Source organism: Rhinopithecus roxellana, chromosome 17, assembly GCF_007565055.1.
Source record: "Rhinopithecus roxellana isolate Shanxi Qingling chromosome 17, ASM756505v1, whole genome shotgun sequence".
In the NCBI taxonomy this organism is placed as follows: domain Eukaryota; kingdom Metazoa; phylum Chordata; class Mammalia; order Primates; family Cercopithecidae; genus Rhinopithecus; species Rhinopithecus roxellana.
In genome coordinates this window covers 112,311,466-112,451,624 of record NC_044565.1, presented here as the reverse complement: position 1 = coordinate 112,451,624, position 140,159 = coordinate 112,311,466, and the positions used below count along the sequence as shown (strand labels likewise).

General features: G+C 54.6%; 2 protein-coding genes and 1 long non-coding RNA gene across 12 annotated transcripts; 2 read left to right on the top strand and 1 right to left on the bottom strand.

The window, feature by feature from the left end:
• The first annotated feature begins 11,451 nt into the window (after window positions 1-11,451).
• Window positions 11,452-28,873, top strand: PROM2 (prominin 2). 7 transcript variants are annotated; one of them, XM_030921102.1, is made up of 24 exons: window positions 11,461-12,595; window positions 13,147-13,265; window positions 13,669-13,871; window positions 13,965-14,085; window positions 14,331-14,394; window positions 14,679-14,768; window positions 15,051-15,253; window positions 15,614-15,688; window positions 16,400-16,463; window positions 16,664-16,823; window positions 17,479-17,631; window positions 18,854-18,977; window positions 19,534-19,625; window positions 19,733-19,817; window positions 22,537-22,683; window positions 23,209-23,280; window positions 24,051-24,143; window positions 24,422-24,475; window positions 24,750-24,830; window positions 25,015-25,083; window positions 25,827-25,916; window positions 26,099-26,205; window positions 26,524-26,596; window positions 26,814-28,873. In XM_030921102.1, exons 1-23 carry the CDS (start codon window positions 12,352-12,354, stop codon window positions 26,585-26,587), a joined length of 2,574 nt encoding a protein of 857 aa, XP_030776962.1. In that variant the 5' UTR covers window positions 11,461-12,351; the 3' UTR covers window positions 26,588-26,596; window positions 26,814-28,873. The 7 variants fall into 7 exon arrangements, 5 of the variants coding, with proteins under 5 accessions (XP_030776962.1, XP_030776964.1, XP_030776963.1 ...); XM_010362063.2 differs by having other exon boundaries at window positions 11,462-12,595; window positions 13,216-13,265; XR_004054333.1 differs by lacking the exons at window positions 26,524-26,596; window positions 26,814-28,873 and adding an exon at window positions 25,555-25,649 and having other exon boundaries at window positions 11,455-12,595; window positions 26,099-26,138.
• On the bottom strand, window positions 12,605-13,119 carry LOC115894258. The gene is made up of 2 exons (XR_004054335.1): window positions 12,984-13,119; window positions 12,605-12,795 (listed from the first exon to the last, which is right to left on the bottom strand). It is a non-coding gene; the product is annotated as an uncharacterized LOC115894258 (long non-coding RNA).
• A 5,942-nt stretch (window positions 28,874-34,815) lies between the features above and the next one.
• KCNIP3 (potassium voltage-gated channel interacting protein 3) lies at window positions 34,816-125,720 on the top strand. Of its 4 annotated transcripts, none has more exons than XM_030921597.1 (10): window positions 34,816-34,931; window positions 43,808-43,876; window positions 48,086-48,251; window positions 116,718-116,842; window positions 117,272-117,341; window positions 117,563-117,633; window positions 121,255-121,362; window positions 122,035-122,139; window positions 122,874-122,936; window positions 123,644-125,720. In XM_030921597.1, the coding sequence occupies exons 1-10, from the start codon at window positions 34,917-34,919 to the stop codon at window positions 123,689-123,691; spliced, it is 840 nt and encodes a 279-aa protein (XP_030777457.1). In that variant the 5' UTR covers window positions 34,816-34,916; the 3' UTR covers window positions 123,692-125,720. The 4 variants fall into 4 exon arrangements, with proteins under 4 accessions (XP_030777457.1, XP_030777458.1, XP_010360366.1 ...); XM_030921598.1 differs by having other exon boundaries at window positions 34,818-34,931; window positions 122,812-122,936; XM_010362064.2 differs by lacking the exon at window positions 43,808-43,876 and having other exon boundaries at window positions 34,822-34,931; window positions 123,644-125,714.
• Window positions 125,721-140,159: the final 14,439 nt, after the last annotated feature.

Here is a 140,159-nt window from a genome sequence, read left to right as displayed (position 1 = left end):
TTAAGAGGAGCGACTCCAATTTTGAATGGAGTTCTACCATCAGTAAAACACTATCAGACAGCATGCTACAGAGATATTTTGTGAAAGAAAGAGCCAATTGATGTGGCAATCTTCACTATTGTCTTATTTTAAGAAATTGTCACAGTCACCCCAACCTTTAGCAACTGCCACCCTAATTAGTCAGCAGCTAGCATCATCGAGGCAAGACCCTGCACCAGCAAAAAGATAGTTTTTTTTTTTAGACGGAGTCTCACTCTGTCACCCAGGCTGGAGTGCATCTAGCTGTGTCCCCCAGGCTGGAGTGCAGTGACACAATCTCGGCTCACTGCAACCTCTGCCTCCTGGGTTCAAGCAATTCTCCTGCCTCAGCCTCCTGAGTAGCTGGGATTATAGGTGCCTGCCACCACGCCCGGTACTTTTTTTGTATTTTTAGTAGGATGGGGTTTCGCTATGTTGGCCAGGCTTGACTCAAACTCCTGACCTCAGGTGATCTGCCCACCTCAGCCTCCCAAAGTGCTGGGATTACAGGCGTGAGCCACTGTGTCTGACCTAAAGGATAGTTTAAATATTACTTTTATATGCACTGGGAAACAAAAAAATTTGTGTTACTTGCTTTATGGCAATATTTAACATATCAAATAAGCTTAAGGAGTCTAGTATATCTACTTTTATAAGATGAGAAACAAATCCTTTAAGATCATCCAGGGGTTCTCTGGGAAATTCCAAAGTTAATTCAAGGTTGGAAAAAAAAAAAGACTTTATTTAGAATTTGGTTTTGGAGAGGAGCAAAGATGTCCAGTTAGAAGCAGCTGTGGTTTGCAGCACTCACAGAAAGGAATGAAAGGAGCAAGTTAATACAGCACCTTCAACCGAAATATCCAGGTTCTCTCGCTGGGACTGACTAGGCAAACGATTCAACCCGTGAAGAAGGAAGAAAAGCAGGGTGGGGTAACGCCCACCCAGGAGCAGCACAGAGTCAAAGGAACCCGCACCGCCAGCCAAGGGAAGTGGTGAGTAACCGTGTGACCCCACTGGCAAAACCATGCTTCTCCCATGGATCTTTGCAACTCGTGGATCAGGAGATCTCCTCGTGAGCCCACGCCACCAGGGCCTAGGGTCCCATACACAAAGCTGTGTGGAGTCTCAGCAAAGCAGCAACTCAGGCACACACAGAGACCCAGGAGTTTTACAGACCCCAGCCCTGGGATCCCCAGCAAGGCAGGAGGTCCACTCGTACATACCCCTAGAAGGGGTGCTGAATCCAGGGAGCCGAGCAGTGTCCTTCTGCAGGCCCCACTTCCATGGCACCTCTTACGGTAAGACCCACTGGTTTGGAATTCCAGCCAGCCAACAGCAACTGGCTGGAGTCTGCCTGACACAGGACAGAGTTCCCAGGGCTGGGGCAGCAGCCACCATCTCTGTGGTTCAGTCAACTCAGCCATTCCAGCCTGTCCAAATGGTCTGGAAGAGGAAGTGTCCCCCACATTGCAGTGCAGCTGCTTTGCCAGATCATGGCCAGACTGTTTTAAGCAGCACCTTGATCCATTCCTCCTCACTGGCTGGGACTTCCCTGCAGGGGCTTTAGCCACTCCAGTCAGGGTTATGCAGACAGAGCTCTGATCTCTCCCAGGGATGGAGCTCCCAAGGGGAGGGGCAGCTCCCATCTCTGTGATTTGCTCGACTCAGCCATTCCAGTCTGTTGGCTTTGACGTGGACAGTCCAAACTCTCCAGACGTGGAAGGGGCCCCACCCCACTGCCCCAACACGGCACACCTGCTCTACCAAAAAGCAGCCAGACTGCTTCTTTAAGTGGGTCCCTAATTCCATTTCTCCTGACTGGGTGAGACCCCCCAACAAGCATGTCTGGGCTGCCAACAGGTCAGTACCTCCCTGGGATGGAGCTTCCAGAGGAAGGAGCAGGCTGCTATCTTTGCTGTTTCATAGTCTTCACTGGTGATACCACCAGGCACAAGAAAAACTGAGGCAACTAGGATTTGGAGTGGACCCCCAGCAAACTGCAGCAGCCCTACAGAATACTGACCTATTAAAAGAAAAACAAACAGAAAACAAAACATCATCAACAAAAAAGACCCCACAAAATTCCCATTCAAAGGTCAGCAACCTCAAAGATCAAAGGTAGATAAGCCCACAAAGATGAGAAAAAATCAGTGCAAAAGTGCTGAAAACTCAAAAAGCCAGAGTGCTGCTTCTCCTGCAAATGACCACAACACCTCTCCAGCAAGGGCACAGAACTGGGCTGAGGCTGAGATGGCTGAAGTGACAGAAGTAGGCTTCAGAAAGTGGATCATAACAAACTTTGCTGAGCTAAAGGAACATATTGTAACCCAATGCAAAGAAGCTAAGAATCATTATAAAGTGATACAGGAGCTGACAGCCAAAATAGCCAGTTTAGAGAGGAACATAACTGACTTGATGGAGCTAAAAACACAACATGAGAACTTCACAATACAATCACAAGTATCAATAACAGAATAGACCAAGCGGAGGAAAGAATCTCAGAGCTTGAAGACTATCTTTCTGAAATGAGACAGGCAGACAAGAATAGAGAAAAAAATAATGAAAGGAATGAACAAAACCTCTGAGAAATATGAGATTATGTAAAGAGACTGAAGTTACAACTGATTGGGGTACCTGAAAGTGACAGGGAGAATGTAACCAAGTTGGAAAACATACTTCAGGATATCACCCAGGAGAACTTCCCCAACCCAGCAAGACAGGCCAACATTCAGGAAATGCAGAGAACTCCAGTAAGATACTCCATGAGAAAATCAACCCTAAGACACATAATCATCAGATTATCCAAGGTCAAAACGAAAGAAAAAATGTGAAGGGCAGCCAGAGAGAAAGGCCAGGTCACTTACAAAGAGAAGCCTATTAGACTAACAGCAGACCTCTCAGCAGAAGCCTTACTAGCCAGAAGCAATTGGTGGCCAATATTCAACATTCTTAAAGAATTTCCAACCCAGAATTACATATCCAGCCAAACTAAGCTTCATAAGCAAAGGAGAAATAAGATCCTTTTTAGACAAGCAAATGCTGAAGGAATTCATCACCACCAGGCCTGCCTTGCAAGAGCTTCTGAGGGAAGCACTACATATAGAAAGGAAAAACGTACCAGCCACTACAAAAACACACTGAAGTACACAGACCAGTGACGCTATGAAGCAATTGCATAAACAAGTCTGCAAAATAACCAGCTAGCATCATGATGACAGGATTAAAGTCACAAATAACAATACTAACCTTAAATGTAAATGGGCTAAATGCTCCCAATTAAAAGACACAGAATAGCAAGCTGAATAAAGAGTCAAGACGTATCAGTGTGCTGTCTTCAAGAGACCCATCTCACGTGCGAAGACACAAATGGGCTCAAAATAAAGGTATGGAAGAAAATTTACCAAACCTGTGGAAAACAGAAAAAAGCAGGGGTTGCAATCCTAGTTGCTGACAAAACAGACTTTAAACAAACAAAGATTTAAAGAAGACAAAGAAGGGCAATTACATAATGGTAACGGGTTCAATTAAACAAAAAGAGCTAACTATTATAAATATACATTCCTAATACAGGAACACTCAGATTCATAAAGCAAGTTCTTAGAGACCTACAAAGAAACTTAGACTCCCACACAATAATAGTGCAAGACTTTAACACCCCACTGACAATATTAGACAAATCATTGAGACAGAAAATTTAAAAAGATACTCAGGACCTGAACTCAGTTCTGGATCAAGTAGACCTGATAGATACCTACAGAACTCTCCACCCAAAACAACAGAATATACATTCTTCTCATTACCACATGGCATGTACTCTAAAATTGATCACATATTTGGAAGTAAAACACTCCTCAGCAAATGCAAAGAACTGAAATAATAACAGTCTCTCAGATCACAGCACAATCGAATTAGAACTCAAGATTAAGAAATTCACTCAAAACCATACAACTACATGGAAGTTGAACAACCTGCTCCCAAATGACTCTTGGGTAAATCATGAAATGAAGGCAGAAATCAAGAAGTTATTTGAAACTAATGAGAACAAAGAGACAACATACCAGAATCTCTGGGACACAGCTAAAGCTATGTTAAGAGGGAAATTTATAGCACTAAATGCCCACATGAAAAAGCTAGAAAGATCTGAAATTGACATCCTAACATCATAACTAAAAAAACTAGAGAACCAAGAGCAAACACACCCCAAAGCTCAGAGGGAAACTGAAGGAGATAGAAACATGAAAAATCCTTAAAAAAATCAATGAATCCTGGAGCTGGTTTTTTTTTTTTTTTTTTTTTTTTTTTTGAGACAGTCTCACTCTGTTGCCCAGCCTGGAGTGCAGTGGCACGACCTTGGCTCACTGCAAGCTCCACCTCCTGGGTTTACACCATTCTCCTGCCTCAGCCTCCTGAGTAGCTAGGACTACAGGTGCCCACCACCATGTCCGGCTAATTTTTTGTATTTTTTAGTAGAGATGGGGGTGGGGGTTTCATCATGTTAGCCAGGATGGTCTCAATCTCCTGACCTCGTGACCCACCCATCTCGGCCTCCAAAAGTGCTGGGATTACAGGCGTGAGCCACCGTGCCCAGCCTGGAGCTGTCTTTTTGGAAAAAGAAAATAAAAAAATAGACTACTAGCTAGACTCTAAAGAAGAAAAGAGAGAAGAATCAGATAAACAAAATCAGAAATGATAAGGGCGATATATCATCACTTACCTCAAAGAAATACAGACAACCATCAAGAATACTATAAACAGTTCTATGCACATAAACTAGAAAATCTAGGAGAAATGAATAAATTGCTGGACACATACACTCTCTCAAGACTGAGTCAGGAAGAAATTAAATCCCTGAATAGACCAATAACAAGTTCTGAAATTGAGGCAGTAATAAGTAGCCCACCAATGAAAAAAAAAAGCCCAGGACCAGACAGATTCACATGCTGAATTCTACCAGAAGTACAAGGAAGAGCTGGACTATTTCTACTGAAAGTATTCAAAAAAATCGAAAGTAGTAGAGACAGGGTTTCACCATGTTGGCCGGGCTGGTCTCAAACTCCTGACCTTAAGTGATTGTCATCCTCCCAAAGTGCTGGGATTACAGGCGTGAGCCACCGTGCCCAGCCTCTTTTCTTTATAAATGGCCCAGTCTCAGGCAGGCTTTTATGGCAATGCAAAAACAGCCTAACATACCCTGTGTCAGAGGCTCTGCCCACAGCCCTCCGCATTTGGAGACATTGGAGCTCCTGTCCTCTGAGTTTATGTGGATGTCACTGATCCAATGTCATCTGCATTTGGAGCTGCTGTTCCACATCCTATGCTTCTTTATTTCTTTGAGACAGGATCTTACTCTGTCACTGAGTCTGTGGTGCAGTGGTGCATTCAATCACAGCTCACTATAACCTCGAACTCCTGACCTCAAGCGATCCTTCCACTTGCCAAGTGAGTCCTGTGCTTCTGAAAGGAGTGGCTCCAACACTCCCTGTCCTTCTAATGCTCTGCTAATCCACTCTCCTGTGCATTTGGGGGGGGCTGCCTCACTGTCCTCTGCACTTGGATGCCACTGCTCCACTGCCATCTTGATTTTGAGGTCCTTTCTCTGCTGTCCTCTGCATTTGGAATGATCAGCTGGAGTGAGGTGGGTGTTCACGGCAGCGGAAATGCTTTGGTCACTGACTTCATCTGTTTTCCTGCCAGCTTGGTAGTCCATCCTGAAGAGCTCCATGCAGACTTGCTGGTCCCCAGTGGTCCCCCAAAGCACCCCACAGGCTGCCCAGACCTTGGCAGGGAGTGTCTGCATCTCTCCACATGCCCACGGTGGGTGTTACACCCTAAATTCCAGCTGACCCCCAACGAGCTGAAGGCTTCCTGAGATATGTTCTGGGGCTCATCTGCAGCCTAGGCTCCTCCGGGCCACCCAGCTGCTTCCCGCCCCACCTCCTGTGAGAGCGTGGGGGGCACCACTGTCTCCCACCCTCCTTTCTCATGCCTGTTCCTTACCTGTGTGTCTTGGTCCCTGGGGCCTGGTGCAAAGGCTACTTCTCAGGGTACAGACTGCAGTGGACGTGGAAGGTGGGGGGAGAGACGGCCCCAGGCAGGAAAGGGATCCTGACGCCCCCTCACCAGCCCACATAGAAAGGTGAGGAACATAGGAGGTGGGGGTGCCCTTGCCCTACAGGATGAGAGCTGTGTCCTGTGAGGGGGGCCTGCGCCGCCCTGGGAGTGGCTCTCAGGCCTCCTGGCCCCCCAGAACCTCCTGGCAAGCTCACAAAACTCACAAACACTGAACTCCACTACAGGAGATTAGAATTTGGGGGCTCTGGGACGTGAGCCAGGCATCCGCAGGGGATTCTGACAGGCAGCCAGGCGGAGACGTGGGGGTGAGAGATGAGCTCCCTTCGCAGCCCACCCAGAGAGGAAAGGCCTTTCCTTTCAAAGAGCCTCGGAAAGCAACGGTCCAGGTCCTTCCTGCTTCCTGGGAGACGCCACGTGGATCTACTTCTGAGAAGTCTGTGCGGTGGGTGTGGGAGCGCCTGGGGCTCCTGGGTGTCAGGTGTCCTATGTCCTCTCCCGTGGTCTGCGGCAAGTCTGCAGAGTGCACCTGTTGTGTAGGAAAGGGAACCGCTGCTGAGAGTGGGACCCTGGAGGGCTGCGCCAAAGTGCCTGCCCTCGTCCTTCCATGCCTTGAACCAGGCATGGGTGGCCGGGTCTGGAAGACACAGAATGTAGGTAAGAAGTGGGGGAGAAGGCAGGGTAGGGTCAGATCTCTGGCTCCTCTCAGTGTGGAAGATGGGAAGCCAACGCCGCCTTCCCCTGGCCTTCCCATTCTCCCTCCTGACCCTTGGGGGCGGCTCTTGTCCTGGCTCGGTGCTCCTGGCCCTGCCTCATCTCGCTGTCACTGTTCTGAGAGGGAGTCCAAGCTTGAACTCCTGGGATCAAGCGATCCACCCACCCCGGCCCCCGTAGTGCTGGGATTACAGGGCGCCCGCCACCAACCCAGCTAATGTTTGTATTTTCAGTAGAGACGGGGTTTCACTAGGTTGGCCAGGCTGGGCTGGAAGTCCTGGCCTCAAGTGATCCGCCCGCCTTGGCCTCCCAAAGTGCTGGGACTATAGGCGTGAGCCACTGCGTATGGCCAGGGGTTTTGGTTTGTTTATTTTGATGGCCCTTATGGGGAACAAATCTTATCTTTAAATGTATTCAAATGATGTACTTTTCCAAAGTTTCGAGACTGGAAAATATGCTGGGTTCTGTGTCCAGGGCTGAAGAGGATGTGACGGTGAGTAAAACTCAATCCTGTCTACGTGGGGGAGACAGACAGGGAAACGGGGAATATGGGGGCAGGTTTCACATTAAGGGATGCCTTGAAAGGACCCCTCACTCAGCCTGGGGGTCCTAGAGAAGGTGACCACTGAACCAAGCTTAAAGGATGAGCAGAAATTGGGTGAACGTGGAGGCTGGGGATAAAGAAGGGGAATCGTGAGCAGGGCCAGGATGGAGGGGAGTGTGGTAGGGTGAGCCAAGGACGGCAGGAACTAGCCAGGGGAACTGAGAAGGGCTCCAATGGTGGAGGCCCTGGAGACAAATTAAGGAGTCCAATGTAGGAGCCATTAGGAGGTTTGAAACAGGGGAGCCCAGGATCCATCTACATTCACGATGGTCCCTTCTGAAGCAATACTCAGGAGGGGTGCTGGAAGGCTGGATGTGTGGCTGCATGCCAGACCGCGGGACGAGAAGTCAGGCAGGGACCCACATTCTGGGAGTGTGGTGGTCAAAACGCTCCAAAATATTCCCAGAAAGGCATCCCAGAGGCCTGTTCCCTCAGGGCCACCACGTGCCACAAGCTTGGGCCCAGCCGCTATGCTTGCTCCGTGTAAGGATGTCGCAGCCAGAGGGCCCTGGACCATCAGTTTCCTCCCGCTAGGATGGAGAATGTGGCCTGTGGTGCTGGTGGGACTCATAGTAGACCACCTGGGAGAACAGGCAGACTCAGATCGGCAGGGCAGCCCTCTCTGCCATGTTGGACGAGGAGAGTCCGTTCGGCAGAGGAGGCCGACGTGCAGTCGGAGAGGTCCCGTCCCAGAGAGAGGGTCTGAGACAGACATGGGGCACTTGATGGAGTTCCTGTTCCAGGATCTGAGCCCTACTGAGGGCCCTTGGACTCCAAAAGTGTGCTTGTATCTCTATAATAAATCCTCACGTTTCAAACATTTCCGCTGACCTAAGTGGGTTTTTCATTCTTGGCGTCAAAAATGTTGACTAAGATGGTGGCCGTGCCGAAGCCTTGATGGTCTGGTAAGTGGGTCTTTGTCCCCTTGAATTGGTTTAAAACTCATTCCCAGTGTATGGCATGGATAGCAGAGGCAAGAAAGTAGAGGAGCCTGTCTTCTTGCCTGAGGTTTCCTTGAGAGTGTCTGAGCATCTTGCCGTTCTGTTCCCAGCGTGGCCGCATGAGGCAGACAGAGGGGCCCAGGGGCTTTCTGGAGGGCAGAGTTCCTCCCCTTGCTGAGGTCTCTGCCTCTGCCCACCTCCTCCCCACCTTGGGGCTGTGGGGTTTGGGGAACATCGGTTTGGGGAACACTGATCTTCAGGAGATGCGTGAGTCAGGGTGAGCACGTGGTCCCAGGAGGTGTTTCCAGGGCAACCAGGAGTAGCTTCTCCTGGTCAACCAAAGAATTCCCCATGGAGGTCAGAGGGTGCCAGGGGTCAGCAGAAGCAGAGAAAGTGCAGGTGTGCCCAGAAAGATGTGAGGAAAAGGAGGGTCTATGACCACCCTTGGCCTCCCGTCCCCACTTCCAGAAGCCCTCCAGCTGGGTGGCCTGCCCCACCGCCCAAGGCCCTTAGTGGCTGCCGCAGGGGCCCCCATGCTTGTGAACAGTCCCCACCCGCCTGCGTGCTGGGCTTTTCCAGGGAATTCAGTTAGACCAGTGGCTTCCTCACCTCCTCTGCCCAGCTCCAGGGCTGGATCCTGAACCCCACCTGCTCTCCCATGCGGGGTTGGGGGTGGGAGGAGGCAGGGGCTGACCCGCGGGTCTGATGATAAATTGTTTATCGGGATCCCGCTGGGGAAGGGGAGCTGTCATGTCCACTCCTGGCTTGGCCGCTAACTCAGAATAGTCCTTTCTTCCATCTATCTATTTCTCCATCTGTTCAACAGGCAGATTCAGCATCTTCATCCCGTCCTGGGCTGAGGAAGAGGCTTGGTATGTTTTTGTTTATCCCAGGGGAAATCTTATCTTCAAACCACAGTGTTTTTTTGTTTGTTTGTTTTGTTTTGTTTTGTTTTGTTTTTGAGACGGAGTCTCGCTCTGTCGCCCAGGCTGGAGTGCAGTGGCCAGATCTCAGCTCACTGCAAGCTCCACCTCCCGGGTTCACGCTATTCTCCTGCCTCAGCCTCCGGAGTAGCTGGGACTACAGGCGCCCACCACCTCGCCTGGCTAGTTTTTTTTTTTTTTGTAATTTTTAGTAGAGACGGGGTTTCACCGTGTTAGCCAGGATGGTCTCGATCTCCTGACCTCGTGATCCGCCCGTCTCGGCCTCCCAAAGGGCTGGGATTACAGGCTTGAGCCACTGCGCCCGGCCAAACCACAGTGTTTTTACCATACACACAAATAAAAACAATAGCAGTAGCCAATGATTGGCTTAATTATGACAATAATTGAGAAGAGAGAGAGGGTGGGAGTGGAGCACCTGGGGCCAAAGCGCTTATTTCCCAAGTCCCCGAGGGCTTTTAGCACCAACCAGGAAGCTAGGACCTGAATTCCCCACGGCTGGTGCACCGGAGTCAGAAGATACAGAAACGCTTAAGAGGCAGGGACTCGGGGGAGGGCTGTGTGCATCTTGCTGCTGATGCGGGCGTTAGAAAGCCATCCCAGGCCAGGTGCAGTGGCTCAAGCCTGTAATCCCAGCACTTTGGGAGGCCGAGACGGGAGGATCACGAGGTTAGGAGATCGAGACCATCCTGGCTAACCCGGTGAAACCCCGTCTCTACAAAAATAAATACAAAAAAAAAAAAAAAAAAAAAAACTAGCCAGGCGAGATGGCGGGCACCTATAGTCCCAGCTAGTCGGGAGGCTGAGGCAGGAGAATGACGTAAACCCAGGAGGCGGAGCTTGCAGTGAGCCGAGATCCGGTCACTGCACTCCAGCCTGGGCGACAGAGCGAGACTCCGTCCCCCCCCCCAAAAAAAAAAAGCCCATCCCAGGTGAAGGCATTATTTCTAACAGCCTAAATTGGAGGGAGAAGGAGAAGGGAGAAGCGGTGAGGCCCTGGAGAGACCAGCCCTTCCTCAGTGCAGCCTCTGGGGAACCAGGAGCCCCCAACATAGATGCTGGGCTCAGGTGAGTCGGGAGGAAGGGCTGTGGGCAGGCCTAGGTGGGCACAGCCTGCACTGAGCTTCACAACACAGTCATAGGCAGTGTGGCCAGGGGCCTCTCTGCACACTCTGGGGTCGGAACCCCACAGGAGGAGCTGGCCCTGGACCCTCTCTGGGGTCCACAGCCTGCTCCCACCAGGCCTAGGGTGCCAGGACACCCCTAGACTATTATTCTTCACTGTATCCCTGATCCTCACCCTTTGATGAGGCCCCTCTTCCTGTCTCGCCCCACTATTAACTGGACTATACCTTCTACCACTGTGTTCTCTCGTCCCCTGGCTCTGAGAAAGCCGCAGAGGCAGCAACGGGGAGTGTAAGAGTTCTCCTATGGGCTCAGCCCTGAATCACAGGTAAGGCCCTAATTGCCTGATAACCCTACCAGGGACAGCCAGACATCCCTGAGCCACTCACCCACCCTGCAGACCATCCTGAACTATTGCCCTGGGCTGAGCTTGGGGGTCCTGGGAGCCACGGAGCCAGCCCTTCTCTCCAAGGCTCCCAGTCAGGGGCAAGGAGCTGCCATGGAAACTCACAAACTTCAATTACTTATTTCAATACGAGTAACACACGTTTAGTGCACAGAAATGAGGAAGTACACGTGAGCAAAAGAAAATGAAAAATTGCTGGCACTCCACTGAAAAATGACCGCCGTTTATCACCTTCACTGTGTGTACTGGTCTGTAATCTTCTTTTTTTTTTTTTTCTGAGATGGGGTCTCGCTCTGTCACCCAGGCTGGAGTGCAGTGGTGCAATCTCAGCTCACTGCAAGCTCCGCCTCCTGGGTTCACGCCATTCTCCTGCCTCAGCCTCCTCAGTAGCTGGGACTACAGGCGCCGCCACCACGCCCGGCTAATTTTTTTTTTTTTTTTTGTATTTTTAGTAGAGACGGGGTTTCACTGTGTTAGCCAGGATGGTCTCCATCTCCTGACCTCGTGATCCACCCACCTCAGCCTCCCATCTGGTCTATAATCTTCTATTTGTGGAAATGATCACCGTTTTACACCTTTACTGCGTGTGCTGGTCTGTAATCTGCTATTTGCACTTATGAGTGCGTGTGAGTATTTTTCAGTCACCAGAGACATTTATTTCCACAGCATGTTCCTTAGCAACCGCCCAGTGTGTGATGTAAGAAGCTCGTTTTGCCCGTTCCTCAGTGGTGGCTTTCAGAACTGTTTCTGATTTCCTCCAGCCCTTCAGTGGATTTCTCCATGACCTGCTCAGCTGCAGGCGACTTTCTGGGCATTGGGCATACAGCTGTTCACAAAACAGCGACCTGTGCCGACACATTTCTGGTCATATCCTATCAGTTCTTTCAACTGCTGACTGGATGAGGTATGCCAGGCCAAAGGGCACACCTCTGGGATTTGCCCTTCCAAAGGCCTGTGCCTGTCAGGGTGGGCCTGTGTTCTGGATGGGCCCGGCAGCGGGCACCGGGCATGACCTGCAGGGACAGAGCAGGTTCCAGATGAAGCAGGGAGAGCGAACCTGGGTCCTGGCCCTGTGTGCCTGGTCTTATGACCATTGTGGCCAGGGCTTCACCAAGCAGCTGTTTTCCCAGCTCCCGGACGGGGCTGCTGGAGCTGGGCACGGAACAGAATATTTGAAATGGGGCCACTCTAGGCAGTTCCAAGCTGCTGAGGTACCTTTTGGACCCAGCTCGAGGCAGCCGTTGCCTGCAAGGATCTGGGTGGTGGGGAGCCCAGGCTTCCACCCAAGGCCACCAAGGGCGGTCCCAGCCTGGCCCTGCCCCTACCCTGTGCCTCCACCCCTGCCCTTCCTATGCTCCAAGGCAGGTAGGGAGGCGGGAGGCCAGGTAGCTCAGGAACCCAAACCTGTTGGGCAGGTTTTGAGAGCTGTGGAGAGAGGGACAGAGGCTGGAGAAGGATGCACGGCCTGCCCTGGGCTTGCCTGTTCCCTCCTGAGCCTGAGCCTGAGCCTGAGCCCCTTACCTTCCTGACCCCATGAGGCACGCACTGGCTCTGCTGGCTCCCCTGCTGGGCCTGGGCCTGGGGCTGTCCCTGAGTCAGCTGGCAGCGGGGGCCACAGACTGCAAGTCCCTTGGCCCGGCAGAGCCCCTGACATTCACCCCAGCAGCCAGGGCCCGGTGGCTGGCCCCTCGAGTTCGTGCGCCGGGACTCCTGGACTCGCTCTACGGCACCGTGCACCGCTTCCTCTCCGTGGTGCAGCTCAATCCTTTCCCTTCAGGTGAGTGTGCACCTCCCCGGCGAGGGCCTCAGCATTTGGGTCCCCAGCCAGGCTTCCTCTGTCCCCCTCTGCCATGAGATGTGCCCAACAGGCACTGGCCGTCTTCCTGGGGTAGAAGGCGGAGGATCCGGGGCGGGCTCCAGAACCTGCTGTGTGACTGCGGTAGGCCCTGTGTCCTCTCTGAGCCTCAGGTGCTCTGTCTGTAAAGTGAGGAGGTCACATTAGAAATACATTAGACCCGACTCAGACATCCTCTGAGTCTAGTGGTGCTTGGGTTGGGTGGTCCAGGAGTGGCTGAAGGACCCTCCCAGTCTTGTCCCTTGCTGCTTGAGGGGAAGAACTGCCAGGCCAGGCCCCTTCTCCACCTTTGCCCAGGCTCAGGACTGACCTGTAGGGTCCAGGAGGAGAGGTCTGCAGCCTCTCCTCTCTCACCCTCCTGTAGCAGTGCTGAGGTCAGGGCAGGATGGTGCAGGGTTGTGGTGATGCAGCCTCCTGCGAGGGTCCCATGGTGGTGGCAGGAGCCCTGCCTCAGAGCCACTTTACCCTGGCAGTGGGGAGAGGACGGACACGGGGCAGGGCGGTGGCTGCCCTCATATCCTCAGCTTGGCTCTTTCCGGTAGAGTTGGTAAAGGCCCTGCTGAATGAGCTGGCCTCCGTGAAGGTGAATGAGGTGAGCAAGCTGGGGAAAGGTGCTGGGGGAGGGAGTTCCGGGGTGAGCAGCAGGACGGGAGCAGAAAAGCCCCCAGTCCGCTCAGTCCCCCAGGCGGGGGCTCGGGCATCCTCGCCCCTCCTCTGTGGGCCCTGCCGTCCGCAGACCTGGATGCAAACCACAGCTCTGCCATTTACTGGCAATGAGGTTTGCAGGGAGCTGCAACTTCCTGAACTGCAGCTTCCTCCTGTGTAAGATGGTGATGAGCAGTAAGACTGCGGTCGCCTCTGGGACGCGTTGCGTGAGATGCAGGCCATGCCCCCGATGGCACTCCCGCCCCTTCTGGTTTCCCTCTGGACTGCGGCAGAAGCCAGGGCTGGGCAGTGGGGGTCAGGTCGCCCCTCATGCCCTGCCGCCTGCCCAGGTGGTGCGGTACGAGGCGGGCTACGTGGTGTGCGCCGTGGTCGCGGGCCTCTACTTGCTGCTGGTGCCCGCTGCCGGGCTTTGCTTCTGCTGCTGCCGCTGCCGCCAGCGCTGCGGGGGGCGAGTGAAGACAGAGCACAAGGCGCTGGCCTGTGAGTGTGCGGCCCTCACGGTCTTCCTGCTGCTGACCACCCTCTTGCTGCTGTAAGGCACTGCCCAGAGCCCGGGCGGGGCGGGCTGTGGCCCCAGGCTCCCTCTTACCCCGCAAGCGCCTCCCTCCTCCCTCCGTTCCCACAGGATTGGCGTGATCTGTGCCTTAGTCACCAACCAGCGCACGCATGAACAGATGGGCCCCAGCGTGGAGGCCGTGCCTGAGACCCTGCTCAGCCTCCGGGGCCTGGTCTCTGATGTCCCCCAAGTGAGCACTGTTACCCCTCACCCGCATGTGCCCCTGTGAGCACCAGGCCCCGGCAGGACAGAGCCGAGTGGGCTCTCGCTGGCCCATCACCAGCGCATCTGAAAGTCACCTCCTCTCCCGCCTTGCCTGAGAGTCCACCACCCTCAGGGTGGATGCCACAGGGGCAGGGAAGGGGCCAGGGAGAGATGGGGGTCAGGACTGCGGGTGACCAGGAAGGGCAGCCTCAGGGACTTGTGTTTGCCTAGGAGCTGCAGGCCGTGGCACAGCAGTTCTCCCTGCCCCAGGAGCGCGTCTTGGAGGAGCTGGATGGTGAGGGTCTTGTGGGCTGGCAGGTGGGCCGGCTCCAGTGGGTGCCTCTCCCTCATTCTGGACCCCACCTGGGAACAGGCTGGTAGAGGTGGGGATCAGGCCGGCTGGAGAGCAAGAGTGGCCACCACTCAGCTGCTGGAGGAACAAGCCGTGTTGCCCCTCCTCCACTCCCCTCCACCCCCTGGCTTCTGCAGAGCCCGGTGGGGCCTGGGGAGGCAGGATGGGAATGGGGGGGCCCCTCCATTCTTGGGGCTTCACCCTGCAGACTGCCGTGTGCCCTGCAGGTGTCGGTGTGAGCATTGGGAGCGCGGTCCACACCCAGCTCAGGAGCGCCGTGTACCCCTTGCTGGCGGCCGTGGGCAGTTTAGGCCAGGGTGAGCTGAAGCCACCCCTGGATAGTGTGGAGCCCAGCGGGTGTCCTCCTGGGGCGGTCCCACCTGCCCCCAGCCCTGGATTTCCTGAGCTGCCTCTGCCCCACCTATGACTTCCCCATCGCTGTACCCCAGGATCCAGCCCCCTTCCCCTGGCTTGATGTACCCAGGGGCAGTTTCCATTGTAGGCAGGAGGTCAATGATTTGCAGGTCCCTTTGGCTGGGGGAGGGGAGTTCTGGGATGCCTATGGGGGCCACTGTTCAGGCTGGGTGTGGGTCTCTCAGCCCTGCAGGTCTCCATGCAACACCTGCAAGCCCTGAATGCTACAGTGGTGGAGCTGCAGGCCGGGCAGCAGGACCTGGAGCCAGCCCTCCAGGAACAACGGGACCGCCTCCTCCAGCTGCTGCAGGAGGCCGGGTGCCAGGGAGATTGTGCAGGGGCCCTGAGCCGGGCCCGCACCCTGGAGCTGGGTGCTGACTTCAGCCAGGTGCAGACCAGGACAGAGTCCTCTTAAAGTCATGGAGGGCTGGCTGCCTGCCGCTCCTGGGATCCGGCAAATTCCCAGTCCCCTTCACCAATGTTCCTCCCTTGCCCCACCCACCCAGGTTAATGCCGGTCATCCTGGCTGTGGGTAGAGTGCTCCCCGGGCCATGCCCTCTGCGTGAGCTTCACGTGTGTGAGCTCCTCGAGTTCTGGCTGCCTCCAGGGGCCGTAGGAGCCATGGCAGTCCCCATTTTACACTTGAGGACATTGGGGTTCAGAGGCACCTGCCCCCTGCATCCGCCCTCAGAGATCCCCTTCAGGCTTCTCCTTGACCTTTGTAATAACCCACCTTCCCCCATTTCAGGTGCCTTCTGTGGACCATGTCCTGCACCGGCTGAAGGGTGTCCCCGAGGCCAAGTTCTCCAGCATGGTCCAGGAGGTGAGAGCCACCCGGTCTGCCTGATTCCTCCCTCACCTGCCAAGTGAGGGCCTCTGTTTCCCCCTTTTGGGCAGGAACCCAGTTGAACCTAAGACTTGGGGCCCCACCCACCACACAGCACCCTGGGCAGGGGACTCCTGACGACCATCCTTGGTGTGCACACAGTCTGTGCTCAGAAGGGACAGCTGGGACCTTTAAGGCAGCAGGCGTCTGGGGGTGGCAAGGGAGCAGTGCCCAACCTGAGCCCAGAGGGCAGGCGGCTCCCTCGGGTGGAGATGGGCCAAGGGGGAGGACTCGGTGTTGTGAGTCAGTGTCCAGGACCCAGGACCTGGAGCTGGGGAAACGGTGAGTCAGCTGTGCTGGGTGGCTGGAGTGGAAGGTTCCAGAAGGAAGGAAGTCAGAGCCGAGGCTGGGTGGACTGGAGCTGTACTTTCAGGAGCTAGACCTGGCAGTTGTGTGGAGGACAGCTGAGAGTTCACTGCAGTGGTGGGAGAGGGATGGGGGTAGGAAGAAGAGGTCCGGGAGGAGCAACCTTTTACAAGTTGAGTCAGGCTGGGCCAAGGGAGGGGAGAGGAGGGCAGTGACCAAGAGAAAAGAGGGAAGCTGGGAGCACTGAGGGCGGCCCTCCCTCTAGGCCTGGTGACTTTGGGGTCTCCCAAGAGGGAACCCTGGGCAGAGATGGGGAGGCCCATCCCTACTTGGTTCCTGCAGGAGAACAGCACCTTCAACGCCCTTCCAACCCTGGCTGCCATGCAGATGTCCAGCGTGGTGCAAGGTTAGGCCGCAAGGATCAGAGGCAGCTGCCAGGCACAGCTTCCCACCCCACCCCTGCCAGAGGGGCTTGTTGAGAGAGGACTGGGGTGGTGGGGGACTGTCCTCCCTCTGTGGTTCCCAGATGTTCTTCCTGCCCCCCTGTCTTGTTCCTGGGCCCCAGGGTGCCCTCCGCATCCCACAAGTCCCTGCTACTTTGGGCAGAGCTGAAGAAGGCAGTGGCCCAGCAGCCGGAAGGGTTGAGGACACTGGCTGAAGGGTTCCCAGGCTCGGAGGCAGCTTCCCGCTGGGCCCAGGCACTGCAGGAGGTGGAGGAGAGCAGCCGCCCCTACCTGCAGGAGGTGCAGAGATACGAGACCTACAGGTGCTGGGCACCCACAGGATGGGATGGGGTGGGCAGCCCAACCTCTATGCCACCCTGACACCCTGAGCCCCATTCCCAGCCCCTATCAGCCCCTGACTATACTGAGCCTCTGTGTTTGTTTGTTTTGAGACGGAGTCTCGCTCTGTCACCAGGCTGGAGTGCAGTGGAGCTATCTTGGTTCACTGCAACCTCTGCCTCCCAGGTTCAAGCGATTCTCCTGCCTCAGCCTCCCAAGTAGCTGGCACTACAGGCACCCACCACCATGCCCAGCTAATGTTTGCATTTTTAGTAGAGACAGGGTTTCACCATGTTGGCCAGGCTGGTCTCTATCTCTTGACCTCATGATCCACCCGCCTCGGCCTCCCAAAGTGCTAGGATTACAGGCATGAGCCACCGCGCCCGGCTGCCTCTGCATATTTTTAAGCCAAGACCCCTGACTCCACAGGCTTCCAAGTCCCTACCAGGCTGTGTGCCCTCGGAACCTGAGCCTGGAGACCACACAAGAGCAGTAGGGCCTCAGGAAGGGTCTGTATCTGCATTTCTGAAGCCCTGGCCTTGGGGTTAGAGGCCACACCCAGCCACCAGGTCCCGCATCTGTCCATCTTGGTGCCAGCCACCTCCCTTCTTACTGACACCCGTGTCCTCTCTGTGGCAGGTGGATCGTGGGCTGCGTGCTGTGCTCTGTGGTCCTGCTTGTGGCGCTCTGCAACCTGCTGGGCCTCAATCTGGGCATCTGGGGCCTATCTGCCAGGGAGGACCCCAGCCACCCAGAAGCCAAGGGCGAAGCTGGAGCCCGCTTCCTCATGGCGTAAGAGAGGGCTGGGAGAGGGGAAGGGTCCCCCCTTACGGGGCTGGCCGATTACTCTCGCTCCTAAGCATAGCTCCCGTGGCTGCCAGTGTCATCATCTGAATAAAGGGGTTGAACCAGAGCAGGAATGGCCAACAAGGAGCTCTTCCCTCCTACAGCAGGGGCAACTGCCGTAGCATCTAATGGACACTCCTTCCCCTGAGTCAGACATAGCCTAGAGTCCTTACCCCAGCTTCCAGGCGGCCCCCACCACCCATAGGCAACAGCACCAGAGGTGGAATCTGTTTGCCAACCCCAGACTAGACGGTCTCTAAGGCCAAGTCTGCCACATACAGTTGTACAGGTTGTTCACTGAACAAGAGTGCCTGGCTAAAGAGGTAAGTGGGGGCTGAAATCCACCGCATGTTTCATTTTCCAAGCCTCACGGCCTGACATGGGGCTGTGCCGACCTCATAAGCCCTTCGAGCCCCCTGGTCTAAGATCTTTACTCCTCAGGCCTGCTGGGATTCTGCCCTGTCAGCAGGTCATGCCTGGCCATGCCAGGTGACCCTTTTGAGTGCTGGGTCCTGGAGCAGGTCACCTCCACGGGCCCCAGGCACAGAAGTCAGCAGTCTTGGCTCTTTGGGTTTTGTTTTGTTTTTTGTTTTGTTTGTTGTTGTTGTGACAGGGTCTTGCTCTTGTCACCCAGGATGGAGTGCAGTGACACCATCATGGCTCACTATAGCCTCAACCTCCCAGGCTCAAGTGATTCTCATGCCTCAGCCTCCCGAGTAGTTGGGACTACAGGCGTATACCACCACGCCTAGCTAATTTTTAAAATTTTGTAGAGACAAAGTCTCACTCTGTTGCCCAGGCTGGTCTCATACTCCTGGACTCAACTATCCTCCCACCTCAACCTCCCAAAGTGCTGGGATTATAGATGTGAGCCCAGCTAGTCCTGGCTCTTTGAACAAAACAGCTCTTCTCTCCTCTAGGCTGCCAGGGCCAGCCTGGGCACCAGGAACAGGGTAGGGATGGGGTGAAGGTGAGGCCGGGACAGTCAGGAATTCTGGGTTCTCCCTCCTCCCCAGGAGGCCAAGTCCTCCAAGCTCCTCTCCTCTGAAGGCTCTGTCCTGGGGCCAACTGGCTGAGCAGGCTGGCCCTGGGGTGCGGGTGGGACAGAGGGTATGGTCAGGGCGGCCGGTCCCCGCTGTCCCTCAGTCCTGCCTCTCGCCTTCCCCAGAGGTGTGGGCCTCAGCTTCCTCTTTGCTGCCCCCCTCATCCTCCTGGTGTTTGCCACCTTCCTGGTGGGCGGCAACGTGCAGACGCTGGTGTGCCGGAGCTGGGAGAGTGGCGAGCTCTTTGAGGTAGGCCCGTCTCTGGTCACAGGCCCTCCTGGGGAGGGAGGTGGGGGGCAGTATGGGCAGACAGGAGGGTTGGGGGAAAGTGGTGGTCGGGGGTAAGAGGGAGAGAGGGAGGGGAGAAGTGAGACAGACATGGCCAAGGAAAGAGACAGAAACCCGCCAGTGGATGGTGGAGGGAGAGAGCACCCATGAGTCCCTGAGATGCTGCCCAGGCCCCAGGGCAGGGACCTGAGAGATGGCACCCTGACCCATGCCCTCTCATCTCCTAACACTGCCTGGGAGCCGGCACCCTGGTGCCCAGTGAGCTGCAATGCTGGACTGGGTTCTCTGCAGAAGATCGGGCCGGCCTCCCCTCCTAGGGATTCGTGGGAAGAGCCCCTGTAAGGATTTAGGGTCCAGAGGTCACCAGAGTGAGAGGCCAGGTGTGAGCTGGGGTGAGGGGATGTTTCCTACCCCTCGTCTCTGCTGTGCCACAGCGGCACAGCGCCAGGCCCTAGGGGACTGGGGTGGCCTTATCCCCACCCCGCTCTGTGCCCATTTCTCACTGCCCCATCCCCAGTTTGCAGACACCCCAGGGAACCTGCCCCCGTCCATGAACCTGTCGCACCTTCTTGGCCTGAGGAAGAATATCAGCATCCGCCAAGCTTATCGGTGAGCGGACAGCCTGGCGGAGCTGGGGACTGGGAAGGAAGGAGGAGGGCCAGTGTCCCTCCTGCCACCCCCAAGGCTCATCGTCTGCACCCCTCACTCCTCCTCAGGCAGTGCAAGAAAGGGGCAGCGCTCTGGACAGTCCTGCAGCTCAATGACTCCTATGACCTGGAGGAGCATCTGGATATCAGCCAGGTGAGAACGTTTCCAGACCTGTGAGGAGCCCTCCTCAGATCCCCTCCTCAGATCCCCTCCTCAGATTACCTCCTCCGGTCTGTTTGGCTCTGTGGAGGCGCTGTCTCTTTGAACCCAGGAGACCCAAGAAGTCCGTGTGAGCGATTAAGGTGCCCGAGGGCAGAGGCCCAGTCACCAGCTCTGGGGAAGCTTCCGGGTGTGTGGGTGGGTCCGTGTGCACCTGAAGGCTATGTCCAGCCCCAAGCAGAGCCAAGGTGGCAGCAGGAAAAGCTGGTGACAATGAGCAGGAGGACGAGGGGGCACATGTGTCCTGGCTGAGGACAGGCATTGTCTGCGATGCTCCACTTGGGAGGGGGAGGCTGGGGAAGGACGTGGCAGTGACAAGGACAGTGGAGAGTCTGGCTAACGCTGGGGGAGGGCCTGCCAAGCTCACGCAGGTGGGAGGTGGCGGCGGCAGGATTCCACCCCCAGGCTGACAAACGAGCCTCTTCCTGTAACCCCTGGGCTTTGCTGGGACTTGGTGTGCAGAACTGGAGACACTCGCCAATGCTAGCGAGAGACAGTTCTAGAACGAAGGCAAGGAAGGGCTGTTTCACAAGAGGGATGGACTTTGTCTCCTCATGGTGCACAGAAGCTGAAAGACATTCCCTCCTCGACTTCCAGGCTCCTAAGCATATGCTGGGGAAACCCACCATCCCCTGGCCCCAGTTCCCCTCGCCCTCCCCAAACACAGAGCATGCTCACTCCTGATTTTGCATCATCCCGGGAAACCCTTCCAACCCCTGGATCAACCAACCAGCCTCGGCCCACGGACAGCACAGCCACAGGGCCCAGTCCCAACTCTGTGTCTTGAACTGCACAACCTGGGACAGTGATGCAGCTCACTCCTCCTTCCGCCTCTTTAACCAGACAGGAGGCCACTGGAGCAGGCGATATCTCAGTGCTAGGCCGAGACACTGCCCTGTGGAGGAAGGCTGGCCAGGGAGGGATGAACCAGGGCCCTGGGCAGAGGAGCCCCCATCCCCTGCTGGCAGGAAGCCATGGCTCTCGAGGGGAGGCGTCCTGGGCTTTGGATTCAGATGCACTGGGCAGTCCTTTGAGGCCGCCTGACAACGTACCCAAAGTGGTTGTAAGAATCCTTGTCCTCAAAGGAGATACGGATGGGTACGCAGACATGAGTAGGACACAGGGCTTTCCAGAGCACGGGGAGGGCACCACGCATCTCCCCACTTCTCGTGAAGCTGCTGCCACTGATGCCTGAGACACGGCCCGAAGGCCCCCACCCGAGAGGGCCAGGCCTTTTCTCCTCCGGGAGAAGGCAACCTGGAGGGATGCGGGGAGGAGAGCCAAGCTGGGCCGCAGTCTCTAACCAGCTGTGTAACCTTGGCAAGTGGATGCTCCAGTCTGACCACAGTTTCTTATCTGTTAAACACTGGGGCTGCATTTTATGACGTCTAAATCTCTTCCAGTGATAGTAGGAAAATGCTGAGGCTCTTTCCTGAAAATGCAGTTGCGTTCATTCATTCATTCATTCATTCATTCATTCACACAACTAACAAACTTGTACCCTGCCCACCATGTATGAGCCTCCGGGTTAGATGCTGGGGGTTTGGGGCAGAACAGGCAGGCAAAGCCCCACTGTTGTGGAGCTGACAGCAATGAACAATTAACCTCTAAGTAACATCATTTCAGAGCAACAAGCGCTTTGAAGGCCTCGACACAGCTGATGGGATAAAGGGGGGATGGGAAAGCTATTTTATTTCAGGTGGCCAGGGAAGGTCTGTGTCTTGGCCCAGAAGCCAGATAGGCACTGGAGGAAGGCCAGGTCTTGGCATTTGGGACAGGGGCCTACGGGGAGCCTGTCTGGGGCTTGGGGTGTCCAGGGCAGGGGGCCCTGAGGGCCTGCCGTGTGAGTCTGTTCTTGCGTTGCTATAGAGGAATACCTGAGGCGGGACATGGGGGCTCACGCCTGTAATCCCAGGACTTTGGGAAGCTGAGGTGGAAGGATTACTTGAGCCTAGGAGTTCAAGACCAGCCTAGGCAACATGGGGAGACCCTCTCTATACAATTTTTTTTAAAAGCCAGGTGTGGTGTGTTGCACCTGTAGTCCCAGCTACTCGAGAGGCTGAGGTGGGAGGATCACTGGGACCCAGGAGGTCCAGGCTTCAGTGGGCTGTGCTTGTGCTATTACCCTCCAGCCTGGGCAACAGAGCAAGACCCTGTCCCCTCCCCCAACCAAAAATTTAAAAAAGCAATACCTGAGGCTGCATAATTTATAAAGAAAAGAGGTTTAAGTGCAGGCTGTACAGGAAGCGTGGCAGCAGCACCCGTTCCTGGGGAGGCCTCAGGAGCTTCCACTCATGGCAGAAGGCCGAGGGGAGCCAGCACATCACATAGGGAGAGAGGGAACGAGAGAGCCAGTGCGGAGGTGCCGCGCTCTGTCAAACCACCAGGTCTCACGTGAACTAACTGAGCAGAAACTCACTCATCACCCGGGCAACGGCACTAAGGCCTTCGTGAGAGATCCGCCCCCGTGATCTAGCACCTCCCACCAGGCCCACCTTCACCCCCAACACCCGGGGGTCACATTGCAACATGAAATTTGGTGGGGACAAATATCCAGACCATATCGCCTGGTGACCGACTTGCTTAGGGGAGCATCTCTGGGGTCCTAGCTCAGCAGCTGGGCATGACTCCCATCCTGCCCCCGCCCTCCCAGTACACCAACAAGCTGTGGCAGGAGTTGCAGAGCCTGAAAGTAGACACACAGAGCCTGGAGCTGCTGAGCTCAGCCGCCCGCCGGGACCTGGAGGCCCTGCAGAGCAGCGGGCTCCAGCGCGTCCACTACCCCGACTTCCTCGTTCAGGTCAGCGGTGGGCACCTCATTGAGGCTTCCTCGGCCAGGTGGTGATGGAACGAAGGGGCCCACAGAGGAGCGGGGTGTGCATCTCGCCTTATCACAGCTCTGGGCTCTTCCACGTTTCCTGGGGCCTCTTCCTGTGGAGGTGTCCCCAGATCATGTGCCCCTGGGCCCGTCCTCCTGCCACCACCCAGATCACACGGGAATAGACACCCTCTCCCCTAACCCAGCAGCGTGTGTCACTGTTCGTGGTTCTGAACCCACTGCTGCAGCGGACACAGTGGGAAGTTGCCTCTTCCTTGAGTGACACCAGAGGTGCCTTATTTGTTCTTACTGTTTCTATCTCATTGGGAAAATGTCTGAAATATTTCACAGTTCCAGGGAAAACCCACTATGACTCATCTGTCACAATACCCTTAGCTGGTGTCAGTTCTGTTTGATAAGACTGGGGATTTGGAGGCTGGGAGCGGGTGGTCGTGGGCCCCAGGGGAGCTGGGTTCATCCCTCCTGGCCTCTCCTGTCCACCTGCAGATCCAGAGGCCTGTGGTGAAGACTAGCATGGAGCAGCTGGCCCAGGAGCTGGAAGGACTGGCCCAGGCCCAAGTGAGAGGGAAGCAGGGCCCCCACTGGGCAGCAGGAGAAACGGGGGGCTTGGGAGGCAGGAGAGGGTGGGAGGATGTGAGGGCAAAGGCAGGGGACTGAGGACCACCACCAGTGAGGCCTGAGGCTCCTGACCCCTGGCTGGGCTAGAGGGTTTTGCAGCATCAGTTCTTACTCCAGCTCTGCCACCCACTGGCTGTGTGGCCTTGGGCAAGACATGCAGTGTCTCTGAGCCAGAGGTTCTTCATCTGTTGGGTGGACCGTCCTCCATCTCAGAGCAGATGTAATAACTTTCTGGCCTCACGCAGTTGGGCAGGTGTTTCTCTGTGCTCCATTTGCAGGATTTGCTGGGACAGGGGCTGTGAGGACTTTGGGGTGGATGAGATGTCATGGCAGTTGCCCTTGAGGGGAAAAATAGCATTTTATATTTATAGCTATTTAGGGTTTAAAAGTTCTCTTTAAAACATCCCATAGGCCCCGCAACAACCCCACAGGGTGGGCAGAGCCAGGAGCATCCTCAATTTCCGCAGGTGCCCCTGCAGCTCAGGCATGTTCTGTGACTGACTTGGGGCACCCAGCAAGCTAGAGTGAACCTAGAACTTGGATCTAGGCCCCCCAAACCCAGATCAGGCCCTGGAGCTTATGGAGGCTTCGGTTTTCTGCCTCTGAGCCCAGCACTCTCACTTCCCCTTGGTATGTCGGAGTGAAAGCCTGGGTGAGGGATGGATGTGCCTGTCCTGGGTGGGGCCGTTCTGATTTTTATATCCTTTCAGGGCAGTTCTGTGCTGGGGCAGCGGCTGCAGAAGGAGGCCCACGGACTCAGAAACCTTCACCAGGAGAAGGTCGTTCCCCAGCAGAGCCTTGTGGTCAGTTTGCAGGCCCAGGGAGCCTGGGGCCTCGGGGAGGGGAGAGCTGGAGAGGGGACAGTGAAAGGGGAGGGAAGCTCTGAGAGTCTGTTCCCTCCCCTCCCTTCCCCTCCCTTTCTCTCCTCTCCCCTCCCCTCCCCTCCCTTTCTCTCCTCTCCCCTTCCCTCCCTTCCTCTCCTCTCCCCTCCCCTCCCCTCCCTTCCTCTCCTTTCTCCTCCCCTCTCCTCCCCTCCCCTTCCCTTCCCCTCTCCTAACCAGCCCTGATCTCTTCTCCACAGGCAAAGCTCAACCTCAGCGTCAGGGCCCTGGAGTCCTCTGCCCCGAATCTGCAGGTGGCTGCTGGTGGTGGGGACGTGTGGTGGAGCAGGGGGGCTGCAGAGGGAGGCAAGAAGTAGGAGCCCATCGCACTCTGGACCTCAGAGCTCTGCCCAGGTTGTGGGTGGGGTCGGGAGGAGGATGGGGTGGCAGCAGAGCCTGGGGAATCACCAGCCTTGGCCTGTCTGTGGGGGCTGAACCCTCTCCTGCTGAGTGTGTCGTGGTGTGTGTTGAATTAATGAATGGATGCGTGAATGCAGGGCACTGAGTTGAGGCTCTCATCCCCTCCAGCTGGAGACCTCAGATGTCCTAACCAATGTCACTTACCTGAAAGGAGAGCTGCCTGCCTGGGCCACCAGGATCCTGAGGAATGTGAGTGGTGGGTGGGACAGGGGAAGGGGCTTCCACCCCAGGCTTCTCCAGTCCCAGTTTCTCACTGTGGCTCCCAGGAAAGCTGGGACTGTCCTCAAGTTGCCACGCATGGGAGGTGGCGCGGGTGGGGGGGCACTGCTGCTTCCGGGACCCCTGCAGCCCAGACCTCCTCTCCTTCCTGCAGGTGAGTGAGTGTTTCCTGGCGCGGGAGATGGGCTACTTCTCCCAGTACGTGGCCTGGGTAAGAGAGGAGGTAAGTGGGGCCTCAGAGCAATGACCGATTCCCTGCCCCAGCAGACCAGCTGTTCACTTCGCTCAGCCCTGCCCCCACCCCCAGAGCCCCTTGGGGGTGACCCAGGCCTTCAGGATCAAACCCAAACTCCCAAACCTGGCATCTGCACCCCTGCTTGCTGGCTGAGCTCTGCCCACCCCACCTCTGTTGCAGCCCTTCCCTTAGCTGAGTGTGAGCAGGGTTGGCGTTCTCCAAAATGTTTCCTCACACCTGGCCTGCAGGTTCTTCCCTGGGCCAGCCCCTTCCCCAGCTTGTCCAGGGCCAATCCTCAAAGCCTGCCTCCCACTGCAGACCCTTGCTGAACACAGCCTCTGCAAGCTGTCTGGACACCCACACTAGGTGGCAGGGATCTGGGTGTACCCTGAGTGTGTCTGGGTGCCTGTGTGTGTGTGTGTGTGTGCACGCACGCACACACACGTGTTGCCTCCCCAGTGAGCGTGGCTTGAAGCACGGTGCTGGGTCATAGTAGGCCTTAATCCAGGCTGGTGAACAGATGGAAAGGGGAGGGCCAGCGAGGAGCCCGTGGGGTATGTCCCCATCTGTCTGTACCTGCCTCTCTGCATGTGTGTAGGAGTGTGCGGTGGCCCCAGTGGTGTCCCCAGGCCTATCTGTGTCCCTGTCAACCCCTCTCCCTGAATTGAATGTGGGTGTGCGCCTGTGGGTCAGGGTGTCTCTGTATCACCTGCCTCGTGTTGGCACCACAGGTGACTCAGCGCATCGCCACCTGCCAGCCCCTCTCCGGAGCCCTGGACAACAGCCATGTGATCCTGTGTGATATGATGGCTGACCCCTGGGTGAGTGCCCCAGCTCATCAGGGCTCGTTCACCAAGTCCCCGAGCCTTCCTGCTCTCCAGGGAGGGCTGGGTGAGCAGGGTGTGAAGTCAGGCATGGCCCCTGCCCCAGCTCTGATGACCAGGCAGCTGGGTGGGGCTGGGTACCACGTGAGTTGGTGAGCCGACCTCAAGCCCTGTTGCAGAATGCCTTCTGGTTCTGCCTGGCATGGTGCACCTTCTTCCTGATTCCCAGCATCGTCTTTGCTGTCAAGACCTCCAAATACTTCCGTCCTATCCGGAAACGCCTCAGGTGAGGGGCTGCCAGGGCTGTAGGCAGCATCAGGGGCCAGGGAGGTGTCCTCTCCACCGCCAGGGTCCCCTGTCACAGCCCCTCCTGAGGCCTCCCAGGCACAGGAGGCTCATGACCGAGCCCTGGAGAGCCGGGAAGTTCCCCGGTATGTCTGCCCCTTACCCTTCTTGCTGCATCCGTTCGGGCGTAGGTTCGTGGGACCCTTCCCATCCCCCGCCAGGGCTTCCGAGGAGAAACCCTCAGGGCTCTGGGTTTGTCGCTGTGTCTGGGCTGAGGGTCTGGGGCGAGGCCGTGCTCACTCTGTCTTCGATGCTGCAGCTCCACCAGCTCTGAGGAGACTCAGCTCTTCCACATCCCCAGGGTTACTTCCCTGAAGCTGTAGGGCCTGTGGGTGAGTTTTCCCCAACGTGCTTAATTGCTCCCTGCCAGGGATTGAGGGAGTGGGGTGGGGAGGGGCCGGGGTCTGGGGTTTCCGGGGCCTTGGAGGGCAGGAAGGCTTGGGGACATGGTGGGATCTGGGTGTTGGGTGTGGCCCGTCCAGCAGCGGAGCTGACAGCCCTGTTCTCCCCTCCCTCCCCTTCACCCGTTTCCTTCTTAATCCGTGACAGGGTGAGGTGACCCCAGGCTGCCTGTCCTCCCCTTTGATTCAGCCTGAGCCACAGGACTTCGGTAGCTCTTGCCCCAGAGCCCAGGCTGGCATCCAGGCTTGGACCGTCCCTCATTCCGGCTTACCTGGCCCGACCTTGCCTGCTCCTTTCCACCTCTTTCTGCTCTCGACCCCCATCGTTCACTCTCAGAATCACCTGGGACTTCTGTGCAGATGCTGAGCCAGCAGGTCCCTCCAGGTGTCACCCCTCAGCCCACTGCTGGTGGCATCCTCATGGGAACAGCCTGCTCTCCACCTGCTGGAGCCTGGACCCTGGGGTGGGACAGAGGCCTCGTCCAGCCCCACTCCCCTTCCCGTGTGTCCTCCCCGTGCCAAGCCTCCCTCTGCCCCTCTCTGAGCTCCTCGCCCCCCACCCCATCCTCATCTGGCCTCCCTGCTGGCTCCCACTTGCCTCTTATGCCCTTCCTGGCCCTTTGCTTCCTCCCTTTGTCCCCTCTTCACCCTATCCCCACTGCTACCTTGCTGGCCCAGGGGACCACCCTGCCCAACCAAACCGCTCAGGTAACGCCACTAGTCAGGCAGGGGCACCGTGGCCTAGGTTTGGGCTGGCTGCAGGCCCTGCCTCATGGCCCCTGAGCCCTCCACTGCCCCAGAGCCCTGGGCCCTCCGCAGATCCCATCCTGGATTTATTGGTGCCCAGCGGGGTGAGGGAGGCCTGTCTGAAGGCCGAGCCTCCCTGCCTGCACCCAGGTTAGAAATGGGGGTACTAGCACTTAGCTCCTCTCTGAGTGCTGGCTCCCAAGGAAGGGACCTGGGACCTGGGTGACAGTGGGGACTCGCCCTTATCTCTTCAGAAGGAAGCATCTTCCACAGCCCCCACCCAGCTTTCTTAGGAGTGGTCTGGTGGCCAGAACAGGATTTTGCCCTGCCCCTTCTATCCTGCGTGTGTGGCCTAGGGTCATCCCCAGCCCATCCCTGTGTCAGCCCTGAGTGCCGGATGCTGTGTTCCACAAAGGAGGAAGAGGAGAGAGAGAAGAGATGGACAGACCTCAGATCCATTAAAGCGTTCTCACTTGCCTGAGACTTGGTTCTGGGTCCTTAAAACCAGGTTTCCTAGGCTGGGGCCCTGTACACAGTTGGAGTTTAAATGAGTGTTTATAGAGAGGAGAGTTCTAAGGTCTCCTCTGGCTGCAGGCATCCAGGGGTTATTCTAGCAATATGCAGCTAGGGCGTGGGTCCCAGCCTGGGAGCCTGCTGTCAGGAGCAGGCGGACCTAGACTCACAGCCTGGCTGTGATACTGGTTCGCTCAGCCTCTCCGTTTGTAAGATGGGGAGAAGAGTCACAACCTCCACAAAGCGTTGTGCAAATCAAACGTGATCATTCACGGAAAGCCCTTAGCAGTGGCCTGGCACAAAACAAATGCTCAGTAGATGGAAGTTGCCTGTTATTATTACTATTGTTTGCCATGACTGCTCTGGGCCAGGGGTAGAGCTAGTGTCTGGGCGTGTACAAGGGAAGAGGGAGACAGGCCTCTGTTCAAAGGCAGAAAGTCCTTTCAGATTGTGGTTGGCTGGGTTTCAGGGAGTGTTTGTGTTGTTTGTTTTTGTTTGTTTGTTTGTTTGTTTCAAGACAGGGTCTCGCTGTGTCACCCAGGCTGGCGTGGAGGGGTGCAATCTCGGCTCACTGCAACCTCCACCTCCTGGGCTTAAGCGATTCTCATGCCTCAGCCTCCCAAATAGCTGGGACTACAGGTGCGTGCCACTATGCCTGGCTAATTTTTGTATTTTTTGTAGAGATGGGGTTTTGCCATGTTGCCCAGGCTGGAAGTGTCTATGATTAACTGCATCTTATAAACCAGCTACAAGTTTTCTACTAGAAATTAGAATGGTGCATACACAATGTATTGTTATCGCTGTCAGAAGAGCATCCTTGAATGTAGTGTGACTGCCTCTTTTTTGCCTTTCCTAGAGGGTTTTTTTTTTTTTTTCCTTGTTACTGATCTGTTGACCTACCTGGAAGAAGTAGCACCCTTGCATTTAAAAAATAAAATTGATGGGATTACAAATGGAATAGAAGCAATTTTTTAAATATTGTCAGTTTTCTTTCAAAATTACCTATTTTATCTTTTATCTATTTGAACCTATTAAGCATAGTTATTTTAAAGTTCAGTTAGTCCCTTTTATGGAGCCTCCATTAGTCTGTTTCTAGTGCCTGTTGTTTCTCTTGTTTTTTGTTCATTTTGTCCTGTCTCCTCCCATACTTGGCAATTTTTTTACTGAGTACAAGTAATTTCAGGTCTGGGATGGAGTTATCTTCCTCTGCGAGGATTATATTTACATCTGGCAGGTGGCCGGGGATGCAGTGAGCCAGATCTCTTTCATCTACTTGTAGGGAGTGAGATGATTTGAGTTACTTTAAGGGCTGGTCTACTTCTGATTCATTTGTATTCATAGGGTGAAGCCCACTGGGGCTCCAACCCAAAGCGTAAGACATTTGCCAGGTAGCCTTCCTGTGGGAGCTTTGCAGTATCTTCTAGAATCCGCAGACCCCCTACAGAAAACGTAATCCCAGATACAGTGCATGTGTCTCTGAGTTGCCTCCTTTTCCTAGATCTTGGCCTTGTAATTCTTCACTGCTTTGTTTCCTTCCCAATACTCTTAATTAGACTTAAATATATCTATGTACATATATTTATTAAATAAATAAATAAATATAACTTTAAAAGCTGTTCAAAATGCCCGCCACCCCACCCCCTCCCCCTACACACACACACACACAAATTTTGAGCAGCTTTTTAAGTTGTCCTGAACTGGGAATTTCGTCCAAATGACCCAGCCCACGGTTATTGGAAGTAGTCCTAAAAAATGGACTTTGATGTTCCCCTTATAAACTGGGGAAAAGGCTGCCACTCTTTGAATTTCGTGTCCAGAAACTGGGGCCCAGCTAATGGAACATGATCTTTTGCAAAGGTGTTTTGTTTCGAGAGCACCACGGGAATACCGGTCACCCGGGGATGGGTCGGCCCTCGGCAGTTGGCAGAGAGACAGAAACAGCCACAGAGAAAGATAAATTACCTATTTCTCTGGCTTTTAAAATTCTGGAATCCTGAAATGCTAATGCTACTTTATATGCAAAACAAAGCCCCTCTGAGGTCACAATCTATTTCTTCTGTCCCATGACAGTCTCTGAGGGAGCAAACTCTCATCTGGTTGAGCAGAGGAATCTCCGGGAAGTTCCATGGCTGGTTCAGGGTCTCAGAAGTTGAAGCCCAGCCAGGCTTTGGAAGCAGGTCCCCGGGTCCTGGTGTCCCTGGAGGTTTCTTCCTGGAGGCAATGCCAGTTCCCATTCCCTGTGGGCATGCGGGAGCGAGGCCCTCTCTCCAAGGTGACTTGAACCAAGTGTCCTTGCTGTCCCTGTGGCAGGGATGACAGATTGGGGGTGCTAGGAGTTCTTCCAGACCCTCCAACCTGGCCCCCCAGCAGAAGGCCTTACGATAGATTGTGCCAAAGCAATGCCAGATGGGCCAGGGTGTCTGAGGTCCCAGGTGGCTGCTCAGGGCGGCTCCAGCTGGCTCGAGGTGTACAAAGGGAGAGCCACGTGGCCGGGCAAGAGCCTGCCCAACTACCTGAAGGGACAAACACTGTGAGTTAATATTTATTTACTGAGTTCTGAGCATAAGTCAGGAAGCACTTTCCATGAATTAACTGGGAGGCAGGCATTGTTATTTACCTGCCTGACAGTTGAGAAAGCTCAGGCACAGAGACTGGATGTGGGCAGAGTAGAAAGGGCAGCACTCATCCGAATGAATCCGCGGAGAACAGTGCCACTCAGGCCACATCTGAGTCTTCTGGAATCAGCCCGAGGCCCCGCTCTGGGCGAATGTGGACAGCGTCCCCCTTCCCTACTCTCCCCGAGCCAGGGCCGTCCATCGCTTCTAGCCTGAGTGCCAGGAACTGAACCAGGAGGCTGGTGGCCAACCTGGTGCACACAGCACCTGCTGCCAGAATAAAGTTCCTTGTCCGTGGTCCCAGCCCTTCCTAGCACATGCTGGGTGTGCCCGTCCTTAGGTGGTCCGCACTCATCCGTCTTACAAATGCTGACCAAGAACTGCGGCTTGGGTGAGGAGGGAAGGAGGGGATGAGTAGAGGGTGGGGCCCCATCTGAGCCCTTGACTTCTGCCCATGAGTGAAGCAGAATTTAGGGAAGAGGTGGCTGAGCCCCTCCCCACACTGAGGGCTGGAGTGGGAGCCAAGGAGTCAGGCGCTGAGGTTAGAGGAGGGAGGTTTCAGGGAGGTGAGCTGAGTCCAAGGCGTGTGGTCTGCCGCCCTTTCTTCACTTCAAGCTGCAAGGCAAGGGGCTTTAAAGAAAGCTGCCAGAGAGCTTCACAGTGTTCCCTGAAGTCTGAGAAATCCCTTGGTCTGATGCCGCACCCACTGCAAAGTCTCGAGGGCAGTCAGGCTGGCTGCCTTGAAGGCGGAGCTAAGGAGAGAGCTGGCGGCCCAGGTGAGCGCCTCCTGTGACAGTCGGCATGGAGTCTCCTAGGTCCAGTCGAAGGAGGCCGCCCAGAGAGTGAACCGACCTCAGCCCAAGAGGAGGCAGAGCTGCCATTAGGTACTGGGGGCTTGTGGGTTCCCTGAGGCCCGTGTGAAACACTCTAGTCAGGGGACCCTAGTCAGGGGACCAGGAGGCCAGGCTCCCAGGACCCTTGGAGCAGCCCACAGAGAAAGAAGGACAGCTCTCGACCTCTGCAAACCCAGAGCACAGCTCAGCTGGAGGCTGCCATGCCGGCCACCTGCCCCAGGCCGCCACCCCAGCCGCCTGCCCCAGGCTGCCCGCCCCAGGCCGCCACCCCTGCCGCCCGCCCCAGGCCGCCACCCCCAGGCCTGAGCTGGGTGGGGAGCAGGAGAGTTGACGATGACATGGGCCTGAATGGGGGCTGAGCCTGTGTTGTGAGATGTGAAGTGATGAGGACCATTTGTATTTTCTTACCAAGATGCTCCCAGCTGGCCAGGCTTCTCTCTCTCTCTCTCCCCCGCCTTGTACCCCTCAGCCAGGGCCCAACAAAAAATAGGGCCTAAGGAAAAGAGCCCTGGGCTGGGGGCTCCACGGAGCTGGGTTTGGGGGCCTGGGGAGGAGGGACTTGCATTTGGGCCTGGAATGCAGGATCACGAGCAACAAGGTCTGTGGGCGGGGGCACCATGAGCCGCTCGCCTGGGGAGGACGAGAGTGAGGGCCCTGATCAGCTGGAGCAGCCTACGACGGCCTCCTGAAACACTGTGACGAGGAGAGGAAACCTGACCTTCTTCCGGGCTTGAAATCATCCCTTCCTTTCTCACCTCCAAACTCCCCCCAGCCTCGGTGTCTCCCCACAGCCCCTATGTGAGGAAGCCACAGCAGGAAACGCAGGGCTGAAGCGTTCCTAGCGGATAAGACGAAGTCCTCTCGAGCCTCCTTAACCCGCTGCGGGTCGGACACACCACAGAGAACACCGGGAATTACCAAGGCCGTCTCTGGGAAGCCTGCAGATGCCCGTGTGCCCACACCAGGGCTGCCTCTGAGCCCACGTAGGAGTCCCAGACCCCCTTCTCCTCCCCTTCTCATTCCAGTGTTCCCCACAGGCCCAGGGGAGGGGCCCAGCTGGGAGTGCCTGGGGCCCTGGACAGGCCACTGAGGAAGCGGGGTGTGGCGGCAGGGGGCACACACACTCCACTTCTGCATTTTACCAGGGGTGCCCACCTGGGTACTAGCTGCAGTGGGAGGTTCACAAGGCCCGAGCAACTGGTGGGCCCAGCAGGGCAGGGCAGTTGTCCCAGGCCTGCGGTGTCACACCTGTGAACTCCAGGGACAGCGCATCTGAGTGTGGGATGTCGGTGAGGGTGCCAAGCAAGGGTGAGCGACTCTCGGGGGTGCTGCTGTGACGAGTGGGCTCCTCTGCTCCTGACTCCTCCGGCCAGGCCATCGGGAAGACCTGCCCATCATGGCAGTGCGGTCACCAATTTTCCAAGCTGCTGTGTAAGCTGTGGGCATAGAGCCACCAGCGGGATCTCAGCACCCATGGTGCTCACTCCGGGAAGCAGGCAACAGGCTTTGGGCCCTGGCGTTACCACTCCCTAGCCTGTGACTTGGGCAAGTCCTTTAGCTTTTCTGGGTCTCACCGTTATCATCTGTAGAGGGAGATAATGATGCTTTTCTCCCAAGGCCACTATGAGGACTCAAAATGCTCGATGAGTCCCTGCTTGCGGAGGCTTGCTCAGAGTCAGAAGGGCAGGACTGTCCCAGGCGGTGAAGGGAGGATGGGGCTGGGCACGGTGGCTCACGCCTGGAACTCCAGCACTTTGAGAGGCAGAGGCAGGTGAATCATCTGAGCCCAAGACTTGGAGACCAGCCTGGGCACCATAGTGAGACTCCATCTCTACAAAAAAACATAAAAATTAGCCGTGCATGGTGGCATGTGCCTTGTAGTCCCAGCTGCTTAGGAGACTGAAATAGGAGGAGTGCTTGAGCCTGGCAGGTGAAGGCTGCAGTGAGCCATGATCACACCACTGTACTGCAGCCTGGGTGACAGAGTGAGACCCTGTCTCAAAAAAAAAAGCAGATGAGGTCCCAGGATGCTGGCCCTGAGCTGACAGCCGTGAAGGGGCCTCCCTCCCTCCCCCACTTCCCAGGGTGCAGTGTGGGTGGGGCACAGGGGAGCTGGACAGGGCCAGACACCTGGGCTGCCGCCTCCCCTCTGGAAACCTCCTCCTTGCCTCGGTGGGTTGACAACTCCGGGCTATTTTCTTCCCCTGAGGATCTTAAAGTTGGAGCTAATTGGTTGGCTCAAAAAAAAAAAGAAAAAAAAGAAAAAGGGCATGCAAGCACAATTGTGCAGGCTGCGAAGGAGGGAGGCATCCCAGGGCTTCGTCTCCATGGGAACTACTGGCACAGGCTGGCTCCTCTGGGCTCCAAAAAGGGAAACTTGGCAAAGATTTCGGGCACCTGGCTCCTGAGTGGTTTGCTTGGGGGCCAACCAAACCCCCAGGAGCTGCCCGCCCGAGGGACGGGATGGAGCCCCCTCTCGCAGGGATGCCTGGGAGCCCTCGCCCCCATTCCCCACCCTCGCACCCCAGGAGATCCCATCAGGTCCTCGGCTGCTCTGGATGCATCCCGACTTGGGAGCTGGGAGGGGCCCAGCACAGCTGGAGAGCATGAGCAGCTCATGCTTTGGGGAGACACCCACACTTCGAGGCCCGGGGATGGGTGAATGGGAGGTGGTTAATGAGGGACAGATGAAAGAGGTGGAAGGACCCTGAGTATCATCCTGAGGATGTGACCCTGGTGGCTGTCCCTGTTTCTGGGTTGCGAGCCCCAGACCAGCACCTTGCAGACCAGCACCTCAGGCCAGGATCCTGAGAGGGGACGCTTCAGATGCTAGGAGCACGGCTCCCTGCTCTCTTGGGGGCCCCTTGGGCTGAGATCATCATAAGGGTGGCACCGTCCTGTGTCTGTAGAGTGGCAGGCAGGACTGAGGCGGTGGGGGTGTCCTGACTTGCTCTGGAAAATGCCTCCAGAAATGATCCGTTCCTTTTCCACTTCCACGGTCCCTCCTGGGCACTCTGGGTTCAGCTGCGGATCCTCCCCACTTCTTGGGGCAGAAACTCCTGCCCTGAGTGCCCCTCTCCCCAGCCCCAGTTCCCCGCACCCCCTACCCCCATTCTTCCTTGGTGACCAAGAAAGGCGAGGAGCAGAGAAAGAGGCAGATGGCAGAGGAGGCCCAGAGAGATGCTGGTGACAGGGTAGGGGAGAGGCCAGGAGAGCCAGACAGAGGCTCTCGACAGGCTCTGAGAGGCCGGATTAGGGGCCATGGAGAGAGAGAGAGAGAAAGGGAGAGAGGGAGAGAGAAGAGAGAGAGAGAGAGTGAGGGAGGGAGGGAGGAGGCAGAGGGGTGGAGCGATAAAAGCCGGCAGGGAGGAAGGGGTGGGCAGGGGGAGGGCGAGAAGCCGCCGTTGACAATTACGTCTGGGTCCAGGCAAACATGAGGCAGCTGCCAGCCAGCCTGGGCAGTCCTGTCTGCCTCGGCTGTGAAGTGGGGAGGCCTGGCAACAGTTGCCTTCAGCACCCAGGATGCAGCCGGCTAAGGTAGGCGCTGGGAGAGTGGAGTCTTGCTCTGGAGGGGGTAGTGGGGAGGAATGGGGGGTTCTGGGGGTTGCCCTGGACCAGGAAGCATTTTTCTTTGACCCCTGTCCCCTCTTGTTCCACTTTCCTTTGGGGAAAGCGAGCTTTAGGGTGTCGTGGCTGGCGCTGGGGTGTCCTGGCCGGGAGGGTGAACTCCTGGGGCTCCCTTGGGATGGGAGAGGTTTTAAGTGTTTGCGGAAGGGAAGCTGGACAGAGGAGGAGCTTGGGGTCAGCCCACGACTAGTCCTGCTCAGTTAGGCCCCTGGGCCAGGTGCCAGCGTGGCTGACACTGAGCATGGGCCCCACAGCCTTCAGGGTTGGGGGAGGGGTGAGCCTGGGAGGGAGTCTCTTGAGCTTGGAAGTTGGTCAATGGACACATCTTCTAATCAAGCAATCGAGTAATGAATGAGTGCTCACTTCGTTTCAAAGGGCTCGGAGCCCCTGACAAGGACACTCCCCACACATTCCCTCTCAGCGGGGCTGTGGGGAGGTCAGAGAGAGAACCTGAGGAAAATGCCTGGCACAGAGTTCGAGAAACAGTCGAGCAGGGACTGGTGGGGAGCAGGGCGGGGTGAAGAATTAAAGAGGGAACGAGGGAAGGAGAAATAAGTTGCCTTCCAGTCTCTAGGTGACTCTCGGAAGGTCTGGCCTGCTGCCCTGTGAGGTGCCCACACATTCAGGATAGTTCAGGACCAGGTCTGGCTGCTCATAACAGAACGCCCCAAGTAACAGTGGCTGGAACAAGGTTAGCGGGGTTTCTCTCTCATGCAGAAGTCCAGAGGGGCAGCGGAGGGCTGGCTTGGAGGCCACCTGGTCAGCAGCGTCTCAGGCCCGCTCCGTATCACTGCTGAGGTTACCTTAAGGTGCAACGTGGCTGCTGGAGCTCCAGCCAGCACACAGGGGTTCATACTGACATATGGGCAGGAAGGAGAAAGAAAGAAGGACAGAAGGACCCAGAGAGAATCAGGGTCTTGAGTGTAGGAAAGAAGGGATACGGGGTTGGCACCTCAGTGTCTCTGCCCTGAAGAGAGGGCTCCCTGCCTCTTTCACCTGTAAGGACAAGCATTCAAGCATGGGCGGGTGGCTGGCTTGGACCACACTGCCCCCAAACTCCAGGCCGCCCTAGATCTGTCTGCTCCATCTTCCAGGGTGCCAAGAGGATCAACTGAGGTGGTGGCATAAAGCCCTTTGAGCATGGCAACACTGCACATGGAAAATGTGCCTTCTCTCCTGTCACCCTGGCATCGGGGCACACAGTGCGACTGTGCCCACAGGCAGAGACGCATTGAGCGACCCCACATGACCACAGAGATGGGAATTTCCAGAGCCAGGCTGCATACAGATGTGCACACAGCTAGCTCTGACCACCAGCAGAGGACAGTCCTCCCCTCCCTTGCCTTTCCTCTGCTGGTCTTAACTGCCAAAGGTCATTCTGGGAGCTTGGCCACTCCTGCCCCTGCCAGACTGGCAGAGTGGGTGGCCTAAGTCCTGCACTTACCTCTGGTTCTTCCCTCGGCCATTGTGGCCCTACACTGCCCTCCACCCTCCCACAACTGGCTCCTGGGTCCCAGTGAGTCTCGCTGTCCTTATGTCTGCTAGCGGCTTTCCGGTGACTGGCCTGGCCAGGGAGGGGAGTGAGACCCACACCTTCTGGTGCTGGGCCCAGCAGAGACAGTGGTCCTAGGAGAAGCCACCGCTAGGTCTCTCATTAAGATCAATGGGAGATGGTGAAAAGTAACCTTCCTCTGCTGTGGCAGCAGGGACTGTAATCAGAGGTCAGGCTGGGAGGTATTCTGACTCCTCAGGGTCATGGTCAGTGGCTGCCCCCCAGTAACGCCCCATGACTGCCCGGCTCCCCAGCCTTCTCCCCACACTCCCCAGCCATTCACGAATTCTCACCTCACTCCTGGAGGGAGGCAGGGGGGCACTGCCATTCCCATTCTAGACACTGAGGCACAGAGAAAGGGAACAGCTCCAGGACTCCATGAGCTTGATCCCATGAGCTCTTAGGAGAAAGGATTGAAGGACTCGCAGGCTCCACAGGGGCTGCTGTCGCGGTGTTGGGGCTGTGGTGTCTTCACAGCCCAGCACGTGCACCAGGAACCCCTTCTACCTGGCTTCTAGCCTTGTTACAGGGCACTGTGCCAGATGGGCCCTAATTTGCTCCCACATTTCAAAAGATCCCAGGCTGCGCTGGGAAGAAAGGGGCTCTGCCTCAGCTCTCCAGGAAGAGCCCAGGAGAAGGGCAGGGCTGAGGGCCAGGAGCCTTAGGGTGCCAGCGCCCCTCTGGGCCATTGTCTCCTGCATTATCTCCCTGGATTCTCATGCAGCCCAAAAGGCAGCTGTTGGTATCATCCCCACTTCACAGATGGGGAAACAGAGGCCTGCCCCAGACTGCAGGCTACAAAGAGCTGTGGCTGAGATTTGAATCCTGCTCTGTCTTACTCCGGAGCGCAGCAGGTCCCTAGGGCTTGGACGCTGTGGAAGAAGACGCAGGAGGAGAAGGGCATGCTTTTAACCAGATGGCAGAGGAGGGGCCCATCCCAGCCATGGGCCTGACTCCCTGGGCCGGTGGTCTGTTGTGCCCTCTGAGCCCTCTAGGGAGTGCACACAAGCCAGACTCCACCTGGCCACATGCCCTGCAGTAACCACATGACCTGGAGCTAGTTGCTTCCCATTTTTGGGCCGTGGATGCAGAGCTAGGAAGGACAGGGCCCCAGCATTCTAAATTCAGGTTGCCTTGTCTTAAGACTTTCTGCGTGAGGCAGAGAACTGCTCTGCTGACTTAGCAGAGGGGGCTTAGAGCCTACCTGCCCTCCCCAACCCAGCCCTGGGCATCCCAGTGACTTCCAGGAGCAGCCAGTGTGGCTTCTGCAGGGAAGAAGGCACTGTCAGTTCCCAGGGTGAAACAGAAGAGGGGAGAGAAGTTAGCACGTCTTCCCGACCTAGTGCTCGGACCTGGGGCAGCCAGGAGCCTGAGAGTTGGGGGAGGGCACAGTGGGGTGAGCCCCATGCTGCTCCCTGCCCAGGGCTCCCAGCCCCAGCTGACTGGTGTTGCCCTTGAGCAGGTGCATCTGTCATCTGTGATCAGCTGATGCCCTCGAAGGCCACAGAGCAGCCCTGTGGCAGGGAAAGAAGCAAGGGGACCCGCAGAGTTGGGAAAGGAGCAGCTGAGCTGAGACGGGAGGGCAGCGTGGGGGTGGCATGTCCCACACTAGGGTCGGCCCAGCTTCCCCCTCTGATCTGCTACCTCCTCACCTCTCTGCCCAGCATGCCCTCTCCATCAGTCTGGCCGGGCCTGGGCCAGGCTCAGCCAGGAAAAGCAGCTGGTGGTCTTTTCTGACCTCACCTCCCAGCCTGCTCAACGCCCCTTGGCCTTCCCCAACCTTCAGCACGTGGACAGTGGGCAGAGGCCGGGGTAGGCAAGGGGCAAGTCCCCTGCATCCCAGTCCCCTCCTGCCAGTGCCACATGCCCCTGTGCCCAGCTCTGTCGTGGGATCCTCTCTCAAGGTGGGCACTCTGGACAGCCCCACCTCTGCCCCACTGACTCAGGGCAGGGCCCTCCCCTCTCTGGGCCTCAGTCTTCCCATCTGGGTCTGAGAGATGCTCACAGCGTCTGCCAGGCCGTGTGATGAGCAGTGCGGGGTGGGAGGGCAGGGGCCTGGCTGACTCAAGTCGGGGCCACTGCCAGCAGTGCCCCGCATGTGCACACAAATGTCTGTGGGTCTTGCACAGAGCCCAGATCCTCACCGTGCGGGACTGAAGGACCCCAGGCAGGAGACAGGCATGGCCAGGAGGTGTCATGGCTGTGCCTTGGTGGTTGTGAGCCCTGACTCTGCACCAGCAGACCTGGGCTCAGCCCTGGCCCCGTCACGCACCGGCCGTGTGTCCTCTGACAGGTTACTTAGCTCCTCTGTGCCACTGTCTCCCCATTTTCCTGGGGGATGTATGAATATCACAGAACCCCCAGATCAATGTGATCCTTTACCAAGCGGCTTGACCTGGCCCCTGGCACGGAGTGAGGCCTCCATTCATGAAGGGAATGCCTGTGCCATCCCTTCTGGCTGTGGGGGAGAGCCTGGGAAGGCCACCAAGAGGCAATGTGGCCACGGGCAACTCAAGCTCTCCCCTGGGTGAACGTGGCATCCTCGCTGCCGGGCAGCATGGGGAACTTGTCCTTGCCAAGGTGGCAGCCATCAGAGCGGGGGGCACAGCCCGGCTCTCCTGCTCTGGTGCTGTGAGAGGGCTGGGGCGCAGTGCCGTGTGTGGTGTGTGTGTGTGCACAGTGTGCATGTCTGCATCTTCACGGACTCATGGCGACCGCGGCTCCCCCAACAAGGCAAGCTGCCTGGCCCATGTCTGTCTGTGCCCAGGGGTGGGTGTAGAATCCAGGCTCCCCAGAGCTTCCCGATTCCGTACCCCGGGGGCCTGCACGACACAACGCCCACCAGTGCTTCCTGCCATCTGTCCCGAGTGATGGAAATAGAGCCAGTGACAGCAAGCAGTGCCGGGTGGGCCAGTCTGCACTGCAGCAGCCGTGGACAGGGTGGGGGTGGAGAGCCCCACAGCTGAGCAGCCTGGATGTCCCCTGCTGGCCCTGGCCTCAGGGAAACCCTCCCAGAAAGGAAGGGGGTGAGAACAGGGAGACCCCCTTCGTCTTCCAGGCAAGGCCAAGAATTTTCTATTTGGAGGGACAGACACTCTAAACAAATTCTCCAAGCGGCGTTTTCAGATCTACCGAGGAGCTTTATAAGAACAGAGTAGCCCAGGCCTCTCTGCAACAAACAATCCAGCCCCTGGGCAGGCGGATGGTGGGAGCCTCCTCGCGTGATTCTGGTGTGCGGCCGCTGAGACTGGCACATGGGGCTTCCCTGCCAGGCATGCCAGGCTGCGGGCTTGGACAGCCAGACCCTCCCTGGGATCAGAAGGGCGAGCAATACTGACCCTCCCCCGCTGGGGGCTTCGTCACCTCACCTTCCCCTTAACCCTGTGTGGGCATGTTGTCACCCCCATTTTGCAGATGAGGAAACTGAGGCTTGGAGCTGTCAGGTTCTCTGTCAGGGTCACCGAGCTGAGAAGCGAGAGTGTGGGATTCACGTAACTGGTTGGCCACAGACCCCTCCCACTGTCCTCGCTGCTGGACATCACATCCACCTGCCTTTGATCTCCTACCCTGCCCCCCACTAGCCGTGCCCTCTGAGCCCACACCCAGGGGCCCTGGTGGCACATACGAAGCCAATCACTTCTGTTTTGCATCCGTTAAGTCTGCAGACATCTGGGAGGAGTGAGCGATGCATCTTGCCCATGCATGTGCTCCTAGAACAGCACCTCTGGGGAACGGAGCCTGGACACTTTAGCACAGGTTTCCCAGGACCCTGCCTGGCCTCTGGCCGTGCACCCCCACTTCCCACAGGCCATGTGCCCCCCACTCACCTCTGCCACGTCTGCTCTGGACGGCTCTCTGGGAGTTTCTCCGGAGCACAGTTGACGAGAACCATAGAGACTGAACTAGCAGCCCAAGGGTTTCACCTTGGCACGCCCCTGACAGTCTGACTGCATTTTCTCAGTCAGATGGGCCTCCACAGGACAAAGCTGTGCCATGCTGGGCATCGGGCAAGGCGTGGGATGCTGCCCCGTGGGCCACCTGGCCTCTCAGGGGACCTACAGGGTAGGGAGCCACGAGGTAGAATGTCCGGTCCAGGTCCTGGAGGTTTGTTCCAAGTGCGCAGCCTCTGTCTGTGGTGTGGAGGCTCTAGGGGTGATGGTGTGGTGTTTGCAGCAGAGACTGGACCGTGTTCAGGGGGAGAGGAAGGCATGGGGGACAGCCCTGCCTCCTACGTCCCGATAGTGACTGTTTTCTCAGGCACTGGGGAGCCACCGCCCCTCCCTCACTGCCCACATCTAGAGTAGGTCCTATCTCCATAATATCCCCAGCACCCAGCCATGACCTCCGCCTGGCTCAGCCTTCCCCCACTCTCCTGGGCCTGGGCACCGCTCGCCTCCCCCAGGTGGCCCCTGCCTCATCCACCCCCCAACCTGACCTACACATTCCACCAGGCCACCCTTCTGAGGCAGCTCCAACTCCAGCTGCACTTGGGTGGCAGAGAACAGCTGCCGCGGCTGTGCCCTGCCAGGAGGATGGCAGGTCTGAGAACCATTCAGACCGGTGCTGTCCAACAGAGACATGATGCAAGCCACAGATGTCACTTCAAATGTGCCAGTAGGCACAGTAGAGAAAGAAGAAAAAGTTAAATTCTTTTAACCATATGTTTTATTGAACCCAGTGTCAATGATTATGATTTCAACCTGCCATCGATAGAAAGCATTTTTAATGTGCTATTTGATAGTCTAGTAAGTAAATGTTTGGAACCCAGTGTGTGTTTACATGGAGGGCACATCTCAGTGTGGACCAGCCACAGTGTCAGTCTCAGCAGCCTGTGTGGCGAGAGGCCGCCGTCACTCAGACCTGGGGGTTGCCTGGCTGAGTCGAGCAGGCCCTCAGCCTCAGTCACAGAGAGAAATACACACTTCCTGCCTTTACTGTTTTGCTGTATCTGTTGTGACCTGTGCTATTATTTCTTACTATTTTTCTTTAAATTAACTCGTGCGTTGAATTTTAGTGAATCCATTTGAAAGGGAATCTTTACATCAGTACTGTGAGTGGGAAGCCGGCAGCAGGAGTGGAAGGCAACCACCACATTGCCATGAAATAAGGCAGCAGCGATAAACTCCCACCCACGGTCTGCGGCCTGTTGAGGCTCTGAGCTGAAGCCGTGCCCTCCCTCTGTAAAGGGGATGGCAGGGGGGAGCTGGAGAGTGCGATGGCCTGGGGTCTAAGTCATCTCCTGCACCTTGTAGGTGCAGCTCCCCAGTACCGGAGACCTCAGGCCAAAGCCCCTAGGACGCAGCTGACTTGGAACAGGTTGGGTTTACCCCTGTTGAATAACAGGAGAACACGTACCCCAGGGACCCTGGCAAGCTGCGTGAGAGGGGGTGAGCTAGAACCCACTGCAGGATTTGGGGCTCAGTTGGATGCGTTGAGTAATTTTGAGGTTCTAAGGAACCTCAAAAAGTTGGTGTGACCATTAAACAAGATAACCCCTCCAAACAACTAACTCAGCACCAGCACGCAGCAGGGGCATTACCCACGCCATCCCTTTTCTGTCCCTCCCTGGCTCTGCACAGGCCAGGAGGACTTAGAAGGAAGTTGAGGCCTGGTCCTGGCCTGCCTGGCTGGACAGGAGCTACAAATCTCAGCCCCCAGGTGACTGGCAGAGAATGGCCTGCCTGGCCCACCAGCAGCCTCTACCCTTGAGGGAACCTTGTGACCTTTGAGAAGGCTGCAGGTCCCCAGGGCCAGCCTAGGGCCGTTTCTGGGACGCAGCCCTGAGTGTCCACACTGCCAAGTGTGCCACCAGGGACTCTGCCTGAACCCAGGGCCCAGATCTTCTGGCTTCACTGGTCTCTGCCACTCAACCCTGGCCATCCCCTGAAGCTGGTGGACAATGACAGTTCTGTCGCCCGTTAAAATGAGGCCAGCATCGAGCAGGAGTGGGAGGGGAGAGTCCCGGGTGAATTAGGAAGAGCACAGGGGACTTTTGATCATTCGTGAATATTTATTCAGGGCCTTGTGCATTCTGGTGTTTCTAACGCCCTCTTTCTGGGTGCGTGAGTGTATTTTTTGATGGAAATCTTTACTGAGCTCATTGTAGATTCACATGCAGTTGTAGGAGCTCACACAGAGGGCCCGTGTACCCTTTACCCGGTTTCCCCAAAGACAGCACATTGCAAAACTACAACACAATAGCACAACCTGAGTGTCCGCAATGACGCAAACCACCAGCCCTATCCGATTTCCCAGTTCACACGCACTCATTCCCGTGTGCGTTTTTGCTACGATTTCATCACATCTGTAGGTTCAGGCACCCAACAGCACCACCGAGATGCAAAACAGCTCCATCCCCACAAGGCCGCTCCTGCCGCCCTGTGAGAGCCGCACCCCTCCCCTCCTGCCACCTCCCCCATCCTTAACCCCTGGCCCTCTCGTCTGTGCTCCATTTCTGACACTTGGTCGTTTTACAATGTTATATAAATAGAATCACACAGAGCGTGACCTTTCGGATTGACTTTTTCATTTGGCGTCATTCTCTGGAGGTTCACGCAGGTGTGGTGTGCGCCAGCGGTTTGTTTGTTTGACTTGTTCAGGATTCCGTGGTACGGACGCCCTGCAGTTTTTTAATCATTCACCCATCGAAGGGCATTGGGATGGCTCCAGTTTGGGGCCATTCCAGGTAAAGCTGCCATGAACATTTGTGTACAGGTTTTCACTTGAACATAACTTTTCATTTCTCCGGGAGAAATGCCCAAGAGTACCGTGGCCGGGCTCTGTGGGAGCGCATGTCTGGTTTTTTTTTTTTTGAGATGGAGTCTCGCTCTGTCGCCCGGGCTGGAGTGCAGTGGCCGGATCTCAGCTCACTGCAAGCTCCGCCTCCTGGGTTGACGCCATTCTCCTGCCTCAGCCTCCCAAGTAGCTGGGACTACAGGCGCCCGCCACCTCGCCCGACCAGTTTTTTGTATTTTTTAGTAGAGACGGGGTTTCACCGTGTTAGCCAGGATGGTCTCGATCTCCTGACCTCGTGATCCACCCGTCTCGGCCTCCCAAAGTGCTGGGATTACAGGCTTGAGCCACCACGCCCGGCCGCATGTCTGGTTTTTATAGGAAGCTGCCAAACTGTTCTCCAGAGTGGCTAAGGCGTTTTCCCTTTCCACCGGCAAGGCAGGGGTGATTCCGTTTCTCCACATCCTCACCAGCGTTCAGCTGTCATTATCTTTGGTTCCAGCTGTTCGGACAGGCACATGGTGGTGTCTCACGGCGGTCCTCCTCTGCGTTGCCAGAGTGGCTACTGACGGTAACTTCTCCTCCCGCCGCCTTTGCCATCCGCACGTCCCCTCTGGTGAAATGTCTGTGCATGTCTTTCACACTTTCTAACCTGACGGTCTGCTCTTTGACTGTTGAGTTTTGGGGGTGAGGATCTCTGGGGTGCCGGGCTGGGTCACAAGGAAAAGCAGGTCACGTGAGCATCAGGTTTCACTCTCGCAGAGCTGACGCGCTCAAGGGGAGAGACAGAAAATGCAGCAGAAAACACAGTAGTAGGATCGGTTCACAGTCCACCAGGGCTGGGTGCTGTGAAGAAGGGCTGAGATGGAGGCACACGGGGGAGGGTGGCCTAGGTAGTCAGGCAGGGGCTCTCCCTGAGTGAGGCCTTGAACGCCCAGGGCAGAAGCGTCCAATGCTGGGAGCAGCAGGTGCCAAGGCAGTGGTGTGGGAGCAGACTTGTAGGGGCATGGTGGGGCTGTCAGGGCTTGGCAGGGAGGCTCTGGGGCTGCCAGCAGGGTTGGGGCATCTAATTCATGTTCCATCTCATCACTGCCCCAGCTTCTCTCCCAGCACCAAGGCACCGTGGGGTGAGGGACCATGGGGCCGCCTCTGAGGACACCCCCCCCCTTCCATGCTGTGAGCCTCCCAAGCCAGCCGGAGGGTGCCTGGGCTGCTATTTAACATTCCCTGACAGCTCAGTCAGACCCTCTTCCAGACAGACAAGTGTCAAATATTCATGAGGATGACCCGGTCACCCTCCCTCCTCCAGCCTCCCCGACAGCCTGACGGGCCCCAGCGCTTCCCAAGCTCGGCTGCTGGGGTCTCCCTGCCCTCCCCTCCCCCTTCTCCTCAGAACCCACCCCTGACTCACACAGGGGGTGGCCGTCCCAGGCCCGCCTCACAAAGGCGGGGGTGGCCATCACGGGCCTGCCTTATGGGGTTCCCAGGTAGGATTCTGGCCCCTCAGCCAGATGGAGGAGCCTGGCCTGGACCCCCCCACTACGCCACCCAGACTCTCTCCACAGAGAGAAAAGACACGCGGGGGCCCCTCACCCAGGAGGGCATCACAGCACTCCCCAACGGTACTTTTGGAAGGCTGTTGATGTGCCTAAGGGGCTTCAGAACACATCCAGCTCCAGAGAGCGCCCCAGGGACCCAGGCCGAGAAACAGTGTCAGCAGCAAAGCCCGTGGTCAAGCCCCTGTGAACACTGGAATCAGAAGACTATACGTATAGCGTGGCCCCGGCACGTCCCAAACTCAGGGAATTCGTTTCTTCATCTGCAAAATGGGGATCGATCATGTTACCGACCACAGGGGGTTGTAGTGACGAGATTACTTTCAGCTCAGTGTCAACATCCACTTGGGAGGTGCTCGGCCTGCCCTTTGGGCTCAGCCAGCCTTCCTGGGAGGACAGAGCCCTGTGAGCTAGAACCCAGGACACCCATGGGATCTCCCACACGAGCTGGGCCTGGGGCTTCAAGACAGAATCCCTGTGACTAACCCTGGGCACTGAGAAGCAGCCTTGCCCGCCAAGCCAGTGCTGTTCTGAGATGGGCTGCAGACGGGGCTGGGCGTCTCAGTGAAGAGCTCCTGCCAGGGGTTCCCAGGCTGCCTCAGTTTCTTCTGATGTCCTCTGCTCACCCCCCGTGCAGAGCCTGTGGCAAAGAATTTGTGATGTAATGAAGCACCCGCTGCCCCTCTCTCCCCTACTCCCCTCCTTAACCAAAATAAAGACTCCCAAGTAACATCTTGAATAATGGAGAAGCCGCGTCTCTGACCCAGCCTGACAGGACGTGTGTGTGTATATGTATGTGTGTGCACATGTGCACATGAGCATGTGTACGTGTGTGTGATACGCATGTGTGCTTGTGTGTGCGTGTGTGCATACAAGCATGTGTACGTGTGTGCATATATATATGTGTGCATGTGTGTGTGCATGCATGCATGTGAGCATGTGTACACCTGTGCATGCGTATGTGTGTGTGCTTGTGTGTGTGCATGCGTGCATGTGAGCATGTGTACACCTGTGCGTGCATAGCATGTGCATGTAGGGAGCTTCCCTCAGCACCCCAGGCACCCATCCACTCCCAGCTCTCCCCCTCTTTCTGCTCCATCAGCATGGTCAGTGCCTCTTCTTGCTGCAGCTCTGGGCACCACTGAACCCCCTCATTGTTTGGTGAGCCTCGGAGAAGGGGAAGGACGTGCAGGAGTTGTTGCCAAGGGTGTGTCGGAGGAAGGGTGGATGATGACTGTGAGCTGGAGGACTGGTAGTCGGGACCTAGCTGAGGAAGGCCCAAAAGCCAGGATAAGGGAACTGGACATCTCCCGGCCTAGGGGACCACTTCACTAAACTGAATAGTGGGCCGGCTGTCCATCCCAAAAGTGGATGGGCCTCAGGGGACCATGAGCCAGTGAAGTACCCGGAGAATCCTCCCTCAACTGGAGCCTGCAGTGTGCAGAGACCAGTGGGGGTCCCAGGCCCATGCCTCAGGAGAGGGGCCAGCCCTGGCAGCAGCAGCAGAGCCCCGTCACTGGGCTCTGTGTGGACGGGCATGGCCAGGGCCGGTGTCCGGCGCCGCTCTCTGATCTCGCCTGCTTTCCAGGACTGGCTCTCTGTGCTTCCCTGCAGGCTGTGACTGGCCCGGGTTCCCTGCTGCCAATTCTCCCAGTTCATACCAGCCGGAGTCAGTCTCTGGCCCTTGCACCTGAGAGTCCAGCTAGCACAGGGCTGTCTTGCGGGGCTGCATCTGTCTAAGCTGCTTGACAACCCCGCCCATCTGTTATTTACTTTGAACAACCAAATATTTTTCAGGACTGTGCAAAGGTAGCACACACGAGAGCCTGTGACCTGGGAAGGGCACGGCCAACCCACCCCCTGAGGGACCCTCTTCACTGGCCAATGAGCCCAACCGCTCAGAACCCATGTGCATATGGGGGTGGCGCCAGTGCCACAGCTGGAGCTCAGGCAGTGCGTCACAGACAGAATGGGCATGAGCGCCGCTGGTGGGCTGTGGTCCAATTGGCCAGGCCACACCTGTCCCCCTGTCACCCCGAGCAGGAGGGGACAGCACAAAGGCAGCAAACTCGATCCAGCAGGTGCACAGAGGTGTAGCCAGTGGCAGCCAGCCTGCCATGCACCTCCTTCCTCCGGGCCTCACGGGCCAGCCGCCGGCATGGGAACTGAGCATGGTGGACAGTTTGGATGTCAGGATTGGGGGGCCTGAAATACGTGGTAGGAGAGCAAATCTTGCTGCCCTGGGGCCTCCACCATGACCCCAGGCCATTCTTTTCCTATCCATACTGACTCAGGCTCATGGCCTGCTGCCTCTTTTTTTTTTTTTTTTTTTTTTTTTTTTGAGGCAGAGTCTGGCTCTGTTGGCCAGGCAGGAATGCAGTGGCACAATCTCAGCTCACTGCAACTTCCATCTCCCGGGTTCAAGCAATTCTCCTGCCTCAGCCTCCTGAGTAGCTGGGATTACAGGCGCACGCCACCACGTCTGGCTAATTCTTGTATTTTTGGTAGAGACAGGGTTTCATCATGCTGGCCAGGCTGGTCTCGAACTCCTGACCTCAGGTGATCCCCCCCCACCTCGGCCTCCTAAAGTGCTAGGATTACAGGCGTGAACCACCGCGCCGGCTGGTCCACAGCCTCTTCATGACCACCCACGGCTCGCTCCTCCCAACACTCTCCCGTCCATAGCTGGAGCCATTTCTTCAGATCCCTGCCAGTCTCAGTGGTGGGTTCCATCAGCGCAGCCCTCCTGGGGTCACCACCCAGCCTTTCATTCACTCTCAGCTTGCCTCAACATGAAAACTCAGGCAGAGCAGTGGCCCTGCTTGGGGAGTGAGAGAGCTGGGCCTGGCTGTGTGACCCTGTACAGATCCACTTGCCTCTCTGGTCTTCAGGCAGGCGAGGGATTGGGACCGTGATTTCTAAGGGGCCGCCCAGCTCTGGCAACCTGGTCTGTGCCAAGGGGGAACCCAATGAGCAAGTCTGGGATCACTGCTGACAACCCCTCCCTGCACCCCTGTCTTCCCGCCTTCCAGGGGTCCTGTCTTACAACATACCCAGGTTGTAGAGTGAAAGGAGCCTGCCCGCACTAGGCATGCAGCCCTGGAAGGAGAACTCTTGGTGGTGTTCAGGCTGGCCTCACCTAGGATATCAGGGCAGCTGGGGACCATCCAGGGGTCCTCCTTCTGAGCAGAGGCTCAGGGCTGCTCTGCCTGTTCCTACTGCAGGAGGTGACAAAGGCATCGGACGGCAGCCTCCTGGGGGACCTCGGGCACACGCCACTTAGCAAGAAGGAGGGTGTCAAGTGGCAGAGGCCAAGGCTCAGCCGCCAGGCTTTGATGAGATGCTGCCTGGTCAAGTGGATCCTGTCCAGCACAGCCCCACAGGGTTCAGGTAGGGCCAGGATGGGCTGTGGTTGAGGGTGGGGGTGGGGAGATCTGTTCTGAGCACTGTCCTTTCTGAGGGCTCAAAGGCCAGCCTGGGACCCCAGCCTGGGCCACTCCGCCCCTGTCTCTGTCGAAGGTGTGTTTTCATTCTCTCACACCCTTCCCCATTCACTGAGTGCCTGCTTCACACAGGCCACTGAGCTCCCAGTGGGACCCACAGAGCATGGGTATGGAGAGCTGGGACCACACTGGGGTTTTCCTGTTGGCTAGGAAGACAGAGCCAGGCTGCAGAGTCCAACACACCAGGCTCCACCCTGCCCACTGCTCACGCCCTGAGTAAGCCGGGGCACCTCCTTCCTAAGCCCTCCGTGAGAAGGCAGGCTGGAACCTGTCCACAGGACACATTTGAAGAAGGGAAATAATGTGTGCAGTGCCTGGTGATGAGGAGGCCCCACCCTCAGCCCCTCCTTGGTCCTGTTCAGTGCACCCCAAGGATTGGTGCTGGCTCTTTGTCTTGGCCTGCATTCTGGTGCGTTAACGAGAGAACTGGCAGAAATCCCTGCCCTGGGCTTGCCGTGGGTGATATTTGGTGCTTGCCGGGTGTGGCAGGGCCACAATCTCACACACACATGCAGACACTTCCCACTCACACCTGTGCACACACGCCAGTGCCTCTACCACACATGAGCTTGCACACTCACCACGCACACATAGGTAGGCATACCATACACACTTGCGTACTCACATACACACCACATGCAGGCACACACCATGCACACTCGGGATCACACAGGTGAGCATGGTGCATATGAGAGTCTGCCTCTGACTTTAAGGAAAAGATGCAGACTTGCCTTTGACAGCTGCCTCTGGTTTGCTGTCTTGGACCCTCTCTAGCTATGTGATTTCCAGGAAACCTTGGTCCCCTGACCAGGGAATGGGCACAATAGTGGTCCCAGCCTCCCAGGCTTGATGGGGGTCATGCATAGAGGTGATCACCTGAGGGGTCTGGGCAAACAGCAGGCACAGTGGCTGACAGCCACAGCCAGAGGTCCACGCCTGTGCACAAAGGGACTGGCTGCTGCACACCAGATCCCCGTCCTTTACCCACAAACACCACTCCATGTTGCTGCCAGCACAATTCCAGCCCCCTCCCTTTTGCCACCACCACCTCTGCTTCCCCACAGAGCCCCTACCCATCTATGATGCTGTCACCTTGGCTGACACTTGTTCCCAACCCCTTTCCATGGAAGCGCTGGCACTTGTGAAGGCATGGGTGAGGTCCACGTGCACCCCAACTTCTCGGGGATGGGGGCGATAGGTTTTGCAGGTGGCAGAAACTTGATGAGTTCACTAAAAGCACATGCGCATAGCTCGACCGGGAAGGACCACCTTCAGAGCACTGTCCGTTCTGCATCAGAATGAAAATGCGTCTGTTCTGCCTTAGGGTGGGGACGAGAGCATGGTGGCCATTGCATGTGCTAGGGGCTCAGGTCCACTCTGACGGGCACAGCTTCATGTCGTGCGAGACTCAGATTTCCTCCACTTCAGTCTTCCGGGGCTTTCTTGGTGGCAATGAGTATTTAAGGAGTGCTGCAGTGGAACCCTCCCTCCATCCCTCAGGTCCTGCAGATGCTCTGCCTCATCCTCCCATCTCTGTCTCTGGCAGGCAGAGGTGACTCCGGACGGTCTGGGGTTGGTGTGCATCCTTTGCCAAAGCTTTCTGCACACCCGTGACAGCAGCAGCTGTTCTGAGAGGGGTGGACGGGGACGTAGGCGAGACAGGGGCTGGCTTGGTGTGTTCAAGTCAGGGCTGGGGGGGGCCATCCCTGCATGGCCCCCCTTACCTCAGGGCAGCTTCCTAGAGGGCAGGGCCTTTTCACACCCAGCTGTCAGGACACGTTTGCTGAACAACTTGTCAATGACACACAGGCGACAGGGCCAGGCACCAGCGATGGGTTCGTTCCCATGTGTGGACGTGTTTACCAGACCTTGGGCAGGCACTGGGAGCAGATGCGAATGACACATCCAAGCCTATTTGATTGTGCAAGGGAGCAGTGTGAAGCTCATCTCTCTGATTTGCCAAAGCATCCACGGCAGCTCGGGGAGGTCACATGACTCAGCAGATGGCACAAGAAGTGGGGGTTGGGTTGGCGGAGGGGGCGGGCCCAGAGCTCCACCGTGCCCACCTGATGAGCGTCTTTGGTGGGAGCTGAGGGAGGAGGGGGCCCAGGGACCTCACAGATGGAGGAGCCAGGACTCCGATGTGACCTTCGTCTCCCTTGGCCATAGCTCCCAAGTCTCCTATCTTCAGTCCAAACATGTCCCGCGTGTGTCCCGCAAGGAGGGCGGGCTGGTGCGGTCACACTGAGGGCTTTGTGCGCGTGTGAAGGGCTGTGCCATGTGCGGACGGGGCATCCCCGCTCTTTGGGAGCCTGCACAGGCTCTGGGTGCAAAGAGCAATGGGGCCCATTCAGTGTAGCCCCGCGGCACGCTCTGTGAGGCCCAGCACGGTGTCCTGAGCCCTGGGGTCCTGTGGGAGGCGGATGGCCCAGACACTGTGCCCTCGTACTGGGGTTTTTCCATTCAGCGGAAGTGGGGCCAGAGACACAAGGCGGGAACAGCTGGGAGTGAAAGCCAAGACCCAGCTTGGGCGAGGTAGAACGTTGGCAAGGAGTGGGCAGGAACCAGGGGCCTGGAGACACTGGACAAGGGCTGGAGCATCTGTGACTGGGCCCTGACTGGCCCCTCCTGGGTGTGAAGACCCCAGGATGGAGTCAGGAGGTGGCCAACAGCGGGGCCTCTAAGACGGGGGCCCAGGAGACTCAGAGCACAGGCAGCCGGGCCCCACTCTACCCAGGAGATGCCCCCCATCCTCAGCCTACAAGCTCCTTGGACCCTCCTCCATTATCCGAAAGCTGGGACTCTGGCCTGCCCTGCGTGTCTCCCCTGCATCTGAAGTCCCTCCCTGCAGGACGCCTCTCCAGAGGCATGGCCAATGCCACAACAGGACAGACCTGTTTCTCAAGTCCGCTGCCCACAAGGGCTGTGGGACTTGGGTTTCTTCAACTGGAATAATAATGTCACCCACAAATAACCTGGGGTCCCGGCTGCAGACGACTGAAACCGGGCCGGCGGGTTTAAGCGGAGGCATCGGCTCCAGGCCTCAGGAAGTTCACAGAAACTCGGAGGACCAGAGAACGATGTCTGAATGGGATGAAGCCAGGCCCCACCTACCGCCTTGGGAGATGCCTGGCATCCTGGACCGCTCTGGCAGGAACGCTCTAGCAGCTGCTGCACCCTTCTGTGTGACACGGCGCAGCCATTTCTCATACACACAAAAACACACACGCACACACACAAGCACACACACGGACACACACGCACACACACATGTGCGTGCACACACAAAAGCACACACACGCACACACATATACACACGTGCACACACAACCACACACATGCACACACAAGCACACACATGAACACACAAAGCACACACTGCACACACATACACACGTGCACACACAAAGCACACACGTGCACACACATACACACGTACACACACATGCACACTCATGCAGACACACAGCACACACATGCACACACAAGCACACACGTGCACACACATGCACACACAAAGCACACACATGCACACACATACATACACACAGAGCACACACATACACACGCACACACACATGCACACACACACGCACACACACAAGCACACACACGCACACACGACCACACACGAGCAGACACACACATGCACACACACGAGTACACATACACACATGCACACACACAAGCACACACATGCACACACAAAGCACACATGCACACACATACACACGCACACAAGTGCACACACACGAGCAGACACGCACACGCACACACATGCACACACACGCGCACACACACGCGCGCACGTACACACACGCATGCACATGCCCCTCCCCCAGAGAGAAGACCCACATCCTCCTCAGCCGCCTGTGCGTCCCAGGGAGACGCTCATTCTCCCCGGGGTTCAAGGGCAACCCCACGTAAAATCATCACCACCACCAGTGCTCCTGGGAAAAAGGGGTAGCAGAAAGATATGGGACCAAAGGGTGAATTAACTCGTCTCTAATACGTAAAGATCTATAAACATAATTTTCATGTATTTGAACATACAAGATACAATTGATGTCATGAGGGATCGAGATCCATGACATCAAAGTGAGATGTCAGATCGGTGCAAATTGTCAAGGGTTTCTGAAAATTAACCCCTTTCCATGGGGTTGTAGTATGACGTCTGTGGCCATCTTTAATCCACCACAAGGGCCTTGGCTGAGTCCTTGGTGGAGTGATCCAAACCCCCATTCCTGAAGGATCTGAGTCGGTGGTGGGCCTGCCTCAGTGGGGTTGCTGGAAGCCCCCACTGACTTTCATCACTGTAGCTGGCAGTGTTGCTGGCTCCCTGGAGAATTCACTGGATTTGAGGTAGAGTCCTCCCTGCTTCCCTTGATAACAGGGTCATTTGCTGACTGATGGCCCTTGATGCCAGTTGGTCTGAGTGGTGTGAGGGACCCAGCATGGCCAAGCGGCCGTCCCCGCTTGCAGTTCAGCAGAGCCCATGCTGCCTCCTGCTGGGGACACATTGTCCCACGGGAACCTAAAGCCTCTAATCCAGAGCCTGGAGTATTGGAGAGGAGCAGCAGAGGTGCGGTGAGCTGGCCTGGATGAGGGAGGGGCCTTTGCGCGTTTTCCCGGTCACCGGGCTTGCTCTTCTGATGAGAGGAGAGGCAGCACATCCAGCAGGGTCACCGGCGCCGGACAGAGCAGCCCTGGAACCCGCAGCTGGTGCCAGAGCCAGTCTTCAGTGGGTCTCGTCACTGTTCCGTGAGGCCGGCTGCTTCTGGCGTGGGCACAGGACGGGGACAGGAGCCTGTGAACCCTGGCCTTTGACCACACTGCTCTGCTCCGCGGTGAAACTAGTCTGTTGCTCAGGATCTATGGCGCGGGGGTACCATGATGGGGGGAGGTGCTGGCAGCACCAGGGCAGGCCAGAGGGAAGGCCACACCCAGAGTGACCGTCACTCCCCTGAGGATAATGGGAGCCCCGGAGGGATGGCAGGGACGCAGAGCGGCTGACCTGCCACCTGGTGGCCGGCTGGGCGCTGAACGGCAGCTGCAGCCTGATCAGCCCAGGGAGAAGTTCTTTCATTGAACCCACGGTGTTTGGTTCTCAAGCAAACGCCAGAGGGGCCAGTAACAGAGGCTGTGAGGTGCACAGAGGGGACCCCTAGTCCACCTGATCGTCCAATCGTCCAGCGCCTCCTTGGCCCTAGCGCCCCTCGGAGGGCACCTGTGAGGCACTTGCTGTCCCACTCTGGGTGGTTCCTCCCCAGGCCTCCCAGCCCTTACTCCCCCGACCCTGCCCCTCCACCTCCCTGACCCCTGAACTAATGGTTAGCAGCCATCCATGATCAATGTAAACCTGTACCTCGGGCCCTCTCTTCTTCAGACAATGTGGGCAACACACGTACCAGGAAGATGTCCCTTCTCCACGTCCTTCGCCTAGGTGGGCCTCAGTGTCACCTAGAGTTGGTGCCAACATTTCTTGCAGCTCTGTCTATAAGTCACCTCTGAATGTTTTTCCTCCTCAAACGGCCTTGGAGACCGTGGGGGTTGGACGGGCGGTGGGGAAAGTGGCAATGCAGTAGATACTGTGGGAGTCGCAGCCCCCGCAGGTACAGCCTCCCTGCGCCCTCCAGACCCACCCTGCCTCAGGCCCCGTCCACAGCACCTGGGCATGACGACAGAGCACTGTGTGCACATGTAGATACCAGTGGGGCTGGGTGAGAGGTTGATACTTGGCTCCTGGTGGGCAGTTCGGGGCTCATGGCCACCTGGTTGGTCTGTCTCTGTCTCTCCCACCATCAGGCGGTCCACCCCCACAGCAGCCCAGCCGTTGGCAGTTAGCTGAATGCCAACAGGAGAGATCTTTGGCATTGCTCAAAACCCGACAGACCACAGATTGCCCCTCTGGGGGCCTGCCATGGCCCCGCAGAGCGTCCCAACTTGCCTTAGACTCATCCTGTGTCATTAAATGTGCTGGGTCATTAGGCCCAAGGGGCAGCACTGCTTGTACTTGGCCTGCACCTGCGGCACAGCCTCTGAGCGGCACATTTAACTGCAGTGCACAGAAGGCCCACCGGGCACTGCACCTTCCTTTATGGGCAGGGGTGCGAGGCGCAGCAGCTCCTCTTTCCCTCTGCAAGGGATCCCTTGGCTTGCCTGAACTTGCATGTAACAGAAACCCCAAGTAACAGTGGCTTGGTCAAGATAGGTGCATCAGCTTCTATATGGGAAATATGGAGCAAGGCAGTGGCTGGCACTAGTTTGGCAGCTGGGGGACGTCAGTGTCAATGTCTTTGGTTCTTCTACCATTTCCCTCACTGTGGCAAGGTGGTTGCTTTGCAGCCCACACAGCCTCATTTCAGGCAACAGAAAGGAGAACCCAGGTGGAAGGGGAGAGTGGTGGTCCCCATGTCAGGAAGGCAGCACTCACAGAAGTCTCTGGTAGACGCATGCTTCCATCCCACTGGCCGGAGCTAAGCTGCCCTCTCTGCGAGGAAGGCAGGGGAATGGTGGAATTTTCAGCTGGGCGCATTTCCATCTCCAACCGCATCTGAACCCTGTTGGTGAAACTCAGAAAGAATGAATACAGAACAGGCATTCTCAGCCACGTGTAGCTTGCAGGGTTGTTTTGATGACTGAAGGCACTCACTGGCACCCAGAAAGACCTTAGCAAGCTGCCTGGCTGTTATCGCTTTTATTTATTGCTAGGTGGAGGGCAGGGGGTTGGTCAGCTCCAGTCATGAATTTGGCTCTCCCTTCTCCTCCTCAGCAGCGGAACCCCTTCCCACTTCCCCTTCTGCATTTTAGAGAGGCACAGCGGGGCTGAGGGATGAGGCCAGTGGATGGAGGTCAGAGGTCAAGAGACAGCCTAAGGCTAGGGCCCTACCTATGCCCCCGTTCTGCTCAGGGCCCCAGGCCCCGAGCCTCCTAGGCAGGGGACTGTGTGGGAGCAGGCTGCTCCCTTTCTGGCTGCAGAGAAGCCCTGGAGCCTGGGTGAGGCCCCTCTGCAGTGAGCTCACAGCCTCAGCTGATAATCACACCAGCGTCACCTCCTCAGCTGGTGCTGGGCGCTCAGGAGCGATGCCCCATCCCCACGCCTCCCAGCCCAAGAAGCCGCAGGGGCCCCTCTGCCTCCAGGAACAGTGAGCTCCGGGGGCCTGGAGGCTGAGGCCAGGCACCAGGTGAAGGGGCAGCCCTAGGGCAGGGGCAGGGGCTACTTGAGGAGGCCGACCCAAGGCAGGGGGGCTGAGGGCGCTCTGGCTGCCCCGGGGCTCTGGGCTGAAAGGCTGGGAAAGCCAGAGGCAGGGACAGAGAGTAGAGGAGAGAAGGACAGGCCCGGAGAGCCCAAGACCCTGGGAACAAGCCGAGACCAGGAGGAGAGACACTGTGTTTGAGACAGAGATAGACAGACAGACCAGGAGAGGGAAGTCCTGGAGAAAGAAAGGTGCTGAGTGTCAGGCTGAGGAGAGGCTGGCAGAGAATTTTGGGGAGCAGGCTTGTGGGGGCACCGTCTGCACAGTGGCAGGCAGGGCAGAGCTGAGGGCAAGAGCCGGGTGGATCAAGCCAGGCCTAAGGATGGCAGGGTGCGGCCCCGGCCCGAGGCTACAGGAGTGCCAGCATGGCTGTGGAAAGCACCTGGCAGGCACCATCAGCATCGTCCTCCGCTTCGTCTCTGGGAGCCTGGCTCGAGGTGAGGGCTGCTTTGGTGGGGCTGGGACAGGGCTGCAGAAAGGGCAGCTTTGGGCCAAGGACTGGGCCTGCCTCGTCTGGAGGTGACGGGGGCAGGGGTGGGCAGTGGCCCGGGGAGCGGGACCACAAAGAACTGCAGTCTCTGCAGCCCAAGGGACAGTGAATGCCAAGCCTGGGATCCACAGCTCATGGGCTCGGGGAGGGAGAGCAGACGGGGAGGGGCCGGCTTCTCCGTGGAGTATACACACTCAGGCCCAGCCTGGGCTGGGAGGGAGTGGGGCGGCTCTCAGGCCAGCCCTCCTCCTGTGCACACCGACTCCACTGCCCAGGCCCTCCTCACTGGAGACCGTCTCTTCTTCCATCAAAGGCGGAAGTGGTGTCTGTGATGAGGATTAACAAAAATGGGCAAGTGTGTATTGAGACCACAATATAGAAAGTTCTCAATGAATGACAGCCACCTCCCAAAACCTATGAAACCCAAGCAACCTGGAGGCCTTGGCAGGGATGTAGGGGGCTCCCCGAGTCTGTGCTTGTGGGCCCAGGCCCATGGGAGGCCCTGGAGGTGGGTGATCCACAGCCAGCCAGTCCCACTCCCAGCTTCGGCTCTACCTCCTCAGCCTGTGCCCGGGGCTGAGCAGGACCAAGACCAAGGCTCGGCCTTGGGGACTACGAAGCAGGCACAGGGGTGGTGTCCTGCATGGGGGGACCTGGCATTTGCTGGGAAGGACACGGGGGAAGGGTTGATATCAGGAGCTTCAGATCCTGAAAGGAGTGACCATCAGCCGCTTGGAGTGCTGAGCAAGGCTGTGGGGAAGTGGAGGAAAGCAGGCTAAAGAAGTCAAGTGATTTCCAAAGAGAGATAAAATCAAGTCCTTAAAACAAAGATGAGCTGGCGTAGACATGTGACGCGTACATCCCAGGCCCTGGTGCTGCCAGCTGCCTATGCTGCCCCATGCTGAGAGGTCACCTGCAGCTGCCGGCAGGACTGGGCTGCCACAGCCTCTCCAGGGACGAGGGGCTCGTCCGCCCATGTTGTCCCTGCCTTGTCCTGAGTGCTCGCACAGAGCCTGGCACACGAAATACCTGTCGAATTCATGCATGACATTTTGAGAAGCATGCAAATGTAAGATTGAGCATACACTCACGCATCCCCAAACCGGCAGAATAACAGAGGCTTGGAGAGCAGTAGAGTAGCACAGAGTCTGCAGGAGGAAGGCGGACCCTGCCGTGCAGAGGCTGTGTGGAGTGGGGGGTTCAGTCTAACCCCAGGTGGCAAGTTGGGTGGCTCTGGGTAGCGACTCGGAGAGCCCAGGGCTCCTGGGCCTTTCAGGTTTTCAAAAGACAGGGGAATACTGTGGCTGCGTGTGCTGTCCCTTCGCAGCGCCTCAGGCTCCTGAGCCTTCCCTTCCTCAGGAAGCTTTTTTGAGGAAGGAGGAACTTTGAAGATAGTGGACCCTGGGCTGCTTCTGTGTGAGGTGAGGCACGGGCGGGCCAGGCCCAGGGGGAAAGGACTGTGCCCAGGGTCACTGAGCCACTGGGCACGAGCCTCTAAGCTGGGCGCTCCTCCTAGCTCCTCCTGGCTGATGATCCCGAGCATCCCTCCTGCCCGCCCTTGGCCTGGCTCCTCATCTTTGCTGGGGGGGCTACGGTGACAGTGCCTCCTGCGCTGGCCCCAGAGGGCCAGTTTATTGCCATGGTGTTGCCATAAGCAAGAGTCTGTATTGCCGAGAGCTCCGGGTGCCTGTGTCATGCCTTTGTCCTGCCTCACAGGCGCTCAGGCTCCTGGTGCTCCCTCTGGCTCCCTCCGCTACGCCATCTGTCTCAGTCCATGTTCCCTTGTCATCCTTGGGGAGAGTGAGACATAAGCCTCGTACCGGATTAGGAGGCCAGGAGGGCTGTTCCCAACGTGGCCACTGAGCCCCAGCTCAGAACAAGGGAAGGAGGGCAAGAGCAGCGGGTGAGCCTCTGCCCAGGACCCCAGGTGCCTCTCCTGAAACCGAGGGCTGGGGCTTGCTGGTCGTCCTCTGAGCTCCTCCCAGCTCTGGCGATACCGGTTCTGGGATCCTCAGCAAGCTGGGGAGGTGCTCTCTGGGAGCCGGGGTGAGGAGCCTGAGAGCCGGCTGGGTGTGGACCCGGAGGTGCAGCGGAGAATGAGGTGGGAGCCGCTGAAAACACCACTGCCTGCTGCCAAGGTGTGGAACCACGTGGAGGGAGCCTGAGGCGCTGCAGCCTCTGACCCTTGGTCCACTCGCTGGGGCCGCCGCTCTTCCCTGCCATTTGCATTCAATTTTCTGCAGATCCTGTGGTCGCTTTTCAGGTGTCAGCAAGTAGTCAGGGAATCCCTTCCAACCTGGCACCCTCCTTTGCTTCCGGACTCCCTCCTGCACTCACGGCAGCCTGGTGGGGTCAGGGAGGAGGAGGCAGGGTGTGGGGAGCTGTGGGCGGGTCCCGGAGTCTCTATGCCCTTCCCAGGCCTGCCCAAGGTCGCCACCCCTCAGCCGCCCCTGCCACCCCTCAGCCTGTCTCCCAGGTGCTGAGCCTGCTCCTCTCCAGTGGTCCTTCTTGTGGGGAGGATGGGACTTTGAAGACGGATTTCCCGGGAGCACCTCCTCCGGCTCCATCATGGCCTCTGGGTGGGTGCCCAGTTCACTGTCCTCACCCTGGCAGCCGCCGGCCAGTGTAGCCACAGTCACCACCCGACCTCCTCCAGGGGTAGATCAGACCCAACTGGCCCTGCATCCCCCAGACTCCAGGGGCACATTCAGATCACCACGGGCTTCTCAGAAGTCCCTGAATTGGAGGGAGGAGGGGACTGAAGCCCCCCAGGGTGGGAGAAGAAGGAAAAACCTCCAGCACTCCACCCAGCCTTCCCTAGGCCCTGTCCTCCCCGCCCCCCAGCCTCTCCTCCCCACCCCCCAGCCTCTCCTCCCCACCCCCCCAGCCTTCCCTAAGCTCTGTCCTCCCCACCCCCCAGCCTCTCCTCCCCACCCCCCCAGCCTTTCCTAGGCCCTGTCCTCCCTGCCCCCCAGCCTCTCCTCCCCACCCCCCCAGCCTTCCCTAGGCCCTGTCCTCCCCGCCCCCCAGCCTCTCCTCCCCGCCCCCCCAGCCTCTCCTCCCCACCCCCCCAGCCTTTCCTAGGCCCTGTCCTCCCCACCCCCCAGCCTCTCCTCCCCACCCCCCCCAGCCTCTCCTCCCCACCCCCACCCAGCCTTTCCTAGACCCTGTCCTCCCCACCCCCCAGTCTCTCCTCCCCGCCCCCCCAGCCTCTCCTCCCCATGTCCCCAGCCTTCCCTAAGCCCTGTCCTCCCCACCCCCCAGCCTTCCCTAAGCCCTGTCCTCCCCACCCCCCAGCCTCTCCTCCCCATGTCCCCAGCCTTCCCTAAGCCCTGTCCTCCCCACCCCCCAGCCTCTCCTCCCCATGTCCCCAGCCTTCCCTAAGCCCTGTCCTCCCCTCCCCCCAGCCTCTCCTCCCCATGTCCCCAGCCTTCCCTAAGCCCTGTCCTCCCCACCCCCCAGCCTCTCCTCCCCATGTCCCCAGCCTTCCCTAAGCCCTGTCCTCCCCACTCCCCCAGCCTTCCCTAAGCCCTGTCCTCCCCACCCCCCAGCCTCTCCTCCCCATGTCCCCAGCCTTCCCTAAGCCCTGTCCTCCCCACTCCCCCAGCCTTCCCTAAGCCCTGTCCTCCCCACTCCCCCAGCCTTCCCTAAGCCCTGTCCTCCCCACTCCCCCAGCCTTCCCTAAGCCCTGTCCTCCCCACTCCCCCAGCCTTCCCTAAGCCCTGTCCTCCCCACTCCCCAGCCTCTCCTCCCCATGCCCCCAGCCTTCCCTAAGCCCTGTCCTCCCCACGCCCCCAGCCTTCCCTAAGACCTGTCCTCCCCAGCCCCCCAGCCTTCCCTAAGCCCTGTCCTCCCCACTCCCCAGCCTCTCCTCCCCATGCCCCCAGCCTTCCCTAAGCCCTGTCCTCCCCACGCCCCCAGCCTTCCCTAAGACCTGTCCTCCCCAGCCCCCCAGCCTTCCCTAAGCCCTGTCCTCCCCACCCCCCAGCCTCTCCTCCCCGCCACCCCAGCCTTCCCTGCACCACCCTCTGTGGGTGAAGGGTTGGGTCACCAAGCCAGTTTTGCAGCACCTTAGTGTGGCCTGCAGAGCTGGTTGGTCCTGCATCTCTCGCGTGGTTCCTGGCTGTTGAGACTTCTCTCAAATGCAACAGGAAAAGTTACATTTAATACCAGATATGAGCACGGAATTCACATCAAGAGCGCACCAGCCCCGTGCTCTGGGCCACTCACCCCATCCCAGGGCAGGTGCCCCGACGGAGCCCCAGAGACAAGGCTAGGGTGCAATGGAAGAAGGGGGGTCAGGGCTGGGGCTGGGACACCCGACGGAGGCAGCAGAGACCAGAGGTTACACACAAAATGCGGCACATCTGGCTGGAATTGGCAAAGCGTCATTCTGACGCACTAAAAACACCGTTCTGCAAATAGACACGGAGTGCGTGTCAAGGTTCTGGGGAACTCCTTAACAAGGAGACGAACACGTGTCTCTTTAGAGGGTGGGAACAAAAGGCAGACAGAGACAGGACTGCTCAGTTACACAGACAGGACATGAAACAGAAAGACCCGGGTGAGTGAGGCCACTGCCTGCAGGCTTATCTTCTCTGCCACAGGGAGGAGGAAGCCACGGCATCTTATCCGTGTTACAGGCTGGAAGACATCGGAGCCCTTAGTTCTGCCTCTCCGAGAGTCAGATGCCCCGACCGCCATGCTAGATAGTGCCTGGCGGGACCTCAACGGGCACTCAGTGCTCCTCAGGCCACAGTTCCACGACTCTTAAGCATCTCATCTCTGCCACTCATAGCTCTGTGTGAAGCAAATTGCTTCTAATCTCTCTGAGCCTCAGTTTCCTCATCTGCAAAATGGCCATAAGAATGATGAGGTTGGCAGGGCCTGGTGGCTCATGCCTGTAATCCCAGCACTTTGGGAGGCCGAGGTGGGCAGACTGCTTGAGCCCAGAATTTCGAGTCCGGCTTGGGCACACAGTGAGATCCCATCTCTACAAAAAATGCAAAAATTAATCAGACACGGTGACACACACCTGTGGTCCTAGCTACTTGCTGGGAACATGGATGGACAGATCGCTTGAACCCAGGAGGTCAAGGCTACAGCGAACTGTGTTTGTGCCACTGCACTCCAGCCTGGGTAACAGAGTGAGATCCTGCCTCAAAAAAAAAAAAAAAAAGAAAAGAAAGAAAAAAAAAAAGGATGAGGTCACTGTGGAGGTTGTTGTCAGAGGCACGTGAAAAGCCCTGTCCCCGCGGGACAGTCTGCTGCCCTCCCCACCCTGCTGTGACCTTGGACAAGCTGCTGGGTCTCTATGCATCTCAGTCTCCTCATCCATCAAATGGGCACAATGGAGAGTGGTTTTAAGGATTCTATCAGTGTCCATAAAGGGCCAAGGCAGGGCTGCCCCTGGCCACAAGGGCAGGGCTGGTGTTAGTGGAACTGGTTTCAAGGCCCTGGGTGGGGCCTCGGTTTCCCTGTCTGTGGAGTGAAGCTGGAGAGAAGGATTTTCAAGGTCTAGGACCAGATGTCTATCCCGCGATTTCTCCCCTCCCCGCTTATCCAGGCACAGGGGCCAGGGAGCCTGGGGTGTGCCTGTGGCTCCTGCTCGTGGGACAGAGCCTGCCTTCAAAACACCACCCAGCCCTGGCCCTTGGCAGCTTCCGAGTACTTGAGGCCCTGTGCCCCTCTGCTCAGAGCACTTCTCAAACGCTTCCCCAAGGCCTTGCAGACGAGGCAGAGTTCGTTAAGGGCCACTGCGGGCAGATCGGTGCTATTCTTTACGCAGGAATCTGGAATTCTCCAGGAAGAACGTGCTGCTGAGGTCCCGGCCCTCGCTCTGGCCTCCACCCACCCAGCCTCCCCCATTGCCTGCCTCCAAATGGCCAAATAGAACATGTGGGAGGAGGGTGGACAGGAACTCTATGGGAGGGTCAGCGGAAGGACGAGCTGACTGGTGAGGTGGAGGGGGCAGCCTCCAGAAAAGTGCAGAGCCACCTGCCCAGGCACAGGGCCGTTTGGCCCCGTGGCCACCTTCCTAGCGCCAGGCCCCTCCCCAGTATGCTGTGCACGTGGGACCCACATCCCTGCCCTCTGGGGTGCAGGAGGTTGGCAGTTTTCTCGGAAGGTGGGGAGAGGAGACGGGAGCAGCTTTCAGAGGAAGGTGGGAGGAAACGTCTGTGTGTGCTTGGGGCGACCAAGGAAAAGGCAGAACTGCGGTGGCAGAAGAGGGCAGTGGGTGCCCAGGGTTCCGCGGCGGCATCTCCCAGGCTGGAGCCCGCAGGCCTGGCCACCCCTCCGGGAATGGGCCCCTCCCGGCCGGCGCAGGAATGCTCTCTGCCGGCGTTCCCTCCTCTCCCACCAGGGGCAGCAGGTGCCTCCCCAACCACTTCACTCCTTCAGGCCACCAGCTCTGCTGCGTTTTCTGTTCCCATCCGTCACAACGTTGGGGCTTAAAGATGCCAGGATCTGGCATCCCCGGGATGCCACCTGTCTTCCAGGATGTGTCCTGGCTCCCGATGCCCTGAGCTAAGCCCTGGGCAAGCTGGGAACCTCTCCTCAGCAGCCCCTGCCCCGCTCCCTAGGTGCCCGCCGGGGGTGGCCGTGGCCTTGTCCCTTGTCACCCCAGAGGCAGTGGGTTTGAGACGTCATCGAGGAAGGCCTGTCCTCCTGTATGGACGAGGGGCCAGCTCCTGTGGGCAGGCGAGGAGAGGGCCGCGAGGGCCACGTGCGGGGTTCCTGACTGCGGGGCCGCGTCCACACTCGGGCCTGCACCTAACGGGGCCGGGGAGGCTGAGGGAGCCCATGGCCACTGCCTTGGACTCCCCATCACGCAGATAGACCAGGGCTCCCTGCCTCCCCTCTGTGGGCTGGCGAGGCCTCTGCGGGGAATGAGGAGAGATGGGTGATGGGCTGACTTGGTCAGCGAACTAAACGGATTCCCTGTCACAGATTCAGGTTTTCATTCTTGTTTGAAATAATGCTGAGCAGTTTTTCTTAAGAACGTGAGATAGTTTTTTAAAAACAATTTTTTCATGCCCTTGCTTTGAAAAAAAAAAAAAAAAAAAAAGACAGTTTTGGCCAGGTGTGGTGACTCATGCCTTGGGAGGCCCCAAGGCGGGCAGATCACAAGGTCAGGAGTTCGAGACCAGCCTGGCCAATATGGTGAAACCCCATCTCTACTAAAAATACAAAAATTAGCCGGGCGTGGTGGCGGCGCCTGTAGTCCCAGATACTCGGGAGGCGGAGGTAGAAGAATGGCTTGAACCCGGGAGATGGAGGTTGAAGTGAGCCGAGATGGCGCCACTGCACTCCAGCCTGGGCGACAGAGTGAGACTTCATCTCAGAAACAAAACAAAAGACAGTTTTATGGCCTCTTCCAATTTGGGAGGAAATGCAAAAAGCCCAGAACCACCGGGGCAAACTCCTGGCTGGCTGAGGCTGGGCTGGGAGGTAGAAGGGAGCTCCAGTCCCTTGCTGGCTGAGTGACGGACAGGGACAGTGTGGGAAGGGAAGTGTCCTGGCTGGGCCCCTGCCTCCCTTTGGAGCAAGGTGCAGCCACGCTGGTGGGGTCCATAGGCCTGGACTCCAACTTGGGTGGATGAGAGCTGGCCATCCCAGAGAGGGATGGGTTTGGGCCTGGGCCTGAGCAGTGACGGGAATCCTGGGACTGGAGTGGGGACTGGCAGAGATAGTGCAGGAGCTCATCTGAGCAGCAGGGAGGCTGTGGCATGGAGTGCTGGCCGCAGCTCAGCCCAGCAGGAGGGGGCGCGTGGAAATCTGTGCTAACCTCTAAGCCTAAGAAAGAACACAAGAGGACAGTCAGGGGATGTCCCAGCAGCTTGGGGTCTGGCTGAAAGCTGGGTATCCTGTGAGGAGGGTCCCAGCCAGGCAGGAGGTTCAGGAGGCCAAGGCAGCCATTGTTCCCTACCCCCAAAACAGGTTGCCTGGAGTGAGGCAAGATGCCCAGGGCAGGAGGCAGGTCAGGGCACATTCACGCGCACACACACACTCAGTCACACACACATACACATACACACTCATACACACACACTCATACACATACACACACATGAATACATACACACACTCATACACACATACACACGTTCATACACACATACACACACTCATACACATACACTTATACACGCATACAAATACATACATACACATACACATACACACACTCATATACACACTTATAAACACACACTCAGACACACTCATAGAGACACTCATACACACACATATACACACTCATGCAAACATACACACATACGCTCATACACACACATACACACATACACACACTCATAGACTCACATACACACACGTAAGCATATACACATTCACTCATATACACACACGCATATACACACATACACATACACACTCATACATGCATACATACACTCACATACACATACTCATATACACATACACACACAGACTCACATACACACACTCATACACACACATACACACACACTCATACACATACACACACTCATACACATACACACACAGACATACACACATACATATACTCCCACATACACACACTCATACACACATATGCTCACATACACATGCTCATATACACATGCACACATACACATGTGTACACACATGCACACACGTGCACACATACACACCCTAGCACACGCTCTCACATGCACACACACTCACATACACATACACACACTCCACTCGGGAGGGCCAAGAACAGCATCAGGTTGGGCTCTGGGAGGCCACCAGCTCCTAAATTCCTAGTGCCCAACATGGCCTACGGGGCCTGTGGACCTGGCTCGGCCTGCCGGCCCTGTTCTCAGATGGGGAGCTCTACCCTGCACCGCGGCTGTGCTTGTGAATGGCAGTGGGAACGCCCATGGGGGGCTGCTCTTGACTTGGTTCCTTGTTTTCCGCCTCCCACCTAAGGTCTCCCCAGAGGGCAGGCATCCTCTGGCCACCTAGCCCAGGGGCGGCTTCAGAAACATAAACTGGAGTCTGCCACTCTCCTGCCAAAACCCTGGTTTCCGTTGGTCCTCGAATAAATTCCAAATGTACCTCGGCCTACAGGGCCCTGTGGGACCTGGCTCTGTCCACATGGCTGAGCCCCTCCCCCCCAGTAGGCCCCTGCCTGGAACTCCCCTCGCCCTGCCCTTCCTCCACAGGGCATTCATGCGTGGGGCCCTCGCTGCCCCCAGCACCCACACCTTGGGCCGCTCTCCCCAGCAGGGCTCGGTTTACAGGTCTCCTCCTCAGAAGCCTTGACCCCTCTTATCACCACAGTGCTTGGCGTGTGCTGGCTGCCCAGTCAGATTGCACGGGACCAGTCCCTCTCTCGCTGGAGGACTGAAGGCCGACTGTTCACTAGACCTAGACTGTGCCACGTCTACGGAACACGACTTGAGTAGGTCACCACTCTAGTCACCCTAGGTCAACCTGCCGACACCCAAGGTCTCCGCAAGTCCTGATGATGGTGCCTTACACTAACCATGCCCACCTTGTCTGTAGTGAGTGCCACCACCTGCCCCCAGTTCTTATCCCCAGGACCTCATTGTCCCCCTTGCACTCAGTGATCCCAGCTCAATGGCTCTGAGGCCACACGCGGGACCCCCTACCTGCTTTTCAAGAACCTGGATGTGCACTCACACACATTCACACACATGCACACATGCACACACATACACTCACACACTCACACATGCACACACGTACACACACTCACCATGCACACTCGCACTCTCTCACACACACAGGCACCTGGAAGCAGTGGCTGTTTTCGTTTATAGCTACAGTTGATGCAGCTTCCAAGCACCTCCTGGGGCCACAGCAAGGAGATGACCACTGTGAGGAGGGAGCTGGAGTGGCAGGACACCTTCTCTGTCTGGGGCAGGTGCTGGTGCTCACCTGTGTCCTCAGCTCGTCCTCATGCTAATCCTGCAGGGGGGTCACCGTTGCCCCCATCTTCCAGGGGAAGAGCTTGAGGCTGAGAGAGGGAATGGTTTGTCCGTCCATCCGTTCGTCCATCCATCCATCCAACACACAGCATGAGACACCCTGGAGGCTGCACGCAGCAGGACTCAGCCCAGCTGGGAGGGAAGAAGGAGCCAGGGAAGCCTTCCCCTCTGCCTCCCCACCTTGCAGGTCCCTTCTGATCTTACCCCACTCACCCCAAACTTTCATGCTAAACTTGCAGGAGAATCTGCTGTGGTTGGGCTGTTGGGGACAGACCTGAGCTGGGGAGATTTGCAGACCTGCTGGCAGCCTGTACCAGACGGACCTGGGGCTCCGTGGCCCCCACACGCTCTCAGGGAAAGAGAGCAGAGGCAAGGGCCCATATGCAGTTTATCTCGGTCTCACCCCATGGGGCCTTCATCATGAGGCTCTCACACATGCAAGCCTGCACCGCCCCCGGCCCCCGCCAGCTTCCCGGGGACTGGGAAAATGGACCAAACATGATGGCACACCCTTCCCCTCCCCAGCCCCGCTGGCCTTCGTCGTAGACCTGCTGAGCTGTCATGGCACCAGTGAGGAAACTGAGGACTGGAGAAAGAATGTGAGCTATCTGAGGTCATTTAGGTCTAACTCCCAGAGCCGTGCTGCTGCTCCACACACTGTGTGAGCCACAGTGTCCCACGTGGGAAATGGAGGCCCACATGGGGAGGCTGTGGGCTCTGTCCGAGCGCCTGGAGGAGAGCGGCGGGGCAGGCAGGGGGCAGCTGAGCTGCTTCCTCTGTCTCAGCACCTGGAGGAGAGCGGCGGGGCAGGCAGGGGGCAGCTGAGCTGGTTCCTCTGTCTGAGCACCTGCAGGAGAGCGGCGGGGCAGGCAGAGGGCAGCTGAGCTGGTTCCAAGCACTGATCTCACAAAGGAAGGGGTGGATCTGGGGAGGGCGGGTTGGACACTGCTGTGTGCCCGCTCAGGTGCGTGTACCCATGTGTGTGGCACATGCATGTGTGTGCACACCCCTGTGTGTGTGTGAGCGTGCTCACCACCTTCAGGTCCTCCGTGCCTGCCGTGCCTGTGTGCTGGGGAAGGGCTCAGGTGCTATTCTTGCGGCAGCGTTCTCAGTCTATAGTCAGATCTGCCAACTGACCACCAGGGAGCCTGGCCTGAGCAGGCATTGCTCCCCAATACCAGACTCTTGGGGTGGGGGAGAGTGTGCCCCAGCACACACCTTGGAGGAAGAAACACAGGTCAGACGTCTTTCAGCTCTAGCTGCCTCCGGGCTCTGGCCTTTGCTGGGCCTTAGCTGTGCCCTCAGGAATGCGGGCTGCTGGCTGGGGCCAGGGACGTCCCTCAGTGACCCATGGAAGGAAGAGGGGAGCTGCAGAGCAGGGGAGGGCAGAGGATGGGTGGGTCTCAGTGTAGCCCCGCAGTCCCTAGGAAGGGTGGGAGGGCTTGGACTGCAGCGACCTTGGGCGAGTCACTGTGCCTCTCTTGGCCTCCACGTCCTCATCTTTAACATGGGCTGTGATGAGAGAAGAAATTGCCTCTTTGGGTTACTTTGAGGATTAAATAGAACACGACGATTAGCCCAGGAGTACTCTGTGCACAGTAAGCGCCTAGTTCGTGCTGTGGCTCCCAGCGCCGGGCTGAGCCTCAGAGTGGTCCTACAACCCTCTCATCCCACAGCACCCCTATGGAGAACATCCCACTTTCTAGAATAAGCTGGTCCTGTATTTCAACTAAGCCAAAGGCCTGGGGTAAGAGCAGAGGCCCAGGTATCTCCCTTGATACCTGCCCTTCACCTCTGGACCACCAGACCCCAGGCCAATAGGACTGGCATTCGCTGGGTACTGGCCACCCTGGACACTGCACTGGGCTTTCTCACATGCCCTGACGTGGGCATCACTAGCCCATCCTACGGGGGGGTTAAGCAGCCTGTCCGGTGTGACCAAGTTGGTAGGGCCCCCCTGTATCTGACTCCGGACCCTGTGCCCTGAGGGCACCTGCACCGCGGGGGCTCCCTCACCACTGGTCTCACACAGCGCTGGCCTGGCTGCCGGGAGTGGGGGGAACCTGGGAGCAGGCTGAAGCTATGCCCTCTGGTCGGACTGACGGGGGTCTGCTGGGCATGGACCCTTACGTCAGGTTCGTGGCTGGCACGCACGTTCCCAGTTAAGCCGAGTAAATATTTACAGCCATTACAGCCATTGATCGCCTTCGATCCTGGGCGTTGCTGTGTGATGCCCCTGCTTACTCATGCTTTCTTAAAAACAGCTCTTCCCTGCGTGTCTTTAATAATTCAGCTCCTAATTGTCTCCAGATGCAAACCTGAAAATGCCAACTCAGGGCTTTCGCCCCCACTCTGGTCCCCCTCTCGTTCCCCCTGCTGGGGACCCCTCTCGCCTTTTCTGCTGCAGATCCTGGCCTCCCTGCCCTGCCTCTGACCGCTTCTTAGGAGGGGTTCAGGACGTCCCTCACCTCCGGCCGCAGCCACCGCCAGCTGCCACAGCAGAAGTGAGCTGGGAGTAATTGACTTGCAGGACTGGGGCGAGAAGAGGCGGGAGCAGGAAGGTCTGGCCGCGGCTCCCCAGGGCGCCCTGAAGTGCTACTGGGCAGGGAGGGGCAGGGATCTGGGGCATCTCGAGGTGACAGGGGAGGCTGATCCTGAATGGGTCCCTGGACAGGCCTCAGCCCAGACCTCCCCTGCCAAGGGCTGGGGGTGGAGGTGAAGCCAAATCAATATTTATAGCATCTCCCGGGCACCAGGTCTCCTGGCTGTGGCTGCTCCCCAGCAGCCTCTGAGGGCCATCCCATATGGGGTGGAGTCTAGGGGACTGCGTTGTGTCCCAGCCCTGCCCTCGGGGCAGGGTGACCAGGGGCTACCGAGAACTCCACTACCAGCTTCACTTCCCTCTCCCTCGAGGCCCAGACAGGGTCACACATCAGTGTTAGGGTAGACTCACCCATCCATGCCCCCCAGGGCAGCTGCCCAGTGTAAAACTCCCACAGCCAAACACCACCCAGGGCCTGAGAGGACAGACACACTGTCACTAGGACTGCAGCTGACCCAGAGCCAGTGGCCACCGATACAGTGGGCCCTTTCGGCCAGGACGCCAGGGCTGTAGCTCCCAATCCCAGGTCACCGAGCTGGCGCTGATCCCTCCTCTGCTCTCTGGTCTGAGAACACCCCATTGGGAAGCCATGGGGCTCCTCGTCTGGCAGGCAATGTCCCAGGCTCTGGGGACATGGCGGGGAACCAGACGGAACAAAACGCCCTAGAGCTTATAGGCTATGAAAGGAGTGAGGAATAAACGATCTATTGGAGGGGATAGGGCTGCAGAAATTACCCAAGACGGGGAAGAGGGGAGGAATGCCCAGGGCGGGGCCTGCAGGGCACATGGCATTCAAATACAGATCCGAGGGGTGAGGGAGAGTGAAAGGGAAGCTGTCCAGGCAGGCAGAGGGCCAGAGCTCAGGTGTGAGGCGAGCTGGCGGGAGAGGCCCCTCCTGCTGCTGAGGGGTAGAGGCTGAGCCCGAGGGGTAGGCGAGGGGGCGGCAGGGCTTTGTGGCTGTCCAGGGTGGCAGTGGAGGAGGGAGGAAGCAGCGGTGCGTTTGGAGGCTCTTTGAAGATGGGACCCAAAGGATTTGCAGATGTCCCGGGTGTCAGCTGTGTGAGAACGGGAGGAGTCAGGCCAAGGCTTTTGACCTGAGCTGCTGGAAGAGCCAAGCTGTTATTCACTGTGGTGGGAGAAACAGAAGCTGGCCTGGCATGAGGGGAGGAGGGGGCTTGGTGGTAGCATTTCAAGTCTGAGACATAGAAAGAGATCCTAGCAGAGGCTTCAAGGAGGCAGGTGGGATCTGCAAGGGTTGGAACTGGAGGGACACATTTGGAGGTCATCAGCACATAGACGGATTTGAAGCCAAAAGACGGAGCAGACGTGGCCCAGGACTGAGCCCGGCATGCACGCTGATGTCTAAAGGCCTCCTTGTCCCCTCTGCCTGCGCCCATCCCTAGAGCTTGGCTTGGACATTTCCGGAAGGCTGCTATTGTTTCTTCTGTTCAGAAAGACACCAATCCACATTCCAAAGGGTGCCCCGCATCCTGTTCTGCCATCGGTAGCCACGAGGGCTCCCAGCTTCTTACCCGATCCATCTGGTCAGTCACAACAGGAATGCCCACTGGCCAGGGCAGGTGCCTGACCCAGGCTGGGCCAAGGAGATCCCTTCCCAGATCTTTTGACAGTGGGTGGCCCCGTGACTGGGATGCAGAGGCTGTGACATGCAGGCCTGGGCAACCTCTTGTAGCCAACCATGAAGCCACATGGAAGAAGCCACTTGAGGAGGGACGCTGACGTGCAGCGTTTGCATGTGAGAGGTGGAGGACGCAGTCCGAGCGGACTTTTCTGGTCATCCCCGCCCCGCTCTCTTCCCGTGGTTTGGTTTAATGGCTAACAAGTCCCTTTGACTGAGCAAGTTCTTTCAAGTTAGGCTTAATACAGCATCTCAGCATTCAGACAGAGAGAGGAGGCACAGGCCGAGGAATCCAGGGGCCTAGGAGCACAGGCAAAAGGCGGGTCCTCCTAAGCCCTGGACCAGACGGCACAGAGCCAGGCGAGAATGTGCATGTGACACACGAATGGCCCTGGCGCTCCGGGGCAGATGCGTACCAATGGGAGAACATACTGATGATATGATTCTGTTCTGAGTCAACTGTTTTAAGGTTTATATCAGGCTGGCCAGCGCGGTGGCTCACGCCTGTAATACCAGCACTTTGGGAGACCGAGGCGGGTGGATGACCTAAGGTCAGTAGTTCGAGACCAGCCTGGCCAACACGGCGAAACGCCATCTCTTATTTTGAAAATATCAAAAAGAACTTGAGTCATGGAGGAGAGTTCGGCATGCTCCTCTTTCATCTAAAAGGAGTCCCAGAAAACAGGTGAGGGGACGGAGAGGAGGGGGTGCTCCTTAATATTAAAGACAACAAATGTAAGCATTATTTCATTTCATCTTCAAGTGTGGGGCATGGGATATTAACATGTGTCATGTGGAAAAGGTATTTTGCGGCCAACACATTTGGGGAGTACTAGTCAGATGAGGCTACACAAATTCTTTCCCTACAGACCTTCTCAGAGCCTTTACTACACACCCTTTATAGTTTCAAGACAATGTGGGGGTGGTGAAGAGCCCTGGCTTTGGAGTCTCAGACCTGGGTTCTCAGGCCTTCCCTGCCTCTTTTTGTCTCTGTGACGTTTGGGAAGACCTTTTGTCCCTCTGGGCCTCAGTTTTCTCATCTGTTAAATGGGAATCACAATTACATCCTCAGGGGTCTTCCGGACTTAGGGAAAAAGAGAGAAGACAAATGTGAAGATGCTTAATAAAATGTAAGGTTATGTGAATGTGAAATGCCCTGTCTTGCATGAGTTCTGTGACAGCCTCTGGTTAGGCCTCACCTGTCTCACCTGCAAAATGGGAGTTGGGGTAAAATCACTGTAGTTGCCCTACCCAGCATGTAGTCACGTGCAGCTAGAGTGGTTGTTGTAGAGAAAACAAAAACCAAACGAATGCTCCCTTGCTCTGAGGATAAATCCCCGGTCACAGGCTTGGCCATGTCCTTATAACTGTTTGACTGTTTGCCTACACCTCTAGAGTGTAAGCTCCTTGAGGCCAGGGCTGCAGCTGCAGCATGTAATGCCACATCTGGCAGGCACAGAGTCGACTTGGGAAGTATTTGTCAAATGAGTAAATGCTTGAACTTAGGCCTCTTCTAACTCTGAAATCTTACATCCCTCTGGATTGAGAAAAGAATCAAAAGCCATTCTCCCACTACTGCTATGGGAAACAGACTCCTCTGGGCCCTGACTCCTCCCCTATGGTGGCCTCACCAGGGCCCGTCCTCAGCCAACCCAGCCTCAAAGAAGGGAATGCTTGGGTGTTTCCAGGGACTCCTCAGAGCACGTGCTCAGGGTAGAGTCCTGATGCTTCTAGAGACCGTATGGGCAAGTCCTATAGCCTCTGTTAGTTGCAGTTGTGATAGCTTGCAGGAGCATGGTGAGGATTCAATGATACTATGTCAGTGAGTACCTAGGACAGTGCCTGGCACATGGTAAGCAGCAATGAATGACACTGCTGCTATCCGTTATTGTTACCCAATTCTCTCACTGAGTCCAGAGGGCATGATGGGTGGCTGAGTCCTCCCAACTTCCTTGAGGCAAAGGTGGGACTTGGATAGGGGGCGTCTCACTCCTGCCCAGCACCAGTGGTTGCTCCCCTGCTGCTTTCTGACTCACACCCCAAGGTTTCGATTCCCAAGTCATTCATCTGCATTCAGCTGACACAGGCCATCTGCAAGACACATACTTCTCCGAGCTGTCAGAAGACACCGCAGAAGCTGAGATCCTGGCATCAAGCGTCCCAGATGGAAATTCCCCAAGACACCCTTGGGCCCTCGGCTCAAGTTCAAACAAAGAAATGCTTATGTTGAGAGATCTTCACAGATCACCAGCGAGGATGTGACTTGAGAGCACTTTGCGTCAGCATCATCAAACATGAGGATCGATGACCCGTGCGACTGGGGCGAGTGCCAGGGGAACGCAGGCTCTGAGTCGGCCAGCGGTGCTTCCTGCATACACTCTGTGCAGAGGGTGCCAGCCTAGACTGAGGGGCCGGTTAGAACAGTGCCACACTAGTTAGCATGTCCCGCAGACCCTCGTTTACAGCACACTCGCACGGGCATGTGTGCATCTGGTACTCATGATGATATGCGGGGTGGGCAGGGGTTAAGGAATGCATCCCCACTGTGGGAATGAGGGAAACTGAGGCTCAGGGAGGTGTGAAGCCACGCTGCTGAGCTCGCGCAGTCTTGGATCTCCCTACTCATCACTACCCTCTCCTCTTGCCAGCAGAGAGAGGTGGGAAAGCCACGTTCAGCCAAAACCCAGAAATTTACCCAGAAAAATCCACACACCAACATGGTGGGCCTTGTACAAACTCCATGAGTATGAAGAGAAGAGCTACAGCTGGCCTTACCCAGTCCTGCCATGCTGGGACTGGTCAGCTCCCCTGGACTGCATCTGGGTAGGGGCATGAAAAGACACAAGACGGGATGAGAAGTCCTCCGCATGAGAGAGGAAATGGGAACCTTTCATCACTGCGGACCAGGAAGCAGGGCGAGGGGTTCACAGGACAAGCTGGCCTCAAACTTTCCCCTTCCATGGCCCGTTCAATGTTACCAGATACTTGCAGATCTCTGGCAGAACAGATGGGGATTTGGATACGCCTTGTATGGGGATGGGGGCAATAAGAGAGATTCGTTCCCCAACCAAGAGGGAGTCAAACAGGTTACCGAGCGCTCAAAGGAGAACATTCCCGGAGTTATGCGGTGAGGGGCCAGCCATCACAGTAACACCTGGGAATGTGTCAAGTCTCCACTTGGCCAAGTAGCTTGGTCTTCTCCTGCCTTCCAAGCCTTACCTGACCATGAGAACCATGGGAACCAGAACTACTTAATTAAGGAACATGAAATTCCTTTCCTTTCAGATCACTGGTCCTGGTTCTGGCCTAAGATGCTAAGAGATCACAGCTCCTGTGACGGGAAAAGATCTGTTCCCAGAATGTGGTTCCCACACGGGAAACGCTACAGTTTTCAGTTCTTAGTGAAAGGGAAACATACAAATTCACCTCTAACAATAGTTTTTAAACGATTTAACTCAGGCAGGAATTTACCACATAGATCTTTTTATAATGAGCAATATTTTTAATTGTGATCTTATAAAAAGCATAAAAATTATGCTTTTGTTATGTTAGCATGTTCAGTTCATTGCTATGTTACCTGTTCAGTACTTCTTGTGGAATGTATCCACTAATGATATATTCTCGTAATTTTTACTTAACTCAGAATACCTTAATTTACCCTTCATTTTTTAAAAGACATTTTTGCTGGGTATAGAATTCTAGGATGGCCAGCTACCATTCTTTGAGCACTTTGAAAAATGCTATTCCATTGTATTCTGGCTTCTGTGGTTTTTGTTGTGAAGTCTACCATCATTTCTGTATCGTTATTTCTCTGAATATAATGTACCTGTTTTTCTTCCGGATGCTTTTAAAGTTTTCTCTTTACCTCTAATTTTCAGCAATTTGACTATGCACATGTCAGAGTCTCCACACCACAGCACACGTACCTACCTGTGGTTTTCTTTGTATTTATCCCACCTGGGGTTCATTGAGCTTATTAAACCTGTAATTTGATGTCCTTCATCAGTTTTGGAAAATTTCTTCAAATTCTATTGTAATTTCTTTAAATTATTTTTGTAACTATTATCATAATTTATTCAAGTTATAAATATTTCTTCTAATTCTAATTCCGTGCTTTTCTCTCTCTCCTTTTCTTCCGGGAGACTAGTTATACATTTGTTAGACTTTTTTACTTTGACCCACATATCCTCCTTAAATTCTTTCCTGTTTTTTTCTTCCATTCACTTTTAGTCCATTCACATTTAAGGTAATTATTGATATGACTGGATTTATGCTGCCATTTTGCTACTTGTTTCCTATTTGTCACATGCCTTTTTGTTCCTCTGCTCCCCTTCACTAGCATCTCTTGTATTTGCACTTCCTTGTCTCTTGCCATGTCTTGTAATTTTTTGTTGAACACCACAGCTCTGTGACAGACAGTGTGAACTTCTTTTGCAGGTCACCCATGTTGTCAGGTTTGGGGGTAGTGAGAGACAGATGTGGATTCTCATTTGTCCTTTTGAGTTCTAGTTTGTTCTCACTTTCTCTTACTTCATGTCCAGTCTCTCCTCCCATTTTCTGGTCCTGCTGACCTACAGCAACTTCAGGCATATGCAGAGGCAACAGCCCTCAATAAGACCTCTTCCCCAGCTTCCACAACTATACAAGGTCTCATTCTTATAACAAAGCCCAGATTCCATATCACTCATAGTGGTTCCACGTCTCTGATCAAGCCTTCAATGGTACGAGATCCAAATTCTCTGTTAAAATTTAAACTGTATCTTTTCATTTATTTTGTCCATTTCTTTTTTCTATTTTTAAAAACATATTTATCATAGTTATTTTGAATTATGTCCTTATCTGCTAACTTAAACATCTGAGTCATCTCTGGATTTTATTTCTATTGACTTCATCATCAGCCACTTTCTCCCTCTTCTCATGTCTAACAATGTTCTATTGCATGCCGGAAATTGTGAGTGATATGTTATACAGGCCCTGGATTTACTTACCTCCCTACAACGAGCTTTGAGCTCTGTTTTGGCAGGCACTTAAACTCCTGACCAATCACGGCCATTCCTGTCAAAGTTTGCTTTTAGCCTTTGTTAGGACGGGTCTGCTTCAGCTTTTTTCCTTGTTCATAGAGTATAGCTCTTCTCTTAAGGCGTGATCTTAATCCTAACAAATGGCTTTTCTGAGGTCTCAACAGAAAGCCCAGGGTGTTCACCAGTGTTCACCAGTGTTTCGGCTGGGCCTGAACCTCCATATTTCCTGTGCTGTCTGACCCCTGGGATCTTTGCTCTGCTCTCGACAGCACGGCAGCTGTTCTCTGCAAGCACTCCAGAGTCTCTCCTGCTAATGCAGAGCCTAGCAATTAGCCAAGGCCCTGAAGGATCTTTTCATGCAGATTCTGGGGGCTACTTCTTCTCTGTGGTTCCCTCCTTTCCAGACCCCCATCACCTCAAATCACAGCTGCCTTAGCAGCCTTGAACTCTGAGCTCTATTTCCTTTATCCAGTGTGACCATCAGTGCTAGGAGATCTTGTACGCCCAGCATTTTGGAAAATATACTCAAGGATAAAGATGAAGTGAACTGTGGGGTCCATTCAGTGTGATTCTCTATTCTCGAGGATCATCGCCCTCTGTTAGTTGCTGTCCAGTGCCCTCACGGAGTTGCTTTACTTACTCCGTCCAGATCCTAGAGCTGTTTTCAGTGGTCAGATTAGTCTGATGCCACCTACTGTATCATGGTTGGAACCTTCCTTTCCTGGATTCGAGGGGCGGGGAAGGGAATGATGTCTGCACTGTTAAAAATACAAATTTATTCAAACTCATCTATGTTCCTGCTTGATCTCTGAGCATGTCATTGGGACATAAAATGAATCTTTTCTCTGTCATAACAGTTGAGGCTACAGCCCTTATTGAGTACCTCAGATGGACCAAGGTTTATTCTGAAGTGCTTTATACATCTAATTGATGCCACCTTCCCACTCACTCTGAGACATATGCACTACCATCATTCCCATTTTAGAGTTGCAGAAATCGAGTGATGTTGAGGCTAAGTTACTTGCCAAGGTCTGTTGGCTTTTTTACTTCCCCTTGATGACGTCCCCACCTCTCCAGTCCTTCTGCCACTACCTCAGTCCAGGTCACTGTCATCTTTCACCCAAGCTCTCCGCTGTCCTCATGGTGGGCTTTTCCGCTTCTAGGCTTCTCTGAGAAGCAGGGCCAGAGTAGAAAGGTGGGCAGCTAGGCTGGGGGTGGTGATGAGGACTGGGGCCAAGAAAGTCCAGGCCCAACCATGGGGCTACAGTGTGGGAAACTGGAGGTGGTGGGGGAAGCAGGAGAACAAACAGTGAATGCTTCTCAGTCAGGTATTAGGCCTGTGGAAGGAGACATGGGCCCAAGACTGATGGCCCATGAGAAGCAGGCAGACACCAGGCAAGGCAGAGGCCCTGAGGCATTGGCAAGGCCAGGGCAGGAGGTGGGTGGGGAGGTAGGGGCCGTGGGGCAGCATGTCACTATGGCACTGCCTTCAGGCTAAGTTCAAACCCCAGCTCTGCCTCTCACCAGCTGTGGACACTTGGGCACATCTCTTAGGCTCAGTTTCTCCACCTTAGAATCCATTTGAGGTTGACGTTAGCTTCGTGAAACAAAACACCTAATTATGGTGACTTAAATGAGACGAGTTTAGCTTTCTCAAGCAATGAGAAATCCAGAGGTTTAGCTTGGCAGCTCCAGCCATCAGAGCCCAGGAACCCGTGTCCTTCTTTCATGGTTCCAGGGACAGTCATCATAAGCCCATCCCAGAAATGAGGAGGGAGAAATGGCAACAAGAGGATGCTAGCTGAGTCCTTCCCATTTCCATAAAGATGGTTTCCTAAAAGCCCTACCCAGTGGTTTCTATTTATGCCCCATTGGCCCAAACTATATCACGTGGTCATCTAGCCACAAAGACCCCAGGAAATGTAATTATGTGGCAAAGAACACTGTTGCCCCCAATGAAATTAGACTTGATCTCAGCCAAAAGGCAGAGAAGCAATTCCAATAAAATAAGGAGTCTACTCGAGGGGAAGCAGGGGAGAGGTGACACAAAATCGGCAACCGGAAGTCTCTGCCACGGGGTAAATGGCGTCACTTCCTTTATCGCGAGGTTGATGTGAGGATGAAATCAGGACATTCGTGTAAAGCACCTGACGGGTGCTTGTTCAGCAAATGGCAGCAGGTATTCTTGACTTTGAGAAACTTTCCTAATGACCCCCAGAGAAAAGGCTTCATAAGTGCTTGCAGCACTGACTTGGCTAAGCCTTACCCAAAGAGAGGCCCATCAGTACAGGCTGATGGGACGCAGCCTGAAGCCTTCGTGAAGCCCTACCTTGGAGGCAGGTGATGCTCTTTACTTGCTATCTTGACTCAGTGGGTGGAGGATGAGGCTCTGGGTCCTGTGCCTAAATACCGTAAGGAGCTGGGTGTTCAAGCAGACACTGCCGATTGTCTGCCCCCATCTATCCCTATCCTGCTTCCTCTTCTAAAAGCTCTGCTTTTGGCCCCAGTTTCAGGTGTCCTCCCTCCTCCTTCAGCCACAAGGGGAGCCAGGCCTGACTGATCTGATCATCATGCTTGTGGTAATTAGGTCAGGACAGGTGCGGTGGCTCACACCTGTAATCTCAGCACTCTGGGAGGGCGAGGCGGGCAGATCACTTGAGATCAGGAGATCGAGACCAGCCTGGCCAAACATGGTGAAAGCCTGTCTCTACCAAACACACACACACACACACACACACACACACACACACACACAATTAGCTGGGCATGGTGGTGCATGCCTGTAATCCCAGCTACTTGGGAGGCTGAAGTGGGAGAATCACTTGAACCCAGGAGGTGGAGGTCACAGTGAGCTGAGATTGCACCAGCGCACTCCAGCATGGGTGGCAGAGTAAGACCCTGTCAAAAAAAAAAAAAAAAAAGATTGAAAATAATAATAAGAATTACGTCAGACCAGGTGCTGTAATAATGAGACCTACAAAGCCCAGTGGCATCAGTCTTATCTCTTCTGTTTGGTCCAAAAGCAACTGGCTTTTCCAACACAGTGAATAAGCTTTCAATACCTGGTGTCTCCATCTCTCTTTCCACCTCTATTTCCAAATTGAAAGCTCTTACTTGATCTCATCTCTTTCCTTAAGGCATAAAAAAAGTGAATTTCTTTCTCCCTTTCTCCCTAGATGAGAGTTCTAGATTGGTGGGAGGGTCTGTTCCATGCAGCCATTCAGGCACCCAGGCCCTTTTCACCCTGTGGCTGTGTTCTCCCCCAACCCCTAAGATCTGCATGGCTGAGGCTGGTCACCAACATGTGTGAGTTCTGGCCAGTGGGAAAAGAGAAGTGAGAACAAGTAGGAGAGTCACTTACTGTCTTAAGACCTCCGTCCCAGGCCGGGCACGGTGGCTCATGCCTGTAATCCCAGCACTTTGGGATGCCGAGGCAGGTGGATCAGCTGAGGTCAGGAGTTTGAGACCAGCCCGGCCAACATGGTGAAACCCCGTCTCTACCAAAAATACAAAATTAGCCAGGTGTGGTGGTGCACGCCTGTACTCCCAGCTACTCAGGAGGTGAGGCAGGAGAATCACTTGAACCAGGAGGCGGAGCTTGCAGTGAGCTGAGATGGTGCCATTGTGCTCCAGCTTGGGTAAAAAGAGTGAAATTCCATCTCAAAAACAAAAACAACACCACCACCTCCATCCCCAAAGCCGCACTCATAGCCTCCTCTGGCAATAACACACATCCATAGTAATTACAAGGAGGCCTGGGAAATGCAGTCCCTGCCAGACGGTCATACGCGTAGCTAAGACTTTGTTACTGCAGAAGAGAGGAGAATAGGTTTTGGTGGCAAGCTGGCAGTCACTGCCACACTAGTGGCCTCTTTTCCGTTGCCAGCAATTGGTTTCGGCACGGCAGGTGACACAACTGTAGCCAATGACACATGATGGGATTTTTCATGCGAAGTTTAACGGGAAAGTCTTTCTCACAGTAAGAGATGCTGGAAGAGGTGGTTTCTTCTCCCCTTGGACAGTATCATGTCAGAATGTGATATCTGGAATTAGGCATCTGTCTTGTGACCATGATGGGAACAGGCTGTGGTTAAGGTAGATGCTCTAAAGCTGGTAGAGCAGTTAGATGCAAGGTTCTTGCTGGTACCACTGCATCTAAGCTGGCTGCCCTTGGAAGCCACCCTCTCGCTGGACTTCCCATGTGTGACATAGGACATTTCCTTACCATTTAAGCCAAGGAATGGGGTTTTCTGTTACTTGTAGCCTTAAGCCTCCCAGATTTCATGTGAAGTTGGGCCAGGGCAGAGGCTGTGTGGAAGGGATCTGTGCAGCCCCTGGGGGTCTGATTCAAGGGTGATATGGTTTGGGTCTGTGTCTCCACCCAAATCTCAAGTCGAATTGTAATCCCGAATGTTGGAGGTGGGGCCCCGCGGGAGGTGACTGGATCATGGCATTGTTTCTCATTGATGAGTTAGTGCCATTCACTTGGAGCTGAGTGAGTTCTTGCGAGACCTGGCTGTTTACAAGTGTGTGGCACCTCCCCCCTCACTCTCTCTCTTGCTCCTGCTCCTGCATGTGAGACATGCCTGCTCCCCCTTCCCCTTCCACCATGATTGAGGATACCAGCACCACGCTTCCTGGTTAGCCTGTGGAACCATGAGATGAATACACCTCTTTTCTTTATAAATTACCCCATCTCAGGGATTTATTTATAGCAATGTGAGAATGGACTAATACAGAGGGCTTGGGCAATACTCTAAGGTCAAGAGAACTGGGCTCCCTTGGTGTCATTTCGTAGGTTATTCTGGCTCTGAGGAAACAGGCTCTCTCCAGAAACAAGGTCCCTCTTGTGTGTCTTGAGATGCTTTCATATCCATAGTCCAGTGTGCAACAGGCAGGTAAACATCACCAAGTGACTCCATTTTACAAGGAGGAAAGGAAGGCTCAAAGAGGCAATGTGCTGCAGCCACGTCCGTGAACAGGCTAGGGTTGGGACCAGGAACTCAGCCCTGGTTCTCCTGGACTCCGAGGCCTGTGCTCTTGCTAGTGACACCAGGGCATCCTCTGTTGAAACAACCGGGAAAAGGTGTCATGGGAACCCTGTCAATTATAATAAATATTTATACAAGACAGGCAATAGCCGTCCCTTCGGCAAGCTTACAGTCTAGTGGGAGAGCAGAAACAAATAAACATGTAAGCAAAGCAAATATCTACATTCCCACTGCAGTAGCTGCAAAGAGGGAAAAGGACGGAGGTGGGGTGGAGACTGATGACAGGCAGGAGATCTAGGAAGGTGAGTCTGCGGAAGTGACATTGGAGTACAGACCCCAAGGATGATGAGGCATAAACTGGGCAAACACAGGGAGGAGGAAAAGTGTTCACAGTTCAGGAAAAAGCATATGCAAAGACGCTGAGATGAGAGAGTGCTGGGCTCATTCGGGTAGCTGCCAGTGTGACCAGAGCCACACAAGCAAGAGAGAGGAAGGGCTTTGCCATCGGGGCAAGGTTGAATTGAAGTCACAGGCTTTGGAGCTGGACTGCTTGGGTTCAAATCCTGACCCTGGTTTATCAGCTGTGTGCCCTTAAGCAAAGCAGTAACCACTCTGTGCTTCAACTTCTTCCTCCTTTCCAGTTCCTACCTTACCAGAACTGTGAGGAATGAAGAGATGAGTCATGTTGAAACACCCAGTACATAGTAAGTGCTTTAGCTGCTTGGATTGGGGCCTTCCTAGGACTGTGGTCTTTGTTGTGTGAGTAGTGGAGAACGCATTAGTTAGGACCCTGTTGGCTGCAGGGTACAGCAATCCAACTCACACTGGCCTAAGCCACAATTGGCGGATTGATTGGTTCTTATGTCTGAAAGATATAGGCTTAGATGTGTCACGGGGCACAGAGCATTGCCAACTAGACTTGGTCTCTTTCTCCTCATTTTTTGCTGTGTTTTCTCCTGAGGTGACTCTGTTCTCAGGCCCGCTATTCCCACATGGTGGCAGGCTGGCCACTTAGCTACTATAATCTCCTGCTTTTCCCCAGGCCAGTCTCATGAAGGCCTCTCACTGTTCTGGCTCCCATCTGGTGGCCATCCCTGAGCCAATCACTGTGGCAGCAGAGGGGTGGTATGGAGTGGAAAAGAGAAATTGACACTGATTGAGCAAACCTCCAAAGTCACCGCACTGAGGCTGGGAAAGGAAGTTGGGGTGTGATCACCAGCCACACAGGCAAACACGGCCAGTGCTGAATCAGGGGGCCCCTGGGGGTTTCCCATCGGGAAGGGGCAGGGTCTGAGTTTTGTCTTGAGATGATCATGCTGGTTGCTGAACCGAGAAGAGGTAGGAGGAGAACCTCAGTGGAGGTGGGGAGAGGCACCGGGGATCCATGTCAGGAGTCCAGGAGGGAGAACGATGCTGTGGCTGGGCTGGTGGCAAAGGAGCAGAGATGGACAAGGAGGCACAGGGCAAGAGTACGGTGACAGGGTGGACGGGGTGGGGACAGGCAGATATTCCAAGGTAAGAGCCAGGGTTCTGGCTGAACAACTGAGATGGGGAGACTTGGGGAGTGGCAGGGTGGGAAGGATGAAGAGGTCAGCTTTGGAGGTGCTGAGTTTGAGGACCCTTGGGGGTGTGAAATTCCGCTCCTGGGCATTTTTGTCTGGTTTCTATGAAATATGGGAAGAATAAATAAATTGAATAATGGCCGCTTTGCCTAGTAGAAAGCACTAGGACTAAACTAGAATAAGGGAGGCCTCCCCCAGCCCTGCTCCAGGAGAGTTGGGACTAGACCAGTGTGCTGAGCTATTTCCACGGAATGGGTTCCTCAAATAGCGTGCATCCAGCCCAGACCGCCCTTATGAGTCCAGAAATTTCCTGAAATCCCCAGGCAGCTAGGTGGTCAGGAACACCTAGCATGGGACATCCAGGGAATGTCAGTCAAACTGACAGAGTCCCAGGCCCTAGGAACCACCAGTGCAGCCGTGGTAACAACATGGAAGATGCCAGGGCAGAGAGCCAAAACGCAGGGAGGAAGAGTGTGGCCGAGGCAGGTGTGTGCTAGTTCATAGGCAAAGTCAGTCAAGGCAGGGCTGCTAGACTCTGGGTTGGCTTCTTGGAGACAGAACTGGAGTGGCAGCTTCAATATTCCAGCAATGGTTGTGACCTCAGCTGTGGGGTGCATGTCTAGGTTTGGAGTGACCCCCCACCCCCACCCCAAAGCAATTTCCTCTGAAAACTTCCTAAACTAGAGCAAGACGCAAGGCATCCCTGTCTCCTAGTCATCCTGAGGACTTCAGGAGGGCTCAGGGCCCCAGCCTTCTCCAGTCACCCCAAAGACCAGTGAACTGCTCCCCCCACATTACCCCTCAACTCCGTAGCAGTCCTTCCCTAACTCCCTGCCCTGCAGAGGTTTTTTTGTATGTGCCTCACCTCCAGCCTGTGCTTCCCCCAAAGCAATGAGTGCCACCCACATGCAGCATACTGCCACATGGAGGCACTTGGGGTGTGCTGGGGATGGAAGAAATGCATGCCAGGGCAGACAGTCACCTGGGAAGGCACTTCATGGGTGGGTGGGGGGTCAGGGCCTCAGGGCTCACCTGCTGGCTTCCTTCTCCAAGTCTCAGGGAAGGGGAGTGTGATAAGACCTTCAGCCCAGCCTCAGTGGGCCCAAGGTGGCCCCAGAGCTGACAGGCCCTAAGCTGGTGAGTGAGCCTGGGAGTCAGCTCCCCATCCATTAGGCCCATAGCCCAGGCAGCTAATGCCGCGTGGACACTCTGCTCTCAGGCCTGGTATCCACTTAGGCGTTGTTAATATTTTACACGGCACAGCCAGAGGATCGATGTCTTGTTTATAGCTCAGGGTTTATGGGCAGTCATCGAAGCTCTCACTGGGAACTGGGAAGATGCTCAGGAGCACCCAGGGAAACAGAGGCAGAGAAGAAGGGTGGATGCCAGCCTCAGGACCCCCAAGATGGCCTCCTTTGCATGCTCAATTCTCGATCTCAAGCATTGGAGCCCCTGCCACGTGCCAGCCTGCATCTCATTCCATCCTTTCAAGCCCCTGGAGAGGCTGGATTATTGTTCCCATTTTATGGATGAGGAAACTGAGGCTTAGAGGGGTTATGTACCACTAGGCTTTCACAGGTCACTGATGGAGGCTGAGCTGGCACTACCTGGGCACAGGCTGGATCTTGCTCAGCACTTACGTGTGTAAATTACATTGCAGGAGGCTCTATAACAGCTCTGCTCCAACAGAGCTGTTTTCTCTGGGGATTGTTAGCCTCTCTGCTTAGAACTTTTGCCTTTGGTCAGTGGAGCATCACCACATCCCAATCAACTGGAATTAAAAGCTACGCATTTACAGTTCCTTAAAACTATTGCCAACGGCTCAGACATTTGACTAGGCATGCAATACAGTGAGGCTGCACTGCGCAGCCCTCTCCCACTCAGTTCCCACCAGAAACAGGCTGGTGTCACGGGAAAGTCCCCGCTCCGGACTCCAGCAGGCCTGGTTGTCCCTGTGCCCCTCCCATAATTAGCCCTCTAGCCTAGGTTTCCTCCCCGGTAAAACGGAGGAAGAGGAATGCCCACAGGGGAGTCCTTTAAGAATCACACGTAAGCCCAAAGGCTTGGCCCACATAGGCGCGCTCCAGGGGGCCCTCGCAGCCACACGCCGCGGCTCCCACCCCACCCAGGCAGCGAGCTCTGTGCCTGGGGCCAAGCATCAGCTGAATGAATGGCCGAGCGAGTGGCGGAGGCTCCCTAGAAGGAAGCTGCAACTGCTCAGGCCGTGAGTCCCAACAGGACGCGCGCTCACAGGCGTGGGGCCCAGCTGGATTTCCCCCTTGGTTAACACAGCGGGAAGGACGAGGTGCAGGCCGTGGCCGCGCTGCCCGGCGTAGTCCGTCCGGCGGGGATGCCCGCGGTGTGCCGCGCCCGCTGGGGGGCAGCACAGGCCCAGGCTCCCGGCTCAGGTCTCCGGACTCGCGGCTCCGAGGACCCCGGGCTCCGCCCGGCCACGCCTCGTCCTCCCCTGTTTTCTCCTTTCTTTTCGCGGCTTCCCCTCTTCTAACAGCCTCCGGCAGGAAGAAAGCCACCCACAAACGAATAAGCATGCCCTTGCCCTGCCCGCGCGTGGCACTCCGCATCCGCTCAGCTCTTCCCCGCCGCCCGCCCGGAGGCGGGCGTCTTCCCCTCTCTGCGGAGCAGGAGGCGGCGGCGGCTGCGAGTCCGTGACTCGACCAAGGTCACGCAGCAAAGTCAGCGCCCGAGCTCCGTTCCGCAGCCGCCAGGGCCAGAGCCCCCACTCCCCCTAAAGGCCCGAGCGCACGCGGGTTTCCGGAACGGGAGAACTTTGGAGACCAACTTCTGCATTTTCAAAGGGGGCCTGCCCGGGCCCAGTTTACTCTCCGGCGGAGGATCCGGGTTGCGGGAAATGCAGTGAGGGCTTCCCGGATCCCCCGCCGCCGACTCCGCGCGGGCCAGCGGGGCGGGGCGGGGCGGGCCGGGCTCAGCGCCTCCCCGGGAGAGCGCAGCCGCCGCCCCCTCCTCCCGGGCTCCCGGCCCCTCCCCAGCCCCTCGGCCCCCATCCTGCGCTTGGGAGAAACCGGCGACCGCGCGGCCTCCGGGGGCTGGCGGAGCAGCGGTGGCAACGCGCCAGACTCAGTCCCGGGCTGGCCCGTGCCGGGCGGGGCGGGGCCGGGCCGGCTCCCTCCGCCCTTCCCGGGCTGGCGCGGGGGGGCCGCAGGGACGCCTCCCGGAGTGGCCGCCGCGCCTAGGCCAATGAGCGCGCGGGGAGCGGCGATGGAGGCTGGGGAGGCCGGGAGCGTCCGGGACCCCCGCCGCCGCCGCGCCCCCGCGCCCCTGCGCCCGCGGGGCTGGAGAGGGGGCGACAGAGGCGCGGCGCCCGCGCGGGGCATGGAGGCGCCGCTGGCCCACGCTGGCCGTCCGCGCTGCGTTTCGCGCCGCCGCCGCCGCGCCTCGAAGTTTGCCGGCTGACTCGGAAAGTTGCGCTCGGGCTCGGCCGCCGCGTCCAGCCTCCGGCCTGCCCCGCTCGCCGCCGCCGCCCTCCGCGGGGCCCCGGCCCAGCCAACCCCGCAGCCCCCCCTGCCGGGGGCATGTGAGCCGTCGCCGCCCCCGAGAGGCCGTGCGGGCTGCACTGGCCCCGGCGCCTCCGAGGCAGTGTGCGGGCGAGGGGTGCGCCCGGCCCCCAGGGCCCCAGGCAGCCCGGCACGCCATGGGCATCCAGGGCATGGAGCTGTGCGCCATGGCCGTGGTGGTGCTGCTGTTCATCGCCGTCCTCAAGCAGTTCGGCATTCTGGAGCCCATATCCATGGAAGGTAACGCGTGGCCACCCGCCCCTCCGCCGCCTCCGCGGGAGACCCGTGGTCTGGAGGGAGGGACAGGCATCCGCACGCCGGGGTGCACTGGTCTGGCGAGGAGCGGCCTGGGCCGCCGCCCCCTCCCGGCTCCGGAGGGTTGGGCCTGGGAATAAGGAGACGTAGAGGGCCCGGGCTCCAGGGAGCCCCAGAGGGGACGAAGCCGCAGCGCTTGGGCTGGGTGTGAGCGAGGCGCCTGGTGACACCGTTAGCGGACAGCCCCTGCCGTCCTAGGCCTGCAGTCCGAGCGCCCCTGGTGAGCACACCAGCTTGGGCCGCCCTGTAGTGGGAGGTGGCACAGGGTGCAGATGACAGGAAGGACCCTCAGCCCAGGGCACCTGGCAATGGGGAGAGATTTGAGGCCTCTGCCGTGTGATGGGGCCTCCCCTTTCGCCCCCCACCTGGTATCCAGTTACCCCTCCCCAAGCAAGGTTCAAGCCCATGGGATCAGTAACCAAACCCGCAGGCGCCACATTTCTGTCCCAATAAAATATTAACTGAGGAGACAGACCCACACTTGGATCAGACATTGACGGGCCCCCTGGGGCCCTTCCATGGCACACCTGGTTCTGAAGGGGACCCTGAAGCCAGGGATGTAGGTTGCCCCCTGTTCAAAGAGGCCCCGCACCTCTGGACCCTGGGGAAGGGGCCAGCTCATCCTGTTCTCATCCCTGCTGCCCTCTCCGAGGACATGGGCATCCTGCCTGCCCCAGCACTCTGCTGACCTTGCTGGGCTCTAACTCTCAGTACTGAGACCCAGAGGCCTGAGGATGAGAGAGAGAGAGCCTGCCCCTGCCTAGGAGCTGCCCAGCAACCCTTCGGGCATGGGGATGTGCCCCGAGCCCCTGTGAAGGGCTGCTGAGGGCGAGAAGGGGCAGGAAGCAAGTCTTCCCTCCATTCTGCCTTCAGTGTCCAGGGCTAGTTCTTTTCCCAAAGTCCACGGCCACATGCCACTGACAAGCCACTGGACTCTGCCACACCTTGTCTCTTGGTGAGTGTATGAGGCCCAGAGAGAAGGGGCTTGCTCCGGGTGGCTCAGAGGGGTGCCACCAGGAGCTTTGGATTGGAGATGGGGAAGAAAGTGGCCCAGGCTGGGCCTTCACTCGGCCAGATGCTGGCCCTGGCAAGGGAGTCTGTGACAGGGAACTTCGTGGGAAATACAGGTGCTGGGATTGGGGCAGAGCGTGGAGGGGTGGGCGTCCTGTGCTGCTGTGCCTCAGAGGACCGTGCGTCCTGCAGGGAGTGCCATCCCCTGTCCTCTTGTCCCATTTCCTTTCCCCATCTGGAGCCTGCGGTGGGCGTGGAGGGTGGCTGGTGCCCAGGGAAGCTGTGATCTCTCCATTGCTCTTCCCTGATCCTCGGGGCCTCCAGTGGCCAGGAGCAACAGCCAGCCTCACTTCACTTAGTACCTCAGACCTTCCTAACAGCAGGCTCACCCACAGTCAGGGGCAGTGTGAAGTTTGCCTTTGTGATTTCTGAGGAGGGATTTCTTGGCAAGGTGGACAGTATGCACAAGACAACAGATGGTTTATTCCACCTGCCAAAAACCTCATTCAGGCTCCCATGAATCTCTGTCTTCTGGTGCATGTGCCCACTCATACCCCTGGAGTTCTGGGGTCTTGATCCAGTTGGGGGAGCTCAGAGCCTCACAGTCAGCTAGGCCTATCCTGGGATCCTGTCGCCTTCATAAACTGGCTGTAAAAATCCCTGAAACAGTCCGAGCCTCAGTTCACCATCTGTAAAGTGGGGCCGATAAGAATTCCTGCTCCCTAGGGCTGTGGCGGGCTCGAACTAGTCAGTGAGGTTTGCACGGATGGTAAATGTGCAGGCTTTGTGAGCCATGCTTATCAGGGATACTAGCGATGAGTGTCAGTGATACAGTAACAGCACTGAGTGAGCCATTCTCTCACTCAGACACCCCCACCCCCGTCAGACGGAGGGGGTTGTGAGTTCCAGATGTTCTGTTGGTGGGGAATGGTGTCAGCCACCCCAGGGCCTGGAAGCTCCCATTGGCCAGGCAGTGTCTAAGGAACTGTCAGATGAGCTGTGAGGAGCCCAGGCTGTCCCAGCAGCCTGGATGTGAGCTATCCTCAGTGCCGCTGGGGGCCGGAAGGGGACTGTTGGCCCAGCTCCACTCCAGGCCTGCGCGTGTGTAGTCAGAGGGGTCTCTTGTCCTCTCTGAGCCTCCGTGGTTCTCATCTGTAATAGACCAGAGTTATGGTGCCCTGGGGATTGCTAGGAACTAATGGATCCGGGTTCTGGGGACGCAGCCTTCTAGAAATACATTCAGCAGTCAAAAAGCCTTCCTCTCTGCCCTGGGTCCCCCATCAGTCCCTTTCCCTGGATGACCTCATGGAACAGTCACCTGCAGTCACTTTTCCTGAGCAGTAATGGAACAGGAAGCTCACCCCTTGATCCATGGACAAGGGGGCTGAGCCCGGGTTGGTGGCATGGCTGTCCTGACCACCAGGGCAAATCAGTGGGCAGCAGGGCATGGGCCTGGCCAGAGGCCAGGCTAGCCTCAGTGTGACAGACCCTGGGTGGTAGAAAGGCAGTCCTCATCCTGTCTGCTTAATTAGGATTTCTCCTTCCCTGGTAACCTACGGGATATCAGAGATGAAGAAGCTTCCTGCCATCCACGAGCCTCACCTCGGCAAGGGTGCGAGAGCCTGAAGCTGCTGGGATGGCCCTGAGGGCCATCAAGGGGATCTCGTCTTGGCTTTGGGACCTGGACCCTGTGGGGCAGGGTGGGGGTGGGGTCTGCCTCTGAAGGGCTATGGTGCCTGACACTCCATATTTAACACAGTGGGGTCCCAGCCCAGAAGGTCCATAAAGCTCCTGAAATTATGGGCAAGATTGTGTGCTTGGTGCTTCTTCCTGGAGTGCTGAAATACGGTTCTCAAGGGGATCTGTGTTCCCCAAGTGCTCGAAGGCTCGCCCCGTGGCTCTCCGTGGAGCCTTGCTGGTGGAGGGTGTTGGTGGGCCCCGGCGGGCAGCATCCCTGATGTGCTAGTGACATAAAGGTCCTCCTTGTCCCTCTGTGGTTCCGGGCTCCTAGCACATTCCTTGTAGGAGCCGAGACTCCCTTACATGCTTGATTTTTCCCCACAGCCTTGTCACTCCCCTAAGATACTGGGTATCTCAGTTTCTTTTCTTTTCTTTTTTTTTTTTTCGAGACGGAGTCTCATTCTGTCACCCAGACTGAAGTGCAGTGGCCTGATCTCGGCTCACTGCAAGCTCCACCTCCCGGGTTCACGCCATTCTCCTGCCTCAGCCTCCCGAGTAGCCGTGCCCACCCTGGGGCATTGAACCCTAAATCTTTGGGTGGAACCCAGGTACTGGGATTTTTAGGAGTTTGTGCCCTAGGTCCCCCATCAGTCCCTTTCTCTGGGTGACTTCATGGGGGAGTCACTGCAGCCACTTCTCCTGAGCAGTGTTCAGTGTCATCAGTGGTGAGCAAACTCTGAAGCCAGAGTTGGGAGTTGAGGCGCAAGGCCTTCGAGGACAGGGACTCTCAACGTGTGCTGTGGGTCAGCAGCAGCAGCAGCCCAGGAGCTTGGTAGAAATGCATCTTCAGGGTCGGGCAGGGAGGCTTACGCCTGTAATCCCAGCACTTTGGGAGGCCAAGGCGGGCGGATTACAAGGTCAAGAGATCGAGACCATCCTGGCTAAATCGGTGAAACCCCATCTCTACTAAAAATACAAAAAATTAGCCAGGCATGGTGGCGGGCGCCTGTAGTCCCAGCTACTCCAGAGGCTGAGGCAGGAGAATGGCGTGAACTCGGGAGGGGGAGCTTGCAGTGAGCCGAGATCGCGCCACTGCACTCCAGCCTGGGCAACAGAGCGAGACTCCGTCTCAAAAAAAAAAAAAAAAAAAAAAAAAGAAATGCATCTTCAGGCCCCTACCCCAAACCTGCAGTCTCAGAAAGTCTGGGCTTGGGCCCAGCAACTTCTCTCTTCCCCAGCTCCAGGTGCTGGGGACATACTGAAGCCTGAAGACTACTGCCCTGGCCAGGGGTGGACCTCCGCAAGGACATTTGCTTTTACTGAAACCCGGAGTCATCAGAAGGTTCCGAGCAGAGGAGTGAAGTGGCTTCGCCTTTCCGCAGGGTCCCGCTGACTGCTGTGTTGAGGGCAGACTTGGGGTGCGAGGCACCAGGGGAAGCAGATCCTATGAGAGGCATTTGCAGCCATTCAGGAGGGAGACAGCATCGGGGTTGGGGGAAGTCGCCGGTTCCAGATGTATTTCCCAGGGAGAGCTGTTGGTTTGCAGTGGGGCATGAGGGGAAGGAAGGAGTCTGGAAGATTGGCCTGAGCACCTAGAAGGTACGGCGGCCATCTTTTGAGATGGGGAAGTCTGGGGGCGGGGTGCAGGTTTGTGGGAAGGTCAGCAGCTCTATTTGGACCTGATAAGTTTGGGATGTATTAATTTTCTTTCACTGCTGTGACAGATTCCCACAGATTCAGAAGTGGCTGCAGTGGCTTCCCCATGAAGTCACCCAGAGAAAGGGACTGATGGGGGACCCAGGGCAAAGAGTCCCCCAAGAAACTCCTAAAAATCGCAGTGCCTGGGTTCTACCCAGTGATTTAAGGTTCAGTGCCCCAGGGTGGGCCTGGCGGGTATTTTTTAAAGGTCCCAGATGATTTGGTTTCATTCCTGAAACCAAAACAAATTTACTATCGTATAGCTGTGTGGCTCACAGACCTGCAGGGACCTCCCTGGCTCATGCCTGTAATCCCAGAACTTTGGGAGGCTGAGGTGGGAGGGTCACAGGAGGCCAGGAGTTCCAGACCAACCTCGTCAACATAGCAAGACCCTGTCTCTACCAAAAAAAGGGTCCAAGTGGAGCCATGAAGGAGGTGTTGGGGTGTACGTATCAGGAATTTATCAGAGTAGTCTGGCTGAGAAAGAATTCTACAGGCCACTGGCAAATGTGGGGATATAACACTGTGAGACTGGGGGAGTCACCAGAGAAGTGGGTAGGACAGGCCAGGTGGAGTGGCTCAGGCCTATAATCCCAGCACTTTGGAAAGCCGAGAAGGGCAGATCACTTGAGGTCAGGAGTTCAAGACCAGCCTGACCAACATGGTGAAACCCCGTCTCTACTAAAAATACAAAAATTAGCCGGGCATGGTGGCAGGTGCCTGTAATTTCAGCTACTTGGGAGTCTGAGGCAAAAGAATCACTTGAACCCGGATTGCAGTGAACCGAGATCATGCTACTGTACTCCAGCCTGGGCAACAGAGCAAGACTCTGTCTCAAAACAAACAAACAAGAAGTGGGTAGGATAGAAAGGGGACCAGATTCAAGGGCCCAGCCTGGGGCCCTCCAGCATTTGTTAACAGGTCAGGGAGAAAGAGCAGGGTCCGGAACACTGGAGAGTTGTGTCCTGGAGGCCAGGGGAGGAGGGGTAGCCAGGGGAGGTAGGGAGTGGTCCTGGGGTCAGAGGCTGCTGCCGAGCTGGTTGTGGACTCCGAACATGCAGGCTCCAGGTCACCTGAGGACGAGACCCAGCACCGGATTTAGCAGCCCCTCCTGGAATCTCCATGCCCCCTCGACCAGCCTTCCCCCCAGCCCTCCCTCTCCAGTCCTCCCTCCCTCCCTAGCTCTCCTTCTCCTGTCCTCCCTCCCCTGCCTTTCCCCCCAGCCCTCCCTCCCCTGCCTTTCCCCCCAGCCCTCCCTCCCCTGCCTTTCCCCCCAGCCCTCCCTCCCCTGCCTTTCCCCCCAGCCCTCCCTCCCCTGCCTTTCCCCCCAGCCCTCCCTCCCCTGCCTTTCCCCCCAGCCCTCCCTCCCCTGCCTTTCCCCCCAGCCCTCCCTCCCCTGCCTTTCCCCCCAGCCCTCCCTCCCCTGCCTTTCCCCCCAGCCCTCCCTCCCCTGCCTTTCCCCCCAGCCCTCCCTCCCCTGCCTTTCCCCCCAGCCCTCCCTCCCCTGCCTTCCCCCCAGCCCTCCCTCCCCTGCCTTTCCCCCCAGCCCTCCCTCCCCTGCCTTTCCCCCCAGCCCTCCCTCCCCTGCCTTTCCACCCCAGCTCTTCCTCCCCTGCCTTCCAGTTCAGGGACATCCTGTTGCCAGTTAGGGGCTGGCCAGGGGGCCTGCCAGGGCCCTGACCCACTGGCAATGCCAGACCTCCTCTGGTCATCACAACTGCTTACCAGACATGCCCAGGAGGGAGACAGGAAGGCAGATACTTTCCTGTGTGGAGTTGATAACAGTCTGGTCGCCCTGTCCGTGGCTGAAGAGGGTGTGCAGCCTGTCAGGTTGTTGCTTCAGTGATTTGGGGGTTCCCAGGCATCTGCCCCCTAAACCTGGCACTCTGTCCCAATGGCTATAGTCCCACCATTAGCCATGTGGGTTAGTGAGCAAACACTGAGAGTGTGTGCTGGGGTGGGAGCTGTAAGGGCCTCTCAGCTTGGTGGAATTGCATTCTGACTGGGGCAGGGGTGTCTCCTAGTGGGAGGACTGAGCCCTGTGCACAGAGTGAGTGAGTTGCCAAGACTGTGCAGGAGGCAAGGCCCTGGGAAGAGAAAGAGATGTTCTCCATGTGGAGAAGCTGGGTGGGGGCCTCCCCCACCACTCCACACAGAACCGATCCCAGCGGGAGAGCAGCTGACACCAGACCCCTCACTGGATGTGGCCGTGTCATCCAGTTCACCTCCCCCACGAAGGGCCTTCTGGGATCAGATCGGATTCAGAGGCCAGAGTGAGAGCAGCTGGCATTGAGCTGGAGCCGGGCATCCCGGCCTGCAGGCCCTTCCTGGTCTAGCACACTGGGCTTCCCTCCGTTCCAGCCCGGCTTGGCCACCTGCTTACAGGGTGACTTCTCTATGTTCAACCTCCTTGAGCCTCACCTTCTTCTTCTGTAGAATAAGGATAATAATACCTCCCCGTATCCACTTTAGCCAGAGGGGGTGCTGAGCCAAAAACACTTTGGAAAAGTTGAAAGAGGAACTCGGGTCTCAGAACTTCAGACGGGGAGGGCAAGCAGAAGTGGGTGCGGACGGGCGAGGCAGATGCAGCCCCAGCCCAGAGCTTTGTGACCACATCTGTGGCATGAGGCTCAACTTTGGCCGCTGCTTCTCTTAGCTCAGCTCAGATTTCCATGCAACTCTCAACCAAGGGTAGTTTTACCCGGCAGGGACATTTGGCAACGTCGAGAGACATTTTTGGTTGTCACAGCTGGGGAGGTGCTACTGGCATCAGCGGGGTACAGGCCAGGGGTGCTGCTCACCATCCTGCACCATGCAGGATGGCCCCAGCACAGCGAGGTATCTGACCCTGTGTCAGTAGCACCGAAGCGGAGGACGCTGTCCTAGAAGGAGCGCTGGCCGAGGGCTGGGAGTGCCACTTCACGTGGACAAGTCACTTCCGTCTGAGTGGTTTCCTCACCTGTAAGTGAGGGGCGGGGAGCAGAGGCACCGTCTCCCCTCGGAACTCTCCCGGACCCTGCCCTCTCCCTGCCCTCTCCCTGCCCCCTCAGGTTGTGTTAGATACACTGCCCTCAGATTTTCTGTGTTCCTGTCCCGCCCTGCCGTGGGCTCTCTCAGAGCAGCAGGGGCGTGTCTCTCTACACTTAGGGCCTCACAGTATGCCCAACACTGCCTGGCAAGCAGCGGGTGTTCAATCAATGTAAGTTATATGCCACCATAGCACACTTATTGAACACACATTTTATGCCAGGCAGCACAGGTAACACGGAGTCTTGGCCCTACCTGTAGAGAAGCTCTGGGACAGTGCCCTCTGCAGGGAGGGTCCCTCTGGCTGGGGCAGAGGCAGGGAGACAGGGTTGTGGGACCCTATGGTTTAGGAGTGACCTGAGCGGCAGAGACAGCGGAGGTGTGAGGTGTGATGGGGAAGAGGAGAATGCCTAGAACCAGGATGTGCAGGGTCCGGTCGACTGCCCTTGCTCCTCCCTCCTGGGAGGTGACCCCAAACACGCTGCACCCGCCCTCTGCGCACCTGCCCTGAAAGCGTCTCTAACTGCAGGGCCAAGGGGACCACCAGGGGCCTGGTCTTACAAAGGTGACCTTGGGGCCTGCTGGATCCGCAGCCATCTCTTGGCTTGGAGCAGGCCCAAGGGGCCATTGTGATCCTTCCTGCTGGTTCTCTTGCTCTCCTTCCCCCCAACACCCTCTCCCACTTTTGCTGGGGTCGGTAGTGATGCTGTGGGTGTGCTGCGTGCCCTGTTCCCTGGCTGGGCCTGCTGCCCTGTAAACTGCTAGTCCCTCAGGTCTCCTACAGCTCCTTGGGCAGGCTTTCCAGATCTGGGATGCTGATGACAGTGATAGGAACCAACCTCCAGAGAGCGCTGTCTCTTTGGGGGCACTTTGTGCATATCCCAATCTTGTCATCAGCAGGCTTGTTTCATCAACGAGGAAGCTGAGAGCCAGGGAACGGCAGAGCCAGGATGCATCTATTACTGCAGGGCCTCGGGGACCACTGGAGATGGTCGTGTGTGTCCCGGCCTCTTACAGGACAGGTGTCAGGAGCCCAACGTGGGCTGCCTGCCCTGGTCCAAGCCCACAGTGAGAGGACCCCTGCCCTGAGCCACTGTGGAGATTGCGTGTGTGAGTGTGCACAGGTCTTGCAAGGCAGCATCCGGCATGGACGAGGCGCTTTCTTTTTTTTTATTATTATTATACTTTAAGTTCTAGGGTGCATGTGCACAACGTGCAGGTTTGTTACATAGGTATACATGTGTCGTGTTGGTTTGCTGCACGCATCAACTCATCATTTACATTAGGTATTTCTCCTCATGCTATCCCTCCCCCAGCCCCCCAGCCCCCAACAGGTCCCAGTGTGTGATGTTCCCCACCCTGTGTCCAAGTTATTTCATTGTTCAGTTCCCACCTATGAGTGAGAACGTGCGGTGGTTTTCTGTCCTTGCGATAGTTTGCTGAGAAAGATGGTTTCCAGCTTCATCCATGTCCCTGCAAAGAACATGAGCTCATCCTTTTTTATGGCTGCATAGTATTCCATGGTGTATATGTGGTACATTTTCTTAATCCAGTCTGTCACTGATGGACATTTGGGTTGGTTCCAAGTCTTTGCTATTGTGAATAGTGCCACAATAAACATACGTGTGCATGTGTCTTTATAGTAGCATGATTTATAATCCTTTGGGTATATATGCAGTAATGGGATGGCTGGGCCAAATGGTATTTCTAGTTCTGGATCCTTGAGGAATTGCCACACTGTCTTCCACAATGGTTGAACTAATTTACACTCCCACCAACAGTGTAAAAGTGTTCCTATTTGTCCACATCCTCTCCAGCATCTGTTGTTTCCTGACTTTTTAATGATTGCCATTCCAACTGCGTGAGATGGTATCTCATTGTGGTTTTGATTTGCATTTCTCTGATGACCAATGATGATGAGCATTTTTCATGTGTCTGTTGGCTGCATAAATGTCTTCTTTTGAGAAGTGTCTGTTCAGATCCTTTGCCCACTTTTTGACGGGGTTGTTTTGTCTTTTTTATTGTAAATTTGTTTTAAGTTCTTTGTAGGTTCTGGATATTAGCCCTTTCTCAGATGGGTATGTTGCAAAATTTTTCTCCCATTCTGTAGGTTGCCTGTTTACTCTGATGGTAGTTTCGTTTGCTGTGCAGAAGCTCTTTAGTTTAATTAGATCCCATTTGTCTATTTTGACTTCTGTTGCCATTGCTTTTGGTGTTTTGGACATGAAGTCCTTGCCCGTGCCTATGACTTGAACATAAGCATTGCCTAAGTTTTCTTCTAGAGTTTTTATGGTTTTAGGTCTAACATTTAAGTCTTTAATCCATCTTGAATTAATTTTTGTATCAGGTGTAAGGAAGGGATCCAGTTTCAGCTTTCTACATATGGCTAGCCAGTTTTCCCAGCACCATTTATGAAATAGGGAATCCTTTCTCCATTTCTTGTTTTTGTCAGGTTTGTCAAAGATCAGATGGTTGTAGATGTGTGGTGTTATTTCTGAGGGCTCTGTTCTGTTCCATTGGTCTATATCTCTGTTTTGGTACCAGTACCATGCTGTTTTGGTTACTGTAGGCTTGTAGTATAGTTTGAAGTCAGGTAGCATGACGCCTAGGAGGAGGCACTTTCAGAGTATACATTCGCCTCACTTCTTGCCTGAAATGACCCGGGCCACATTCCCCCACAGCTACACATCACTACCTGTGTCCTAGGAGTTAGTGGGAAGGGAAGATGCACGTGGCCTGCACTTGGTCGTGTTGGGCGGCCTTCATCCTGTGCCCTGTAGAGTGAGCCCAGAGGCTACTGGCCCGGGGACTGCTGGGCTGGGCTTGCCAGCATGGGTGGCCTCTGCAGGAGACAGTGTGGGCTGGAGCCGGATGCTTGACGTTGCTCTAGGCTGGGAACCTGGGCAAGGCCCCTTCCTCCCCAGGTCAGCGGCTCCACTGTCACGAACCTAGACACAGGTGGTAGCATCACAGCAGTCTCACCACAGACTCACCAATGAAGTCTTACAAGTCCAGTGCCCCTTGATGGGTAAAAGGGACGGCTCAGCTCAGATTCAAAAGGGAGTCTTGCCCCAGAGGCCTCCCCTCACCCCACGACAGTTCCTGGACCTTCTGTGGGACCCTATGGTTTAGGAGTGACCTGAGCAGCAGAGACTAAGTGAAGGCTGAGATCCCCGGCCCGGGACAGTTCTGTGGAGCCCCATTTCATGGTATGTGGGATGCCCTGCCCCAAGCCCTCTTCCCCAAGCCCTCATGGATGGTCAGCCAGAGGCACCAGTGGGCCAACTGCACCTCTCAGGAGCTGAGCTCTGGTCCTCTAGAGGCTGGGCCCCTGGGGCAGTGGGCAGGGCTGCTTTCTTCCCTGGTCCCCTCAGGCCTTATGGGGATTAGGCAGTCTTCCTGCCCAGCGCACAGTCACTAAGGAGGGTATGATGTGAAGTCATAAGTGTAGGGCCCCACCGAAGCTCTCAGTAGACCCAGGACTGCAGGAATTCCGGGGCGTCCCATCAGTAAATTAAATTAATAGTATTGAAATGCAGTGTCTATGTCAGGAAGGCCATGAGTATTCCCCTTGGTGACCACATGCGTATTTTTGGAAATATCAGATCCAGTCACAATCCAGCCTGGCACTTTGCCTTGCTGGCCTCGCCTTGCTGTGGCTGGAGCCAGAACTGACTGGCTGTTGTCTGAGCCAGCTGTGCCCACTCCTGGCTTCTGTGTGTGTCAGGTACAGGCCGGGCACAGTGTCACACAGGGACATGAATGTGCTGCAGTGCACCAAGGGGACCTTGACCAGCAGCTTTGGGGAGTACTGGTTGGGGGAGCATCTGAATAGAGTATGTTCAGGAGGGGTGGGAGCCAGGAAGCATGGCACCTCTTCGGAGTTTTGCCACAAAGGGAACAGGATGGGTGACAGCTGGCAGGAGGCATAGGCTCAAGAGGTTTTTAGAGAATCTTCTATTGCTTCTGCTTCTCTCCTATGTGGCAAACTGCAGGAGGCCTATGAGGGGCTTTGCAGAGGTACTGGTGCAGCTCAGGGAGGTTTCACAGGCTTCACCCGTGGTGTGGCCAAAAAGTGCTCCTTGCCCAGTACCTGGTGCATTTCATCTTAGTAAGTTAAAGATTTGGAGCCACTTTGCTGAGCTTCTGCCCAGAGAGGACGACATGGGGTAGAGGACAGGACCTGGACTGAGACTTTTACACACTGAGAAGAAAGCTCTGCTTGTAATCTGTCGGGTTGCTGTACAACTTTTAGACATCAAAAAGCCCTCATGCTTTTACTCCTATGGCAAAATGCTTGTTGGATAGAGGAATTCAAACTTGATTGCAGCCCCCCTGGCTGTCAACAGTGTGTTAGCCTGTTTTCTGCTGCTATAAGAGAATACCACAGAGTGGGTAATGGTATTGTACAGAAATGTATTGGTTTACAGTTCTGGAAGCCGGGAAGTATAAGGTTGAGGGGCTGGCATCTGGTGAGGGCCTTCTTGCTGTGTCATAACATGGTGGAAAGCATCACATGGCTGAAGGGCCCAGGGAGGAAGAAAGAGTAAGAGGGGCAAACCCACTCTCATGGTGACAAACCCACTGCTGCAATAAGGGCATTAGCTCATTCGTGAGGGCAGAGCCCTCGTAAACGAAACATTTCTTAAAGGTCCCACCTCTTGCCAAGCATGCTGGTGCGCACCTGTAGTCCTAGCTACTCGGAAGGCTAAGTAAGGTAGGAGGATCACTTGAGCTCGGGAGCTGGAGACCTGCCTGTGCAACACAGTGAGACCCCCTTCTCAAAAACCAAACAATTTTTTTTTTTTTTCAAAAAGGTACCCTCTCTTAATACCGTTGCAGTGGTAACCAAATTTCAACCGGAGTTTTGGAGGGGACAAACATTCAAACCGTAGCATTCTGCCCAGCCCACCCCTGCAAAATTCATGCCTTTCTCACATACAAAGTATATTCATTATATATCCATCCCAATAGCCCCCAAACGTCTTAGCTCATGCCAGCAGCAACTCCTAAGCCCAGAGTCTCATCTGAATCAGATATGGGTGAGACTCAAGGCATGATTCATCCTGAGGCAAATTCCTCTCCAGCTGTGAGCCTGTGAAATTAAACAAGTTACTTGCTTCCAGAATACAATGGTGAGACAGCTGTGGGATGGACGTTTCCATTCAGGGAGAAACCGGCCAGAAAAAAGGGGATAACTGGTCCCAAGTACTTCCAAAACCAACGGTGAAGACCAACATTAAATCTTAAGAGTCGGGAAAGGCCGGGCGCGGTGGCTCAAGCCTGTAATCCCAGCACTTTGGGAGGTCGAGACGGGTGGATCACGAGGTCAGGAGATCGAGACCATCCTGGCTAACACCGTGAAACCCCGTCTCTACTAAAAAATACAAAAAAAACTAGCTGGGCGAGGTGGCGGGCGCCTGTAGTCCCAGCTACTCAGGAGGCTGAGGCAGGAGAATGGTGTAAACCCCGGAGGTGGAGCTTGCAGTGAGCTGAGATCCAGCCACTGCACTCCAGCCTGGGCGATAGAGCGAGACTCCATCTCAAAAAAAAAAAAAAAAAAGAGTCAGGAATAATGTTCCTTGACTCCACATCTTACCTCCTGGACACACTGGGGTCCCAGGCAGCCCCACCCCCATGGCTTTGGTGGGCTTGGCAGCTGCAGCAGCTCTCCAAGGCTGATGTTGCCAGCTGGTCAGACTGTAGCTCTAGAGTCTCAAGGGCAGCCCAGCCCCTGTGGCTCCACGAGGCATTGTCCTAGCAAGGACTCACTGGAGTGGCTCTTCCCCTGCAGCAGGTCTCTGCCTGGACCCCCAGGCTGTCTGATCCAGCCTTTGAAATCCAGGCAGAGGCAGCCATGCCTCCCCTGCTCTTGAACTCTGTGTGCCTGCAGAATTAGCACTACATGGGTGCTGCTAAGGCTTACTGCTTGCGCCCTCTGGAGCCGTGGCCTGCGCTACACTCAAGCTGTGGCTTGAGCCACAGCTGGAGCAGCCAAGGAGCACTGCGGTGAAATGTGAGGAGCAGAGTCCCAAAGGCAGTCTGGAGCAGCAGGCCCTTGGAGGGGCCCTGAGCCCGTCCCCTAAAATTATTCTCCCCTCCTAGAGCTCTGGGCCTGTGATGAGAGGGGCAGCCTAGAATATCCTGAAATGCCTTCATGATAAGTTCTGTCTTTAAGTCATTTCTTTCTTCTTTCATTTTACTATATGATATTAAAAGAAACCACACAGCACCTTCAATATTTTGCTTAGAAATTTCTTCTGCTGGGTATCCTGGTTCATCACTCTTTTTTTTTTTTTTCTTTTTTTTTTTAAGATGGAGTCTCCTCTATCGCCCAGGCTGGAGTGCAGTGGCACGATCTCGGCTCACTGCAAGCTCCGCCTCCCGGGTTCACGCCTTTCTCCTGCCTCAGCCTCTGGAGTAGCTGGGACTACAGGTGCCCGCCACCACGCCTGGCTAAGTTTTTGTATTTTTAGTAGAGATGGGGTTTCACCGTGTTAGCCAGGATGGTCTCGATCTCCTGACCTTGTGATCCGCCTGCCTCGGCCTCCCAAAGTGCTGGGATTACAGGTGTGAGCCACTGTGCCCGGCCTCATCACTCTTAGATTCTGCCTTCCGTGCTTCAGCCCAGGCAACAGTGCGAGACTCCGTCTCAAAAAAAAAAAAAAAAAAAAAAAAAATCTGCCTTGCATACACATGAAGCCACTGGGCATGGACACAATTCAGCCAAGTTCCTTGTCACTATAAGGATGGGCTTCTCTCCAGTTTCCAATACCTTATTCCTCAATTCCCTGTGAGACCTCATCACCATCCATATTTCTGCCAACATTCTGATCACAGCCACTTTAATATCCAGGACATTTCAGACTTTTCCTGCAGCTCTTCTCTTCTTCTGAGCTCTTAATGTTCTGTTCATGGTGACAGGCTTTTTTCTAGTCTGCTCCTCCAGACTCTTCCAGCCTCTACTCACTACTCAGTTCCAAAGCCACCTTCCCATTTTTAAGTATTTGTTATCACGACACCCACTCTCAGTACCAGTTTTCTGTCTTAGGCTGTTTTGTGCAGAATACCACAAACAGGGTAGTTTATAATGAACAGATATGTATTGGCTCACAGTTCTGGAGGCTGGGAAGTCCAAGATCGAGGGCTCGGCATCTGGGGATGGCCTTCCTACTGAATCATCATTCCATGGCGAAGAACAGAGAGAGAGAGAAAGAGAGAGAGAAAGTAAGAGGGGGCAAAGCCACTCCTGTGATAACGGTGTTAGTCCATTTGTGAGGGTGGGGCCCTCATGGCCTAAACACTTCTTGCAGGTTCCACCTCTGAATACTGTTACAGTGGTGACTGAATTTCAATATGAGTTTTAGAGGGACAAACATTCAAACCATAGCAAATGGGGACTTTGATGGGAACAAGGTGGCCCAGGACTAGCCCCTGGAGAAGGAGGAGAAGGGCCACGCTGGGGGAGAGGTAGAAAGGGAAATGGCTGAGTTTGTTGGCATCACAATTTTGCCCTGAGCAATCTTCTGCAAGTTAACATCTAAACACACGGAGCTGGAGCCCTAATCAATAGTAAAAGTCCAAGTTTCCTATAGACAGTGCTCTAATGTTACTTTGAAAAACCATGCAGCTACCTTCTTGTCTCATCTTCCATTTCTTGGTAATTTTGACTTCCATGTCCTGGTAGATGACACCAGCAGTCACTCAGTTCCCCAGGTCAGAAATGCGGGGTCATTCTGGACTCTGCCTACCCCACCCTGGTCAAGTCAGCAGCTAGAAACTCTGGCTTCTTCATTCCTGACACCTCCCGCCAGTTCCATTCACTCCATTCTCTTCACTGTGAAACCCTGTGGCCAGAGTGACCATTCTGGAGTGGAAATCAGACAACCCTTCATCTGCTTTGGGCCCTTCGATGGCTCTTGTGCCCACCTGTGCCTTGGCTCACCTTAGACTCCGTGCTCAGGTGCTCTTGACACCAGTTCACCTGCTATCACTGGACCTGAGTCTTGGAATATTCTCTCTTTTTCTCTGATTCTCCTGCCCACTCTGTGCCCAACAGGTATAAACATCAGGGAATGCTGGGGCCTGGGACAATCTGCAGGAGGCAGGCTCTGCCTAGAGACATTAAAATTAAAGCCGGCGCCGGTACTCCATAAACTCACCCAAGGAAACATAGCTGGGAGAATCCTACCCAGCACGTGTTCCAGAGCAGCTCCCATGCACACAGGCACTGTTCCAGGGCCGGGTACGGCAGCGAGGAGACCCGAATCCCTGCTGCGGTCACCCTGCAGAGGGAGAGGGGAGTCTTCTCTGGCTGCCATAACAAAATAACGCAGACTGGAGGACTTAAACAGCAGAAGTGTATTTTCTCCCAGCTCTGGAAAGAAAGTCTGAGAAGAGGGTGCCAGCAGGGTCCGTTTCTGGTGAGGGCTCTCTTCCTGGTGTGCGGACGGCTGCCTTCTTGCTCTGTCTTTATGTGGCCTTTCACTGCATGCACGTGGAGGCAGAGATAGCTGTCTCTCTTGCTCTTTTTATTTTCTTTTTGTTTTTGAGATGGAGTCTTGCTCTGTCGCCCAGGCTGGAGTGCAGTGGCATGATCTCAGCTCACTGCAAGCTCCACCTCCCGGGTTCAAGCGATTCTCCTGCCTCAGCCTCCTTAGTAGCTGGGATCACAGGCATGCACCACCATGCCCGGCTAATTTTGTATTTTTAGTAGAGATGGGGTCTCTCCATGTTGGTCAGGCCAGTCTCAAACTCCTGACCTCAGGTGATTCGCCCACCTTGGCCTCCCAAAGTGCTGGGATTACAGGCATGAGCCACCACACCCAGCCTCTCTTACTCTTCGTATAAGGCTACCAATCCTATGGGATAAGGGCTCAGCCTTGTGACCCCATGTAACCTTGGTTACCTCCTAAGGACCCTGTCTCCAAATACAGTCACGCTGGGGGTTAAGGCTTCAGTGATGAATTTGAAGGGACACAGTTCAATCCGTAGCACTAGCAAACAGAAATCTGCATATGCCAGGGAGCGATAGCCCAGTGAAGAGAGAAACAGATGAGGATAGAGAGAAATGGAAGTGTCCCTCTGAGGAGGAGGTGATATTTGAGCAGAGGCCGGCAATAGGGGGACCCTACGGGGAAAGCGTGCCTGGTAGGTTTGAGGGGCACCCACATGGCTAAGGTGGAGACAGTGAAGAGAGAGACATGGGAGATGAGGTCAAAGCTGGGGAGCTGGGGACGCTTATCAGCCATCTGAGGACTTTGAATTGTATACTGAGAGCTTGGGGGAAGTTGTGGAGCAGAGGCGTACGTGATATGTTTACACACTAGCTTCCTCTTGCACATTTGAAGACTAGACTAACAGGGTCCAGGGTGGAAGCCTTGGGCCTGGGTGGAGGGAGGCGAGGGGAAAGGCGGGCTCAGAGGCGGAACACGTGTTGACAGTGGAGCTGGCAGGACTTCGACACTGGGCTGAGTGTGGCCCCTCCGGAGCTCCGGCAGGTAGAGTTGCATCAACTGAGCGGGCAAGGCTGTGGGTGGAGCAGGTTTAGGGGGAGGCTCGGGAGCTCACTTGGGACATGTCCCCGTAACAACCTCCCCGACATCCAGTGCAGATGGCAAGGACGCATGTGAGCCCGGAACTCAGGGGAGAAGCTGCCCACATCCCTGATCAAGGCTAGACTTCAAGTGACTTTCAGGTTTGGCAAGTTAAATGAGTAACATCTTTTTCTCATTGTTCTCGTGCATTTTCCATACTAATGATTTTGAATACCTCTGTGTGGGCCTTCCCAGCTTCCCCCTCTGTCAGTTGCCTTTTCACATTCTCTGACCCTTTCTCCTGGGATTGCTGTCTGCTTTCTGTTTTGTCCAAGCATCCAGGGTTTCATCCAGACCAGAGGTGTCTGTTCACATGCTCTCTCATTTTCTCTGGCTCTGGGAAAATGAAATTGTAACCAATTCAATTAACCTCTAATAAACATATATTTAATAAGTGAGTTATAAAGAATAACATACTGAACACCAGCAAACCCACCCTCCCCTGTCCCAGCCCCGTGGAGGTTCCCACAGCCAGATCTGTATGTGTCACTCCTTGATTTTTGTTCTTATGATTTTATCTCTTATCTTGCCTACAAATATAGGATTCAGTTGTTCTTGGCTTTGAATTTTATGAAAAATGGACTTCTACTGGTTTCCTAGGACTGGTTTTTCATTCAGCAAGATGTAACTTGCTTTGTGTTAACACAGTTCACTCATGTTTTCACTGCTGTGTACTATTTCATCAGGTGCATACACCACAATATGTATTTTGTATTTTTTCATTTTTATTTATATAGTTTTTAAGACAGGGTCTCACTGTGTCACCCAGGCTGGAGTGCAGTGGTGTGACCATTGGCTCACTGCAGCCTTTTTCCTCCCCAGCTCAAGCAGTCCTCCCACCTCAGCCACTTGAGTAGCTGGGACCACAGGCACCCGCCACCACACCCAGCTAATTTTTGTATTTTTAGTAGAGATGGGGTTTCGCCATGTTGCCCAGACTAGTCTCAAACTCCTGGGCTCAAGCGATGCTCCTGCTTCGGCCTCCCAAAGTGCTGGGATTACAGGTGTGAGCCACCTAGCCCGGCCTAAACCAGAGTCTATTTATCTGCTCTGTTGTCAGTGGACATTTGGTTGATTCAAGCCATTATTGTAAAGAGTGCGCCCATGGTTGTTCTTATACGTGTCTCCTGAGCACTTGGATGTAGCATGTATACTAGGAGAGGATTCCTGCGTCCTAGGCCCAGTGTTAATTTTATACAATTTATATAATACATAATTCCTATGAAAATTGCAGATAGATTTCCACAGTGTTTGTACCAGTTCCCACATTCACTAGAGCCGTGGTCTCCAGCCTTTTTGGCACCAGGGACTGGTTTTGTGGAAGAGAGTTTTTCCATGGATGATGCTGGGAGAGGGGATGGTAATGGGCATCAGGCATTCAATTCTCCTAAGGGGCGTGTGCAACGTAGATCCCTCCCATGCACAGTTCACAGTAGGGTTTGCGCTCCTGTGAGAGTTTAATGCCGCTGCTTATCTGACAGGAGGTAAAGCTCGGGCGGGAATGCGAGCAGTGGGGACTGGCTGTAGATACAGATGAAGCTTTACTTGCTCACCTGCCGCCCACCTCCTGCTGTGCGGCCCAGTTCCTAACAGGCCACTGACCAGTACCGGTCCTTGGCCCGGGAGTTGAGGACTCCTGCACTAGAGTGTTTCAGAATTACCATGGATCTACGTCGTTACCCAAAACCTTATTTTTTCATTATCATTATTTCTTAGCAATCTAGGAGGTACTGCATTCTCATGCTAATTTACGTGTCCTGTTTGTTACTGAAATTGAGCCATCTTTCGGGTTTGTATCCATCTTTCTGGTTTCCTTTTCTGCTGATACCTGCTCTAGAAATTCCTCTTTCATCATTTGCTGCACGCTATGTTCTTCTGTTCCGTTGAGTGTCTCCCTCTGACCTTTGTTGAACAGAAATCTTTAATTTTGAGGTAATCAGATTCATCCTTTTTTTTTCCTTGTGGTTTGAGCTTTTGAAGTTTTAAGAAGTCTGTCCACAACCTTAGGTTAACAAGAGGCTCTTTTACATTTTATTATAGCTCTATCATTTATCGTTCACATTGGGATCTCTAATGCACCTGGAACCTACTTTTGCATGTGGGATATGGAAGGATATGGCGATCCAGTTTCCCTAACACCATCTGCTAAACCCTCTGCCCTTTTTTCCCATAGCTTTCATGAAATTCCCTCCTATACCTCCGTCTCTTTTTTGAGCTCTCTGGTCTGTTTGTTGGTACGCTTCTCTGTTCTTGTACCAACCCTACAATCTTTATTACAATGACTATACAGCATGTACCAGTGTCTGAGAGAAACTCCGCCCTTGTTGTTTGTCTTTTTAGATTTTTATGAACTTTTTATTTCTCCATATACATTTCAGCATATGTTTACCAAGCTTTCCAAAAAAATATCCAACTGGATTTTTTTAATTGGAATTGCATTGAATGTACTTACTTACAGATTACTTTGGGGAGAAAGGACATCCTTATTTTATACGGCCATAAGATGGAATGCCTCATGTATTCAGAATGTCTTTCCATGTAGAGGTCCTTTGAGTTTTTATTACTACTTAGAGATACTCTTTACTTTTATTGCTATTGTGAGTGTTTATCTTGGTATTTTTAATTATATTTTCTAGATGGTTATTACTGGTGTAGAGAACTGCTATTGATTTTTGTATCGATTAATGTTGTATCTGGCAACCTTACTGAACTCTCCTGTCTGTTGATTCTTTTAGTCCCTCTAGGGACCATATCATCTAAATAATGTTAATTTCATCCTTTACTTCCCAATTCATACACTATTTATTGCTTTTCTAAATTTCCTAAGAGCAATGGCAAGACGTTGAGTAGTGGGGACTGTGGCCAAACTTGTCCCAAATATTAAAGAGAGTGTGTCTAAGCTTTTGCCATTAAATCCAATATTTTCTGTAAATCTTTTTGTAAATATGTGATTTGCAAATATAAGCAAATCAAGTTAAAGAACTTCCCTTTGACTCCTGGTTTGCTGAGAGGTTTTTTTTTTTTTTTTTTTTTTTGTCGTTCATTTTAATTATAAATAGACATGGAAGCTTATCAAATACCCTTTCTACGGTAAGATTTTCATGTGATTTTTCCTCGTTCTTCCAGATAAAATCTTCTTGATCATGATGTACTTTTTAAAAAAATGCCATTGGCTTCATTTAGCTAACATTTGGTTTAGGGTTTTGCACCTGTCTTCAAAAGTGGCATTAGGCATACGTTGTTCACTCTTGTGTTGTCTGATATGGTTTGGAGGTTTGTCCCCCCCAAATCTCACGTTGAACTGAATCCTCAGTGTTGGAGGCGGGGACTAGTGGGAAGTGTTGGGTCGCGGGGACTAGTGGGAAGTGTTGTGTCACGGGCACGGACCCCTCCTGAATGGCCTCGCACCATGTTCACAGTACTGAGTGAGTTCTCTCCCTGAGTTCATTTGAATCTGGCTTTTATACAGTTTATGTAATACATTAGACAGCTGGCACCTCCTCCCTTGCGTCTCTTGCTTCCACTCTTGCCACGTGACCTACTTGCTCCCTCTTCGCCCTCCACCACGATGGGGAGCTTCCTGAGGCCCCCAGCAGAGGTAGATGCCAGCACTGTGTTTTGTGTACATCCTGCAGAACCACGAGTGAAATAAACCTCTTTTCTTTAAAAACCATGCAGTCTCGAGGATCACTTGAGCCCAGGAGTTTGAGACCAACCTGGGCAACATGACAAAACCCTGTCTCTATTATAAATACAAAAAATTAGCTGACTATAATGGTGTGTGCCTGTAGTCTCAGCTATTTGGGAGCCTGAGGTGGGAGGATAACCTGAGCCTGGAAGGCTGCAGTGAACTGTGATTGCACCACTGCACTCCAGCCTGGACAACAGAGTGAGACCCTGTCTCAAAAAAAAAAAAAAAAAAAATTTACCTAGTCTCAGGTAGTCCTTTCTAGCAATACCAGAATGGATTAACTTCCTTGACCTTATATCTCTTTTTTTTTTTTTTTTTTTTTTGAGATGGAGTCTCTCTCTGTCTCCCAAGCTGGAGTGCAGTGACACGATCTCAGCTCACTGAAACCTCCGCCACCAGGAGTCAAGTGATTCTCCTGCCTCAGCTTCCCAAGTAGCTGGGATTACAGGCATGAGCCACTGTGCCCACATAATTTTTGTAGTTTTAGTAGAGACAGGGTTCCGCCATGTTGGTCAGGCTGTCTTGAACTCCTGACCTCAGGTGATCCACCCGCCTGGACCTCCCAAAGTGCTGGGATTACAGGCATGAGCCACCGCACCTGGCCCCTTATGCCATCTTTTAATCAAAATTACAATATTGACCACATGGAGATCATCCACGATCCTTGTAAGAGCGGTTTTCTTGAAGTGGAGTAAGTTCGAGGGAGAACAGGAAGAGAGGAAGTGAAGGCAAGGAGTTACAGGAGGTGAGAAAAAGGCTTAGGGGAAAATACGGTGAAGGAGTTTTGTTGTTTTTAATGGAAGAAATAGCAGCAGGTTTGGAGTTTTTGTCTTACTTTGTTTCTTGGCCCTCAGGAAAGAGGATTAAGTCCATCCTACTCTGTAGTTCGTGGGGTACCATCGGCCTTGACCCATTTATAGTCTCTCATTTGTTTTTCCTCTTTTACCCCCCCATTTCCCTCCTCCTCATAGCTAAGTATTCTAATTTTTTCTAATTTAAATTAATGTAAAATTTACCTTTTTGGCTGTCTAGTTCCATGAATCTTGATACATGCATAGTCATGTAACCATTACCACAATCAAGATGTAGAACAATTTATGTTAATTTAATTTTTATTTTTATTTACTTACTTTTTGGAGATGGGGTCTCTGTCGCCCAGGCTGGAGTGCAGTAGTGTGATCATAGCTCATGGCAGCCTTGAACTCCAGGGCTCACGCATCCTCCCTCCTCAGCCTCCTGAGAGGTCGGACCACAGGCATGCACCACCACTCCTGGCTGAGATATAGAACAATGTCATCACCACAAAAAATTGCCTTATACTGCCTCTTTGGTAGTCAGCCTCCAGGCAGCCACTGATCTCTTCCCTTCCCCTGTAATTTTCTGTACTTTTATCTCTTCCAGACTGTCCCATACATGTTTCAGACATGATCTGCCTCTGGAGTCTGGACTCTTTCACATCATTGCATATGCGATTCATTCACGCTTTGTGTGTGTCAGGAGTTTGTTCCATATTGCTGCTGAGTACCTTTCCTTGTGTGATGTACCACAGCTTATCCACTCACCGATTGGAGGGCATTTGGGTTATTTACAGTTTGGGGCAATTTTCAGTAAAATTGCTCTAAGCATTTGCCTAAAGTTGAATATAGTAGCTTTCATTTCATTTGGGTAAATAACCAGAAATGGGATTGCTGGGTCTTCTGGGAAGAGCCTCTTTATAAGAAAGTGCCAAGCTGATTTCCAGCGTGGCAGTACCACTTCTCTCTCCTGCCAGCAACATAGAGTGGTTCCTGTTGCTCTGCATCCCCCCACCGCAAGCGCCCGACGTTGTTAATATTTGTTACGCAAGCGATTCTGGTAGGTATATAGTAGCATTTCATTGAGGTTTTAATTTGTATTTCCTTAATGGAAAATGATGCCAGTCCTCTTTCTTGTGCTTATTTACCAGCCCTGTATCCTCTATAGTGAACTGTTTGATTAGGTTTTCTGACATTTACTAATTTGAGTCCTTTGATTTCTTCCTGTGGAGTTCTGAGACTTCTTTACATATTCTGTATATCCTTTGTCAGATATGCAATTTGCAAATATAATATTTTCTCCCAGTCTGTGCTTATCTTTTTATTTAATAATATTTCTGTAATCCCAGCACTTTCGGAGGCTGAGGCAGGCAGATCACTCAGGAACTCCTGAGGTCAGGAGTTCAAGACCAACCTGGCCAACATGGTGAAATCCCGTCTCTACTAAAAATACAAAAACTACCCAGGTGTGGTGGTGTGTGCCTGTAGTCCCAGTTACTCGGGAGACTGAGGCATGAGAATCATTTGAACTCGGGAGGCAGAGGTTGCAGTGAGCTGAGATCATGCCACTGCACTCCAGCCTGGGTGACAGAGCCAAACTCTGTCTAAGATAAAATAAATAAAGTAGGCCGGGTGCGGTGGCTCAAGCCTGTAATCCCAGCACTTTGGGAGGCCGAGACGGGCGGATCACGAGGTCAGGAGATCAAGACCATCCTGGCTAACACGGTGAAACCCCGTCTCTACTAAAAAAAATACAAAAAACTAGCCGGGCGAGGTGGCGGCGCCTGTAGTCCCAGCTACTCGAGAGGCTGAGGCAGGAGAATGGTGTGAACCCGGGAGGCGGAGCTTGCAGTGAGCTGAGATCCAGCCACTGCCCTCCAGCCTGGGCGACAGAGCAAGACTCTGTCTCAAAAAAAATAAATAAATGAATAGAATAGAATAGAATAGAATAGAATAGAATAGAAATATCTTTATTCTTCTTTCACAAAATTATTTTAGCTATTCTAGTTCCTCTGTCTTTCTAGATAAATTTTAGAGTATGTTATCTGTATGTACAAAAAGCTCTTGCTGGGATTTTGGTAGGAACTGTGTGAAATCTGTAGATCATTTTGGAGATAATTGGCATCTTTGTAGCACTGGGCCTTTCAATCCATGAGCATAGTTATGTTTCTTCCCTCATTTGTATCCTTCGTGATTTCTTTCATCAGCATTTTGTAGTTTTTGGCATATATGGATTATATACATGTTTTGCAAGATATATACCTAAGTATTTCATTTGTGAGATGAGCAATTGTAAATGGTATTGTTAAGTTTTGGTTTTTTTATTTGTGTGTAAGATTTTTATTCTAATTTGATTTGCATTCCAAAGGAAATTACAAAATCCATTCACTTCTTTATATAAAACAGTGACTTAATTTTTTTTTTTTTTTTTTGAGATGGAGTCTCGCTCTTGTTGCCCAGGCTGGAGTGCCATGGCACGATCTCGGCTTATTGCAACCTCCGCCTCCCATGTTCAAGCGATTCTCCTGCCTCAGCCTCCCAAGTAGCTGGGATTACAGGCACCTGCCACCACACCCGGCTACTTTTTGTATTTTTAGTAGAGACAGGGTTTCGTCATGTTGGCCAGGCTGGTCTCGAGCTCCTGACCTCAGGTGATCCACCTGCCTCGGCCTCCCACAGTGTTGGGATTACAGGCGTGAGCCACCGCGCCCGGCCTGTGACTTAACATTTTAATGCAAATTATGAAACATGATAAAGTTGCAGGACAAACTAGGCTAGTTGCTTGGAGTAACAAGTTTTAAAGTCACCGTTTTCTACCTTCATGCTAAGGATAACCTAATTAGTGATCAGCTGTGCTGTAATGGCAGCATAACCCTGAGACTTGAGTAAACAGAAAAACTGAAGATCTTCTCCAGTTCCCGGCCAGGTAGTTTTCTATGCCTTCTCATAGTGGCAAACCGCAACTGTGTCACCAAAAGTGAGGATCTAACGGCATAAGAATGACACAGTGGACTTTGGGGACTCTGGGAAAAGGGTGGGAGGGGGGTGAGGGATAAAAGACTATAAATTAGGTTCAGCGTATACTGCCGGGGTGATGAGTGCACCAAAATCTCACACATCACCACTAAAGAACTTACTCATGTAACCAAACACCACCTGTTCCCTAAAAACCTATGGAAATAAAAAAAAAAAAATTAAGTGGGAGTCATAACTCTTTTGCCATCCTTCATTTCTCTTACAAAATTTGTGTCTTTGCCATCCCATTTCTGTCTGTGGACACATTTGTCTCCATCCAGACTAATAGCAGACATACTCTAACAGTGTACGGTGTCTGTCAGCAGCCCTGGTTTCTCCATGTGATTGAATTTGCTTTGAGTCCTGGTCACCACTTTGTCTCCCTCCTACTGACAATCACTGTTGGTTTGGTCACATTTCCACCTGCCCAGTGGCAAAGCCTCCACCTTTGATGACCCTTCGTGTAGTCATCAGAGTTCTGACTGTCCTTCAGCTTCCAGGTAGCACCAAAAGCCCCCACCATCCTTCCCTCTCCCTGGTTAGCTCCAAAACAGATAAAAGAGACCGGAGCAAGGATCTTGAATCTTACTGCCACTGAAATTCAGGAGACACCTTTGCCTACATTTTGATTTCTAATTGTTCATGACTGATCTATAGAAATGTGATTGATTTTTGTATATTGACCTTTTTGCTTGTGGGGAAAACATTCTGTTTTTTACCATTAAGAAGAGGCCGTGACGGGCAGATCACGAGATCAGGAGATCGAGACCATCCTGGCTAACCCGGTGAAACCCCGTCTCTGCTAAAAAATACAAAAGAACTAGCCGGGCGAGGCAGCGGCGCCTGTAGTCCCAGCTACTCGGGAGGCTGAGGCAGGAGAATGGCGTGAACCCGGGAGGCGGAGCTTGCAGTGAGCTGAGATCTGGCCACTGCACTCCAGCCTGGGCGATAGAGCGAGACTCCTTCTCAAAAAAAAAAAAGAATGATGTTAACTATAGATTCTGTGTAGATGACTTTTATTAATGTGGGGAAGTTCTCTTTCATTCCCAATTCTTTTTAATGAACAGATGTTGAATTTTGTCCAATGCTTTTTCTGCATCAATTGATATGATTATGTATTTTTTTCTTTTTTAGACTTTCAACATGGTGGATTACGTTGATTTCTTTTCAAATATTAAATTAGCCTCATGTTCCTGGAAAACGCCTCTTGGTGTGGTGTATTATCCTTTTTATTCATCAAAGGATTCAATTTGCTAATATTCTGTTGAGAAATTTCACACCTGTGTTCATGAAGAATGTCACTTGGACTATTGAGGTTATCTTTTTCACCTGGGATGAATTTGGGTAGTTTGTAATTTTTCAGGAATTGGTCCATTTTATAGATGTTGTTGAATTTGTGTCTAAGGACGTATTCGTAATATCTCCTTTTTAATCCTTTTAATGTCTGGAAAGTTAGTACTTATTTCCTTTGTTTCCTTCCTGATATTGGTAGTTTATGTCTTCTCTTTTTTTTTTTTTCAATTTTTTCAATTTTTTTTTTTTTTTTTTTTTGAGGTGGGGTCTTGCCCTGCTGCCCAGGCTAAAGTGCAGTGGTATGACCATGGCTCACTGCAGCGCCAGTCTCCCAGGCTCAGGTGATCCTCCCACCTTAGCCTCCCAAGCAGCTGGGACTACAGGTGCACGCAACCATGCCCAGGTAATTTTTTTGTAGAGACAAGCTCTTGCTATGTTGCCCAGGCTGGTCTTGAACTCCTGGGCTCAACCAATCCACCTCCTCAGCCTCTGAAACTGCTGTGATTACAGGCGTGAACCACTGCACTCAGTCCATCAAGTGAATTTTTAATTTTAGGTATTGTTTGGTTCAAGCTTAGAAGTTCCATTTTGTTGTTCTATTATCGTTTTAAATTTTTCTACTAAGATTCTCGTCTATTATGCTTTCTTTATTTCTTTCATGTGTTGATAATAGTTGTTTCAAAGTTCTTTTCTAATAATTCTAACAATAAAAGTCTAATAATTCCGCTTATCCTTTATCTCTTTATTATGGTCACATTTTCTTGCTTCTCATGTCTTTTTATTTTTTGTTGTATGTTGGACATTGTGAAAGGGATCGTGTAGGGAATGGATTGTATTGTTTTAATATAAATGCTAACAAACTTTAGTTTGGCAGGTAGTTAAAGTATTGGCCAACTCACGTGATCTTCACAGACTTTATTTTAGGCTTTGTTAGAGTAGGTTTGTTTTGACTTTGTCGTTGGGTCTAGAGCAGGCGCTTACTCAGGGATGTGGTTCACAGTCCTAAAGCATAGCTTTTCTGGATTCCAGCTAACACCTGAGTTGCTTAGGGAGGTAGCTCCACTCTGGCTGCGCCAGTACTCCAGTTTCACATCACTGCGTGAATTCTCACACGTCCTTCTAAGTCCCTTTCCCTGTGCTTATTGGGCAGTTGTATATCTTCTTTTGTGACGTGTTCTTGTCTTTTGCCTATTTAAAAAATTGAGTTATTAGTCTTACTGTGTTAATTTGTAGAAGTTTATTATGTATTCTGGAAATGAGTCCTTTGTCAGATACATATACTGGAGATGTTTTTCCAGTCTATGACTTGAGTTTCTTAATGGCTTTATTATAAGGTTTGTGGCTATGCTTATATTTGTCACGGATTTTTTTTTTTTTTTTTTTTTTTGAGACCAAGTTTTGCTCTGCTGCCCAGGCTGGGGTGCAGTGGTGCGATCTCAGCTCACTGCAACCTCCAACATCCTGGGCTCAAGTGATTCTCATGCCCCAGCCTCCTGAGTAGCTAGGATTACAGGCGTGCACCACCACACCCGGCTAATTTTTTTTTTTTTTTTTGTATTTTTAGTAGAGACAGGGTTTTGCCATGTTGGCCAGGCTGGTCTTGAACTCCTGACCTCAAGTGATCCACCTGCCTCGGCCTCCCAAAGTGCTGGGATTACAGGCATGAGCCACTGCACCCAGCCTGTCATTGATTTCCACTCTTATTTTTATTATGCTCTTTCTTCTATTTACTTTGAATTTAATTTGCTCCGCATTTTTTAGATTCTGACTCTTGAAGCTTATGTCATTGCTTTTACACCTGTCTTCTTTTCTAATAAAGGAATTGAAAGCAATAAATTTCCCTCTCAGCCCAGCTTTACCTGCATCCAGCAAATTTTGATGTGCTCTGTTTTTTTTTTTTTTTTTGAGACAGAGTCTCGCTCTGTCGCCCAGGCTAGAGTGCAGTGGTGCGATCTCGGCTCACTGCAAGCTCCGCCTCCCGGGTTCACGCCATTCTTCTGCCTCAGCCTCCCTAGTAGCTGGGACTACAGGCGCCCGCCACCTCGCCCGGCTCATTTTTTGTATTTTTTTTGGTAGAGACGGGGTTTCACCGTGTTAGCCAGGATGGTCTCGATCTCCTGACCTCGTGATCTGCCCACCTTGGCCTCCCAAAGTGCTGGGATTACAGGTGTGAGCCACCGCGCCCGGCCTGCTCTCTTTTTTTAATCATTCAATTCAAAATATCTCAAAGTGTGATCACCTTGCAGTTTATTCTCTGACCTATGAGCTAATTAGAAACGTATTGTTTATTTCCAAGTACTTGAGATTTCCTAAGTATCTTGTTCTGAATTTTAAGTTGATACCATTGTAGTGAGAGTCTGTGTTCCAGCATCTGATATATCTTGGTAACCACAGGATATGCTTTTGAAAAGAATGTGCGTCTACAATTATACAGTGTTCTATAAATATTAATTAGGTCAAATTGGTTGATGGTGTTTTTCAAACCTTTTATATTGTCACTTGTCATACCATTTACTGGAAAAGGATGCCAAAATCTTGCAGTTATGATTGTGACTTACTTGTTTCTTTCTTTAGTTCTGAATTTTTTGCTTCAGGTATTTTAAAGCTGTTACTAGGTGATGTCTATTTTAGATTATTCTGCCTTCTTGATGAATTAATCCTTGTATCATTATAAAACATCCAGCTTTCTTAATGTTTTTCCAGTCTTTTATTTTAATTTTTTGTTTGTTTTGTTTTTTGAGATGGAGTCTCACTCTGTCACCCACGTAATGGTGCAGTCTCGGCTCACTGCAATCTTCGCCTTCTGGGTTGAAGTGATTCTCCTGCTTCAGCCTCCCGAGTAGCTGGGATGACAGGTGCCTGCCACCACACCCCGCTCATTTTTGTATTTTCAGTAGAGATGGGGTTTCACCATGTTGGCCAGGCTGGTCTGGAACGCCTGACCTCAGGTGATGTGCCCGCCTCTGCCTCCCAAAGTGCTGGGATTACAGGCGTGAGCCATACACCCTGCTTTAATCTATCTTTGTATTAGGAGTATCCCTCTTGTAAACAGCATCTAGTTGGATCTTGCTTTTCTAGTCTGAAAAGTCTGCCTCTTAATCAAAGGATTCTTACTGTCCATCCATCCATCCATGCTGCCGTGTGTACGTCTGTCTGCTCCACGGCACAGTTCTTCCCAGTGTGCAGCCTCCGTATTTCGCCTACTCATCCTGCCTGCCGTAAACCCGAGTTACCTCCAACTCTCCCACCAAAAATGCTGTTGCTGCGAGCATCCTTGTGCAGGCCCCTGGGCAGGGGAAGGGTCTATGTGGGATGCTTGCCTGGCGTGGGATGCTGGTTTACAGGGTTTGCCTTTACTTAATATGACTACGGATTCCAGATTCTACCATATGTCTATATGGTGATGGGAATGATCCAGAAGAGAGGACAAGATGATGAGGAAAGAGTGGGAGACTTGCTGGCACCACTTGCCTGAGTAGGTGAGAGGGGTCAGGACCCACTGCACAAGAGGCAGGTTTGCCTTTGCTGGGAGCAGGCACAGTTGAGCCATGGAGCAGGCAGGGGTGCAGATGTCTGCGCCAGGTGCAGGCAGGTGGGTAGGTGTGGGGTGAGGGCTTGGGGAAGTTTTCCTCCGTGGCTTCTGTCTTCTCAGTGAAGTGGGAAGCAACATGAGGGTAAGGATGGAAGAGGAGATGCTGGAAACTAAGGGGAAGGATGGTATGAAATAGTTGTCTTGGAGACTGGGAGCATGTGTCGACCAAGGAAACAGCCCGATTGCCCAGCAGCTTTCAGGATGCTCTTGTGGTTAGTAAGAGTGGGCAGTGCAGGCTGTCTTTCCTGCCACGCTCTCAGGAGAGGCCTGGGTATGGAGCAAGCTCAGCACAGGACCAGTGCCCGGCACCATGCCAGCCACCACGGGCACAGGATGAGCGGTGCAGGACAGCTGCCCCTGAAGAGCTAACTGTGCAGTGGGAGAGGCAGCAGCCAGCACCAGCCATGCAGGTAATTATGGATCACCACCATTCTGTGTGGCCCAGGGGAGACAGGGCGACAGGGCGGCAGGGCCTGTGCGTCCTGGGTCCGTGGGAAGGTGGCCATCTCTAATTATGAGAGGGTGCTGCTCAGCAAGGTGTGGGCACTCAGTGCTGTTTCAGTTCTAGCTTTATTTTGCATTGTAAAAGTGATGCATGTCACACCAAAAGAAATTAGGAAAATGTTTTTTAAAATCATAAATAAAAAAGTAAAAATCACCTGAAATCGCACCTCCCCCCAAGATGTAGCCATGGTTAGTTAACAAGTTTGTGTGTGTGTGTGTGTGTGTGTGTTTTTGAGACGGAGTCTCGCTCTGTCGCCCAGGCTGGAGTGCGGTGGTGCGACCTCGGCTCACTGCAAGCTCCGCCTCTCGGGTTCATGCCATTCTCCTGCCTCAGCCTCCCGAGTAGCTGGGACTACAGGCACCCACTACCGCAATCGGCTAATTTTTTTGTATTTTGGGGTTTCACCGTGTTAGCCAGGATGGTCTCGATCTGCTGACCTCGTGATCTGCTGGCCTCAGCCTCCCAAAGTGCTGGGATTACAGGCGTGAGCCGCCACACCCGGCCTTGTGTATTGATTTTAAAGGACAGGTCTGATCCCTGCCCCCACAGCCCTGGAGGTCTAGCCTCCTACCCAGGTGTGAACAACACTCCTCTGCCAACTGCAGCTGAACAGCGTCGCCTTAGGCTTTGAGGGCCAAGGAGGCACCCTCTGCATTCCTGGGGGAAGTCAGGGAGGGCCACATGGAGGAAGTAGTCTAGGAATTGGATCTTGAAGTTCAGGGATCCCTCATGCCTGTCTTGCTGTCTTTCCCCCTCCTGTATCTCCTCGTTCAGCACCTTTTAGGACAAGAGCAGCTCCCACCTTGTCCCACTGTGCAGCTGACAGGGGGGCACACTGCAGGGGCTGCGATGGGGAGGCCTGCCCTGTTGGGGGCAGGAAAGCAGAGGCATAGCTCTTGCATGGGCCACTCAGTCACACCCCCTCTGTGTATGCAGTGCACAGCCTGTGTGACTGTACATGGCAGTCATGTATGGAGAGTTCTTCCACCCACTATTTTGGCCCATGCCCTCACACCAGAGCATGATGGAGGAGCAGGGCTACAAGCCTCACCCTCTCTCATCTGTGTCCCACTCCAGACAGCAGCGACGGTGAGCTGGAGCTGTCTGCGGTGCGCCACCAGCCGGAGGGGCTGGACCAGCTGCAGGCCCAGACCAAGTTCACCAAGAAGGAGTTGCAGTCTCTCTACAGGGGCTTTAAGAATGTGAGTGTTCCCCATTCCCCGGGGAGAGGCCTTGGAGACCCGGGCCCAGGGAGACCTGGAAACTTCTCCGTGCCACAGTAAATATCCCAGGGGCCTTTAAGCGGCTTCTGTGTTGTGGGAAGCTGTCTGGCGGGGGCAGGCCCCGGAATGGGCGTCACTGAGGCTGCCACGCTCCTCCCTCCGTGTCTCTGCTGCTGGTACAGAGGAAGAGATAAGGTATGGGGGAGCAGTCACCCCCTTCCTATTCACCCCGCTCCCTCTCACCCCACCCCTGCCTAGGCTTTCCACAACCCAGGCCAGGAGGTCTCAGCAGTGCCACGGGCAGCAGGCAGCCTCCAAGGGGGTGGAGAGAGGCCAGCCAGGCACCATGCGGAGTCAGGCTTGGAGCTGGGGGTGGCTGAGGGCTGAGGGGGTGCCTTCCTGCTGCAGGAGTGTCCCACGGGCCTGGTGGACGAAGACACCTTCAAACTCATTTACGCGCAGTTCTTCCCTCAGGGAGGTGAGTCCGAGGCAGGGCAGCCCTGCTGTGTCCCGAGTGTGGAGGGAGGGGACCCTCCTGCTGCCCCTTGCATCCTGGAGGCTTGGTGCTGCCCCTGTCCCATGGAAAACAGGGACTCCAAACCAGGACACAGTTAGCACCCCCAGCTGGGGTTGCCTGGGGTGGGGGATGAGTCACCAGGCAGCCCCGACACACCCCAGCCTCTTCCTTGCCCTCCCCAGATGCCACCACCTATGCACACTTCCTCTTCAACGCCTTTGATGCCGACGGGAACGGGGCCATCCACTTTGAGGTAGGTCCCCGCGGATTCCTCCCACCTGTCCTGCCCCTGTGGCTGCCTGGCTGAATCCCTGCCCTGGCGTCACTCTCAGGGCTGTCAACAGAGCCGTGGTCCTGGGTGGGAAGGATCTTGTGAGTCACCCTGGGAACGAGTGGATGTGGCTGGCCCTGGGCCAGTGAGCTCTGGGGTGTTTGACTTTGCTGGGCCGGTACCACGTTCTCAGCCTTTTCTTCCATTTGAGGATTTGTAGCCAGCTCTGCCCAGTCAAGGGAGCCCCCGAGGCACACACGGGTGGTAGTGACCCAGCAGGAATTTGCATTTTCAAAGGGATCAGGGTTTAACCCAGAGGCCTGGTTTGCTGATGGTGGGATGTGCGACCTCCATTTTCAGAATTTACTCCTTGTTACCCAGAAAATAGGCCAGAAATATCTAGAAAACTTCCCAGCCGGAGCAGCTGGGAGGGCTCATCCCAGCTGGGCACTGAGAGTGAAGCCTGGTGTTACCCACTGGCGGAAGAAGCCTGTCCCCCACCCAGACAGCTTCCCTGTGGGGCCCGGCCCGGGCTCCTCCCCGGCCCCACCAGGAGGGATCATTGGAGAGAGGCCCCATCTGCGGAGCCCAGGACGCTAAAAATAGCTACAGGCGAAAAGCTGAAACCGCTTTGGGGAGGAAAGCCTTGCTGAGAGCTGGCTTGATCGATATCCCGACAACTTGGCTTCCAGGCCAAGGGCAGCTAACAGGAAAGCACAGAGAAGCACATGGGGCCAGAAGGCCCCGGCCGCACGGGGTAATAATAACTCGTCGATAACTTGCGCGGGTTATTTTTATGCCGCGAGCCCGCTGGGCACACTGACGCTTCCCGCCTGCCCTGTGACCACAGGACCCCTCCACTCTGAGCCACACGCCGAGGGCTCTGCACATAGAAGCAGACCGTGTTTTCAAATCTTGTGTTCAGATTGGAAATACCAACCCCACAGCACACAGAAGGCACCCGGTTAGCATGGAGGAGCCTCAGGGAGGACTCAAGGTCCTTTCCCTGCCCCTTCCTCCTGGGGTCTGCCAGAGGAGCCCCCCACCAGCCTCCCACGGCTGCACCCTCACTGGGGCCTGGTGCCCTCTGGGGCTTCCTCCCCACTCTGCTGGCTTCCTGCTGGGTGGGTCTCCTGGTTCTGGGATCCCTGATCTTCCTTTCTCTTGCTTTACTCTCTGTGTGTTCAGGGGCTCACCGCCCAGCCGCTTCCTATAAAGGAGGATGTGAGCTGTAACTTTGGAGCCTTTGAGCACCTGGAGTGTCTTTATTCTGTTCTTACTCTTGCTTGATCCACTGTAGGGACCAGCCCTCCCAGGGGTGCTGTTCTCCTTCAGAGCGGGGGTGGCATCCTTCCCTGGGCCTCCTGCCTCAAGGCGCTGCTGCCGACACTGTCCCGTGGATGGAACCTGATTTTGCTTTTTCTGTTTGACTTTGCTTTTCTCTCAGAAAGTTTATAGGATCTTCTCTTTGCACCCAATGTGCTAAAATTTCACTATGATCTATGCCTGCAACTAAACGGCAGGATGTTTTCACGCATTGTGCCAAGACTTGGTGGATGCTGGAGATCTCTGCCTCCAGTCTGGGAAATCATGTTTCCTGATTGCTCCGACCCACTTGCCTCCGTTTTCTCCCATTCTTCCTGAACTGCCTGTGGCCCAGCATCGGCCCCTCTGGAGTGCACCTCTCATTATCCTCTTTCTCCCCTATGTTCCAGCTGTTTGCCTTCTCATTCCACTTCCTGGAAGATTCCATGTGCTCTCCCAACATTTCTTCTAAGTCTGTCATTTTCCTTTCTTATTTTTAATTTCCAAGAGCTCTTCCTTTTTTCCAGTTACCCCTTTTGTATGACATCCTATTCTTATTTTAGCGATGCAAGATTTCTAATCTCTGAACCTAATAGTTGTTGTCGAGTTTTTTCTCCTGGGATAATTTTTGTTCTTCCAAATCGCTTTCCTCTGTCTCTCTCTGTCATGATACAGACCTTCCTCCAATCCCAAAAATCTAACACTTGAGGGGCCTCAGGGCCTCGGTGCATGGCCCTGTCCCTTGCACTCTGACCGTCCTCCATCCCACTTCGCTGGTACAGCCCTTTTCTCACCCCTTTCTTTCCGAGTAGCCTGGGAGGACCCCAGGGTGCAGGGAGGGTTTCACCTTTAAACCTTCCAAGAGGTAGGGGGAAAACCTGCTTTCTACCAACTGCTGTAACAAAACAGTTGAAGTTGTCCCGTGGAAACCATTTGAACTGTCATATTTTGTCACATTAGTAATAACGTGTCACATGCTAAAGGCAATGGCCACACACAGTATGTCATGACTCAAGAGTTGAGCACCAGGGTTGGGCAAGGAGGCCCTGGGATTAAATCCCAGCACTTTTGAAGGCCAAGGTAGGAGGATTACTTGGGGCCAGGAGTTAGAGAACAGCCTGGACAACATAGTGAGACCTTCTCTGTCAGTATAAAATAAATCAGCCAGGCATGGATTACTCCAAGTGGTCCCAGCTACTCAGGAGGCTGAGGTGGAGGACCGCTTGAGGCTGGGAGTTGGGGACTGCAGTGAGCCGTGATGGCACCACAGCATTGCAGCCTGGTGACCGTCTGAGACTTTGTCTCTAAAAACAAACCACAAACAAAAAGCTGAGGTCATTCCTCTAGCTTTTTCAGCTAGAAGTTTTCAAGCACCTTTGCCATGCAGATGCTTAGTAGACTCAACACAGAGCACCTCCTTTATTAACAGAGCACCCCCAGGCGTCTCCCGAGGCAGCACGGCATTAAACGGTCTAGGACACCATATATATTTGAATGTCTTTATCTGACATCAGTATCGGCTACCATGCCACTCCTGACACACATGCAGACACATGCGCGTGCACTCACCCAGGTGCACACACAGGTACACTCACCCAGGTGCACACACAGACAGGTACACACACCCAGGTGCACACACAGATGCACACACTCACCCAGGTTCACACACACAGGTTCACACACTCACCCAGGTGCATACACAAAGGTTCACACACCCACACAGGTGCACACACCCGGGTTCACACACTCACCCAGGTTCATACCCTCGCACAGGTGCACACACCCAGGTTCACACACTCACCCAGGTGCATACCCTTGCACAGGTGCACACACTCACCCAGGGTCACACCGTCACACAGTTGCATACCCTCACACAGGTGCACACACCCAGGTTCACACACTCACCGAGGTTCACACACCCAGTGCACACACACAGGTGCACACACCTAAGTGCACACACTCACACAGGTGCACACACAGGTTCACACACCCAGTGCGCACACACAGGTGCATACACACAGGTTCACACACACAGGTGCACACACACAGGTTCACACACCCAGTGCACACACACAGGTGCATACACACAGGTTCACACCCTCACACAGGTGCACACCCGTGCATGCGCTCACACGCGGGCACACACTCATCCTGTGCTGACCTGAATGGACGCTGTCCGTCCCTTCAGGAGGCTCTGCGCCTGTGGAGACGTGAATTTCAGTGGAAGCCACACAGCAACTGGAACTAGAACCTGGGCAGTGATTGGATTGTCACGCCCCGTCCTCTCTTTCCCCATAGGACTTTGTGGTCGGCCTCTCCATCCTGCTGCGGGGCACAGTCCACGAGAAGCTCAAGTGGGCCTTTAATCTCTACGACATTAACAAGGATGGCTACATCACCAAAGAGGTAGTGGGGGGCTGGGGGCAGGGGCTGTCCCCTCCTCCTCTCCTGCTGCTCTACCCGCCACTGCTCTTCCTCTCCCTGCCTCTGCTGCCCACCTGTCTTCTCCCGCTCTCCATCCAGAGACTGGCCCCTGGGACAGCAGCCAGTGGGCTCTCCTCCTCTCCTGGGCCCTCGGTCCTGGACACCCAGGTGTGGAGGGTGGGCTCACGTACCCTGCACCACACATCTCGGTCCAGCTCAGCAAGTGTTCCAGTCATCCTGTCTTACACGGAAGGCCTGGGGGAGACTTCAGTGGAGAAGCCAGAGGTCCTGGCCTTGGCCCCCACCAAGTGAAGGGGGCAGTGTGGTCCCTTAAGGCACGGGTGGAGATGGGAGCCCTCCCACACGGGCCCACAGACAGGTTTCATTTGATCCAAGCACTTTTTCTGCTACAGTGTCAAATTTTGGAGATAAGCACATAATCCATCTCCCACTTCTCTGGGAGATGAGCTTCCCCTAGAGTCAGAAGCTCGCTCTGGGTGCCCCGGAAGCGGGAAGGCTCCTCTCTGCAGCTCGTCTGGCCCCTCGCACTCACTGGCCTGGAGGTGCCCTGCACTCTTGGATGCCGCCTGCTCCCTTTGGGCCCTCACAGCCTCCCCAGCCTTGCAGCAGGCTCATGCCAACCTCCCCCTCCAGGAGATGCTGGCCATCATGAAGTCCATCTACGACATGATGGGCCGCCACACCTACCCCATCCTGCGGGAGGACACGCCGGCAGAGCACGTGGAGAGGTTCTTCCAGGTGAGCGCGCGCCAGCCCCGCCTAGGGAGTGGAACCTGGCAGAGAAGGGGCTCTCGCTTTTGGGCCCCCTCCCCCGGGCAAGTGGCTTGCCCCTCCAAGCCCCCCCACTCCTCATGAGGAGGTTAAACTTGCCCCTCCCATCTAGCTGGTTGTCAGAACCCCTGAGAAGCGAACGACACCACCGCTCTGCCCTGTGGACCTCATCTGGGGCCCAGGGCTGGGATCCCGAGGCAGCTGACCCCGGGCCAGAGCTCCATGCCGCCTGAGAGTTCTATGGCTTCTCCAGGAAGATGCCCTGGGAGAGGAGCGGGTTGGGGGCCTTCAGGTGTATGCATGGGGGCCACAGGGGCCGCAGGCTTTGCCTCGTGCTTGCTGGGGCCACTAGACATGGGCCATCCTGTGACTCAGTTGCTCCCTCTGCCCTGGCTGCCTCTCAGGGAGGTGAGGCAGTCAGATGAGCCGGGGGACAGATTCTGGGAAACCCAAGCCCAGAAGGCTCAGGGAAGTGGCCTAGGGGAGCAGTGGGAAGATGCTTGCAGCCTCAGCCGTCGGTTGGGAGGTAGCTATGAAGGGTGCATTATGTGGCCTGGATCCAGAGGAGTCACAGGGGACAAGTCGGAGTGGAGGGAGCCCACCTGCCCGTCTACCCACATGTGACTTCTGCGTCCTCAGGCCAGGGGCAGGGCTGTCTCTGCTGGGGCACAGACTCACCTTGGGCGTGGCTTGGGTTGCAGAAAATGGACCGGAACCAGGATGGGGTGGTGACCATTGAAGAGTTCCTAGAGACCTGTCAGAAGGTAGGCAGCACAGGAGGCCGGGCCACAGTTCTCTACAGGCTCTGCTACAGAGGCGGGTGGTTGGCAGCGCCCACCCCTTCCCTCACCCCAGTCCCACCCCTGCCAGCCAGGACGTGGCAGCTGTCCTTGGCCCCTCGCCACCTCCTGGGCAGCCCCAGGCTCCACTTGCCCTCTTGTCTGAGTCTCCTCCTCCCCACCCACCCCTGCAGCCCACAGCATCCCCCGACTCCCACCACATCCTCCCTCAGCCCTGCCCCTGGAGAGCCTCAAGTTAGGGGCAGACATGGGGCCAGCCGGAGGGAGAGGGTCACTGTGGGGAGGCACCAGAGCCTCTGCAGTGTTGCTGCTGGCCCTTCCAGAGAGCACCCCGGGGCAGGACGCTGGGCCTCCAGTGCCTCGACTGTCCCACTCCCAGAGCAGTCCTGGTTAGCCCTCGCCTCTGCTGGAGGCCAGCCAGGGTCCCCTTCATCAGCTTGTCCCAGATGGGTTTGCAGTCAGGAGTGGGGTTGAAGACAGGCTGTGCCTCACCAGCCGGGGACCTCGGACCAGCTACTTCACCTCCCTGTCCCCCAGCTCCCCTCCACCCAATGAGATAGATAGGCAGGAAGTTGACGCAGGCTCCAAGTCCCTGGCGGGAATCTGCTCAAGGGGGTCGGATTTGGAGCCCACCCAACACCTGACCAGCCTCCCTTCCTCTCTCCACGCAGGACGAGAACATCATGAGCTCCATGCAGCTGTTTGAGAATGTCATCTAGGACACGTGTGGAGGAGTGCATGGCCATGGCCACCTCCACCCCCAAGAAACCTCCATCCTGCCAGGAACAGCCTCCGAGAAACTTTTAAAAAATAGATTTGCAAAAAGTGAACAGATTGCTACACACACACACACACACACACACCCAGATACAGCCATTCATCTGGGCTGGCAGAGGGGGACAGAGGTCAGGGAGGGGCTGAGTCTGGCTGGGAGCCGAGTCCAGGAGCCCCAACCAGCTCCCCCCAGGCCAGCGAGGCGAGGCTGCCTCTGGGTGAGCAGCTGACAGAGCAGGTCTGCAGGCCACCAGCCGCTGGATGTCACCAGGAAGGGGCTCAAGTGCCCCTGCAGGGGAGGGTCCAATCTCCGGTGAGCCCACCTCGTCCTGTTTTCCATTCTGCTTTCTTGCCACGCAGTGGGCCGGCTCCGGGCTCCCCTGGCCTCCTCCCCACAGCCACTCCCTACCCACTACCTACGCTTCTAGAAAGCCCTTTACCTCAGGACCCCAGAGGGACCAGCTGGGGGGTAGGGGAGAGGGGTTGATGGAGGCCGAGCCTGCAGCTTTCTGGAAATGCTTCCCTGGGGGTCCCGGGACCCTCTGCCACTCCACTGACCTGGAAGAGCTGGGTACCAGGCCACCCACTGTGGGGCAAGCCTGGGTGGTGAGGGGCCACTGGGCCCCATTCTCCCTCCATGGCAGGAAGGCGGGGGATTTCAAGCTTGGGGACTGGTCATGGTGGAGAATCCGAGGGCACTCTCTGCCAGCTCCACAGGGTGGGATGAGCCTTTCCTTGTCCTAGTCCTGGTTCAGTGGGAATGCAGTGGGTGGGGCTGTACATACCCTCCAGCACAGACTGTTCCCTCCAAGGTCCTCTTAGGTCCCGGGAGGAGGCACGTGGTTCAGGGACTGGCAGCCAGGGAGCCCGGGGCAGAGCTCAGAGGGGCCTGGGAAGGAGCACGTCCCTCCTCTTCCTGCAGTGCCCCTCCTGTGGCCCAGCGGCTTGGCTGAGCCCCCTCTCCTGAAGCAGTGTCGCCGTCCCTCTGCCCAGGCTTGCCCCAGCCTTGCACAAAAAGCACAAGCATTCCTTAGCAGCTCAGACGCAGCCCTGGTGGGAGCCCAGCACACTGCTTCTCAGAGCCCAGGCCTCCTGCTGGCTGAGGCTTGGGCCCAGTAGCCCCAATACGGTGGCCCTAGGGAAGAGGCCTGGGGGTTCTGCTCTGTGCCTGAGATCAGCAGGGCCCCAAAGCCCAGCCCGGCTGACCAACATTCAAAAGCACAAACCCTGGGGACTCTGCTTGGCTGTCCCCTCCATCTGGGGATGGAGAATGCCAGCCGAAAGCTGGAGCCAACGGTGAGGGCTGAGGAGCCTGGCGCTGGGTGGTCAGCAGAAACCCCTGGAGGAGAGAGATGCTGCTCGCACCTGCCCGGGCCTCACCGAGAAAGAACCTGGTCGGAGGCCGCACGGCCCCTCCAGGAACATTCCCACATAATACATTCCATCGCAGCCAGCCCAGCTCCACTCAGGGCTGGCCCGGGGAGTCCCCAAGTGCCCCAGGAGGCTAGCCCCAGGGTGAGCAGGGCCCTCAGAGGATAGGCAGTGTGGTGGAGGCCCCTCGGCATTCAGGCACAGCGTGGCCTCCCCCGCGGAGCTGCACGGACACCTGGCTCCAGACTCCAGGCTGACAGGGGGCCTCTGCCTCCCGGAGGGCATCAGCTTTTCCTGGCTCAGAGATCTTCTCCCTCCCCTCTCCCCCTGCCCAGCCCTCCCAGCTGGTGTCACTCTGCTAAGACCAAGGCCTCAGGAGAGCGTCCGCACCACACCCCTGCCCACGTGGACCTCGGGGCCAGACTGGCTGCACAGCCCAACTGGGAGGGGTCTGCCTCCTGCGCTGGGACCAGACCGGCCGCATGTCTGCATGGCAGAAGCGTCTCCCTCGGCCACGGCCTGGGAGGGTGGTTCCTGTTCTCAGCATCCACTAATATTCAGTCCTGTATATTTTAATAAAATAAACTTGACAAAGGAGAGGGATTCCTGTTGGCTTTATCCCAGCTCTGAACTTCAGCTCAGCTTTTCCCACCCCTGCTGCCATTAGCCACGGCTCCTGCCCCGAGCTGTGCTGGTAAACGTCTGAGAACTGGCTCTAGGGGCAGAGAACGCCCCTCAAATTCTCAGGCTCGCAGTGTGACCTCACTGAGGCCGAGTGAGGCTGAGATGCACACAGTGGGCCTTCGGGGCCTTCCTGGAGCCTCCCCACAGACCCCACAGGGCAGGAGGACTTCTTGAGGTACCATGTGTATTTCACCCCCAGATAATTTTCCTTTCCCAGTTGTGGGAAGTCATTCTGGGTGTCCCCTTGGCTGGAGAGTGAGGGCCACGGGGCAGAAGAAAGCAGTATTTGCCTGAACACATCTCCTGGTGTTTATTTTCCAAAGTGTAAGCCCTATGAGGACAATGACGGAGAAGGGAAAGCATGAGAGCCCGGGGGAGGGAGGAGGAGGGTTCCCCAACTCCCCAGTTCAAATGGAAGAAATCCAAGCACGTCCTAAGCAAGCGAGAGAAAAGAGAACTCACCTAACCATGTGACAGTGAATCGCAGAACACCAAAGACAAAGAGATGACAAAGACAGCCAGAGGCGGACTGACGGCCTGCTCTCCTCAGTGATAGTGATGCGGAAAGACGGGAATGGCACGTCCAGTTTGCTGAGAGAAAAGTAACTGCCAGCCTGGAATTTTACACCAGGCAAATAAAATATTTTCATTGTGGCACGGTGGCTCACGCCTGTAATCCCAGCACTTTGGGAGGCTGAGGTGGGTGAATCACCTGAGGACAGGAGTTCAAGACCAGCCTGGCCAACATGGTGAAACCTCATCTCTACTAAAAATACAAAAAATTAGCTGGGCCTGGTGGCAAGCGCCTGTAGTCCCAGCTACTCGGGAGGCTGAGGCAGGAGAATTGCTTGAACCTGGGAGGCAGGGGTTGCAGTGAGCTGAGATGGTGCCACTGCACTCCAGCCTGGGGTGGAATAGACTCTGTCACAAAATAAATAAATAAATAACTTAAGAGACTTTGCCACCAATCGATAATAAAAGTCCAAGGGCTTTACTTCATGTGGAAGCAAGGCGATCTCCCAGCTAAAAGGTCGAAGATGCAAGAAGCATGAAGAGTGTAGAGAGCAGTAAATATTGAGGGAATCTGAAGAAATGCAATGTTACTTGCAAAAATAGTAAAAAAAAAAAAAAAAAAACAGTAAATTTCCAAAAATAGTTAATGCAATATGTCTGGTCTCACTGCTCTCCCACACTTTAACACTTCCTCATCAAGAGATGGAGACTAGTTCTCCTGCCCTCAGAACTCAGCAGGACTTCGTGTGACTGTCTTGATGACTAGAACGCAGCAGAAGTGCGGCTCACTCACTCACATGCTTGACGGTTGGTGCTGCTGGCAGGAAGCCGCAGCATCAGTTGGGGTTGTTGATGGGAACACGTATGTGGCTCTCCGTGTGGCCTGGGCTTCCCTGCAGTGTGGTGGTGAGGTTCCCAAGGGCAAGTGCCCTAAGAGAGAACCAGGCACGAGGGCACGAGCCGTATTGCCTTGGATGACCTAGCCTCCGAAGTCAAGTTTCATCACTTCTTCCACGTTCTATACATCAAGAGTCACATGAAGTCCTACTGAGTTCTGAGGGCAGGAGAACTAGTCTCCATCTCTTGATGAGGAAGTGTTAAAGTGTGGGAGAGAAGCGGCGCTAGAAATATTGCATTAGCTATTTTTTGAAATTATACTTTTTTTTTTTACTGTGTTTGCAAGTAACATTGCATTTCTTCAGATTCCCTCAATATTTACTGCTCTCTACACCCTTCATGCTTCTTGCATCAGCCTCAAGCACATACAGGACAGACAGAAGTTCCCCAAGCACCCTTGTGACATAGTCACCCATCTGCCACAACACAAACCCCAGTTCACCACCAGCTGTGTGACCTTGGGCAAGTCACACAATCTCTCTGTGCCTCAGTTTTCTCATCTGTAAAACAAGCACAAGGAGAGAGCCTGCATTACAAAATCAGGCTTAAATGAGCACAGGATGTTCAGATAGCACATCCAGCTCCAGCAGTGGGGTTAGACCATCTCATGGCCTGGCGTTTGGGAACAGAACATTCCCTGCCCTGGCACTGCTTCTGCTAAATGCGGCTGCCCTCTACCTTGATTCTCTGTCTTGTGCAGCATCTTCTCTCCATAGGGCAAACTCCCACCACCCCAGAGGAGTTGACTGGACTGAGGATGGCCCTTTCTGCTGGGCATGGCTTTCCCCTGCCAAGCCTCTCAATGGCCCATGGATTGGCTGCCCCTGGGACAGGGTCAGGGCTGGTCCAGTCCGCTCTGGGAGCCACCACTCCCAGGTCCTCACTGGGTGCAGCTCCCACCTAGTCAATGTAGAAGTCTGGGTGGGAAAGGGGCAAAGGCAGGGGAATCCTCTTGCTCCCCTCACCCTGCCCAGAGGACAGAGAAGAGCTGTGTGCCCCGTCCACATCCCAGGTGACTGCTTGACACACGCCATATCTCTAAAGCCTTGCAGCATCTACGGCACAGGGCAGTGCTTCCATTCTGGAACTTTCCGTGTCGTCTTGAGTATGTCAGTTTACCTTGCTGGGCCTCGGTTTCCCTTATCTGTAAAATAAGCAGCGACAACAACGAAACTCCTGTGCTAGGGCTGGTGTGATGATTCCGCACACACATCTCCTCGTCTCTTAATGAACATGAGCGTCCCTCCTTCCTAGCCACTGACGTGTGCCTGCATCTGTCCCTGTTTACAGAACGGTGACTCACACCGATAGGCCATCGGAGAGCGGAAAGACATTTCAGAAGGAGTCCAGGTCTTGGAAACAAATCTGTGCTGCTCCCCAGTTTTCTTGGTAACCCCAAGGCCCAGGTGGGGACCAGCAGGCTGAGGAGGGGTAGTCCGGGCCATCGGGCCACAGCAGGTCACTCTCACCGCGCTGAAACGGGGAGGCAAGGGGGCCCAGAGCCGGCGCTGGCACCTGGGCCTGGCCTGTCACATTCACCCCAAGGGCCCTCTCGACAGGTAGGGTGGGAAAGGCGGGTCCGAGACGGTGGCCAGCGTGCCCACACCCTCCCTGCTGTGCCCTGTAGCACAGCTTTCCGGAGAATTGGCCGCTTGTGTTTAGAAGGTCCGAGGCTTCTCGGCCGCAGGAGCGATTTCGCAGGAGACAGGAGTGAGGCGTTCGAGTGCGTGCCCCCTCCACTGACCGCCGGGGGCGACGGGGCCCCACCGCGGCCTCCCGCTCCTTCCTCCTTCGGCCCAAGGAAGCTCCTTGGAAGGAACTTGTCATTTCCTTCACAGCCCCAAAGATACGTTCCTATTTCTACTTCGCTCTCCACATGGTTTGCCCCCAAAACTGAATCTATCAAGTAACCAGCCCACCGAGTGCACCAAGCTGGGTGCTGGGGACGGGCACGATGTGTGTCCCCGGCCTCATTCCCCGGGGCACTCCTAAGAAGCCTGCCCCTGACCCACTAGGCTTTCCGGATCGGACCGAAGACAGCTTGCGAACCCCACTCACACCCTTCACAGGCCCCTGGGTCCGGAAGGTGGGAGACAGCGGCCTTCCAGGAGCCCACGGGAGACCCTTGCAGATAACTGAGGCCTACAGACCCAGACTTCGACAGGACCACGGCCTGCCCCAGGGAGGTAGAGACCTTTCTGCACTCGCTAGGGACTCTGTGGTCTCTAACCCGTGCCCCGGGGCGCCGAACCCTCAGGAACACCAACACTGTCCTTCACGTTCGCAGCCACCTCCCAGGCTCCCGAGGCTGCAGGGTGCTTTGTCCTCCCTGAGCCCTAATCATTGCATCTCTGCTGTGGGTGGGGCTTTGACCGTCACTCCCTACACCTTCCAAGCTCTGCCTTCCCAGGTCTAGGCAAGGCAGGTGCCATTCCTCATTTATTAAACACCTTCCACACACGGGCACACCTGCATCTTGAGTCCACAGGGAAGAGGCCGCAGTTCCTGCTGTCAGGAAATTCAAGTCTCGTGCGGACAGCAGAAGGCAGTGAGAGCAAGCCCTGAAGGTGATGGGGCCGCGATGCAGAAAGCGACCTCGGGGCACAGGCTGGGGACTGCACTTGTGGGGATGCGATGGAGGGCTGGGACATCCCCTAGAACTGTGACTAGAACAGGAGTGAGCAGAGCCTTCCTCGGTGTGGGACATGTCTGCCATGTGTTCAGATCACTGAGGAGCCTTTGATCCCCGTCACCTGCCCTGACTTCCCTGGAGGGAACATTCCAGGCGGAGTTGTCTAGAGTGAGTAAGGCTTTGACACCGACCGCAGAGGACCTCTCTGACCCAGTTCTGCCCTCCTCCGAAGGTGGTTCTCTGATCTGTTCATTGCCATCATCAACCTTCTGTGTCCCACAAAAGCACCCAAGTCCAGAGGCACTACTGCCAGCCCAAAGCAGGTACTGGGCCCTCCCCCAGCCCTCTGGTCCTTTCACCTGGGCCCTAACCCCTTGGGTTAGGGGCCTACCAAAGGCCGGCCATTCCTGGAGAGGAAATCGCTGGTCATGTGCGTGCCAGCTGCAGTGGCCTGGACTTTGTCCCAGCCAGCTGGTTGTCAAGCGAATGTGCAGAGTCAGCTCCCTGCAAGGTGAGCTTCACAGGGGTCAGAGATTGGGAAAGAGCTTGAGGGTGGGGAGAAGTGGGGCCCTGCTGCACAGGGAAAGGGCTTGAGGGCCGGTGACAGAGCCAGCGTGGCCAGCAGCAACCTCATGCCTGAGTGAGGCCAAGACGACAATACCAGAAAGAAACTCTCCCTGCCCCGCCCACACCCCCGCCACTCAAACATCTCACGGATCCAGAAGGGGAACACATGGGTCTTGTTCGCCTTTGGCCAGAGCTGAGAGGTCCTAGCAAAGGGGCTGTGTACTGGGCGGGGACCTGTCAGGAAGGCCCTGTGTAGCCCTGGGAGTCAGGCTCCTCCTACACAGCGCCAGAGCACAGCCATCTTTAAGTGGTGGTGGCAGCACTCAGTGGACCACCACTGCCTCCCCTGCCCACCCCCACCTGACTGCTGCCCGGCCACCGAGGGCCATCAGTCTTAGCACTGGGCTCCCTGCCAGCCCTGCACACCTTTCTGTTCTCTCTGTTCCTCAAGCAGGAAACCCACCTTCTCTCGAGCTCACCAGGCCTGGCCGTACCTGCCTTTGCTCCTGCTCTTTCACCCGTGCACAGAGTCCCCTCTGTTCAGCTCTTGACCAGCTTTGAACATAATCATACCTTCCGCGGATACAGGATCTATGTCTATCCCATCTCTCTGCCTGAGATAAAAGGCCCCAGGAACTTCTCTCTTGCTTGTGGCCTTGGGCACCATGAGGGCAAGGAGGAAGGTCTTCTGACCAAGCACCAGTCTTCTGCCTCCCCAGCCTCCTCCCTCTTCTCTTGCCAGTAGCCCCCAGTCTCACTGGGGGACCCCTCCTCCACTCTCCATCCATGAAGCCTTGGAGTCAGCCCTCACCTCCAAGGGAAAAGAGCGAGGCCAGGCCTAAGCCAATGGGTGCATGGCCCCCCTCGGGTGCTAGTGATTGGTTGGGGGTGGGCACATGACCTGATTACCATCATTAAGGCCCAAGGAGACCTTCGCTGGGAAGGCTGGGAAGGATGCTCCCTCCTCCCCCATCTCTGAGGCTGCAAAGGTGTGAGTCCTGGAGCTGTTGCCGCCATTTTGTCACTGCGAGGAGGAATGGAAGGAAGCCAGCAGGGGAAGTCCTGACTGAGGGCCGAAGAGAGAAGAAACAAAGCCTGGGAGGGCATCAGCCCTGCACCTGCACCTGAAGCCACCTCCTTCCAATCTCTGGGCCATCCGCTTCTGTGAGCCAGTGGGAGCCGGGGCTCAGCCAGTGCTGCTGAAGTCAAGGTCACAGGGAGGGAGGCCCTGGCAGGGCTCCCAGGGAGGGGCCAGGCACAGGGCCCTGAGCCTGTGGGGTCGTGAGGCCAGCTGAGGGGTTACACTAGGGTCAAAGGCTCTTAGAGACATCTCTGCTGGCGGGCTGCCTGCACTGGAGGGCCTCAGCCTGGGCCCCCCCACCCCCAGCCCAGCCCCTCCTCCATCTCCTTTCCTCTCCCGAGCTCTGCTGGCTGTGTCCCAACTCAGGAACACAGCGCGTGAAGCCAGGCGGCACTTTTCCCCAGTTTTGAAAAATCACCAAATACAGTAAAACATCCAGAAACGAAAACTAAGGCCCCAAGGAGCCAGGCACCCGTTAGCTCCTGACAGCCAGCCAGGATTTAGAAATCCTCAAGTTTCTTGCTTTGTTGACAAACTTTCCCAGCAGAAAACTTTCCAAGTAGGTAGAAGTGTGTTCTGGGCAGAGCAAATGGGCCCCAGAGGAGAGGAATCGCTGGTCTCCTCCTTTCTCCCCCGCTGTGTCCCCATCCCATTCCCTGCCCACTACAGGGCCTCGTTCCTGCTGCCCCTGCAGATGTGGAAAAAGCGACAAGACACTGGTTGGCAGGACAACCATGTATCCCATCTATCCCACCCGATCCCCCATCTGCCCATTGCTTCATTCATTCATTGAAACAAAAAACAACAAAAGATAAGTTGTGCACCCAGCACTGTGCCAGGGAATGGGGATAAAATAGCAGAATACCTGCAAAGCCTTCCCTAGTGGAGCCTACATTTTTTTGGAGACAAGACGTTAATAAATTAAATCCTATGAAAAGTATAAATTTACACCCGATGTCATGATCAGGAAGGTGAGGCCCACGGTCTGGTGAGAGCTTTGGGCCAGGCACATGACCTGAGGGCTCCACCAGGGAGCAGCCTTTGAGCCCAGCCTGCAGGATGAGGAGGAAGGCGCTGGGGAAAGAGGTGAGGGGTGGGAGGGAGACAGCACTGCCAGGGGCTGCAGCCAGATCCCAGGCGCAAATGCTGGGGAAATGGGAGAGGCCTGCAGAGCAGAGCCGCCCCAAAGGTGCTGGCCTCAGCCCGAGAGCAGCACGGAGCCACTGAGGAGTATTACATTAAATTGGTGTTTTGAAAACCCCACTCTGACTGAAACATGGACACCAGATTGGAGAGGACCCAAGTGGATGCAGAGAAACCAGACAGGAGGCTTTTCCCTTTAGCTATTGCCACACAGCCACTGAGCTCCATGTTACAAGGCCGGGGCTTGACTGGGCCCACTAGGTGATTCCTGGCATGGTCTCTCGGACTGCTGCAATTAGACAGTGGCTGAGGTGGAAGTCAGTTGATAGTTGGAGTGTTCACGGCCAACAGGTATGAGCTGTGAAGCCTCTGGAAGGCACTAATAGGAGAACCATCACAGCTGGACAGCTAGGATTTTGGAGCCGGTCTATACCGTCTCCTGGAGACAACCACTCTCCTTTTGAGAAACAGCCTCTAGCTTTGTTGTTGGGCTTTGGTAAAGACTGAAAACCTAACCATGGGCTGTCAGGCGACCACGTGGTCTGAGCTTCCTAAAACAATGTATTGTTTGACCCACCTAGTCATAAGCTGGATGTGCCATCAAGTGGAAGTGGCAGACAAGAGATGGAGCTCAGGCAGTGGGAGGGGACAGCAAGTCCATTTTCAAATACCATATACTACTTCATGGGTTGTACCAAGCACCTTATAATAGCAAAATAATCCCAACTCCTGCCTCCTATCTCTTATATCACTACTGTCATTCATTTCACTTATACATAAGCATACTTAAGTATATATGTTTCTGTGGATATATATACACATATATGAATACATAATTGAATATGTTGTTGCTATTATTATTTTGAACACTGTTATCTGTTAGATCAATTCAGAATTTTAAAAAATAACAGTTTCTGTTTTATCTTCACTCATTCCTCCTTCAGTGCTCTCTTTCTTTATATAGATCCGAGTTTCTGACTTGTATGTTTTTCTTTCTCTTTGAAGAACTTCTTTCAATATTTCTTACAAGGCACATGTACTGACAATAAATTCCCTCAATTTTTGTTTGTCTGAGAAAGTCTGTATTTCTTCAGTTTTGAGGAATAATTTTGCAGGGTACAGAATTCCAGGTTGTTTATTTTTTCTCTCTCAGGATGTTAAATATTTCACTTCACACTCTTCTTCTTTGCATGGTTTCTGAGGAGAAGGCAGTTGTTATCCTTCTCTTTGCTCCCTGTAGGTAAGGTGGCTTTTTCCTCTGGCTTTTTTCAATAGTTTTGTTTTGTTTTTGTTTGTTTGTTTGTTTGGAACAGAGTCTCACTCTGTCACCAGGCTGCAGTGCAGTGATACAATCTCAGCTCACTGCCACCTTCACCTCCTGGGTTCAAGCGATTCTCCTGTCTCCGCCTCCCAAGTAGCTGGGATTACAGGTGCCCACCATTACGTCCAGCTAATTTTTGTGTTTTTAGTAGTGATGAGGTTTTGCCATGTTGGCCAGGCTGGTCTCGAACTCCTGACCTCAAGTGATATATCCACCTTGGCCTCTGATCAAACTGCCTTGGCCTCCAGTAGTGTTTTATTTATATTTGATTTTTCTAGTTTGAATATGCTGTGCCTGGGTGGGTTATTTTTTTAGCATTTATTCTGCTTGGTGTTCACAGAGCTTCCTGGATCTATGGTTTGGTGCCTGATATTAATTTGGTGAAAATCTCTGTCATCTGTTGTCGTTGTTGATTTATTTAAAAGGTGGTGTCTGGCTATGTTGCTCAGGCTGGAACCTTCCACAGGCGTGATCAGCAAGGGAATTTTGACCTGTTCCATTTCTGACCTGAGCCAATTCACCCCTCCTTAGGCAACCTGGTGGTCCCCCATTCCCCAGAAGTCACCATACTAATGCCAAACTTAGTGCAGACACCCAGGCGGCATAGTGCACTGCAGCCCAGAACTCCTGTACCAACTCAAGCTCTCATCCTGCCTCAGCCTCCTGAGTAGCTGGGACTACAGGTGTGTGCCACCACATCGATTTATTTATTTTTTGAGACACGGTCTCACTCTGTCACCCAGGCTGAAGTGCAGTGGTGCAGTCATGGCTCACTGCAGACTTGACCTCCCAGGCTTACATGATCCTTTCACCTCACCCCACTGAATAGATGGGACCAGAGGTGTGCACCATGCCCAGCTAATTTTTTCATTTTTCTGTAGAGATGGGGTCTCCCTATGTTGCTCAGGCTATGATTGTTTTAAATATTTTTTCTGTTTCTTTCTCTTTGTTTCTATTCTCTTTCTTGCATCCCCATTATGTGTATGTTATTTATTTATTTATTTATTTATTTATTTATTTATTTATTTATTTACTTATTTTTCCTGTAGTTGTTGCACAGTCCTTGAATAGTCCATTTCACTTTTTCAGTCTCTTTCTTCTTCGCTTTTCTGTCCTGGAAGTTTCTATTGACATATCCTCAAGGTTAGAGAGTCTTTCTTCAACCATGTCTGGTATACTCATGGGCCTATCAAAGGCATTTTTCATCACTATAACAGTGTTGCTGATCTCTAGTGGATTTCCATCTCTCTGCTTAACAGGTTCTTGCATGCTGTCTACTTGATTCATTAGAGCCCTTAGCATATGAGTTGTAGTTGTTTTAAATTCCCAGTCTGATAAGTGTAACACTCCTGCCATATCTGAGTCTGGGTCTGATGCTTGCTCTTTTTCTTCAAACTTTGTGTTTTGCCTTTTAGTATGACTTGTAATTTTTTCTTGATATCAGACATGATGTACTGGGTAAGAGGAACTGCAGTTAGTAGGCCCTTTAATAATGTCGTAGTAAGGTGGCAAAGGGCAGAAGAGTAATCACAGTCCTATGATTAAGGCTCAGCCTTTTAGTGATCCCCTGTCTCTGAAATGTTAACTTCACAAGTTCTTCTTGGTTTTCCCCTTTTGGATGGAACAGGACAGCTAGAACTCTGTATATACCTAAAAAAACAAATAAATATTGAACTTTAGCCAATGTATGCATGTTGAAATGTTTGAGGGGGGCAGGGAAAGTGTACTGATGTCTATAACTCACTTTGAAAGTCATCAAAAGACAAGATGGATTGATAGATAGATGGAAGGATAGATAGACATGTGATAAAGCAACTACAGTAAAATATAAATTTTAAGGTCTAGGTGGTGAGTATACAGGTTTTCATTGTACTTTTCTTTTTCAACTCTTTTGTGTGTTTGAAAATTTCATAATACAATGTTCAAAAAGTTAGCCCTACAGCCTAGGGAAATAGGTCAGGGTCAGTAGGATGAAATTTAATGCCAGTGAAGGGCAAGTGGTCTCTTCAGATGCAGATGCTGTTTTGCTTAGGTGAAGAATGAGAAAGTCATTTTCTGCCAGCTGTTCATGTACATAAGGAATGGGCTGCACTCAAATGATGTGCTTCTGTAAGAGACGCTGAATTCATAGACGTTTCCATCATCTCTGGACAAGGAATTGGGCATACTATCCTACTCCAGACCATTCACATCTTCTTAAGGTGAGATATCCCAGTTTCTACGACACTTTGGCAAACGAGTCGTATGAGTCAGGATGGGGGCTGAGTTTTGCTGCAATAACAAAAGACTCCCAAATCTCAGTGTCATCTCCCTCACATTCCACATCCAATGTGAGTTGGCTGTGGCTCGATCCATGTTGTTTTAACTCTGGGACACAAGCTGACAGAGTCTGGTTTTTATTTAGAGCATTCCATCTAGTAGCAGAGGGAAAAGAGACATGACAAACACAGGCTGGCTTTTACAGAAGCCTTGTAAGGGGTCTATGATGCTCCTACCCCCATAGCGTTGGCCAAAACAGTTCTCATGGCAAGGCCATAGTTCAGCTACATGCAAACACCCCATCCTCCAGCAGGAAGAGGCACAGCTGATGATGACCAAGTCATTGAATCTACCCCAAGGAGATTATCAGAATGATCTGAGGTCTAAGAAAGACAAGGGAACTAGGGGAGAGGTGGCAGAGGAATGACACGCTGGTTTTATTCAAACATTTTAGAAAATGCAGGATAAGATGTGCTCTGCACAGCTCCAGGGGCAAGCGGAGGACATTTCTACCAGCTAGGAGTCACAGGCTTCTGGTTGTCACGGGAAGCACATTCTGACAGGAAGGACTACCCAGCCATAGAGAACACCGAGGGCACGTTGTTACCTGGGCTGCTCAATGTGCGCAGGACAGTGGTGACACTTGAAGACAGTGTTGCCCTCCACTCTCCCCCTCCCCATAAAGTACTGGGCCCAGCCGCCCACACAGCAGTGAGCTCCCTGTCCCTGAAAAAATGTAAGCAGACCCTGGGTGCTCCTGGACAGAGGGCTGTGGATGGAGTCCCTGCATCGCAGGGTGAAGCAAGACCACAGCAAGCCAGAGGAGGGTGTGTCTAGCCCAGGGTACACGCAGGACAGAGCACCTGAGAGGGAGGCTGTGCTCCTTCTTGCTAACATGTGCCCCTCTCAAACTGCCAGGACAACAAAATCACATAATAAGGTTGCTAAGATCTACAGAAAGAATCTTCTATCCATGAAATTGTGAAGAAGGAAAAAGAAATTTGTGCCAGTTTTGCTGTCGCACCTCAAAAGGGCAAAGTTAAGGCTACAGTGTGTGAGAAGTGCTTGGGTAGGGTGGAAAAAGCATGAGATTTGTGAGTGGAAGATGTCAACAGAAACGTATTCTGATTGACAGCAACCGTGTAGCACCAGATTAGCTTCATCTGGATTAACTTTGATCACTGGCAGGTATGTGTAGGAAAAGACATGGCTAATGTAGGGTTTGGCACTATGGCAGTCTCATGCATCCAGTGGGGGTCTTTGAAGACATCCCCCAAGGATACTCTATCCAAAGGAAATAATTCCTCATGTACTCATTTTTAAACGACCTTTCTCACTCTGAATAATTATCTTGATCTAGATCCATGCTGCATCAACAATGTGTCCCTTTTTATTGCTGAGAAGCCTTCCCTAGTGTGGCCACACAGTGTTTACACATTCACCTGTTATTGGAAAACCAGGTGGTTTCCAGTTTGGAGACTTTACAAAAGGCCTGCTGGGAACATTTCTGTATACATCTTTGCATGAGCATATTTTTTTATTTCTCATGTAATTACTATCAAACAAAAATATAAATCTGGATTCTGTAAAAAGAGAATTTATTAAAAAGGATTGTTGTGGGGTGTGGGGGGGACTATTACAGTAGGGAAACGGTCTGACGATATGATCCTCAAGTGTCTCCGAGGTTAGGCAAAGGGCTGATCTTGTATAGGGAGGTGTCAACGTGGCTACAGAGAACTATTATGGGAAAGTGGGCTGAGCAAGAGGGTCACCATCGAGTAGGTTGTACCCTGCGGACAGCCTGTTCTCAGGAGGGACCCTCAGGAGGGCTGTGGGTTGGCAGAGGCTGCGGTTGGGCCAAAGCTCGGGGGCTTGGAGGAGAGAATCTGAACCAAAGTTTAGTCACAGGTATTTTGTTCTTATTGATCTGTGGGGACAAGCAGTCCAGTTAATCATTTATGATGCCAAGACTGGGAATTTAGAGGGTCTGTGTCTGGCCTGGTCATAGATAAACAAGGGAGCATCTGGGAGGCTCATCCAAGTTATATGGGAAGTCACTGGCTCTCTCCAGTAGGGTGTTTTCTGGAACAAAAGAGTGGAGGGACTCCTTAACCTTCACTATTTCTAGGAGCAAAGGGCTAAGATAAAATTCAGTACTGTCAAGAGTCAGGATTGAAATGGCTAAATCATACGGTAGGTGTATGTTTAACTCTCTTCATACACTGCCAAATGGTTTTCGATCCTGGTGGTACTATTTTATAATCCCATTAGCAGTGTACAGGAATCCCAGGTCCTCCACATTCTTGCCAATACTTTTTATAATCAGTCTTCTTTGTCCATTCTCGTAGGTATAGGTGTGAGAAGGTGTCACATTGTGCTGTAGTTGCATGTCCTTAATGATTAATGATGTTGAGCATCTTTCCACGTCCTAATTTTCTATCTGTGTTATCTTCTTTGGTGAACTGTCTGTTCAAATATTTTGTCCATTTAAAAAACTGAATTGTTGGATTTTATCGATTGATTTTTAAGTGTTCTTTCTATATTCTGGATACAAGTCTTTTATCAAATACAGCCTTTGCACATATTTTCTTCCAGGCTGCACCTTAGCTTTTCAGAAAGCCTTTGGGAGCCATGGCTTAGTGAAACGCTTGTGCCAGGTTCTCCTCAGCACATCCCCCTGATCACAGCCACCCCCATAGGTTCCATTTCTTTCTTTCTTTCTTTCTTTCTTTCTTTCTTTCTTTCTTTTTTTGAGACGGAGTCTCGGTCTGTCGCCCAGGCTGGAGTGCAGTGGCATGATCTGGGCTCACTGCAAGCTCCACCTCCCGGGTTTACAGCATTCTCCTGCCTCAGCCTCCCGAGTAGCTGGGACTACAGGCGCCCGCCACCTCGCCCGGCTAATTTTTTGTATTTTTTAGTAGAGACGGGGTTTCACCGCGTTAGCCAGGATGGTCTCGATCTCCTGATCTCGTGATCTGCCCGTCTCGGCCTCCCAAAGTGCTGGGATTACAGGCTTGAGCCACCGCGCCCGGCCCTTTTTTTTTTTATTTTTAGTAGAGACGGGGTCTCACCGTGTTAGCCAGGATGGTCTCTATCTCCTGACCTCGTCATCTGCCCGCCTCGGCCTCCCAAAGTGCTGGGATTACAGGCGTGAGCCACCGCGCCCAGACATAGGTTCCATTTCTGTATCTGTGGTTACCTTCTGCAAGCTAGGCTGAAGTCCCAAGCTCCAGACCCATGGCTCCGACTGCCCACCGTTCAATGCCCTTTGGACGTCCCATGCAAATTGGAGCTCACCATCCTCTCCCCAGACCTGCTGCTCCTCCAGAAGCCCTGTCTCCATGAACAGCCCTGCACCTACCGGGCTAGAGACCCAGGAGTCGGCCTCGTACCTCCTTCCTTCTCACTTCCACCTCCTGTCATCCAAAGCTGTCAGTTCTTCCTCCTGAACATCTCTAGACACTCACCTTCTCCGCCACCCACCACAGCACCATTGTTCTCACCTGCACCACCCACCCAGACACCTTTCCTTAGACGGGTGGCCAGAGAAAAATTTCTCCAATAGAAGTCGGGCCATGGCACGCCAGTGAGGACCTTCCAGCGGTCTCCTGTGCACTTACACAAGGTCCAGACTCCTTCGTGCGGCAAGTCAAGCTCTTGACGATCCGGTCCTTGAGTAATGTGGGGGCCTCTTGCCCAGAGCCCCTCACATTCTTCAAAGACGGCAGCTGAAGAGCTGAGCTGTGGCTGTCTGTGGAGTTCAGCCGCCGCTCCCTGCACGCCCGCCCCCTGCAGGGGACGGGGCCCCGTTTCCCCACTTCCCCACCTGCGCCCAGCGGTGCTGCTGAGTGGCTGCGAAACGCCGGGCTTTGGGGTCAGGAACACCAGCTCCACTGCTCACCGCCTGTCACTCTGGAAAAACAGCTCTGGCGCCAGGCTCCCCGT

Excerpts from the sequence above, each read along its gene's own strand:
- PROM2 (XM_030921102.1), top strand. The coding sequence starts at position 12,352 with ATGAGGCACGCACTGGCTCTGCTGGCTCCCCTGCTGGGCCTGGGCCTG. Across the intron at positions 22,684-23,208 it reads ACCCCGACTTCCTCGTTCAG|ATCCAGAGGCCTGTGGTGAA; the intron begins GTCAGCGGTGGG and ends GTCCACCTGCAG. Across the intron at positions 25,917-26,098 it reads ATATGATGGCTGACCCCTGG|AATGCCTTCTGGTTCTGCCT; the intron begins GTGAGTGCCCCA and ends GCCCTGTTGCAG.
- KCNIP3 (XM_030921597.1), top strand. Across the intron at positions 121,363-122,034 it reads ATGGCTACATCACCAAAGAG|GAGATGCTGGCCATCATGAA; the intron begins GTAGTGGGGGGC and ends CTCCCCCTCCAG. Across the intron at positions 122,937-123,643 it reads TCCTAGAGACCTGTCAGAAG|GACGAGAACATCATGAGCTC; the intron begins GTAGGCAGCACA and ends CTCTCCACGCAG.